Here is a 144179-nt window from a genome sequence, read left to right as displayed (position 1 = left end):
AAACAAACTTTCTTAAAGATAGTCTTGTGAAGATTCTCAAACCTTGATAAGAGTTTATAAGCTAAATAAACTACTTAATTAATGTTACGACCCACTATAGGGGTATGAGAAGGCAAAACAAAAGAGAAGAACTGTGGACAGATGTTAATAATGGAAGCAAGTAGTTATTTTGATTTGAGGGGAAATAGAGAACAAACAAAACGGTGGCAATGACGAGTGCTGGGGTTAGCAAAGCTGCTCAAAGAAAAAACAAAATAGAACGGCTAAGGTCTAACTCAAAAATAGCCAGTTGAAACAAAACCAAGAATAATTAAAAGTGGTGAACAAAACACTGGCCTGCTAATCTATGTTTAATAAAAGTGAAGCAGCTCCAATAATCTAAGAAATTTCTATATACAGTTATAATCACACTAAACTAGCCCAGCACATTCTAACTTTTACCAAATTTAAATTAACTAAACAAAATAACTGTAATGCTGTTACTGTCCACAAAGTAACTTAGAAAGCAGTATAAAACAAAACTTCTTAAAGATGGCCTTGTGAAGATTGTCCAACCTCGATAAGAGTTGATAGGCTAAATAAACTAATTTATTGATGCTATGACCCACTATATGGGTATGAGAAGGCCCAACATAAGGAAAGAATTGTGGACAAATATTAACAGAAGCAAGTAGTTTGTTTTAAGGGGGAAAATAGAGAACAAACAAAACGTTGGTAATGATGAGTGCTGGGGTTAGCGAAGCTGCTCAAAGAAAAAACAAAATAGAACGGCTAAGGTCTAACTCAAAAACAGCCAGTTGAAACAAAACCAAGAATAATCAAAAGTGGTGAACAAAATACTGGCCTGCTAATCTATGTTTAATAAAAGTGAAGCAGCTCCAACAATCTAAGAAAGCTTTATGTACAATTATAATCACACTAAACTAGCCCAGCACATTCTAACTTTTACCAAATTTAAATTAACTAAATATTAAAACGGACTTTTGATGATGGAAGGTCGCCCAGTGATTCCAGTAGTCTGGCTCTGAAGGAGCAGACCAAGCGGGCCTTCTCCACTATGCTGCATGAAAAGACCAGAAGCAAGGCCTTATCTCTGGCAATCAAGTTGCTCTTGCATAGGTGGAGGAACATGTGCTTGGGGAGTGGGTCCATGCTCTCAGGGATCTTAAAGCTGTATCCCTCCACTCCAGCCCAGATGATCCGACACAGCTCCCTGACCTGGCTTTTCAGATTTTGAGGATCATAATTTTCATGCAGAAAGCCTTGAAAATGGTCTTGTGAAGCATAGCAAGACTTTTCAGAGAGGGATCAAAATGTGGGCCTTCAACCTCGGTCCAGATTTTGTGGGAAAGCCACGTGAAGGTGTTCTGAAACTGTTTAGGAAGAAGGCATAACAAAAGAAAAGAAATGTGGACAGATGTTAATAATGGAAGCAAGTAGTTTGTTTTGAGGGGAAATAGGGAACAAACAAAACGGTGGTAATGACGAGTGCTGGGGTTAGCGAAGCTGCTCAAAGAAAAAACAAAATAGAACGGCTAAGGTCTAACTCAAAAACAGCCAGTTGAAACAAAATCAAGAATAATTAAAAGTGGTGAACAAAATACTGGCCTGCTAATCTATGTTTAATAAAAGTGAAGTAGCTCCAATAATCTAAGAAAGCTTTATGTACAATTATAATCACACTAAACTAGCCCAGCACATTCTAACTTTTACCAAATTTAAATTAACTAAATATTAAAACGGACTTTTGATGATGGAAGGTCGCCCAGTGATTCCAGTAGTCTGGCTCTGAAGGAGCAGACCAACCGGGCCTTCTCCACTATGCTGCATGAAAAGACCAGAAGCAAGGCCTTATCTCTGGCAATCAAGTTGCTCTTGCATAGGTGGAGGAACATGTGCTTGGGGAGTGGGTCCATGCTCTCGGGGATCTTAAAGCTGTATCCCTCCACTCCAGCCCAGATGATCCGACACAGCTCCCTGACCTGGCTTTTCAGATGTTGAGGATCATAATTTTTATGCAGAAAGCCTTGAAAATGGTCTTGTGAAGCATGGCAAGACTTTCCAGAGAGGGATCAAAATGGTGGCCTTCAACCTCGGTCCAGATTTTGTGGGAAAGCCACGTGAAGGTGTTCTGAAGCTGTTTAGGAAGAAGGCATAACAAAAGAAAAGAAATGTGGACAGATGTTAATAATGGAAGCAAGTAGTTATTTTGTTTTGAGGGTAAAATAGAAAACAAACAAAACGGTGGCAATGACGAGTGCTGGGGTTAGCGAAGCTGCTCAAAGAAAAAACAAAATAGAACGGCTAAGGTCTAACTCAAAAACAGCCAGTTGAAACAAAACCAAGAATAATCAAAAGTGGTGAACAAAACACTGGCCTGCTAATCTATGTTTAATAAAAGTGAAGCAACTCCAATAATCTAAGAAAGCTTTATGTACAATTATAATCACACTAAACTAGCCCAGCACATTCTAACTTTTACCAAATTTAAATTAACTGAACAAAATAACTTTAACACTGTAACTGTCCACAAAATAACGTAGAGAGCAGTTTAAAACAAACTTTCTTAAAGATAGTCTTGTGAAGATTCTCAAACCTTGATAAGAGTTTATAAGCTAAATAAACTACTTAATTAATGTTACGACCCACTATAGGGGTATGAGAAGGCAAAACAAAAGAGAAGAACTGTGGACAGATGTTAATAATGGAAGCAAGTAGTTATTTTGATTTGAGGGGAAATAGAGAACAAACAAAACGGTGGCAATGACGAGTGCTGGGGTTAGCAAAGCTGCTCAAAGAAAAAACAAAATAGAACGGCTAAGGTCTAACTCAAAAATAGCCAGTTGAAACAAAACCAAGAATAATTAAAAGTGGTGAACAAAACACTGGCCTGCTAATCTATGTTTAATAAAAGTGAAGCAGCTCCAATAATCTAAGAAATTTCTATATACAGTTATAATCACACTAAACTAGCCCAGCACATTCTAACTTTTACCAAATTTAAATTAACTAAACAAAATAACTGTAATGCTGTTACTGTCCACAAAGTAACTTAGAAAGCAGTATAAAACAAAACTTCTTAAAGATGGCCTTGTGAAGATTGTCCAACCTCGATAAGAGTTGATAGGCTAAATAAACTAATTTATTGATGCTATGACCCACTATATGGGTATGAGAAGGCCCAACATAAGGAAAGAATTGTGGACAAATATTAACAGAAGCAAGTAGTTTGTTTTAAGGGGGAAAATAGAGAACAAACAAAACGTTGGTAATGATGAGTGCTGGGGTTAGCGAAGCTGCTCAAAGAAAAAACAAAATAGAACGGCTAAGGTCTAACTCAAAAACAGCCAGTTGAAACAAAACCAAGAATAATCAAAAGTGGTGAACAAAATACTGGCCTGCTAATCTATGTTTAATAAAAGTGAAGCAGCTCCAACAATCTAAGAAAGCTTTATGTACAATTATAATCACACTAAACTAGCCCAGCACATTCTAACTTTTACCAAATTTAAATTAACTAAATATTAAAACGGACTTTTGATGATGGAAGGTCGCCCAGTGATTCCAGTAGTCTGGCTCTGAAGGAGCAGACCAAGCGGGCCTTCTCCACTATGCTGCATGAAAAGACCAGAAGCAAGGCCTTATCTCTGGCAATCAAGTTGCTCTTGCATAGGTGGAGGAACATGTGCTTGGGGAGTGGGTCCATGCTCTCAGGGATCTTAAAGCTGTATCCCTCCACTCCAGCCCAGATGATCCGACACAGCTCCCTGACCTGGCTTTTCAGATTTTGAGGATCATAATTTTCATGCAGAAAGCCTTGAAAATGGTCTTGTGAAGCATAGCAAGACTTTTCAGAGAGGGATCAAAATGTGGGCCTTCAACCTCGGTCCAGATTTTGTGGGAAAGCCACGTGAAGGTGTTCTGAAACTGTTTAGGAAGAAGGCATAACAAAAGAAAAGAAATGTGGACAGATGTTAATAATGGAAGCAAGTAGTTTGTTTTGAGGGGAAATAGGGAACAAACAAAACGGTGGTAATGACGAGTGCTGGGGTTAGCGAAGCTGCTCAAAGAAAAAACAAAATAGAACGGCTAAGGTCTAACTCAAAAACAGCCAGTTGAAACAAAACCAAGAATAATCAAAAGTGGTGAACAAAACACTGGCCTACTAATCTATGTTTAATAAAAGTGAAGCAGCTCCAATAATCTAAGAAATTTCTATAATCACACTAAACTAGCCCAGCACATTCTAACTTTTACCAAATTTAAATTAACTAAACAAAATAACTGTAATGCTGTTACTGTCCACAAAGTAACTTAGAGAGCAGTATAAAACAAAACTTCTTAAAGATGGCCTTGTGAAGATTGTCCAACCTTGATAAGAGTTGATAGGCTAAGTAAACTAATTTATTGATGCTATGACCCACTATATGGGTATGAGAAGGCCCAACATAAGGAAAGAATTGTGGACAAATATTAACAGAAGCAAGTAGTTTCTTTTAAGGGGGAAAATAGAGAACAAACAAAACGGTGGTAATGACGAGTGCTGGGGTTAGCGAAGCTGCTCAAAGAAAAAACAAAATAGAACGGCTAAAGTCTAACTGAAAAACAGCCAGTTGAAACAAAACCAAGAATAATCAAAAGTGGTGAACAAAACACTGGCCTGCTAATCTATGTTTAATAAAAGTGAAGCAGCTCCAATAATCTAAGAAAGCTTTATGTACAATTATAATCACACTAAACTAGCCCAGCACATTCTAACTTTTACCAAATTTAAATTAACTAAACAAAATAACTTTAACACTGTTACTGTCCACAAAATAGCGTAGAGAGCAGTTTAAAACAAAACTTCTTAAAGATAGTCTTGTGAAGATTATCCAACCTTTATAAGAGTTTATAAGCTTAAATAAACTAATTAATTAATGTTACGACCCACTATAGGGGTTAAAGAAGGGGTAAGAAAAGAAAAGAAATGTGGACAGATGTTAATAATGGAAGCAAGTAGTTATTTTGATTTGAGGGGAAAATAGAGAACAAACAAAACGGTGGTAATGACGAGTGCTGGGGTTAGCGAAGCTGCTCAAAGAAAAAACAAAATAGAACAGCTAAGGTCTAACTCAAAAACAGCCAGTTGAAACAAAATCAAGAATAATTAAAAGTGGTGAACAAAATACTGGCCTGCTAATCTATGTTTAATAAAAGTGACGCAGCTCCAATAATCTAAGAAAGCTTTATGTACAATTATAATCACACTAAACTAGCCCAGCACATTCTAACTTTTACCAAATTTAAATTAACTAAATATTAAAACGGACTTTTGATGATGGAAGGTCGCCCAGTGATTCCAGTAGTCTGGCTCTGAAGGAGCTGACCAACCGGGCCTTCTCCACTATGCTGCATGAAAAGACCAGAAGCAAGGCCTTATCTCTGGCAATCAAGTTGCTCTTGCATAGGTGGAGGAACATGTGCTTGGGGAGTGGGTCCATGCTCTCGGGGATCTTAAAGCTGTATCCCTCCACTCCAGCCCAGATGATCCGACACAGCTCCCTGACCTGGCTTTTCAGATGTTGAGGATCATAATTTTTATGCAGAAAGCCTTGAAAATGGTCTTGTGAAGCATGGCAAGACTTTCCAGAGAGGGATCAAAATGGTGGCCTTGAACCTCGGTCCAGATTTTGTGGGAAAGCCACGTGAAGGTGTTCTGAAGCTGTTTAGGAAGAAGGCATAACAAAAGAAAAGAAATGTGGACAGATGTTAATAATGGAAGCAAGTAGTTTGTTTTGAGGGGGAAATAGAGAACAAACAAAACGGTGGTAATGACGAGTGCTGGGGTTAGCGAAGCTGCTCAAAGAAAAAACAAAATAGAACGGCTAAGGTCTAACTCAAAAACAGCCAGTTGAAACAAAACCAAGAATAATCAAAAGTGGTGAACAAAACACTGGCCTGCTAATCTATGTTTAATAAAAGTGAAGCAGCTCCAATAATCTAAGAAAGCTTTATGTACAATTATAATCACACTAAACTAGCCCAGCACATTCTAACTTTTACCAAATTTAAATTAACTAAACAAAATAACTTTAACACTGTTACTGTCCACAAAATAACGTAGAGAGCAGTTTAAAACAAAACTTCTTAAAGATAGTCTTGTGAAGATTATCCAACCTTTATAAGAGTTTATAAGCTTAAATAAACTAATTAATTAATGTTACGACCCACTATAGGGGTTAAAGAAGGGGTAAGAAAAGAAAAGAAATGTGGACAGATGTTAATAATGGAAGCAAGTAGTTATTTTGATTTGAGGGGAAAATAGAGAACAAACAAAACGGTGGCAATGACGAGTGCTGGGGTTAGCGAAGCTGCTCAAAGAAAAAACAAAATAGAACAGCTAAGGTCTAACTCAAAAACAGCCAGTTGAAACAAAATCAAGAATAATTAAAAGTGGTGAACAAAATACTGGCCTGCTAATCTATGTTTAATAAAAGTGAAGCAGCTCCAATAATCTAAGAAAGCTTTATGTACAATTATGATCACACTAAACTAGCCCAGCACATTCTAACTTTTACCAAATTTAAATTAACTAAATATTAAAACGGACTTTTGATGATGGAAGGTCGCCCAGTGATTCCAGTAGTCTGGCTCTGAAGGAGCAGACCAAGCGGGCCTTCTCCACTATGCTGCATGAAAAGACCAGAAGCAAGGCCTTATCTCTGGCAATCAAGTTGCTCTTGCATAGGTGGAGGAACATGTGCTTGGGGAGTGGGTCCATGCTCTCAGGGATCTTAAAGTTTTATCCCTCCACTCCAGCCCAGATGATCCGACACAGCTCCCTGACCTGGCTTTTCAGATGTTGAGGATCATAATTTTTATGCAGAAAGCCTTGAAAATGGTCTTGTGAAGCATGGCAAGACTTTTCAGAGAGGGATCAAAATGGTGGCCTTCAACCTCGGTCCAGATTTTGTGGGAAAGCCACGTGAAGGTGTTCTGAAACTGTTTAGGAAGAAGGCATAACAAAAGAAAAGAAATGTGGACAGATGTTAATAATGGAAGCAAGTAGTTTGTTTTGAGGGGGAAATAGAGAACAAACAAAACGGTGGTAATGACGAGTGCTGGGGTTAGCGAAGCTGCTCAAAGAAAAAACAAAATAGAACGGCTAAGGTCTAACTCAAAAACAGCCAGTTGAAACAAAACCAAGAATAATCAAAAGTGGTGAACAAAACACTGGCCTGCTAATCTATGTTTAATAAAAGTGAAGCAGCTCCAATAATCTAAGAAAGCTTTATGTACAATTATAATCACACTAAACTAGCCCAGCACATTCTAACTTATACCCAATTTGAAATAACTAAACAAAATCACTGTAATGCTGTAACAGTCCACAAAATAACTTAGAGAGCAGTTTAAAACAAAATTTCTTAAAGATAGTCTTGTGAAGATTCTCAAACCTTGAGAAGAGTTTATAAGCTAAATAAACTACTTAATTAATGTTACGACCCACTATAGGGGTATGAGAAGGCAAATCAAAAGAGAAGAACTGTGGACAGATGTTAATAATGGAAGCAAGTAGTTATTTTGATTTGAGGGGAAAATAGAGAACAAACAAAACGGTGGCAATGACGAGTGCTGGGGTTAGCGAAGCTGCTCAAAGAAAAAACAAAATAGAACGGCTAAGGTCTAACTCAAAAACAGCCAGTTGAAACAAAACCAAGAATAATTAAAAGTGGTGAACAAAACACTGGCCTGCTAATCTATGTTTAATAAAAGTGAAGCAGCTCCAATAATCTAAGAAAGCTTTATGTACAATTATAATCACACTAAACTAGCCCAGCACATTCTAACTTTTACCAAATTTAAATTAACTAAACAAAATAACTTTAACACTATACCTGTCCACAAAACAACTTAGAGAGCAGTTTAAAGCAAATCTTCTTAAAGAAATTCTTGTGAAGATTATCCAACCTTTCTGGTGGGAGATAAACTTCTGTCCTCGAACCTCTGCCTAGACTTTCTCAAAAAGCCATGAGTTGGTGTCTTTCAGTTCATGTGCAGACAGTTTGATCCATGATTTGGAAATGGCTTTTGAGATCAGGTTATCTAGGACATTACAGCTGTTTTGTAGCATTTCTTCTCATCTGCTGACTCCAGATCACCTTTACATTTTGGGAAATTAATCAAATCGACTTTGTCCTCGACTCCTGTGACCTCCTCCGTCTGATGGCAAGCTGCGGAGGTCTCTGTGAGCTCAAACTGCATTGGGATTACCTTTTCATGTCTTTTTCCAAAGAAAGTTTTAAGTTTCTTCATCATGATCACATGTTTTGGTTGTGCCCAAGTGTCTGGAGAAGCTGGCTCAATATCCCAACAGATTTTGGGTGGCATCCCTGAGATGCAGTGAAGAACATTCAGGTCATGTTTCTTTTGTGAGGAGGAAATGACGTCTTCGACTCTTGTGACTTCTTTTGTTTGACAGTATGATCCAGAGGTCTCTGAGAGATCATACTTCACTGGGATCACGGATGTCTTTTCCAAAGAAAGTCTTGAGTTTCTTCATGGTGGTCCTTCGTGTGGGCTTTGCGCTGATGTCTGGAGCAGCTGCCTCACTTTTCCAACAGACTGTGGATGACATATCTGTTGTTAAAGGGGTTCAGATGAATTAGTTCTGAGGGAAATGGACTATTTCCCTAAAACCAGACACTATTAACAATCTGAGGACCAATGAATTCTGTCTTTCAGTTGTCTAAGACGATGGTGTCTCCATAAGGAAGGGATTAACCAAAATCACAATCCTGTGTCTGCTCTGAAAATTTCCACAAAACTGATGTGAGGTTGGAAGGGAATTTAGATAAAGGGGCTTTTGGAATGCAGCCTTTGATACATCATCTTTGTATCAGAACAGTGTTCGATAAGCCACGCCCACAAGACGGGGTCTCCCCTGGCAGCAGCAGCGAAGGTTGTAGTGACGTCACATCACCGACGTTTCAAACAAGCCTGCACAAACTCCGTGGCCCTCTGCTGTGACAGTGGATGGAGGTGTTTTTTTTTTTTTTTTTTTCCCTTCCCCCTCGTGTCCTTATTCTCTCTCTCTCTCTCTCTCTCTCTCTCTCTCTCTCTCTGTCTCTCTCTTTTTATTGAATGCAGCATTTCAGTACAAAATATAAACATGACAAAGAACACATGGTGATAAATCAGCTGTAGAGCAATTACATTGTGGATGGAGGTATTTGTAACTTGTATTGAATTGAATGCGCGTTACGCGGCTCGCGGAGTCACGCTGGATTTCAACAAGCAGGATGGCCTCCTCGTGCAGTCTAGGAGTGGACCACAAAAGCAGGGGGACAGTTCCCAGCGGTCTACACTGATTCGGTTAATTTGGCATCCACCCACCGACAAAGCTATTTGTTATTTTTCAGTTGCCACTAAAAGGATTTATTGCTTTTATTTAATTTTAAATAATCAACATGAGCAAAGCGCATGGAGGCAGAACAAGTCGTTGAAATGGTGAACCTAATAAACTGACTTGTAACTTGTAATGTGTATAGCTATTATGATCTTTTCGACAGTGAATTTAGGTCATTACAATTTATTAGCCCCCCCCCCCATTCTTTCGTTGGTCTCAACATGTTTTAATTTGTAGAAACAGCCACAGTTGAAACTGTAAACTCTGGCATTTCCCTCAGCAGAATTTAACCATAATACATTGTTGATTTACGACATATTTTCAACATTTATACATCAGAAATAATTCCTTTAGACATGCCACTGCATGTCATCAATCTTTATGAAATTTGCTACACGTGTTCTAAACCCTTGGGCGAACAAAAAATCATCTTGGAGCAACAGTCAAAAACCAACAGGAAGTTGGCCATTTTGGGTCAAAGTCACCATTTTGCCGTTTTCTGACGTCGTTCAAAATCTATCTCCTCCTAGAGATTTCATCATACCGCTACCAAAATATCTCAGAGTGTTCAGAAGGCATGTGTCTTTAAAAGTTATTGAAAGTTTTCTAATAGGAGAAAGGGCATGGAGGGGGCGGGGCCTCAAAGTTTGACGTCTCGCCATGAAAAACGAAAGGGAAATAACTTCCACATTAAACAATATATCTGAACCAAAATGGCCATGTATGATGCCAGTGCCATCCTGAACACAATTACATGTCAATATTTGGGTTATGAATTGGCCACGCCCCCTGGCGACAGAAAGTCATAGTTTTTACTCAGAGAGCCACTTATTTGACGTTTTGGACACAACCAGGTCCAAACTGGGTCAGACAGCAGAAAACAAGTTGGTGATGATATCTGGTGAAAACTGTTGGTCTACGCTGCAGGGTGAGACGGTGGCGTCATGGCGAACTTCGATAAGACGCCATGACATCATAAATCAGTATAAACCCCTCAATTCTGATCCAATCCCCATCAGACTTGCAGAGATTAATCAGGGTCCCGCCCTGAACAGATCCATACAACCAATTCCAGACTAGAGTGCCTCTAGAGAGAGTGCTGGTAGAGTCCTGACTAATTACAGGTGAGAACTTTGATAGTGGTCATGGGTGTAATGGCAACCACTGAAAGATTATGGAAGAAAATATTTATTTGAGTGGTCAACATGACTGGAAAAGTGCTATACATGTAAAGTATATTTACCAAAAAGTATTTTTAATTGAGGGGAAAAAAAGCTAACTTTTTAAATAATTGACCATACTGGGTGGAAAAAGAAAATATCTTAAGAAATGGGCTTGTAAAAATGTTGGAATTCTTAAGTGCCCTGTAGCAAATGATCATGAAGGTACACAAAAGTAGTAGTTACTGATCAGGTACTGAGTAGTTAATGATGCGTTCCTCAGTAAGTACTTGGTATGATGTTTGACTTTTTTAGGAAGTAAACAATATAACAGATAATTACCAGTCAATGATTAAGTAATGACTTATTACTTAGTAAGTGATGAACAAGTAAAGGTAAGATGACACAGCAGTACAAGAATATATAAATGGTACTGCTTTTCATCCTTACAAAGGCTTCCAAAACCACCAGGAAACAGGTTTTTGACTAAATGAGCTGTTCACTCAACGAGTCAGAGTAATCCAGTACTCACATGAAGAATTTCTATTTTGTTCCTTAATAAGTCTGGTTTTTGTGGGCACCAGTAAGTACTGGTTAACTGCCCATTACTTCCTGATTCGCCTGTATAGCGTTCGCTAGTAATGAAGCAAATAATTAACCAGTAGTTCCCTAATAAGTCTGGTCTTTGTGGCCACCAGTAAGTACTGGTTAACTACCCATTACTTACTGATTCGCCTGTAAGGCGTTCGCTAGTAACGAAGCAAATAATTAACCAGTAGTTCCCTAATAAGTCTGGTAGTGGTCACCAGTAAGTACTGGTCAACTACCCATTACTTACTGATTTGCCTGTAAGGTGTTCGCTAGTAACGAAGCAAATAATTAACCAGTAGCTCCCTAATAAGCCTGGTTGTGGTCACCAGTAAGTACTGGTTAACTACCCATTACTTCCTGATTCGCCTGTAAGGCGTTCGCTAGTAACAAAGCAAATAATTAACCAGTAGCTCCCTAATAAGCCTGGTTGTGGTCACCAGTAAGTACTGGTCAACTACCCATTACTTACTGATTTGCCTGTAAGGTGTTCGCTAGTAACGAAGCAAATAATTAACCAGTAGCTCCCTAATAAGCCTGGTCTTTGTGGTCACCAGTAAGTACTGGTCAACTACCCATTACTTACTGATTCGCCCCCAAGGTTTTCCCTAGTAACGAAGCAAATAATTAACCAGTAGCTCCCTAATAAGCCTGGTCTTTGTGGTCACCAGTAAGTACTGGTTAACTACCCATTACTTACTGATTCGCCTGTAAGGCATTCGCTAGTAACAAAGCAAATAATTAACCAGTAGCTCTCTAATAAGCCTGGTCTTTGTGGTCACCAGTAAGTACTGGTTAACTACCCATTACTTACTGATTCGCCCCCAAGGTGTTCCCTAGTAATGAAGCAAATTTTGTGTCCAGTATTGTAAAGTGTTACCGAGAGAGCATTTGGTGTTTTGAAAAGTAGGTGGAGGGCCATATTTTTTAAGGCTTTAGAGGTCAAACCTACCTTTGCCGTTAAAGTGATAGCCTGCTGCACCTTACTGCACAACATCTGCCTGACATCCTTGAACCGGCTGAAATCCAAGAGCCAGAAGAAGATGCTGTTCACCACCACAAGGACCAGGGTCAACAGAGCGACGAGCCACTGAAGGCAGCAATGGCAGCCGTGTTGTCTGCCCCAATGTTTAGAGATCAGGCTGTTTTGGATCATGATTATTAAACATTTTTTTCTTGTTATATTCTGAAGTCAAATAGCAAATCAAATATGTAAAAAAAAATATTTCAAGAGACGTGTAAATACTTTCAGTAGAATAAATTTGTCCCTGTAAAAATGCCTGAAAAAATGTAGCTATAATTGAAATATCCCTTGTTTTAAATTTATGTATAAGTTTATTGTTTGAGTTTATATTTTTATTTTAAATATAAAAACTCATTAATAAATGTTCCAACATTTTATTTAATTTTCTTAACTAAAACTAGTTAGTTTTGTATTTATGACTTACAATATTTAAAAAGGAATAACATCAAAACTCAATAACTGAAGCCATTGTTCTTATTGAATACACTCTTGCAAAAAAAAAAAAAAAAATAAATAAATTAATGAATTAAATAATTAAATAATTCAGGCACTCTCTGGGGTACAAATGCTGCTTCTCTTTGTGCTGTGCTCAGTACTCATCCATTCTGCCAGCCAGCCTTGTACTGCCTCATTATGCCTTGCTCACAGCATGAATGTTATCCAGCATAATGGCACGGTTTTGTAAATGACAAATCAGGAATACAAACCTTTAATGCGGAGACACCACATGAAGTACCATCTTGTTGGATTGGGTGACTGATTGTGTCATATGCCCATCTAGACGCATTTAAGCCCTTGAGTCTCATGAACGATCTAAATACAGGGTTAGAAAGGAAGCTGAAATAAACAACATGTTCACATATCCTACTGCATTTGGTCTCCCCTTTTCAATACATGCTAATAAAATATGTTTTACCTGGAAATGTCACCTAGGCTCCTCTTCTCTCCTGGCATCATAACCTGTATATTTTTTTTACATAATAAACATTTAATATTAAATTCAAGTCATAAATAGTCATACCTATGTAATTTAAAAGGGATTTTGAATGACAGTTGAGTCAAATAAATCATTAACTTTTACCACTAGCATCCAGTGATGGCTTTCATTGACTATCCCTAGGACATACTTGTATAACCATGGGTCAATCTGAAAGGTAATAAGAAGTAAAGAAAATATCTGTGTTCAAATTTGTTGTCAAGGTCCTACAGCTTTCAATGAGAGGAAAAAAATCTCATTCCTCGACCTTTGGTTTCTTCTGTTGCCATGTTTGTCATTTCAAAGGAGTCAGTGACAAAGGCCCTTTCAGTGTTTCCTTCTTTAAATTTTTTCACCAGCAGGGCCAAATATGCATTGATTACCTGTTATTAAAAAACACACACACACAAAAAAAAACTTTAGGTTCAAATTACAAAAGCAGTGAAGTTAAAGTTCTCAGTATATTTGGACATCTTACCTCCCCGTGGACACAAGATTGGTGAGTGGATCCGTGGACACAGGACTGGCTGGTGGAACTGTGGACACAGGACTGGTGGGTGAAACCGTGGACACAGGAATGGCAAGTGGAACAGGGGGCACAGGACTGGTGGGTGGAACCGTGACACGGGACTGGCAGGTGGAACCAGAGGCACAGGACTGGCGGGTGGAACTGTGGACACAGGACTGGCTGGTGGAACCGGGGCACAGGACTGGCAGGTGGAACCAGGGGTACAGGACTGGCGAGTTGAACCGTGGACAGAGGACTGGTGAGTGGAACAGGGGACACAGGACTGGCAGGGGGAACTGTGGACACAGGACTGGCTGGTGGAACCGGGGCACAGGACTGGCAGGTGGAACCAGGGGTACAGGACTGGCGAGTTGAACCGTGGACAGAGGACTGGTGAGTGGAACAGGGGACACAGGACTGGCAGGGGGAACCAGAGACACAGGACTGGCTGGTGGAACCGTGGACACAGGACTGGTGAGTGGAACCGGGGACACAGGACTGGCAGGGGGAACCAGAGACACAGGACTGGCGGGTGAAACCGTGGACACAGGGATGGCAGGTGGAACCAGGGGCACAGGACTGGCAGGTGGAACTGTGGACACAGGACTGGCTGGTGGAACCGGGGCACAGGACTGGCAGGTGGAACCGTGACACGGGACTGGCCAGTGGAACCAGGGGTACAGGACTGGCGGGTTGAACCGTGGACAGAGGACTGGTGAGTGGAACGGGGGACACAGGACTGGCAGGGGGAACCAGAGACACAGGACTGGCGGGTGGAACTGTGGACACAGGACTGGCAGATGTAACCGGGGCACAGGACTGGCAGGTGGAACTTCATTACACTTCCGTGGTACCCTGGGTTTCTCCTCTGTGTAGCACATTAGATGATCCATGTTTATTTTTGGTGTGACCACCCCTTGGCTGTCTTGGAGAGCCACAATTTTTCCTGTGATCACTACAATAGCGTAGCAATCACAGGTAGTTTGGGTCTAACTTTCCTCCTTTTCGCTGTTGGCTCCTTACATTAAGTTGCCACACATTCATCCCTACATGGAAATTAGCGGTGGCTTTGTTTGTGTTTTTTGTTTTTTATTATATTTGGAAGCCTGAATGGCTTCATCTTGTTTCAAAATGTTTTCCGTGGCCTCCTCGATAGACAAACTGTCCACCACACTGTTGTCAGCCTTTGAAATAAATATGAGGTAAACTTAAGTTTATAATAATTGTAGTTAATAATAATAATAAAAAAAAAAAGTTGATGCTTTAATATGTTTGTGACTGGGCCTCACCCTGTAATCCTCAGGGATTTCGGATGGATATCTGGCTTCTCTGCCAAACATCATGAAATATGGGGATAATTTGTCACCTGACGCTTGGTTTTGAGGCCAAATAAAACTGCGTCTAAATGTTTGTCCAACTCCTCTGGTTTGCTCTGGATCAGTTTAGAAAGTGCTCTAAATGGAAAATGGACAAAAAATTGAAATGTGATGTAAAAACACATGGTAACAATAATGGTGAAGATGAAGCAACTTCAAGATATTAAAAATAAAAAAGAATTAAATAAAAGAGAAATGACACCTCTGTATGGTGCCATTAATTTCTTCCACCAACCTGTTTGTTTGGGGTGCAAAAACTCCAATTCAATATCCAGCATTTCACGTGCTTTTTTATTGACCTGTATCATGATGAAATTTAAATATAAATATTGCTATTAAAACTTTAATAGATAAAGCTAACTTTTACAGTGTTAGACAATAGTTATCATTTATTACCTGAAAACATAATGTGAGTGTTGAGTCTGACTTGTGATCAGTTATACTTACTTCGTTCACAAACTCCTTGTCAGTAAGGACCATTTTAGGGCCCTTAAACTGATAAACAAATTTCAGAAGACACTGAGTCACCTCCTCAGCACTTTCGCTCTTCAAGGGATAAGCTTGTGGCCACTTGGTGCAGTAATCAATGAGTACACATATATACTGATATCCGCCAGACGTAGTTTTAAGTTTTCACACCAGATCCATGCCAAGTAGTTCAAAAGGCTGAGTTAGCGAGAAAAAACTGACCCACAAAGTTATGTCTTGAGACATTCCAGGCCAGTAAAACCTTTGTGTGATTGCTTCTCTTGCCTTTTTTGTCACAGTGTGCACCAGTGCTGCTGGCCTGAAAATCCATGAATACTTCATCAGCTTCCTTTTGGCCAACTAATACCTTGGCTTTTGAAGAATTAAGTTTGCCTCCATGGTGGATGTAGAATAACTGTCCATCTGTGATAGATGAGAGAAAGCCATCATTTCTTTTATGAAACATAAGAGGCATTAATCAAGTTTACAATATTGAAATTGTACATTATATATATATATATATATAATATTTAAAATGATCAAATTCTATGAGAGCCAGGGCAAAAAGCATTCCATTGCATTTTATGTACACTATATCAAATGAATATGACAAATACACTTGAAACTACAAGTCTATACATATGTTCAAATCATAAATTCTTAAAAACATTGGTAAAGAGCAAAACATGAAAACATTTGAGACAACCAAATAGTCATTAAGGAGTAATTATATGTTATCTAATTACTTGTGAGTCCATAAACACAATCAGTTATCTTTATGGACGCAACCTAATTGAATAACACCATTATTTTGACTTCTTGATTTAAAAAACAATACTTATTTAAATGTGTACTTTAAACTGCCCCTTAAAACTTTATAAGCATGGAGAATGTACAGTTCATAAAGTGTTGAGATTTTTTTCAAATGAGTCCACAGAATGGGCCCTTATTTCACCCACTATTGTTCAGTGTTTACAAGAGAAAATTTAAAGTGTTCTAACATAAGTGATTGCACAGTACATCCAGTAAAAAGAAGCATGTTGAATATCAGCTCACATTGACACCACAATAAAAATATTTTCCTGACTTCCAGAAACAAGAGAGTGTGAGGAAAGTAATTTTAGGGGAAATGATTTTACATGACGCCTGTGCATAAGAACCATGTGATGTTAAATGTTTTATACATTCAACAAAAACGCTTGTAAACCATCATTTTGCATTGGGCTGTAGATTACTGTTTCTTAAATGTCAATGACATATTAACATGACAACGTCCCGTTGTTCTATAGTTAAGGAGTCACTATTGAAAATGAAGAAAATTGACCCGATGAGCAGCACGCAAAATCACGTTGCATAAAATAAAGTAGGACTGTACAAAAGAATATTAAAAAGAAGAACGAAATTGTGGTGAAAAACCAACCCAAAGATTATAAATTTAGTGTTAGAACAAAATGTATATATTTATAGTACTGGTTATTGTTGGGATCAACTTAAACTTTATTGTATTTTACTTTGAAAATCTCCTTAACGTGATACAGTGAAAAGGAAAAAACAGGCTGTTAAAAACAAAACACGTTGAAAAAAATATTACATTTTAAGAAGGAGAAACCCTTTCAATGTCAAATGTTACACTATAATCACAAAGATACTTTTTTGTTTTATTGACATTTACAGGTCCCTAATCATTTTTTGGCAGGCAAAACCCACTATTCTGAGGCCAAATTCCACCTTAAAGGGTTTTGGAATGAATGCAAGGAACTAAATGGCCATTATTATTATTATTATTATTATTATTATTAGGCCTAATTCCACTTTAAAAGGATAAGGGGGAGGGTGTAAGGAACTACTTGGCCAGTAATCTGCAGGATATAATTCTTGAATAAAATCAGACCACTTCAATGTAGATTCTGCATTTTATTAGCAAGAAATGTACTCAAATAAATACATAAATAAATAAATAAATAAATAAATAAAGCCATGAACATCAGTGGAAATTAAACTTTGTAAATCAACACACAAATCATGTACTTATTGGACTTTACATACTTTCAATAAACAAGCATAAGGCACACACATGAAACCTAAACAGTGCTGCAGCAACATGCCTGGATATGGTTTCTGATTACAGCACCTCTTCGTCTGCACTTGTAATAAATCCGTTAAAACACTTGCAAAAGCATACTTTCTTTGTTCATTTAGACATATTGTCACTTGCATTCGCGTACTATGTCGGTTTTACACCTAGAGGAACAGCCGCAGACAGAGAGAAACTGAGCCAAACTACGCTAACGGGCAGCGCGCGCTCCCGCGGCCGTCTAATCAATTTTTGGCAGACATTCACTTTATGGCACAACACCGGAAATAGAGAGCTCCATGGAAACCACCTACAACAAACGAAGAAGTCTGTTAATTTTCTGAAATGGCTAAAAACAATGACTACAGCAAATACGACTTAGCACGGCTGCAGGCAGAACTGGAAGAAGAAAGAGAAATTAAGTGAGTTTTTCACCCCCGGTTGCTTCTTGCCAAGCTGTTGGTTAAATGGTTAAATGTTCAGGTTCTATGCCGTGAAAAACTAGTATCCTCTGGACCTTTGGTTGTAGAGAAATGCTTGAAGAATCGGTTGCAGATCTGCGAAACACCATGTTTGAACTGCAGGAGAAACTCCACAGCGTTGATGGGGAAGGTGAGTATAGACTGTCTGGCCGTAGTTGTGGGTTATTTTGTGTGTGTCTTCATGGTGAGATTAATGTTAAAGATTTCTCAATGTTTATGCTGGTGTCAGAAAATGAGTGGAAGACGAGGTATGAGACACAGGTAGAGCTAAATGGACAACTGGAGAGACAGATTTCTGTCCTTCGTGAGAGGCTGGAGGACATTAAGGGAAATCCCATGGGTGAGTCAAGTTCCCCCATTTTTAAAGAAAATGTCAAATTTATTAGCCCAGTGCGTATTCAGACTACATCAGCATATCCCAACCAGACTTTCAAACACATTTCCAGTCACAAAAGAGTTAACTACTTCAGAACTTCATAAATCTCTTGCAAAAACAAACACAGCACTCAAAACCGTGTCCTCTCAAAACTGATTCCTTCCACAAAAACATACACACAGCTATTATGTTCATGTCTGACAATTCATCAGATATATACTTATAATCAAAACACAGCCATTACCAGGTGTTAATGCATGTTTTGGCTTAATGAGATCATGCTACACACGCCAATACCAGTCCAAAGTTTGGACACATTGAATCTCATGGGAAATGGTGTTCAAACTTTTGACGGGTAGTGTACATGTGTAGAAATTAGTTTCCTTTTTTTTAAAAAACTAAGTGCAGTAATTTTTGTACAGGTAGAATAGTATTTACTGTACTAAGTATGCAACACAAGAGTTATTGCAGTTTGGAGTATGTAGCAAAACTAGTCATTTTAAATCTAATAAACATAAAAATCTGTTCACAGACACAAAATTTAAACAAATCTATGTATTTGTTGCTGCATTTCAACAAATAAATGGATGATCTTCACTGCTATCTAGGCCTCCTATTCCTCTTGCTCTTCTGTTGCTTTCTTGTTGTTTCATCTTCTTGCCTAACATCTGTTTAAGTCACCACAGGCTTTTTTTTCATACTCTGACACATGATTGAACTAATTTTCTGACTGACTTTGCATGTGCAAAATTATTAGACTAAATGGGAATCAGGGTGCTGCATTTAAGAAAGCCTGTTCACTGGACAGAACAGACAGAATTTTAAAAGTTTTTTTTTAATGGACATGATTCTATAAGTGCAGGTAGATGGGCCTGAAGCTGGATTGCTGAAGCTAAACTTGTGCTTTTCTTGAAGTATTCCAGGGGGTTCCCATCCACAGTGCACCTGCTTCTCAGTCTGACACTGACATAGACTCCAGTCTCAGTTGCAAACCTAAACACTGTTAAGTGAATATAGAAAATGGATTAAAGGATGGATGAATGGTGGGATTTTCTGAAGGGGCTTCATGTAAAAACACAAAAGCCCACAACATTCACTCTAGACATAATAAAACTGTGTGAACACAGCAGTTAACACATTCTGTATCATTTCTGGCGAACGGTGTGAACATGCATAAGTCCTTATTATCCCCACAGTTACTAAAAAATTCTTATTTTTCTCGTGTGAAAAGGGCTTAATGGACACAAAGCATCATTGTGAGTTAGCATGATGCAGGAGGTTTATTGCTATGGGCTGCAGTTGTTAATTGAATATAAACCTTTTGTCATTGTGCATTGTACGATGAAAATACCTGGACAACATTCTCATAAAGGTGCAGACATTATAACTACATACACAAGTACTGCATGCACACAAACAGACTTGAGCGTATACAACATAAAAGAGTATAAGGTAGCTAAAGAAGTATAAATACTGTGTGGCTAGCTGTACTTTTTTGGAGTGATGATATAAAGAAAATTAATTATTAACTTAATGAGGAGAATTCAACTATATTGGCCACTGCATATTTAATATATATATATATATATATATATATATATATATATAGGTTTGTAATATTGGATTAGTAACATTTGGATTGACTGAAAGTATTGTGTTTGTTGAACAATAAAATGAATCCTGAGGAGTACACTTTGCCTAATTATTCTGATTGCAGTCTGTATTTGTAATGTTCTGCTGGCATCTTTCAGTTTTTAAGAAGACTCTCTTGTCTTAGAGTGCTGCATAGTTTTCCTTCTCCACACCAAGAGTGATTGTTACGACATATTTACAGTAATTCTATGCCCTGCAGCTAAAGACTCTAAAGGCCAACAGTATGTTTCACTTGATAGAGTGTTAGCAAGTTTGAGGTATATGCTAATACACATACTTGCTCCTGTTTTTTACAGATCGATTAGCCTCTATCAGATCATACGATGACATGCCAATAGTAAGTACAAACATCTGAATTTTCTTTAGAGGCTTTCCTTTGATTTCTTATGCTTTATTCAAGTTATTTTATAAATATTTATACATATATATATACACACCAGCAGAGAGAGCTGTAGACACAAAAGGAGTGCAGACAGGACAGAGAGGATTGTGATGCCAGCTGCTCTCTATCCTCTCCTTGATGCAGGCTGCATAAACCAGAGTTTAATCACAGCACTGTAATCACAGGATTACAAACCATGGGAGAGTAATGCACCCTAATTACAATGCTTTAACACACACACACACACACACACACACACACACACACACACACACACACACACACACACACACACACACACACACACACACACACACACGCCATGCTCTGAAGGGTTGCACTGTACAGTATAAACATGCATGTGTCTGTGCACCTAAAGGCAGAGCTAATACATGTTTATTAGTGTATTGAAAAAGTGGCAGCAAGATTTTGGACTGAAGATATGCAGACAAACAGTGAGCATGAAAGTAAGATGAGCATTGAAGAGGTATGAAGATTATTCCTAAAGTATATTGTACAGCAGTAGAACCAGAAGCATGCTCCAATTTAATGCTGTTAGAATGAAATAACCTCACCATGTCTCAGCACTGCTGTTTATATGGTTGATGAATTATAAATAAGCCTAACCCAGTTTTGCACTCCTGTTTTCAGCATTAACTTCTGTTATTGTTTGATCCTCTCAGTGTTATTTAACCACAAATAGTGTTTTAATTAGTTATTAGCTGAATGACACATTTTATATGGACATGTGTTATTAATTAAGGTTTGTTACCACAGGAAACGCTTAAACAGCGTCTGAAGCTGCTAACGGAGGAGAAATCTAACCTCCAGAGTCAGCTGATGGACTGTCATCTTCAAATCGTGCAGGAGGGAAAGGTTTGTGTCTCAACTGTTTCTGTAGACAGAGTGCAGTGAGAGGAATTTTGTGTTGAGGATTTGTAAGGGTCACAATGTCAGCTGATCTAGTTTTACTGTTTTTAGGACAAGCAGCTTTAGGTTTTTCCATCTAATTATTAATTTGGTTGCAAATTACCATCGTTAGCAATGGATTGAAAAAGATTTGGTTGATTAGTTTTGTTTTGCATAGTTTTGCTTCCCAGCAAGTGTTGATGTAAAATATAGTCTCAACCTTTGTCCTGCACTGTTCTTAGTTCAGCTACATGGTTCTTTGTGTATTGTTCTGCTCAGCAGAGTGTGAAATATTAGTTAAATAAAGGTTTAACGCACAGCATGTGCAACCAGTAATCTCTAATCTCTTGCTCATTAACAATAAAGATTTCTCAAATACACACCAAACAAATAAGCATTGAACAAGAGATTACTACTGACATAGCAAGTGTAATGTAAAGAAGTGACAATAAGATTTCCTCTTTCTTTCCCATATCAGGCATTTCATAAAACCAATGATGAGAGACGGGCATACCTTTCAGAAATAGCGAAGGTAAGCAGAGGTTAGAGAGGAACTTCTCATAACTATATAAAAAGATGGAGGACAATAATAATGATACATGCATAAAGTTTAGAAACAGTTCTGATGTTCTCTCAGACTCTTCTTCTGCATGCATACTTATAGTTTCTTATTTACGGTCTTGTTATATAAGCGAGTTTAAAAAAAAAATGAACCAGGAACTTTTGGCCTTGTGTTGTAACTAGGGATGCACGATAACTATCGGCCCGATAATTATCGGGCCGATATTAGGAAATTGTGACGTCATTCCGATAAGTCCGATATCATGATGACTTGCTCCGATAATTAATTTAAAATTGTCAACACGGCAGTCCTCCGCAGACACAGACACTATAAACTGAATGGTCTACAGTGGTCTACCTTTAGCATGTTTTGCTTCCGGGACGCGCGTGCGTGCGCGATGCATGCGCGCGTGTACCGCCGCGTGACGCTGGATGCTATGGCGGCCGCGGGACGCGCGCGCGTGCATCACGCATGCACGCGCCTGTCGCTAGCAAAACATGCTAAAGGTTTGAGCTCTAAAAATAAACTAAATGATGTCGTCGCGAGTAAATGATGGACGCTACCCACGCAGGACACTTGGATTACTTCGGACGAGCAGTATGGAGGAATATTGACAAGTTTTTGTGGACTTTTATGGACCTTTTTTCACCGGACGCCATTCAACACCATTGTAGCCGAACTGAGACAAAACGAAAACCTCCTCATATCTCCGGCTACATGATGAATATCAAGAAAGTGTTCCAGAGTGTTAATCAGCATGAGGGTGAGTACAGAATGAAGGCACATCACTCTGAGGGCGGAGTATTCCTTTAAAGAAACCAAAAGTTTGAGTGTTAAGTTTAAGTAATGTCAGGTCAGAGATATGTTTAAGTATTAAAAAATCCTTTAAACTTAGTTTTTTTTGCCACTATGGATTCCATAACATGGAATGCATTTTTTGCGTAGACAAGTCTAACTTGTTTCAGTGCAATATTGTTCTTGGTTATGAGTGCACTTTTTCAGTTTATTGCATAAAATCTAACTTGTGTCAGTGCAATATTCTTAAGTGTACACTTATTCTGATTGTGCTTACAAACAGTAGAAATGTTTGAATGCAACTTGCATTAATTTTCTGATCTTGTTTTTTTGTTTACTTCTGAAAAACAGGCTTTTTCAGTTTGTATCCCAATGCATGTATTTGCATCAGTTTAAGGTGGTTCAAGGAGCCTTTATTTTTGTAAAAGTAAGTGCAATGCACCTGCTTTGAATTGATGTGCATTTAAGGTATAAAATTGTTTTGTTTGATATCTTTTAGAGCGTTTGAGAGGCTTGCCAATAGCTTTTCACTGAAAAAAATAAATGTCTCTATCAATAGTGAAAAGTGTTTTTTTTTTTTTTTTTTTAATAGTATTGATGTAATGATTGATCATCGATGCGTTATCGGTTTTCAGTTATCGGTATCGGCCTTTAGGAGCTGAAAGTTATCGGTTATCGGTATCGGTCTCAAAAAAAAGTTATCGTGCATCCCTAGTTGTAACAGAACATTGTTCTGCAAAGTTTAAATTGAGCTACATTTCTCCATGTCAGCATTTTAGTAACAAGTTATTTAATTGATATTAGATTGTTTATTTTCTGCCTGCCTGCTTTGAGCACATCAAGTGTACTACAATATGTTGTGCACCTATCTGACAAATGAGGTTAAACAGGAATTTCCATGGATTATGATATTTGCAGGTGACATGATCTGTAGTGAGAGCAGGGAAAAGGTGGTGGAAAATCTAGTGAGATGGAAGTATGTCCCTAGAAAGGAGAGGGATAAAGATTAGTCACAGTAAAACAGCATACATGTATGAATGAGAGGGACCTAAAGTGGAACGGTGAGGTTACAGGGAGTAGAGATCAAGAAGGTGGAAGATTTTATGTACAGATCCAGAGCAACAAAAAGTGTGGAAAAGAGGTGACGAGAAAATGCACAAGCAGGTTGGAACAGGTGAAGAAAAGTGTTGGATGGGATGTTTGATAAAAGAGCATCAGTGGGAATGAAAAGAAAAGAAGGTGGCGACACCAGCAATGTTATATGGTTTGGTGACAGCAGCCCAGAGGAAAAGACAGGAGGCAGAACTGGAGGTATCAGAGATTAAAATGTTGAGGTTCTCTTCGGGAGTGACAAGGATGGATAGGATCAGGAATTACAACATCAGAGGGATAGCATGTTAGACGTCAAAAAGCCAGACTAAGATGGTTTGGGAATGCACAGAGGAGGAGATGGTGAATATCTCAGTAGTAGGATGCAAAGGTTGGAATGACCAGGCAGGAGGCCTAGAAGGAGACTAAAAAGGAGATTTATGGTGTCAGAGATGAGGATGCAGAGGATATGGTGAGATGGAGGCAGATGATTCTTTGTGGCGACCCCTGAAGGAAACAGCCAAACAGGCAAAAAAAGTTGTGCCCCTATCTGAATTCCTCACAATGTATCCTTTCCCTCAGTTTTCGCTTACCCATGAGGCCCAGAGAGGACAGAACTCCACTCAACGGCAGAGGGAACCGGGGATCAAACAGATCAGGTCAGATAGGTTCTACACATGATAAAATATAAGCCACAGCAGACTGTGGCTTTGGAAATTACAGGAGAAGAAACTAGAATTATTTTTGGAAAATCAGTCAGGAATAAGTACTACACAATTTTAAACAGATCTTGGTATTTCACAAATAACAACCCTATCATATAATTTGAGTAAAGATCTTGGAATTTCAGGGGAAACAGAGTGTTAATAGGACCTTCCTCAGTTTTGCAGTCTGGACTTATAGCTATGGAATTAATCACTCTGGCAGGATTAATAGTTAATAGATTCTGAGATGAATTTCACCGTTACAGCTGATTTTCATCTAGTGAGCCACTCAGTCCACCTTTCTATCAATTAAACTATATGATATATAGCTTCTTTCTAAATCAAATTAAATTTGTTGTACTTTATTAGGAATTTAGAAAATAGAGGTTGACAAATATTTAAATTAAACATTTTTCCCATAGATTTATCTTGTTTGCGTTTATTTGTTTTCATTTGCTTCCAAGATCATGAATTCATTCACATAACTTGACTTTCTCCACATTTTCTTCTGGCACATAGAGGGAAGCAGACCAGCAAGAAGACGGAGGATGATTCTAAGAAAGGAAAAGAGGGAAAAAAAGATGGAGGAGGAGAAGGAGGTGGTGATGATTCAACAACAGAGAGAAGAGAGAAGAGAAAATCACAAAGGCAAAGCAGGTTGCCCACCCTGAAGCACTGTCTGAAATAAATCCTTAACCAAAACTTGGAGTTACTGACATTGTTTTGCTGGATTCTGTTGTTGGAATGGTTGTGTTTGTGCATGCTCATCTCCTTTCTTTGACTTTTTGCTTATTACATTAAAATGGAAAAACTAAATTTCTCTTTAGGATTTTCCCTACCAACGATACTGTTGTTTGGACTTAACTGTAAGAGAGATGGGTTGTTGAGTGTTGTGAGGTCAGCTGTGAATGCAACAAAAGCCTCTTGAGTCTGACATTTCTTGATTGCATTTTTCAAAATGACCTCCTACAACATGTAGGCTATTACATAAGCAACACCACATCCAACACACTGTGTGTAGTTCATCCACAGAGCAAGCAGTCACCTCCATCCTACCCACTGACCGCCTTTATGCATGTGAGTGTAAGAAAACTATCCATATGAGATGGAGTAGTGATTTGAAACATTGCCAGAAGCATTGTTTTATTTGTGAAGAAGTGTGGGGGATGGGTTGAGTTCTTGTTCAGCCTCACCATGTTGCATTCAAAGAATATCTTTGTGGCAAAAGAAAAAATCACATCTGCAAATCCCATTAACTAATCTTTGTGTTTTGTTTCTTCAGCTGAATCTTTCCTTTAAGTTTTCTTGTTTGATTCATATTATATTAATTAGCTTATAAATTATGACGTTAAATTGGGTTTTTAGTCAGTGCTCTTGCAGGTAAGGAATAATTCATGAAGGCTCATTTTCCCCTGTTTCCTAATCTATGACCTTACTGCCAAAGATGGCATGGGAGAGACTCAGGGAAACAAAGGAATGTGCTGTCAACCAGAGGCATAAACATCAAACAGTGCTGTCAACAGTTTCAATCCAACTCCACTGTGCTTTGGTATTGAACTTTTAAACACATTCAGTTTGCTTCAGTCCAAATCACTTTAAAACTACAGGGAAAGTTAATCTGTAGGCCTGAAGTCAGACTTGGATTTAGCCTTTCTAAAACATTAACTTTGTTCTTCTTTTAACTAGTTCAACTGAAGTTTGGGTCATCAGCAGATTTCCTGACATTTTACTCTACAGATAATTCATCGATCCATCCTGACAAGCTGTCCAGGCTCAGACGCAACAAAATATGATAACAGGGCCACCTTGTTCGACAGTTCTTAAGCTGAAATGCAGTTTGTTCTTTTCCCTGACCGTCAAACTCTTCTTTTAAAACAATTAGCTCTTTTTTAATCTCATCCATTCACAAAACCTTTGTCTAACAGAAATGTTTTTGAAGAGCAGCGTACTTCTCCCTGTGACTCTGCCATGCTGACTGTTTTGCGTCAGTGTTTTCCTGATGGTAGGCACATGAACTTTAACATAAACCATTGTAAGATGCTTTGAACCTTTAGCTCGGATTTTGTCCTGAGGTTTTTGGTAAAATTGTTACACGTTAATTTTGGAGTGGAGTTTTGATGTAGCCCTACGTGGGAGAATAACAATGTTTTTCTAATTTTCTGCCATTGTTTCCAAGCTGTCTGACTGTATATTGATAGAGTCTAAACTTTTTAAAAATAGTTTTGTAGTTATTTCAATCTGATGAGGACAATCAACTTTTTTCCCCAGAAATTGTTTGTGCCAAATACACTGAAAACATGTTGAGAAGGAATTTGATAGATTCCTGTTTTTTAGATAAAACAGAGCACCTAGTTGTCCAGTGGTGGCATCTAGCTGATTAGCAACTTCTGACCTTTGTTTTAGATTAAAATGAACCTGATGTTCTCACCTGATAGCAGCTAGGATAGACTACAGCTTCAGGTTCGCAAATCTTCAAGTACTACTACTGTAGTATTAATGCATCCTGCACTTTTTAGTGTCTCTGTGTTAATATAAGTCTTTACTAAGTTAAACATCAACGTCCCCATTCAGAGGTTGAGATTTTGTGATTAATTTATATGCAACACTTCAAATATTGTATACCCTTTCATTGTCACTTACTTATTAGTTCACTCTTTCTGTAAAGTAAGTCAGAAAGGTATCCCTTGATTACTCCATTAATCCAAAACCCAGATACTCTACTTTCCTCCAATGGGAGGAGTTTGTTTATTGACTTGGCAAAATACTTGGCCAACTTGGCGTTCAATCCAAAATATACAGAAGCGACGGGCTGTCTAATATTAATGACTTCATTTAAAGATTGCAAGTCCATGTTGCCTCATGACATAGTGAGCGCATCCAACAGTGCTTAACTCCTCTTTTGTCTTTGTCTTTCAAGTACAAGCTGCTTTTAGCACAACTCATCATGCCATAAATCACAAAGCCAATGACTAACCAGCTCTATGTCCTGCTGACAGGTGGAATGCAGTGACAAATCACTGCAATAACTTTTAAAACACTTTAAATCATAATGCTGCTGCTTTAAAAGGCTGATTCATCTTTTCACATGTGGACTACACCTAATGTAGTGTAGCGCTTAAGAAAATTATTAGCAAATAAAAACGTGTAGCTGAAAGATGAGTCACACGGAGTTTTTCCATCCTGTGGTTGAATTGAATTGCAAAACATTACAGCATAAAGAGGCAATGATTCATGACTAGCAGCAGCTTGTATCTGTCAACAGTCCTTGTGTGTGTATTCATATTACTGGTAATTAAGACAGATGTAATTTTTTTAAATTATTCCAGATGGGAAACACTACACTACCTATCCATCTGAATGTGCTTTAAATGCAGAAAAGATGTGTCATACATTGTCATTTCACTTACATTTTAGTGTCTTAAACAACATCCTGAATCAAAAAGTTGCAATCTGAAGGTACAGAGAGAATGGTTTGGTTTAAAAATGATCATCTCTGACCTTTTAAACAAGGAAGTACCGGTACATCATGGTTAAATTTACAAATAATTTAAATTATGCCTGCAAGGACACCTTAATACATTTAATTGCACACTAACAAAATAAAAATATTTTTGTTTTTTTTAATTTTCAGGAAACTGCCTTGTCTAATTTCAGAAGACTTCAGTAATATTTCTAAGCCTATATTATTCCTACATTGATTTCTAAGTAATTTGCTCCTCACACGTTTCACCTTGTTAGTCATTTGTTTGGCAATACTGTTGAACTAAATGGATAGAAATGCTTTAATTGCCACCGATCCTTGACATTTTCAGTAGCAAATACCTGAGAATAATGAGTGACAATACTTAATTCTCCTTTTTAACCTCTCTGGTTGTACTTATTTTAACTAACACTGATGCTGTCGTCCAGTTTTATTAATTTTGTGTATGCATGAAATGAGAACAATGGAAATTTCTAGTTTTGACTCACAAACTCTTGTGGTAACCAGATCTGGACAGTTACCTTGTCCTGTCCTTGTCCTCCATCTTTCTGGCACTCACTTTAAGACAGTCTCCCCCACTTCTGCCCTGTTTTCCTCAGGATTAATTTAGACGGGAACACCTCGTCAGCCCTCAGTTTGTGACGCACACTGGAGCCCCGTGAGTACGTCCCAAAATAGAGGAATCTGTGTGGGGGTAAAAAATCTTGTCACTGTCTTACAATCTGATGCATACATGCTCATATTCGCACAAGTAAATAAGTGATCAGATTTTGCAGAATATGACTTGAACTGTATGGTGAAATGTGTAAAAAAATACAAAGTAAGAGATTTTACACAAATAATTAAAGTTGAAGTCACACATGAAGTAAACTGTTTGGTCCATCAGGGAGTGGTGATGTGATGAATTGGGTGGTCTCTGGAGGCCTCTATGTAGGTCATTTTGCTCTAAATCTTCCTCTTCAGAAAAACCATTTCCTGCCATTCATGTCAACAAATTTTAAAGCATACTGGAAGAAACAAGATATGAGGCAGACATATGCTCTCCATCTCTTAGGTTTCAATGCTGCTTTGTGAAATCATATGTAATCCAGTTTTTAAAAACATTTAGACATGTTGGATATTCCCAACTGAGCCATTAGGGGGAAAACGATAAACAGTAAAGATTGAAAATAAATAGATACTGCATGACATTTGCATTAAACTGTAATATTACATAACTTCTAAGAATTGTTGTGGCTTGTGGGATAATGTTTTATCTTAAAGATTACGCCACACTGTTTATTTATGGTTATTATTTAAAAGAACAGTCGCAAAAGATATAGCCAAGATATGAAATAAAAAGCTATTTAAAAATCATGTGATCAATCTGATTCTTTTTTTCCTATACAAGAAAAGACTATTAAAAACAAAACTGGCTTCTCGTTGAAGACTAAATTGATGTGGCTTCCCCCAACTGACGCGTGTCCCCGGGGCTGGGAGGTGACTAGCAGCATCACCAGCACGAGTGTGAAGCGTGGGTCTGCATCCTAATGAGGGGTGGGGGCGCTGAATGAAAATCACGACGGAGTGACGTGTGGAGGAGGTGAAGGAGGATGAGGAGAAAGGGGGGTGGCTGCAAAAGAGAATGGGAGGGTAAGCAGCTGCTATCCAGTCAATTTCCAGTCCAGCCTGTGCCTCTTCATCACTGCGCACACGCGATCACACTCACTCACGCACACACGGGTGTTTGGTGGTGGAGCGTAAACCTGACAACAAAGGGACGCACGGAGTGGTGGGGAGCTCACTGCAGCCAGGACACATCAATATCACAATCCAAACTGCGACAAGCTCACTGAACAGCTTTTTCACATCTGCTGGGAGAGGATACATCAGTCAGGCTGGAGGTGACCGTCACAGAGGCGTTAATTGCTCGCGTTGGTAAGCTTGTTATAATGTGATCCCTGTTGGCTCAGATCATAGAGTCGTTATTAATATTGATTTTTATAATCAAAACTCACTTTAAGGCCATATGTGCTGAAGTTTAGCTTACTCAAACGGCTATTAAGTAAATATATTCCATTTGACAACATTGTTAAGGATTCCTATAGCATTGGCATGATGTGATCATAGCTGGCTGCATCTTCTAAGTGTTTTGTAGATAAAAATGAATAGGTTATATTCGATTCGTGACTGTCGCTGTCCACCCATCTGAGCTTACAACTCAGCGTGGGACGTCATGAAGCATTCTGTCCACCGCTTGGCTTAAGAGCACTTAATCTGTCATTAGGGAGTTATTTTGAGATAACGCAGCAGCGACAGACACCGGCTGGCTACTTTATCAGCCTCTCCTGGGTTGGTTTCTTCCTCTCCTGTACCTTTTGGTTTTGTTTAGCCACTTCTCCGCCAGTGAAAACTTTTCACTGCAGCCTTCCCCCTCCTCCCCTTCTTTGTCTCCCAGACAGTACAGCCGTACTCGTGAGCCTCGGTAGCGAAATGGAGATGGAGCATTTTGACGACCGGGACAAAGGTCAGAGGCACGGCCGGTCCGGCGCCAAGATTAACGGGGTGCCGAGCCCCACGCACAGCGCTCACTGCAGTCTGTATCGGACCCGGACCCTGAAGACTCTGAGTGCTGAGAAAAGAGCCAAGAAGGTTCGTTTCTACCGTAACGGCGACCGGTACTTCAATGGGATCGTATACGCCATTTCCACAGACAGATTCCGGACCTTTGACGCCCTGCTGGCGGACTTGACCCGTTCTCTGTCCGACAATGTCAACTTACCCCAGGGTGTCCGGACCATCTACACCCTGGATGGCTTAAAGAAGATCACCAATATTGATCAGCTGGTAGAAGGTGAGTGTGACCAGCACACCTTCAGGCTGCAACAAAATGTTTATTCATGCATGCTTTCATTTGCAGATCTGAATTGTTATTGTCACAGGGTAGATGTGCTGAAAGGCTCAAAGAGTGGTACCTCTCTTCCTCTCTTAAAGAATAAACACTTCCTGACATGAGAGCTGCCATGTTATGCGATATACCCCTGTTGCCTTTCCTGTTGTAGGCTGTGGATAAGGCGTAAAGCACTGTTGGTGAAGATTATATCACTCATTTGATGACCATATGGTCAAACAGACGTGTCCTTTGTTTTAGCTCAGATTAGCTCTCTCTTGATCTGTTTTACACTCTTACAGCTTCATGTAAGTATTGTTACATCATGAGAAGGGACCTGGGAAGAGCTTCCTTCTTTTCCTTTCTTTTGTTTTATTTGCTTACATTTGCCAATATAATTGCTCAACAAAACCCACTCCACCTGTAAAGATTTTCATTACTTTTTTGTTTCTAAATGTTTGTGAGTTGCGCCACCTTTGATTTCCCATCCTCCTCTATAACCAACAGGTGACAGCTATGTGTGCAGCTCCACTGAGGCCTACAAAAAGCTGGATTACACAAAGAACGTAAATCCTAACTGGTCGGTGAACGTCAAGGCCTCATCTTTGTCTCGTGGCCCTGTTTCCTTGAGCAGCTCCAAGGCTGGCATCCCAGAGTCCCGCGAAAGCAAGGACTTTATCCGTCCAAAGCTTGTGACAGTAGTGCGGAGTGGAGTTAAACCTCGCAAAGCTGTGAGGATCCTGCTGAACAAGAAAACAGCTCATTCCTATGAACAGGTCCTTACTGACATCACTGATGCCATCAAACTCGACTCTGGGATTGTTAAGAAGATCTACACGTTGGAGGGAAAACTGGTGAGGAATCTTTGCATCTTTTAAAATCATTATTTCCTCATTTTACTAATTATATAGCACTGATTTGTTATAATAAACAGATGGGTGGCAAAGTAAAGGAAATCCATTATAAAGGGTCTCATTACATCACGTACCAAAGTATTTTATGAAGATGTTGGTCTATTTTTTAATTGAAGAGGGGAATTAAAGTCTCACAAAGACTAAACATGTAACAAATTAATCTTAATTTTTCTTTCCTGAGCCTTTTTATGAATAAGAAATATTTTGTTACCATTCATAGCAAGAACTGCGGAAAGTGTGATACAGGGACTGAAATAGGTCAAGCAAAGGTAAAGTAGAAAGAAATCTATGAATGGAGTCTCACCTACACTGCAACAGTGTGTATCGGAGCTGCCTACTAAGACAAAAATAAATCAGCGTCACGTCCCACTATATATTCCACCCACCTATCCAGCTCCTACTCTCTTAGGCAATGTACACTGTCTTCTCTGCTTTGCCAAAATGAGAAAATGTTCCCATGTGTATGGAAATGGCACTAAACCTGGTCTGCGCTGCAGCTGAATCATATCAGACAAGCCTTCTCTTAGTCATAGAACAAAGTATGTGTGTCGAAGCAAAGGAGAAAGATGCTGTCTGTGCCAGCGTGTCATGGTTTGATCTTGTACTTGTGACATCCTTTAACTCTGTGGCCTCCTCCTGCTTGCCTTCACGTCACTTCTGCCATGTCATCTCTTAACATCAGTGTTTCATTTTTCCTGTTGGCTGCCCTCTCTCTGACTCTTTCTCTCGGTCATGTACATCCAAGTTATTGAATATAGAGACACACCTCCACTCTTCCCCTGGCAACAGCATCAGAACGACACCATTAATGTTTAGTTTTTTAATCAGATTGTGCTGGACTTGAAGGTCATCCTGCCATTCTGCACGGTAAAAAAAAAAAAAAAAAAAAAAAAAAATCATTTCCTGAACTGGGCTTATGTCCTAAATGACCAATTTGTGAGTCATGCTTATAAAATGCTCTTTGCTCCTGGGACTCTTGATGCTTAATGTCCATTTTAGTAATCATTTATGTCAGTTCTAAAGATCCATCATGTTGCTTTTCATGCTCATCTGCTTATTTAATGGTCCTCTTGTTAAATTAGCAGGAAGTCTTGGATCCTCTTGGATCCCAGTGCCTGCCAATGAAATCCCAATATCATGCTTTTGTTAAGAAACCTGCTGTTAAGGATTAAATTAATACTTTTGCATAATGCCAACTAACTCTGTGGTTGCCACTAGTTACAGTTTTCTTGAAGTATAAATAAAAAATGTTGCTCTTGCCATGTTCATCCCTGTGTGATTGGATGTAAGACTGTTATGGGTATGCTATTTTTAGACACAGTATTGATTGGGCCTGTAGGCATGGTAACATGCTCACTGCCAAATTAGCTGGGTTGTGCTGTAAGCTGAACCAGCTTCTCATTTTTAGGTCTGATCTTGTGTACGGGCTCTGGTCAGTGTTTGTGGTGGATTTGTGTTTGTCACTTTGCCATTATTAATGGAACAGAAAGGATTTTAATGCAAGATGGAAAATAATGGATGAAGAAACAGGAAGTTGCTCCAGAATATAATTGCATTGGATGTTTTTATCTTTAATCCATTAGAGAAAATCCTACACAAGACCCGAGGAGTCTTGTGTTTCTGAATAGGTCAAAGGTTTACCACACACTAGTTAAGCTTGTAGGAAATTTAAACCCCCTATGAAATGTGGCTAAGCAATGTCATTTTGAGCATTACATGCTTAATAAACCTCAGTACATTGAGATTTGAGACAGTATAACAACCAGTATATATTCCCATAGATATTAAAGAATAATCTTAAGGTTTATATGGATATGTGCAGGCGGGAGTTATGGCTGTTTAAGTGACACTTGAATATACATTACTGAATGTCAGGAGAAACAAAAAGTAGTTGTGTGTATAAGGATGAGGTTGCCTCAAAGGTTAAGTAAAGCCTGCGTCTGTGTGCAGGTGCATCCATGTGTGCATATGTGTTTTTGTGTGTGTTGGCTGCTTCTGTCAGCTGAGCTGTATCAGTCATTGAGCCGATGGCAGAAGTAGGTTTCTGGGCCTCACTGCCAGCAACGTTGAGTCCCGCCAGAGCTACAGAGGAGCCTGGGCTGCTTACTTTCATTAACCCTCCTAATGAGGCCAGAAATAGAGAGGGTGGGCTTATATACTTTATTTCATGAAGGATTGTAGAAAGTTCAATTGAGATAAAGTTGTTGATGCTAAAATGTGCTGAAGTGAATAATGTAACATACAGAGACTGAGCAGGGGACTCTAATACTTTTTTGTAACACACTCAATTTGACTATAATACCATACAATGCTTTTTGGGGTACCTTGCTGTTAGGGGTATGGATTAATACTGTTATGTTAACACAAGCAGACTTACGATAACTCCTAATCAATGCAGACAGGTAAAAATGGAGATTATATTTGAAGTTTTGCCAATCATACATTGACTTTTGCTATTGATAGCTCAAATTATTCTACTACTATTGAATCCAGGTTTATACTAAATGCTAGTTCATACATCAAGACATTTTGCTTTAAATCATGTGTTTTATGGTTTTGTTGATTTATTCGTGGCGTCACTGTTGGAATACTTCTCATTTTATAATGATCAATGCAACAAGATCAGATGTAATAGGCTGTGAGAAAGTCTTCTTGATTATCTGATACTCTTCATGCCATGTACACTGCCCATTGAGATCTAACTCCACCATGACGGTTTTAGATATCATATTTCTGCCTGTAATACGAGACTCTGTTAGAGACTAGATCAAGTTCCCCCACTTCTGTATTGATTCTCTTGAGATCTATTCCCTCTTTTTTCTTTTTTGCTCTTACCACCACTTCATATTGCTCCAGGAAGATCTTTACATGTGTTAATGTGATAATTTGATCTAGTTGTTTGCCTTTTGTTGATTATCCTGCTGTGATGTGACACTGTAACACGGTGGGATGGTGTAGTTAGGCGGCTGGGATCAGGAAGATAGACAACCTATAAGTGGCTTAGGACACAGACATGGTTGGCCTATTAATACAGTTAAGCTCTGTTTACACACAGATGCCATGTTGAACCCCAGCTGCCTGCCTAGAGGTTTTATAAGGCTCATGAATACTCAGAAACAGATAGTGACACAATAACCTTTTATTAAACTTGTAGATTTCTACTCATGCATCACTCACCATTACCTCTAGGCAAGTGCCAACCAGTGCATGAAGCGATGCCACTTATCCAAGGTTGGTTGAATCCTGTTGTTAAGAGTTTTGTTAATGAGAGTTTTTAATTTACAATATCTCACCTGGTTGGGGCTTACACAAAGCAATGCCAACTTTTTTTTTTTTCAAGCGTAAGTTCAATAGAAATCCAAAGAAATGTTTTCACTTAATTTCATGCACATGTATGCTAGGGCTGGGAGATGAATCGATAAAATCGATAAAATCGATAAATTGAATTTTCAATTTCTGGAGATTTATTTTTATGAAAATCGGGATTTTTTTCCACAGTTAGTTAGCAGCAGACTTAGCCCTCCCTCCACACCAGAATGATGTTTGTCTGACAGATTTTCAGTGAAGTGATCCGTAACTCACGCCTGGGATTTAGCTGTGCGTATAACTGCAGTGAGAAATGCTGCTCTCTATGAGATGCACAAGTCAACTTTAGCCCACAAACCCTAGTTAAGGGACAACCTTCATCAGGGGAATTATTTCTGCAGTGGATCCTGTATGATAAGCATCCAGATGGAAAGAGATCGCGGGTGCATTGTGTCGCATATTTCTACGTAAGATTTGAAGTCGTTTATATGGTGGAAAAGCTATGACATTATATGCTTTGTTTTTGCTGGCCTTCATTTATATAAACAAATAAATGTTTTTAATAAGTTTATTTATGTTTTGTAAAAGAAAAGAAAAAAAAAATCAATTAAAATCGGAAATCGGATTTGGTTATAAAAAAATCGAAGATTTTATTTTTAGGCCATATCGCCTAGCCCTAATGTGTGCATATGCTGGCAAGAAAAAAGTTCTTCTTTTTTTTTATCAGAAGCTTTATGGTTTTGGTTTTTAGTCTGAGTTTGATCAATAACTTATGAGCTATGTTTAATTACCAGCACATAAACTGTCATGTGGAGAGAAAACAAATTAAACATATCAGCTATCGTCTTGGTAATGATTTACCCTTTCCTTTTTAGAAGTACCGGCATTAAAACAGTAATTATGTTTACGACCTGCTGTTTTTAATTAACTTTATTAATTCCACCTGTATCCTGTACAGCTCTGGTTTGTAGATTAATACCAGTTATTATTTTGATGAACCAACAGTGAGACATGGAAACTTATTTTCTTCTGATATTTGAAAAATTGGTTGAAATTTGTGATATACAAGTTTTCACAAAACTAAAATTTCCTAAATGTTGAGCTGCAATAAATTTTGCTCAGTCATCCATAGTTCCCAGAGCATAAATACTCCAGACTATGTTTCTGTGTATGACTGAATACCTTTAAAAGAAACAATATTACCCTAACTTGTACTTTGCACAAAGTACTAATTAGCTAATTCTAACACTCTATTCTCTCACTCTAAGGTACTGATGAAAACAGGTTATTTTCCTTATTTACCTTGTTTTGTCCACTCATGCTGGCACTCAAAGCATTGTTGCTCATTAAATGACAGATTTATGAGTGGTGATGTGTGGGAAAGGAGGAGGAGTCACTTGTTCACAATCTGCAGTGCAGCTCTATCTTCTCAGACCACATTGTTGGCCTTTTCCTCTCCTTGCTGGCAAGGCCAAACAGCTTTTATTTTCCTTCTCTGCTTTCTCTGCAGCCTCTTTCTTTTCTGTGTATACAGTTTTATCTTCTCACCTCCCACAACTTTCTCTGCATCCCTATCTTTATCTACATCATTCTTTATCCTGACATATAGTTTTCTTCCAATCAAAAGATGTTTTTTTTTCCCCTTCAACATCTCTTTCAGCCATTAACCCCTCTTCCAATCCTCCTCTTCCTGTCACTTTTGTCTTACTCTGTCTGTCTGTTTCTTGCTGGCAGCATTCCATTAATTTTACGGCTGTTTAGTTTTTATTTAATTAGTTCACTCTGCATGCACCATCAAATGCAAGAGCTGCAACATATGGCTCTGTCTTTTCTCTCCTCCCTCGTTATTTCTCTTTATCTTCCTGTATGCCACTCTACACATCACTCCACCACCTTCTTTCTTTTTTTTTTTTTTTTTTTTTTTTTTTGTTCTTTTTGTTTGTCTTACTTTTTCTCATTCTGTTCCTGCCCTGTCCCCATTCTCCCTTTGGTCTGTATCCAGCTTTGCAGGGACTATAGAGTAGGTACTGCAACAATATCACTTAGAAATAAGACACACAGAGATTGTTTTATGATCAACAGTAAAGCATTTAGCTCTTTTAAATCTTTATTAGATGTATTTTATGTTGATGGTGTCAGTTTTGTTCTGCATTGTAAAAATGTGGGTAAGTCCATCTGCTCTTGCTTATCTGCTGAGTCACTGCTACTCAGTGCAGTATGTGTGTCTGAGTGACTAATATATAGTGCATTACCTACTGTGCAGTGTATATATACTAAATAACACTGATGATAAATAGTTTGTGGATTCCACAGAATAAAAATCCAGACTTTAGTCTGTAGTACTGTTTTTGTATAAACAAGTTATTTTGAGCAAGTCTTTTTCAGACATGTTGCCTTTATGTGTGTATTTTCCTGATTTAGTTAGCCAGCTTGTGTGTGTCTCAGTCTACCAGTGAGGAGTGACTGTAGCAGATTGGGGGGGCTGGTTGTAGTCAGAGGATCTGCTGCCAAATTAGGATCGATGTCAGACATTTCCAGTACTGCCAGACTGCTGAGAACTCAGTCACACAACAGCTTCATCACAGATACACACCATCACTGCCTGACTTATTCCTTTCCCAGCTCACACACTCTCTAATCTTTCTTAAACAAGTGTGCAGTTTAAATAATCTGTCCTGACTTGATGCTGTTAGTTGCATACCGAGCAGGAGTGATATCTCTCAAAGGAAAAATATTTCTGCAAACCAGTCAAGTAAAGACATGATGTGCTTTGCAGAAAAGTGCCTCAGAAGTTTCTCCATCATAAAATGAAATATTTATGTAATGTGCACCACTCTGATGTAGAACTTCGTAAAAGGATTTTATTAGTAAAACTAATAAAAAATCATCTTCTGTTAAAAGATTAGATTTTTTAATTGATGTTTTTTTTCTAAGCTGTAATCAATACTAAAAGTAACACTCCCGGCTATGTTTCATTTGTTAGAATAATTGCACTTTGCTTTATCTTTGTTTGTCAGTATCTTCTTCAAAGATCAGCAGCTGTCATATGTAAGTAGACCCAGTAGTACTTAGAACTCCTTGTATTTCTATTGTTGTTCTGACACAAACTAACATACAAACAAACAGAACTCACCCAAATATGCTCAGAAATTTATGCATAGATTATTGTTTCAGCACACTCATATGTAAGTGCAACAGAAAATAAAAAAACATCAATCCCCAGAGAACTACATGTTAAAATTGTTCAGTCTCATAGAAACAATAAAGATGTTTACATATTACATCAATGGTTTTAGTTTCTAAGATTTATACATGACTTATTTGTTTAAACTGAAATAAATCTATGAATTTCAATAAGTGGAGCTGCATTGAGTGATGCAACAGAAATCCATGAACAGGGATCAATAAAGAAAGAAAACAAAGGAATGAAGAGTTTGTGTTGTTGCAGCCAGACGTAGCTAAATAAAAGCAAGACAGAGTGAGAAACAAAGCAGCTGATTAAGATTACAAGGCAAGTCAAGTCTAAATCTGGAGACCTTTTAAACTTGGGCGAGAGAAGCTCTGGAAATAAGAAGTGAAGTCACAGTGTGCTGAGTTTTAGCCTTTTGGCTCTTTTTTTAAAAAACCAATTCACAATCTCTGTTTTTTTTTATTTGTATTCTCACTTTAGAAATGTTGTCTTCAGACACACGGTGGACAGGAAAATGTTGTCAAGCTTTACAAAAAAGACATGTTCACAGCTTCATTAGAAAGTTTGCTAGCTCCCTTTAGAGAGAAGAGGCTGTTACATAAGCTGTTATGCAACAGAGGCTGCTGTATGCTGGTTTTAGGTGAATTCAGATACACCAAAGTCAGTTTGACTTGCTCTAAAGTTAATTGGCACAATACATACATTACTTTTTTTCCTCTATTTGATTTTTTGCTCTTCTTGACTTCCCTTGTTTCTCATCCATTATTAATTTCTTAGACCTTCATATTTTTGCGTATTTGAAGCCGTTATTCTTGAGTATTTTAGTCGCTTATTCATTTATTGATTAAGTTGTAATTATATGTATTACAAATAACTAACATGCTAATGGTATACTGTAATTCTAGAAATGAAAATGAAGATATTTTGTCCAGTTTGAAAGCAGGTGAATACATAACATAACATTTTCCCCACAGTTCACGTAGTGCATAGCACTGGGAAAATATCATGTCTGTTGCTGCTTCAGCACATAATAAAATTTGGACCATCAGTATAATATTTTACTCCTCCTTAAATTTACAATTTTTTCACTTACTTCACTGGTTTACATGTTTACATTGGTTTACATCTGTCTGTTTAACTGAGTCTGCTTGTCAGTATTCTTCTATCTATCCAATGGTCTCTCTGAGGTTAGTGTTTCTGAGCAGCAAGTCTGCTGGTGGCTGTGGATTCAGCACCATGGACAGCTCCTCCCAGCTCGCTCTGACAGAACAGGGTGACGGTCCAGATTGTGGTCTTTCTGTGGGCTGGATTGTGTTGCCCTCAGTGTGTCCTCTGTGTAACCACTAGTCTAGTGGGGGAGTTTTCAAGTTTTTTTTCTCTCTCTCTCTCTCTCTCTTTTTTTTTTATTTTTTTTTTTATCTTGGCTTTGTAACAGATTGTTGGCTCAGACACAGAAACCTGCCTGAATTTCTTAGTGAAAATACACAAAAGCCAGTGTTAAAGTATCTGGGCTCAGTAATATGTTTAACAAAGATACGATGAAAATTGTTAAGTACTTTTTATTAGTTGTTTGGTAGTGTGGTCTAATACATGTCAACATTAAATAAAAGTCACTTATTCACAGAGGATTCAGTATCATTGGGCAGCTGTAGGAAGAGCAGTCGTCTTCCAACCAGAAGGTCAGTCGATCGACTGTGGATCACTTTCCTTGACTACATGTCGAAGTGTCCTTGGACAAGACACTTAACCCTAGGTTGCCTCCCAGTGTGCGTATCGGGGTATGAGTGTGTGTGTAAGTGCTATAAATAGGTGATAGGTAGTGTAAAGTGCTTTGAGTGGTCAAGCTGACTGGAAAAGTGCTATATAAGTACAAGTCTATTTACCATTTACTATCATCTTGAACAGACCAAATCCAAAACTAAAGTACAAAATTATAGTGTTTGGATTACAGTTGTTTTTTTTAACCATTTATAATGGCTCAAATCTCTAAATTAGATACACAACTTAGTTTTTATGAAGCAAGAATGCATGTAAGAAAGAAGAGTGAACAAATCACAATAACAAAAGCATATTTTTTTGTAAAATATATCAAGTATTTTTTTTTTATTGTTTTGATCATTTGAAACGAAAAAAGTGAATCCTTAAATTTGAGTAGCTTTTTTTTGTGTGTAATTAATCGTTGATAGTTAATCTGTTGTTTGCAGAGTTGATTTGTTGGCTGTGACTATCAATTGTTTTCTAGCAGTAGATGCACTTGCATGTGCAGACGGTTTGTTATACGATTACTACTAGGCTTTTAGTGGCTTCTTGTCAGAAACTTGTTTTTTACTCGAGGAGTAGGCAGATGAGTCCTCAAGTAAACCTGACACACCACAGTGGAGATAAAATAAAAAAATAGTTAATATAAATGGACAGAGTGAGAAGTACTGTTAGTGATCATTTGATGATCGAAAAGAGCTGCTTGCAAGAACCAGACAACCTAAGGTGCTTTGAAGGTGATGTGAGAGGGTGTTTGAATAGCATTTATCCTTTACTTTCCTTTAAACCTTTATCTTAAAACAAAAACAAAGTACAAGTAGTCTATGCCTGTGTTTTTTGTATTTTCAAATGAACATTGTAAGGTCCTATAGTGTTGACTTACTCTGCCTCGATCCAGTATTTAGCTAGTCAGATGCTTTGCTCTGCTTTGTCATTTAATAGCACAAGATGGTCTAAACTCTTCTTTTTAGGGAGTGCTGAATTGTGATACAAATAGTTAATAAACAGTGCCACCATGTGGTGTATGCATCTGTCTGCTTTAGCTAATGATTGCTATGATCATTGTGTAAATACTGCCTATAGCACAATGTCAGTCCAAAAGCAGCTGGGTTTTTAAATTGTGATCTATATTTAGGGTCAGAGGAATTATAAAAGAGACGTAGGAGCGGCAGGGTAAGAGGTGTTTGGTGATTCTACACTAGATGGCGCAGTGAGAACATGGAAAGGGTTGCTGAGAAACATTCATTATTTTGTTACATAAGACTTTTCCAGGAAGAGATGTTAGTTTTATTTGTTTATTTTTTTAGAGGTCACACCTCTGGGCTTGGGAGGCAGTGACATTTTGTACAAGCACCTCGAGGTTCATATTCTTTAATTTTATATATATATATATATATATATATATATAGGATATGGATAAATATGAAGTGCATTCATAGCGAGCTTATCTCTCGTTTAAGTCTGTAAACAGCATAAAGGAAGAAGACTAGATTGTTAGGCATGTAAGCTGAGTTGACCCCTTACCTCACTTCTGCTATGTTGATGTAAAAAAAAAAAAGAGATGACACATTATGTATGTTTAAATGCTTTCATCACTGTAACCTTTACAAATCTTTAAAAAAGAAAATGCACAAGAACAGTTGATTATGAAATGATGTTTCTCGATGTCCCCCTGCTCTCTCCTCATCATCTTATTTTAGCCCCTCTTTCCCCCTGGTTCTGTTTGTTTCATCCTGTCCTTGTTTCAGCAGTGCTAGGTGTTGTGTAACTGCACTGGTTCCCTGGAAGAAGAGGGAGCATCATAGACTTCAAAGCTGCTTGTCTTGTCATTGAGCATGGAGACGGGCTCAGAGCGGCAGTCATGAATGGATCCACTCTTTTCCTGCTGTCTATTTGCTTCTTCTCTAACTCGGGGGACTTGGCTGATTTGGTTGATCTCTGACTGTTATTTGATGTTTCTCAACCTGTGCAAGCTCCTTTCCCTCTCCATTGTGGGTTGCTCTGTCTTTTCTAAGCACCATATTTTTTATTTATTAAAAGAAATGATATTACATGAGTATTTCAACACAACCGGGCCATGTGATGCTTGTATATGTTCTTGTGAGGATTTGTGTGAATGACACAGTTCTGTGGAGTATCATGCTCATAGTAGATAAAATATGAATGATGCAGCTCTTTTTATCTATCACAATGTGCACATAGCGCAGTAAGTAGCACACACCAGCCATGCACCAATGCCTAAAGGGTGTTATTGCCATGGCAACCATACTTTTTTACACCCTTCTCAGTAGCCTAAAGTATACAGTATGTGTTTGTGTCTTGATTATCAGTTTAAGGATGCCTTCTAAAACTTCCCATCTCCTTTCTTCCCCTTCCCAACTCCTCCTTTTGTCCTCTACACACCTCTTTTCATACAACCAGCTCCAGCTTTTGTCTTGGAAGATTAATATGAAGAATAAAATGTAAATAAATAAAAAACACCAACACAAATGACATCAATATAACTGGTTAATCTTAAAATGCTAAACATTTGGTAGCTTTCACTTTACACATGATTACCTGTTTCACAATATTATACATCAACCAGCATTTCATTGACCACATCTGATTAATATTGAGTTACAATTAAATAAACTAAAAACATTTAAAAAGCAAGTGTTCTCATATGAAGAATTATGAGTCTTGTTTCAGATAAAATACGTCTGTTAGGATCATGTAAAGAAATGAGCATGGTTTTCAGTTAAGGAGAACCATCCGTACCGTTTAGTCCAGCGGTGACTTAGAAATTTCATTCTCACATCAATCAATAATTTTTGTCTTCATAAGGTTATGAAGATAACTTGTTTTAGTCTGACCTCAGAATTCAGGATACAAACATATTTGATTTACTGTGATATGAGACAGATATTTAAAAAAATCATGACTTACAGAGAAACCCAAAGGTATAAATAATTATGTTATAGGATTACAAAGAAACTGATAAATATGAGCTGGTTTGCATAAAGGAAGCACATTAAAGTAAAGCCTGTTTCTCTAATATTAAATCTATATTTTAGTATTTTTCCAACCAGACTCTAAATAGTAAAGGAAGAGAAATGAAAAGGAGCCAAACAGCATTAATTTAACAGTTCTCACTTTGTATTTATTTGTTTGTTTTTGTGCCCATGTTTTTCTGCAGAAAGCATCTTTTTCATTGTGATCCTTCAGGTTTCTTGCATGCAGTGCTCTTTATAGTTTATCCATATATTTGTCATAATATTTATCCTACTATCTTTAGTTAACTTCCTTAGAATTTGCTCTCAGTATGTATTAGACTTGTATAGATGTTAATTTACAAGCTTCTGATGCTAAAGACAACAGGGATGATGGAGAAAAGGGTTTTCTTCTAATGAGCCCTCCATGAATATCATAAACCACCACTCTAATTTAAAAAAAAATCTGAAAATACTGTTTCTTCTTTCATTTATTGCCTCTTGAAGATCAGCTTATCCACTTTTCACCCGATGTTTTGCAGTGGCAGATATGTTGAACTGGGGTGTTCGAACTTTTGTCTGACACTGTAGGAGAAGGTTAAGTCACAGATCTGATATCTTTATTTAAAAATTAATCATGATTTAATGGTTATTTAAACAATTGAAAGCTCATTTTCAGCCAGCTATTTTATGAAGTGGTCAAACATTACAGCTTAGTTGCTCCAAATATGTTGACATTTTTAGCTTAGCCATGAAAAACTAGCATTATTAATGGTAACTACAGAGTATGCTTATTGTGCTTTGCTTACAACACATTACATTATCATCATTGTCATCATCAATGATATTATTATAATTGGAATTGATAAGAGATGAAAAAATATTGAAATAATATTGAAATAATAATAATAATGTTGAAATATATGAAATAAGAAGTGATGCAGTTATAAGTTGAAGTGAGAAAAGCTCCCCATCAGTGCAGGTGAATGTTAATAGCAGGAGCATCTGTATCACAGCCATCTCGTTAGGAAGTGGAGCCGCTCGCCCCTGAAACAATCACAGAGCTGTCAGGGGATATCAGGGAACAAAGCAATATGCACTCTGTTATGAAACTGGAATATAATTTCCTTTCATGTGTGCCTGTGAAAATATGTGTGTCTTCATGCAATGTTTGGCCAAGAAGGGCGTGACACGCACATACACAGACATGCCAAGTCTTAAATTAAAAAAAGTAAATTAAAAAGGATCCATACTCTTGAGATAGAGGCTTCCTCTGAAGTTCAGCTTATTTTCTGGTCTCCATGTTGACTTGTTTAAAGTCTGTGTGGGGGTTAAAGCAGGACAACGCCCATCTTCAATCACACACACACACACACTAACTGAATGGCCTCTTTCCTGTCTATTTAATCATTTGTTGATAATGCTGTTACATCAACTGTGACTTTGTTTTGGGGTGTTGATTAGTGGCTAATGGGAAACTAAATGGATTCTGGGATGTTAATTGCCATGAAAATGCATTAACAGTTAGTTTGGGTTTATATGGTAAATCCAGGCAATCCTAGAACAGCAAGCAAACTAAGCTTTAATGGCTTCTGATAGTATTCTGGTGGGGGATTTGTCATATTGGATGAATTATTGTCTCCCCATGAACCCTATTTTGAGCGTACTGTTTTCTATCATGAGATATAATGAGGTATACAGTTGACTTTGGATTAAGTTATATAATATTTGGCCTGCAGGGTGCAATTTAAGTTATTTGAGTAAATCAGGCAGAGTTTAGATCCATTATGTTGTATGAAGATAGTGAACTTCGACTGGAGATTTGTGGATAAGGTAGTTATTCAGCACCTCTTTACCAGTGATTCTGACATGTTTTTGAATCCATACCTGTCAGCATGCCACTGTACATCTGCACAGTATGTCTGTCAAAGAGTGACAGTGACTCATTTAGACTGTGAGTCAGATGTAAATTTAGTGAGGTATCCTTATCAGTCACATTCACTCTGTTGTCTCAGTCTCATGTTTTTTTTTCCATCTGTCACTGTGTATAACATGCTCAGGGAAGTAACCCCTGCTTGCTGCTCTGGATGTCTGTTGCAGATGCTACTGTACATCAGCTAATAAACAAATGAGCAAGGTCTCATTAAAGCCTCTGATAGACTGATAAACAGCACAGCGCTGCACCTCAGGGACTTGAGCATGCACAAACAGATACCCTTGGTGTTACATATAATTCTCTTGTGGCTTAATTTGTCTTTTCACCTTAGCTCAGGAAGACAAAGTCGGTTTTATGAGTATGCGCAGTGCAATGCAGCTTATGTGTCTATGCAGGGTTTTTTATAGCTGTAGTTCTGACCAAAAGTAAGAAAATTAGACAGTATCATTATAAAGTTATATTAAACATGTTTAGACCTACTGGTAAAGTACTGTAGATGTCCTCCTTTTGCTAAATAGATTATTGAGTTGCCTTTGAACAGCACATTTAATCCCTAATAGCTGAAAGCTGTCATGGTGTTTTGCAGCTTAATGTCTGAATCTGTGTAAGAAGGATGGAGCAATGTTGCAAGAGAGTAAATGTAGTGAACTGACTTGGAAAATACTAACTGATCTCACTTGTGTATGTATGACTTTATTTCTAGGTATCATGCCTGCAAGACTTCTTTGGAGATGAGGACATCTTTGTGGCCTGTGGACCAGAGAAGTTTCGCTACCAAGACGACTTGATGTTGGATGAAAGTGGTGAGGGGACTATACTCACATTCCCTACCTCCCAACTCCCCTGTTGAACAATCCTATTTGTAAACAGCAACGTGTGCTTCACAAAAGGTCTAATCAGGCTATATTTTCTTGTTACATAATGTGTCAAATTTTCACAGTGGGCGACAGGTTTTGATTGCAGGCAGACCATCCCTTTGGATGGCAGCAAGTGTTGCTCCAAAGCCTGTTTTTATTAGTCAACATTATTTATGCATTCTTTTGTGGTATAAAAGCACCCATGAGAGGTTCATAATAGTAGTTTTATATTTTCGACTGGGTATAGTTATACACTATATATAAAGATGTAAATAACCACAATGACTGTCATCAGTTTTGGTACCTCTTTGAAGCCTTGACTTTTCTATTTGGTCATCTCCATGTTGAAGTTTTGGATCCAAAAGTGACCACATTTGATAGAGTTCAGCTAATACTAGCGCTGCCTTGAGTTCTGTAAACTCACATGTTAATGGTGCATTGTTTACATTCCACTTAACTTTGCCAACAAGACATTCAAATGGGAAATGAACAACAACAAACATTTATTTACAGAAAGAAGAAGGTATTAGCATCCTTTCAGGGTATGCTAGTCTAAGTAAGAACAAGAGGCTATGATTACAGGAAAATTAAAACTGATTAGAGCAATTTAAAGTCCTTTTACACTGGTCAAAAAACCCACCAACATCTGCTAACACTAAGCTTTAGAGTGCAATGTCTCAGAGATGAACCACAATTCAGACCTGGGTCAAATAACTAGTCGCAGGTCGAGCATCAGTGGGAAAACAAAAATACAAGACTGGACACACCCTTCTTTTTATGTACAGAAACACACTTTTACAATGATGTTGTTGCCACTACAAGTACGTACCTTGGAAGGTAGTATTAGTTCTGTACTGGTTAGTTGTATTCCTCAGAGGACCAAGGGTACAAACACTACAACTGGCAAAGCTAAAGGATTTTTGGTAAAAACCTTTAGTAAAAAAATAATGGTATAACTCTGGGTAAAATGTATGGCCACTGGCCAATGATGACAAAAACATCTTTGAATTAAAATGGTAAGTATGTCACTTGTCTTTACCATTGGTGACCATGGCTCAGTGATCATTCTCCAATAGGAAAGTCATCAGTTTGAGTGGAAAAAATAGTGAAAAACACACTATAAAGCACTTTACAGAACCTCAACAAGGCTAAAAAGGACCATATAAACGTGAACCATTTAATGGCAAATGAACCCTTTTAAAGGTCCAACCTGGCAATCACTTAACAACTATGGAATTAATACTATGATTAGAGTGAAATGAGGTGATGACACCACAATAACCAGTAGGGGGAAAATAATTGACTTTCAATTTACTATCAGTGATCTTTAAAGATTTTTAGCCATGCGCTGATAAAAAAAACCAGATACTTTAGCTGCACTTTAGTCTGGAGGATGCAGCATTCATGATTTCCTAAAAAAAAGACATTTTGTTTCATAGGTAGCCTCTGTCCTTCCTCCATATGCCACATCTTCAGGGTTTATAGCTCATGCTATGTCATCTATTACTGCTTCACTGTCTCTCTTCCGATCATGGCCCACTGAGGATGCTTTCTGTCCTTGCTTCACCCATCAGTGTTTCGCTGTCTCTCTCCTGCTCCTGCCATTTAGTGCTCATCTGTATTCCTATCCTCTCATCTCTCCTTCTGTCTCCTACACGAATGAGTGTGCTTTTTTTTCAAAGGCTTCTTCAGCTTATTTGTGTCCCTAGTATAGTCCTCATCCATCCATCCATCCATCCCACCAGGGTCACCAACCTTTATGATATGGGGTATAGGGATGATTTTGTCATTAGAGCTTCTAACTCAAAAAGAAAAAAAAAAAAAAGAAAAAAAGAAAAAAAGAAAAAAATGCCCACAAACAGTGAAAATAAAATAAAATAAAATAAAATAAAATAAAATAAAATGGCTTGGTGGAGGTCTGTGCTCTCTAAGTGCTTCTAGTTAAATATTACATGTGTGAACATAAAAGTTGTGTATGCGTGTCCACTGCTGTAGAACACTAAGGCATTTTATTTCTCCATCACAAGTCACGATTTCATAACTTCATAACTTCATAACTGGGAGACGAAGCATGTGCTACTCTAAACTATCAAATAAGAAAAATATTATTTGTTCCAGATTAGTAGAGGAGGTCTGTATTTAGAGGAGAGGTATATTTTCAACCCCACTTACCCCAAATTATCCACAATCCACTGCATTATGAGAAGTTCACTTCTCAATCTCTGTTGACTGACTTCTCAGTGCTGATCAGGGTTGGGGTTTTATTTGAGTTTTTCTTTTAACTGTTCTCAGCAGGGGACTTTGGTTTGTTTGTGTCTGACCCTGTCGTGAAAAATGGGATGTTTAGTACGTCTCTTAGATGAATGCCAGTGTATGAGCAGACAGAGAGCAAGAGGCAGGAACAGACACACATAGCGACAAACGAGACAGACAGTCAGAGTCAGAGCTGCAGACAAGTTCACCTCAACTAAGCATCATTATAATTATCACCTCTGCCTCAACTCTGGCACACTGTCATCATGTTCACACTCTGCATTGTACATTAATCACCAGACCACAGCGACCGCCACACAAGTATATAACACGTACATACAAATACACACACACACACACACACGCAGACAAAGGCAAGCACACATGGCAGGCTGTACATTCTCCCTTTTCCCTCTAGTCTCAAATGTTAATGAGCTATAATAGAGCTATAATCAGGAAAGTTTTGGGGTTGAAGGAGGTAGCGAGGGTGTATGAGTACTATCACATGGCTCATTTATCAGAACTTTGTGTCTGTGCAGTATTAGACCTCCATGATTCAAAAACTATAGACCTCTGCTTGTGGACTTTGACATCATTAGAGCAAATTAAATTAATAGAAGCAATGGAATTTGTAGTTACCAAATAGTCCTCAAAAAGCTGTATATGTGGTCTTTGTGTTTGCAGAGTCCCGCATGATGAAGTCATTGACCTATGGAAAAATGTCAGGCTCTCTGAACCGATGCTCCCCCAGGACAATCATCCAATCACGTCGGAGCAAATCCCCAGCATCTGGTAAGGCGCTTTTAATTTTTTTCTTGCCCCCCCCCACTCCTTCTCTTTTTAATACAATTTATCATCATCTACCTGTGTGTTTTTGTGTATCCTTGCATCTGTGTTAATGCAAGAAGAATGAACACAGTGTCTCAGGCCCAGTGGACATAGTTGTTTGTGTCCTAATACTTTCTCATTTGATTGTTTAGTATTTTCAGGGTCATTACTTCCATAAGCATTGCTGCACAGTATAAATAAACGGTGCAATGAAATCAGAGTTCTGCAGAGCGTTTGGCAAGTGTGAGTGTGCGCATATGTAAGCTGTGTCTCATTGCATGCTGAATATGAATTCAAAAGAGAATGATTTCACAAGAGAGTGGAGAGAAATGCAAACAGGGTTGAGAGAGGTAAAAAAGAAAGAAGGGGAGATGGAGTGAGAATGAGAGGGAAGAGAGAGAGCTGGTGACTCAATCCTGCAGCTCCCCACAAGCTGCTCTTCAACTGACATACTAATGAAATGTAATAAAATGGTGAGAGCTTGCACTCATACCTGATCCATTGTTTGTGCCTGACAGCACAACACAAAGTTCTTTCCGGGGATCAGTAAACAAACAGACTAACAAACTGTATTAATTCCGAGAATTGAATGCAGCTGTTGTTTATTGCACCAGTATTGATGTGTGCCAAACATTTGGTCTGGCTCAAATCTGGTGGAGGCTTGGTGATTAGTTTTCCAGCTTTAACAAATATCAGTTTATTTTTTTTGCGACTGTACAGCTTGAGCTTTTGTTATTTGTAACACAGCCTAGTTATGCAACAGCACACCTTTAATTCTCACTGTCATTATTTAGTGGTTTGACTGTACAGAGACTTAATGGGTTGGGGATGATTTGAAGGGTGATGCAACAAGAAATCCCCCTAAAAGAATTAGTTTAACTTGTTGTTTGAGCAAGATGCCGGTGATGATCGCAGATTGATGACCAAAATTTGTTTTGCATTAAGATCTGGAAGACAAAGCGAGGAGGAGTAGAAAAGATCGGGCAATGATGCAGAAGCTTCTGGATGTTGACGGTTTAAGAACTTTGGGGAAAAGGTTATGGGAATGAGTCATACACTATCTGATCTCCCTGGCAGCAGCGAGTCTGGAGTGCAGGTGTATACAAATGTGTGTGTGCATGTTTGAGAGGAAGAAAGAAGGGGGGGGGGGGGGGGGGGGGGGGTCGTCTTTGTTGCTATGGAAATGGAAATATAGCACAGTAAGAAGAGCATGTAGCTACAGACACAATAGCTTGTAACACCCATATATGGCAGTAACTTCCTGTGAAATGGCCCGCAGAGGAGAACAGTGCTGCCTGACGCTCTGTCCCCGCTGCAACCCTGAGTCAGACCATTCTGCTGTTTCACTTTTGTGAAATGTTTCCCTTCTGGCACTGCCTCCAATACTTTTTATCATCCATTGCTCCTGCATTGTTCTTGACTGCTGTGTGTTTACTCTGTAAAACATCACCCATTTATGACAGAAGAATTGAAGTTAAGTAAAATGCAGGAAAAAAAATGTTAGATTCCCTGTTTGACCATCAAGGATCTGTTGCTTTTTTACTCTCTTCTTTAGAATATTGTATTTTTCCATTTTAAAAACACACTGTGCCTTCCTTCCCTCATTTAAGGACAATTAGTCAGGAGATTAAAATGAAGTTGTTACCATAATACTGAATGGAATCCGATCTCACCACAGATTATAAAAAGAATAGTGCTGGCAGTGTGACCATTGGTCTTAATCTGTATTGTTATTTTTTCCCCTAGCTGACTACTGAAGTAAAAGCTGATATATCTTCTGCTAATGTTAGTTGATAGACCTTAGAATACTGACAAGTAAACCATAAGATAATTGCTTTGATTGCTTATGCTCATATATAATTTCCCACAGTGTTGTCCTCCTGGAGATTAGACCACTGAAAAGCTGTACTGCGTTTCAATAAAACATGTATAATAATGCAACTGCATGACTATTAATAAAAAATATTGATGTGATAGAAAATTCCATTAAATTTTAGACATTATAGACAAAAAATAAAACTCAATCTCTTTTTAGATATGTTCAATCATTTCTCATTTGTACCACCAAAGCACAGTAATGAACTCAGTTTCACACCTTGCACCGGGGTTATCAGGTTCTCTGAAAACATTCTGAAGCCCCATGTTTATTTTCTCTTCCGCCATCACAGACCTAGAATATTTTAATCTAATAAGCCTGACAAAAAGCTCTGCACAGAGCAGATGTGAAGTGTGAATTAACTCTGGGACAGACTATGGGAGCGAGAGCATATAGCAGAAAAACGAGTGCAGTCAAACACCACCTGGTGCCCCTCTGTGTGCCTCGCTCCCCTCATTGTGCAAGTTTGCAGCTGAGACCGAGACACCGCTGAAGAGCAGAGGTGTGCGTGGAGGAAAATGATGAAAATTGTGTATTTACTGAAACAGAGTACAGTCAGAAGTGAATGCAATCAGAAGATGTAAAATCAAAAGAAAAATGTAAAAATTTAACAGATAAAGAGTTTTCACTGCGCGGGTGTTTCCCAGCATCAAATCTGAGTAGACTAAATATGAATTTTGGTTAGTGAGCAACAAAAACAGTCTTTCAATTGCAGTTTAGAAAACCTTTAATTTAGAAAACCAGAAGTGATCTTACGTATCACTACCGCACTGTTGTAATTTGCAGCATTCATTTGAAACCAGCCAGAGGAAGCTTTCTTTTGACCAAGTACCAGATTTCCCAATACTACAGTCTGTACCTCTGGCATCTTTTTTTTTTTTAAATGATTAGTATTGTTCGATAGACCATACTACAGCCCAAGTTATGATAAGGTTTCCTTCTGATGTTCAAGAAAAGTTACACGTGTAGTGCATATAAAGACAATGTAATGCATCATTGTGATTAAACTCCATTTTTTAAGTGCAAAAGTACATTACAGCATAGGTTGTAATTAGTTTTTTAAAAAGCATATTTTGCTAATTATATCCTGATAATTTATGGACTCTAGAATTAACACAATTTTGATGGTAATGAGAAATAATGTTATATTTTTCTGTTAAACTTCACAGTTTCAGTTTGAGCTTTTTGATGACTAGCAATCAATCATAAATGATTGTGGCCTAGATCTCATCAGTTTGAATAAATGTCTACCTCTAGTCTGCTTTCTCTCTCTGCAGAGGTAGTTGCAGATGGGATTTATGTGTCTGTTTTCTTGCTCAGCCTTGTATAAGATAAATGTCCTCATGAAACAAAGAGTTGTTCTGTCTTGGATGTAGAGGATGTCCTTTTCCTGGACGTATAAGATGCTTGTTCCTTCCTCAGGAATTCCTGAGACATCGAAAGATTTCTATAATTTTCACATATGATTTTATATCAGATTTTCTTCTATCAAGCTCTGGCCAGTAAACACTGATACTGTTAATATATTTTGTGGTTCCCCAGAGTCTCCATTGTCAGCCCATTTTCACATAAGAATGATTAGTAGCTGTATTGATCCATACCAAGATGTTTTATGATGTACTTTTGGGTTGGGGTTTGAACTAATTACAGATACAATTATACCACACACCATCTGAAAATGAAAATAGTCAAAGATAGAAAGAATTAGAAAATCATATCATAATTATTACATATTTTTATACGAGACAGAGTTGTCTTTGGATAAGGTGATTTCATCCACTGGAGTTTTTATCTCAGTGAAACAACAATAATAACCAAATAATGACCAATTTTTGGGTGCTTTCAAGCACTGATGAATTTGAATTTTTCTTCATCTTTACTAAGGATCAAAGCTTAGAAACGTGTTGAAACTGTTGTTTGGTGACTCATACTGAAGGGCTACAACTAATGAATCATAATTTCCATCATAGATAATTTTATATTAACCAAGAGGCTCAATGCAAAAGAAAATTATGTAAAATGCATTTTTATGAAGTTCAGTTCTCATGGAAGAAATGGCAGGTATTCCCTTCTCATCTTGTGGACTATCTGTTTTGGCATCAGTCTTTCTTTCAGTCGTGCGTGGGCTGGATGTTGGGCCTCTGCCTGACTTTGTCATCACTCAGACTTCATTCTGAGATGTCGTCACACCCCCAGTTGAGTGTACATATACACAGACCCAAAATAATGTGTTAAAACATTTTGCACTCAAGCATAGTTTGTTTTCCCCATCTTACCATCTGTGTCTCTTCTGATGCCACATGTCTGCTAAAATTAACCGAAATGTGTAGATGGTGTCAGCTAGTATCACTCTGATACTCTTTGGTCTCACCTTTTGCTGAATGTCACAAGCAACTCTATATGTTTGGGAGGACTTTGAGGTTGCAGTGTTGAGGAACTGACCCATGAAAAAATCCAGTACATTTCCAGATAAATCCCTGCTGGCTGAGGCAGCTTTTGAACTGTAAATATATGATGTCTGCAGCCATACTTACTGAAAGCCAGTAAGAACAGGGAGTGTAACAAAGAGCAGAACTCAAACAAAACATCAGAAACTATTTCATGGCCAGTATAGTATTATTTTTTTTCTCCAATGAAATAAGGACTCCACCAAGTAGCTTTTTATTCATTCAAAATGCATAAAAAAATCTATTCTTCTGCTCCATCCATCCATCCATCCATCCATCCATCCATCCATCCATCCATCCATCCATCCATCCATCCATCCATCCATCCATTCATCCATCCATCCATCCAGCCAGCCATCCATCCATCCATTCACCTATTTTCTGCCACTTATCCGGAGTCGGGTTGCGGGGGCAGCTGCCTAAGCAGGGAAACCCAGACTTCCCTCTCCCCGGCCACATTCACAAGCTCATCCGGAGCCCATCCCAAGGCGTTCCCAGGCCAGCCGAGAGATGTAGTCCGTCCAGCGTGTCCTGGGTCTCCCCTGGGGCCTCTTTCCGGTGGGACGTGCCCAGAACACCTCACCAGGGAGACGTCCAGGAGGCATCCTAACCAGATGCCCGAGCCACCTCATCTGGCTCCTCTCGATGCGAAGGAGCAGCAACTCTACCCCGAGCCCCTCCCGGATCACCAAGCTTCTCACCCTATCTCTAAGGGAGAGCCCAGCCACCTTGCGGAGAAAACTCATTTCAGCCGCTTGTATTCGCGATCTTGTTCTTTCGGTCACTACCCACAGCTCGTAACCATAGGTGAGGGTGGGAACGTAGATCGAGCAGTAAATCGAGAGCTTTGCCTTTTGGCTCAGCTCCTTCTTCACCACGACAGACCGATGCAGCTCCCACATCACTGCACATCACCCATCCACCTGTTGATCTCCCGCTCCATCCTTCCCTCACTCGTGAACAAAACCCTGAGATACGCGAACTCCCCAGGACCCTATTGCAGACCCGGAGAGCGCAATCCACCCTTTTCCAGCTGAGGACCATGGTCTCGGATTTGGAGGTGCTGATTCTCATCCCAGCCGCTTCACACTCGGCTGCAAATTGCTCGAGTGAGAGCTATAGATCACTGCTCGATGAAGCCAACAGAAGCACATCATCCTCAAAGAGCAGAGACCCAAACCTGAGGCCACCATACTGGATCCCCTCAACACCTCGGCTGCGCCTAGAAATTCTTTCCATAAAAGTTATGAACAGAATCATTGACAAAGGCCAGCCTTGGCGGAGTCCAACCCGCACTGGAAACGATTCTGATTTACTGCCGGCAATGCAGACCAAGCTCTGACACCAGTCGTACAGGGACCGGACAGCTCATACAAGCAGGTCCGGCACTCCATACTCCCGGAGTACCCCCCACAGGACACGGTTGAATGCCTTCTTCAAGTCCACAAAGCACATGTAGATTGGTTGAGCAAACTCCCATGCCCCCTCAAAGACCCTGAAGAGGGTGTAGAGCTGGTCCACTGTTCCATGACCGGGACGAAAACCACACTGCTCCTCCTCAATCTGAGGTTCGACTATCTGACGGACCCTCCTCTCCAACACCCATGAATAGTCCTTACCAGGGTGGCTGAGGAGTGTGATCCCCCTGTAGTTGGAGCACACCCTTTGGTCCCCCCTTTTTGAAGAGGGGGACCACCACCCCAGTCTGCCAGTCCAGGGGAACTGTTCCCGATGTCCACGCGATGCTGCAGGGGCTTGTTAGCCAAGACAGCCCTACAGCATCCAGAGCCTTAAGAAACTCCGGGCGGACCTTATCCACCCCCGGGGCCTTGCCACCGAGGACCTTTTTAACCACCTCAGGGACCTCAGCCCCAGAGATGGGAGAGCCAGCACCAGCTACACCAGACTCTGCTTCCTCATCGGAAGATGTGTTGGTAGGATTGAGAAGGTCTTCGAAGTATTCCTCCCATGGCCTCACAACTTCCCAAGTCGAGGTCAGCAGCCCCCCATCCCCACTGTACACAGTGTTGACGAAGCACTGCTTTCCCCTCCTGAGCCGCCGAATGGTGGACCAGAATCTCCTCGAAGCCATCCGAAGTCATTCTCCATGGCCTCTCCAAACTCCTCCCATGCCCAAGTTTTTGCCTTAGTGACCGCCAGAGCTGCGCTCTGCTTAGCCCGCCGATACCCATCAGCTGCCTCTGGAGTCCCACAGGCCAAAAAGGCCCGATAGGACTCCTTCTTCAGCTTGACGGCATCCTTTACTGCTGGTGTCCACCAATGAGTTCGGGGGTTACCGCCATGACAGGCACTGACAACTTTATTGTTTCTATGTTCTCTTAGGTTTTATTGCTAAATCAGCTATAGAGTGCATCCAAATCAGCCAGTGCGATACTCTCCAGTTGCTAGCATGTGCCCATAAAGCAAATTCAAGCTATCACATGACGCCCTGGGTTGGAACCCAAAGCAGTGAAGTGTGGTTTCTCAGCTCTGGAAATTTTCAGGGCAGGCTCTAGGAATGTGCATTAAAACAAGTCAGAGGCCGAGTTTTAAAGTTGGAACTTATGTAACATTGCCTTAAGGCAGGGGTGTTAAACTCTGGTCCTCGAGGGCCGGTATCCTGCAGGTTTTCATTGTTTCCCTGATCTAACACACCTGAATAAAATCAAATGGATCCAACAGCTTCTTGTCAACTTCTTCACAATAACCTATTAATTTCAGTCAGGTGTGTTAGATCAGGGAACAATGAAAACCTGCAGGATATCGGCCCTCAAGGACCGGAGTTTGACACCCCTGCCTTAAGGCTTCAAACCATAGTCTACTAACCAATGGGTGACTTGATACATTTTTAATAAACAGTCTTTGTGAGACTTTCCTTCTAGTATGCTTAATAATTCACTTTTGTTTTTGTAGGGATTCTAAACAATTTATTCCCTACTTTAATTCCATCCTGCGGCATCATCAGGTCAAATGGTTAATTCTTACAAATACATTCCTATCAGCCTGAGTTGTGCTTTGTGTTGTGCATTAATTTCTTGTACAGCTTGAGACAGTTTGCTGTGCACTGTTGTTTTCTACTTTGCAATTGAAAATATTTGAGTTGACTCATGATTGTCTCTTTAACTCTATGTACAGATATAATTAAACTAAGAATAGCAGAATTCCCCTCAGGCTGCTAGAAGCTAAATTTAAGCTGCATATCTACACTGTTAACACGCCTTTCCCCCTCTGTTTCAGCATTTCCAACTGTTTCAGCAAGCATCATGCATACATTAAGCCATTTTTTTGTTTTGTTTTGTTTTTTTTTACCAACCTGGTGTCACTGGAAAATGTGAAATAGGCAAAAATGGAAATAATTTTGTTCTCGCTGATAAACAGAAATCGTAAGCACTTCTCATGACAGCCAGTACAACTTTGAAAGTTTAAATGGGTGGTTTGTTTTATTCCTGCTCCACATTTGCGTCCTATGGCTAGAAATACAGATCTGTGACATGCATTAGATGTGAGAATGTTTATTTTTAGGGTAAGCCATTATATTTTTTTTAATTATATAGTTTTAATGCTCTACCCTGGGGCTGGAGTGGGACTGATGCCCAAATTCATTTTGACATGAAGAAAATTGTATAAATTGAACAACAGCTCAGTTCCTATTATCCAGCAATCCATATAAAGGCTACATATAGGTTTTATTTGGTTTATGTCTAAAATTTAAATAAGGCCTACTCTTTCAATGCAGGGTTTCTGCAACTTTGTTTATTACTGTCTTATTTTCAGTGGACATGAGGATTTCCTTTTAAGAGCATTTAGTATGAAGAAGAACTTGTACGACCTTGCAAGCATGAACGGGGGTATTTTGATCATTTTTTATATGAATTTGTGCATATCATCCACATGGACACACTTTGGAAAACATTGTCACAAGCCAAAAAACCCAGGTATTCTAGTCCAAAAAAAAAAAAAGAACTCATAGTTAGAGTCAATTAAATCTTTGAAGCCATTTCCTTTTTTTCTTTGCTGAAAGGTGCAAATGCATAGAAAAATATTTGGTTATTAAATACCCGTGTTCATGTGTACAGAGCAGTTAATTCTGTAAAATAATGAAAATTAAAAACTTTCCAGAGTGACAGCTGATGTGGATGAAATTAGTTTTTTATGAAAGGATTTATAACATAGGCATTATTTGAGCTCATCAACCTCCCGTCCTCTTCCCTGTTAAAGGGAAATGATAAAGAAGTTACGTAGAGTGTATTTTGAATGAATGAATGAAAGATCTCAAGTGTCTTTTAAATCTACTATGATTCTACTGGGATTCATGAAGAATCCATCTCTGAATCTTCTGTGTTTTTGTTTTCTATTTAACAGCAGTAACTTACATTCAGATATATTGTTTTAACTGAGCCCCTACCTGTCCTCTCAGTAGTCACATTCCTCATGACTAATCTCTGTATAATCATTCTCAGTAGGTGGATTGGGTTGTTTGCTTCTTAAAAGCTACATGTGCAGCTTGTGTTTAAATTTTCCTTTTAAAATGACATTTAAAGAACATTCTGTGACTGAATTGTTATTTTTTTAGTAACACTGTCAACCAGTTCCATCCTCATTTTCCCTTTAAAAAGGGTGTGGGGTTGTGTCACAGCATTTCAGTCCCATAATACACTTTTACAGTCCATTTTCTCATTTTCAAAGCACTTTTAATCAATACGCTGTAAATGTCATCTGACATTATGGAAGGGGATAATTTCTACAGGTGATAGCATTTGTCTATTACCATCCTGACAGTAGTCATGAATTTTTTTTTTTCTTTTTTAACTGAGTCAATTAAATTGTGTAATTTTGGCCAAAATCATCCTTTCTGTCAGAGCACCAGCTGAATAACTGTTAGGGATGAAAGCTTTCAAAATTTCTGGCTGTTAGCTTAAACTGAACCAAAAAAGCAAGTAAGAGCAGAGATAAACTGCCAATAAAAACAGGACTGAAAAAAGTGTGGAGGAGTCTGGATGAGCAAGAAATTTGGGTCTAATGAATGACAATCATCACAGCACCCTCCCGATCTGTGGAACAGTGCTTCCGTCACCCAAAGAAGAAAATAATATAAGCAATAAAGTACCAACTTGTTATACCAACTGTTCCAGTCTGAGTTGTTTTTACATGTGAATTATAGTTACTGGCAGCAGAATCAGATCTGGAGTTAACTATTCACACATATAAACAGCACAAGGTTCTTTGAGGTACGATGTCATAGGTAAAAAATATTCTAGAACAGTATTTGGGTTGAACACAACACAAAGAAGGCTGGTTAGAACAGAAAAAAAACATGCCTCAGAGATTGTTTACATTCACTTTTATTTACCTGAATGCTACCCTGAATTCTCTAGACAGACATCGACCTGCTGTATTGACCACTGCACTTTGCAAGCCGCTGACTAAAATCTGCATGCTGTGTCTGATCTGATTGATTCAGACATTTGTGTTCTCACATACAACTCCTCCATGTGATGTCTGAACATTTTCAAGGCTTCGTGTGTCAAAATGCTTCATGTGTTTAACCGAGGAGGTGTGAACAAAGTCTGAATGCACTAGCTTTTGTAGCTGCATTACAGTCAGATTGTTATGTTTGCTCATCAACAGATTCCTGGATGTGTGAATGTTGATTATTCTGTCTGAAGAAAAACCATTTCAGCCATTCGGCATGCACAAATCAATTTACATATGGGAGCAATCGCCTTCCTCCTAACAGGAGGATCTTGTGGGTTGAGTTAATGCCTTACATGACCTAAGATTTTTATTTTATTTTTTTTTTTTTACCTCAGATGTTTGAACAAGGTAGAATACAGCTTTTAGAGCCAGTTTTGACCATTCCAGCCTCTTTAGATGACACTTATTGCAGACTGTTTTCTTTCACTTGGCAGCTATTCATCAAAATATTTTTGCTTCCCAATCAAACCTCGGTCTTGATTATTTGGCGCTGAAGCAAAGAAGACAGTGGCATAAATATCTTAAAATTTCTGTGTATTTTATGTGCCTATCTCCCTCTCCCTCTGTTCCCTGCGCGTCAGAGTTTGCGCAAGCAGCGTCTCCGCCTCTCTGTGTAGTACAGCGCTGCTCCGTCTCCCATTCATCACAGTTTACTACCACACTCGGACGGAGCGCGTACAAAAGGTGCTGCTCTTCTCATTTTTTGCCGCTTTGGATTAACACTGTGCTTTTCATCATGCTGGAAGTAGAAGGTAGGAGCACCAACGCGGTGTTTGTGTTGTGAATCCCCGCCACCCCATAACTTTAGACCAAATGTGCATGGTTGATTTTCGATTCGGGTAAATGACCTTGACAAAACAGTGACTTTAACCGATTGAATCTTTCTAATAATTTAGCAGAGAGACATCTCGAGACATTCCCGCCCATTGTTGAGTAATTTGAGGAGAGTGTGCCTCTGTGTGCGTAACGCTGTTTTCATCAATGAAGATGCTCGGGAACGGCTTAAACAATATTTTAATATGTGTTTAATATTTCAAAGCGCGTGTAAGATATAGAAATTCTTGTGAGATGCGATTGCAGTCTTCGGTGTGTCTTTTTTTGTCTTCAATAATTCAGAAAGTTCCTTGATCTTGGCAGGGAATATCTTTTACTTACCTGCTACATCGAGACTGTAACAAGGTGTTTAAGATAAAAAAAAAAAAAAAGAAGAAAAAAAACTGTGTTTGTTTGCATAAATCCTTAAAGCTGTAGGCTAATGCAAACCAAGGCTCAAAGACTGAAGGAAATTTTTAAAGGCAAGGAAATAAGCTTTTCCTTATCTGCGGCATCAAGACAGATTGACTGTGAAAATTTATCAGTGTTTACATGCAGCACTTCTTAAGGCTATAGATTAATGGAAAAATGTGGCTCAGAAATTAAAAGATTAAAGTTAAAATCATGGGCAGTGGCAGAGAATAATTAAATATGTGTTTTATAATTATTATTATTATTATTATTATTAATAATAATAATAATAATAATAATAATAATAATATTATTCCTCCTAAGATAAACTTAACTACCTCCACACTTGTTCTCACTGTTGTTGGACAAATTCATTGTAGCTTCACATTTTGAATTTTTCTCCAATCTGTGTGTTGTTGCTAAGAAGCAAGAACTCATGTTTTCCTGATAGGCTGGTTAATGATGCCATTAGGCTCCTTTCGTCTGACCACACACAGGATATGGATGTAACGTTGATTAATGTGATGTTCTTGTTTAATGAGAAGATGCCGCTGGGTTTTTGAGCTGTGCTGTAGCTGGAAAAGTAGACCATGCTGATGTCACAAGTACAATATGTGAATATGCAGTTAAAATGAGGACAGGCAGTGTTGCTGACTACCATGCACTTATAGTCTGGAACTAATCTGGTTTAACTGGGGAGTCTCAGTGGCAGTTGCTGCGACTGGGTCTGTATTTTGGATAAAGAAAAGAAAGAGTGGAATAGATTTTAGAGCTGTTTTTACTTCTCTCTCACTCCCCCTCTTGTCCTCCTCCTCCTCCCACTCTGCCTCATCCATGTGAATGGATAGATGCTGAGGGCGGAAGTGTGGGCTGCTACACACTAATATATTTGTTCTGGAAAGCACAAGTTCACATTTTAAAAAATGACTATTTTGAATATTTCTCCTTTAGTCTTACCCCTCTTATCTTCATTTTTCTTCATTTTGTTTCTCTCGTTTTCTCCCCCCTAGTGAATGGGATGCCAGCCAGTCAGATGTCCACTCCTCATTCGGGAAAATCCCCCAGCCCTTCTCCAACTAGTCCGGGCAGCCTCAACCAACGCCAGGTAGGACAAGAATATACAGGCAAAACCACACACACACACACACACAACCAACCTGTAGCCTGCACTGACACTAAATCTGTAACACATTCTTTTTATGTTCTCAGGAAAAGGATAAAGCTGTCACTGAGCATAGGCCGACAACATCTTAGAGTCGCTAGAATACGAAGAAATCACAACATCCTGACATCTTTTGCGTCTCAGAACAGGGCGAGGCATCAACTTTTGGCCTCACCCAGTGCTGCTCTGGGAATGGAAGGCTAATGTTAGGATCCGTGCTATAGTTTAAAAACACTTCCATGGCATTCCTATGCATGCTGACCCTTAGCTCTTTGTTCCTCATGGAGAACTCCATCTGCAGATTGGAGCTCTGTAACAAATAACACTGACTTATAGAGATCCCCTAATCTGTGAGTCAGCAGTTTGTGCAATATCTGAGCTAAAAATGAGACTGAGTGAAGTCATGTCCTTTTATACATGTTTGCTTGTGTAACTGACTTAGAATTACATTTTATACTAGTGCACTTGATATTTTCAGCAATTTTTCTGTTAGTCAAGTTTTCTGTCGGTAATCTCAACGCCTCATCCAAGTACCTAAACTAAGAACCATGATCTATTTTCTGGGTCTAACAGGAGAGAAAGAGGATTTTAGATACAACAACACTGTGTCCACCTCACCATTTTGTATTTACTGCATGACAAAACGTGGCTGTTTAGAGCAGGAGCATGCAACTCAAAGGGAATATCTTTAATTCCACATCACACTTCCTGAGTTCATCTACAGGATGTTGTGTGTGTGCATGTTAAAGATCAAAGTTAATCCAGTCCTTGGCAGTGATGACGAAGAGCTTTTAGTATCAGCTTCTGTCCTAATCAGACTTTTCTCCCAGTAGCTTTTTAATTTGTAAGCACTTTAAGCCTGCTGTGGATTTAGTTCCTTCTGCCTCCTTAACAAACACTCACACTGAGTTTCCTTCACACTTATGTAGTCACAGACAGATAGAGCAGTATGAAGCTTAGATGAGCTTTCACGTAAATGTAATATGTTTTTCCCAAGCAATCTGATTTAAACTTGATGTATGCCGGGATACAGCTGCTGATTTCATACTTGTGATGAAAATTCTAGTGAGCTGGCTTGAAGCAGGTGGATGAAGCATAGAAGTTAAAGACAGGTGTTTTCTTCCATAAGCTCAGGAGATTTAAAGATGTACAGAACACATTATCCCAGTGCAAAACGTCAATCCAAGTGTGAAAGCTCTTCTCACTTCACGGATAACTTGTAATCACACAGTATGTGAATGTGTAAGTGTCTAATTTATTTGAAGAACTCTGATAACAATAATAGAATAGCACCCTAACAAACAATTTACCCCCCAAATTCCATGACAGTTTTAATGTGCTTTAGCTGTCTATGTATGCAGACATAATCATTTTTTTTCCTAGAGCAAAAATTGCCAGACTTTGCAGTCAATATGTTTTAAAAGTTGACATACATAACTGAGTGGTTTATGAGTGTTTTTATGGCTTTTTTGCATGAGTGACCACCTACACTAAATTCGACCTAACATAAAGCTTAGTAAACTCAGTCTTGTGCTAAAGTCGATGAGCTAGTAATGGATAGTGAAGAGTCTGGCCCTCAGGCTTCTAAAGCCATCAGCAGTAGGCTTGTATTGATGTGATATGAAGGTCAGCCAGGGCAGCAAGAACAGATCAAATTTGGGTTGCAGCTACTGAGAGCTTAACATGATGCAAAAGAGCTTCCATGTTCAACTGGGTCACCATAAATTACAGGGTTGAGAGGAAACGTGTTGCCACATTCACACATTTGTAAACTATCCTCTCTGAATGAGTAAACGTGGGACACTTACTTAATATAGATGATTGCAGTGCTCTGTTCTTTCCTCACAGATAGAAGGTAATTTCAGAGGGAGGCTGTGTGAGTGTTACAGGAGGGAAGTTGTCCACAGTAAATGTTTCTAGAAACATTTTATGTCTCTAGAAACTACAGATATGCAGGGTTTAGGAAATGTAATGAAGCATTGACTGAAAGGCATCAAAAGCCTACATTTTTGTGGTTTCTAGAAACATAAACTGCTTATGTATTAGTCAGGTGACTGGTGTAGTTAGGTAGGTAAAGCTGATATAATCATATGCGATAAGAGAATTAAAGATAAACACTGCTTTTCTTTTTTGCCACCATCCACTTTTCCCATCAGATGTCAGCCATCACAAATCAGAGTTGTTTTGCAAACCACTGATACATCAGTTAAATTCTAGTTCTGCACATCACAAGCTGTGAGTATTTTTCTTAAAGAGAGATTATTCCAGACTTTGTACTTACTGACACTCTACATGAAGCCTGCAGTGACTTGACTGGAATGAGGGGAGGAAGCTTCACAGCCCATTATCTCCGCTCTCCATTCTGCAGCCTCACACTCTTCAGACATATTATGAAGTAATTCTCTCCTCCACTTCTTACTTTTCCATAGTCTCTGGTAGCGATTCCCTCTCCCCCCGTGACAGTTTCTCATCCAGCCGTTCTAACTCACACATGCCCATCCCTCCCTCTCCCTTCCCCCATATGAAAGAGCATTAACTTCACAGTGTGAAATTATGTTTCATCATACCCCATGTAGATGAATTATAAGCTTATTTTAAAAATAGAACTCCAAGTTGCTATTTGCACATTATGTGTCCTTCCTAGTCACTTCTATTCTAAATGTGCATAGAGTTTCGACACACATCACTTCTTCTGATGTTGTGCTTGATTTGCAAGAAATTATATTTCTATCCCCATCACAGGTCTGTAAAGATCATATTCCTTGATTTTTTAATATTTGCAAATAATATACATGGAGTTTAAAAGTGATGCAGTCTTTCTACCATTTCAGCTAATAAAACTTTCAAAGTTATTCAGCAGATTAAAAAAACAAGATTTTCAAGTAGCTGTATAATCTTAATCATCCAGTGTGAATGCTGGATCCAAGCAGTTAATCTCAATGGAGTCTGCATTTAAACACTTAGAGGCAAGTAGGTTGCTTGCACCACTCAGACCATTACAACCTATTTCCCTTGAGCAGACATCGTGGCTTTTCCCTTTGCTTTTCATGCTTGCATAGCTGCAATCCCACACATGCACATACCTTCAAAGAAAATTGCACGGAGAATCACTTACACATTTACACATGCTTCACAACCAGCACTTTTATGCATGAAATCAACATTTGTTCCAGAGCAGATTGATGCCTATTATTTGTGTTTTACACATCCTGTGGACACTGTGACCCATTTTCATGAACTGGCAACGGAAGCATGAAAGAGTAGTTTGCATTCACAAAGTCACCCCCTCCCCCCACCACCCAATGTCTCCCAATCCTTCAAGCTCATGTGCCTCAAAAAGAGCAGCCCAGTTTTCAGTTTTATCTTAAACCTACAGACACATCCACTCACATGTTCGTTACAATCTGAAGCACACACACACAGATCGATTGAATGAGCCAGCGAAGTCACAGCTTTATGAATAACAGACAAAATAAATTGTTAAAACAAGATGATGAAGAGACTGACAGGATGATGGCGAGACAAATGGCAGGTCTATGTCTCACAGAAGCTGTGACACATTCAGGCAGCTGTTTGAAAGAGTGTTTATGAAAGAAACTGAGCTCTAATTGTTATTACATCACCTACATCCTCCTTTCACTCTTTAGTCATTCATATCCAAAATCTATTGAATTGCATGCTCCATCTCTCATTCTTACACTTCATTTTTTGTGTTGGGTGATTCATTATTAAATTATTTGTGTGCGCGGGTGTGTGTTTGTGAGTGAGAGTAAGCATGATGTGGAAAAAAAAAAACGTGTGAATTATGAAACATGTAATATTGTCTCATCCATCCATGTGAGTGTGATGTCACTAAAGAATGTATTTGTTTTTTGTTTTTTTTTGCTGTGTTATATTTGTTATTTCATGTTGTGTTGATGTCATTAGATGGGTTATCCACTTTTGTTTCTGTAATTCCCAAAAAGACTGGCTGCACCACATGGGGAAATACTGTAGTAGAATCTGCCATTTATTTTGGATCTCTCAAGTCTTTATTGAACATTTTCTTCATTTAAAATGACTGAAAACTCGTGATATTTTTATCCTCAATGTGTGTGATAATCACACTTCTGCAGAGGGATTCAGAATATTTATATATATATGTATAAATAATTCCCTGGGGCAAATATACTGATGTTCATCATCTACATAATGTGATTTTGGTCATGTGAGGCTGCCAGCTCTTCTTGGTTCATTTGTTTCTGTTTGTGTTTCCTTTGCTAAATGTATTAATTTCCATTTGTACAAGTCATTAAATTCATTGTCATTTCATTATCATTTTGTGGTCTTTCTTCTCATACTCCTCATGTTCCTTATGTTTGCATGGTGATTAAGATAATTATGATGATGATGATTATCTCACATTTATCAACAGTTCTTCTCTGTTAAACTTAACAACTCAACAGAGCAGAACAGCTGTTGTAACACAAACATAGTCTCAGATGTGTATTTATCTTCCCTGTCCCCAATACAGTTTCAAAGCAGTACATAAAACCTATTTGTGGTTTTGGACTTGAATTAAACAACTACATATAAGAATACAATCTTGTGGAATTTTGTGGAGCTGCCACAAAAGGATTGTTTACTAGTTATAAAACATAAAAAAATTAAAACTACTGGAATAAGGTTAATAAAACCTCACCACATGTCACTTGTTGTCATTAAAAAGAAATAAAGGCATTTTTTTATTTTTTTGTTCTGTGCCTTTTTAACATTTTTATCTTTAAACTAGACTATTTTAACAATACTCCTGTTCTAAATGTGCTTTTTCTTTGATAGAGACAACTTAAGTCTGCTTTCCAGTTGATTATATTTTATTTTTTATGAAGCTTTTAATCATATCCCTGCAGTTCCCTGGGATTACAGCCGGTCAGAAATATGATATGAAACCTTCAGCATCCAAATAGCAGAACAGAAAACCAGAACTCCCAGCTGAGCTTTGATCTCTACCAGTAAGGACCAAGTAGATTATGTTTTCTTTCCGTCTAGACATTTCTGTCTAGATTATCTCCTGTATGTTGTTTACCTATAAGCCACAGAAAGGCAAGCTGGGACAAAATAATGTTGTCAGTCTTATTAGATTTCTCCAACAAAACTAATACAGGAAACTGGTTCGACTCAGTCTGTGAGACAAAGAGAAAGGCAGCATCAGGATGTGTCTCATAATCAGATTCAGACAGCAGCATGTGGGACAAAGCTGGAAACATCCTTAAGTTGGTTATGTAAATGTGTGCTGCATTTTTAATCCTCAGTTCGACAGCCTTTCTTTCCATGTACGGACTTGATCATTATTCCTTAGGCAACCCTTCTGCTTCTGTTAAGATAATCTATGTTAAAGGCCAACTATGGTCATCGCCTTTAATTCCTATTTATATTGTGATTGGTATTCTGTTGTTATTGCAAAATTTAAGAGCAGTACTGCCAGCCATGATGTAAAAGGTTTGCCAGTGTGGTTTTTGGTGGTGTGACTCATAGAGCAAAAGTGTAGCGATGAAGAGCCGGGAATAGTGTGTGTCGTATTGTGCAACAGGGAGAAGGCTGGATGGTCTAACAATAACAAGACAGTTCCTGATAGATCTCAGAGTCTGTCTCAACCAGACTAGGCTCCATGCATTTTTTTGTATGATTCCTCATCTTTTCCATCTCTCTCTCTCTCCGTTTCTCACTCTGTCTATCACTCCATCTGTCTCATGGGTGTTCACACAGGAAAGACAGACAAAATTTTCATCGAAGGTTGAACCCGCTTCCCAGCCTGCAGACAGGAAATGGCCATATATAGGCTTCTGTCTCCACACTAGAGCTCTCATAAGCTGCTGTTCTCCTCTCTGTGAACAGTTTCCATAGCAACAGTATTTTGTTTCCCTCTGTGGCAGGGAGAGAGAGAAAGAGAAAGGAGTTCAAAAGAGACAGAGGGTAGAGAGCAGGGCTGGATGTGCGATCAGGGCACAACAGAGGTAGACGCACGAGTCGGTAGGGGAAAAAAAAGGACAATGAGGATGTTTTTTTAGATAAGTCACTTGAAGGCAGACGGCTTTACGGGTATTAAGTGGGTTTTCTTGTTCCGGGATGAGTGCCCGACCAAACACAACATTACATAAACCAGACTCAGTCTGACTCACAGCTACACTCAGCTAGGTGGTTTTCAGGTCATAGGAACAAAGGTGAGTAAAAACACTGACAGCTACTCAGACAGGAATATAGGACAGATCAGTTCTGTAAATAGTTTTCAGATGCACATCCTGACAGTACCTTAATAAACTCTTTCACCTCGCTGCCATGATAATAAGCACTTCACAACATACACAATACAAGGGCTTTCTTTTTCCTAAACAGACACATATTTGAATTTAAAAAGATGATAAATGGGTTTGTGCTATTACTGAAAACTTGAGACCATGATGTGATTTACACCTTGAAAACTGTTTTCAGGATTTTATTTCATACTTTTACCATGTAATTTAAAAATAACAAAAAAATGGGTGTGAAAACCTCATCAGTTGGGTAATCAGATGAACCATGCCAGGCACGTATTTATTTAAGAAACAATTTTCATATCTTCCCTAAAGAGATGAGACTGAAAAATATAGGAATCATGCTGTATACGAATTCAAGAAAAGGCTTCAAATATAGTTCCTGCACCTGAAAAGTGAGAGGTTGAATAAAAACCAAAATCAGTCCCATTTAGTCAGTCCCACCACTGACCACTGGCCAACCTTTCGACTTTAACATCTCAGGACAATTGCTTGTGAGGATTGGTTCATGCATGACATATGTAGTGCATGCATTTACAGAGCAAGCTTGTCAATCATTGGTTGCAAGAACAGCGATGACATCTTTTGGCAAGGCTGCATACTGCTGCACCGGTGGGACTTAGCCGAGTACTGGAAGCATCCAAACCCAAAGACCTCAAGAAAAAATGTGAGGCAGGAGAGAAGAATCTAAACAGGTGGTAGGCAAAAAGGACAATAAAGAAAGAAATATGGTCAAGGGTGAAGAAAATATGAGAAGGGTAGATTCTCATTTATAGTCCCAACTAGAGCCCTGCTCCCCATCCCTGCTGCTTCCATGACAACCAGACAGAAGGTTACAAGGTGGAGGGCGTAATGAGTTTATGTCTTTAGATAGATGCAGAGGCCTCATCTCATTCACTCTCTTTTACCTTAATGACCTCCTACTTACTAAGCCGAGGAATCTTCCTTTATTAGTTTCACCACAACCTTCTTACTGTTTTACTGAAGGTTGATAGGAATTAAATAGGAGTTATGATTTAAGAAGAACAGAAGCTCATTTCTTACACACACACTTGAATAAATTTCTGATTAATGTTCAGATTATTGTCCTGCTGTCCTGTCTGCATTGGTTCTTTTCTGGAGGAATGTAGATTCATAAAGCAGGATAGAGCATTACAACACATGTGATCATATTTTTGTTAAATGTAAAGAAAATTTCAAGCAGTTTTAATCCAGAAATTTAAACAATTTTGCTCTCTGACTGCCCTCTCCCTCTTTGCAGGGCTCCCAGGGTTCCTCCAGCTCTCTTTCTTCTGCTCAAATTTCCAGCCCAGTGGAAGATGCTGATGGAGTCATCACTGAAGGTGAGGAAAGTTTATGTTGCAGACACGTTCCATATTATCTCCACACTACAAAGGTTTTGTACTGCAAATATCATGCATGTTAAGACCAAGCCTATGACCTCTGATGACTCTGTCCTTTTTCTTAGTTCCTCTGATTTGTACATTCTGCTCTCAACACAGCTTTCTCACACCTCCTTTGGTGCCCTTCACAAAATTATAATGCAGTTTTAAACTTTGTAAAGGCTGCTTCATTTTGAGTTGGAAACAGCAGGATGTAAAAGTCATACTGAGCTGAAGAAATAAGATCAATCTCTTTCAAATTGAAGCAGTTCACTATAATAGCATCTGACATTTTCATCTTTGATTTTATTTCTTCAGAAAGCCCAGAGAAACATTTCAAATGTTCTAAATTGATTCATGCATTATATTAAACCGGACATTTAGTGCATATATTTGCATTTTGATTTGCCAATTCTTTTCACATTTAATTTTCATTTGCCAGATTGATTACCGTTTACAGAGAACTCTGCAGAGCCATAGTGTAACAAAGAAAACAAACATATAAATTATCTGTACATATTTGTAAATTTTAACCCCTTTTCATATACGTGTTCGTTCGCATATAGCCTATTTTCAAAAACTAAATAAATATCGCCTTTTATAGATGCCACAGCCAGACTTTTAAAAAGCTCCTCTTAAAAAAAGTGTTCAAAACAGTGGAGTAAATGTGAACTTTTTTTTTTCTTTTAGCTTTTTGAGTCTATCAGCTGCTCTAAATCTTGTGCATCTTCCTGCAGCTGAGGTTCTTGTGGATGAGGTTCCAGCTGTCCCGTCCTACATATCAGACCGCTACAAGGTGGGGCGAATGTTGGGTGATGGGAACTTTGCGGTCGTCCGGGAATGTGTGGAGCTCTCAACAGGACGCGAGTATGCTCTGAAGATTATTAACAAGGGCAAATGCAGAGGCAAGGTAAACATCCACAGAATGAGACTCCCCAAACAGACAGTTAACAGTTAATTTTTCTTACATTATTTCTAAAAGCATCATTAAACTCTTTTCACCCATGAAAGAACTTTTTCATAGTACCCTCGTAATTTTTTTTCTTTTTTTTGTATTGTAGAAATGTATTCCTTTTAATAAATGTTTCACTTGGATATATTTTTAGATTGACTGATTGATTGATTTTCCAGGAGCACATGATCCAGAACGAGGTAGCCATCCTCCGCAGGGTCAAGCATCCAAATATTGTCTTGCTCATCGAGGAAGTGGACACTTACAGCGAACTGTACTTGGTCATGGAACTAGTCAAGGTGGGTTTCTATTCTGCAGCTCAATGTTTATGTGCGACAGCTATTTTCTCTGATAAGGGATATTTCCCCCAAATTGAAATACTGGATAAATGCATTCTCTAACATATGATGGAGATCATTATCTCGAACTGAGAGAAGCAGAGAAGCAGAAATGGTGACAGAGACAGAGGCGTAACAATCAACCGTGTAGCAAATGACGAAGTCTCACAGTATGGGATCGAAAGAAACAATCTGCGGCCCCAGGCGCTCGTGTGTTCACATTCTTCATTCTCCCTCTTGCTCTCTGAGTCAAGAAATGTTTGTGCATAATTCAGGAGCCAGGAATGTGATCCATCTGTTCGTGCTGTGGCGTGGAGTACTACAGAATATAGATGAGAGGCAATCTGTGGGAGAAATGTGCGTACATGCAAGCGTGTCCAAAGTAGGAGGGCCAAGAAGAGGCTATGGATGAATGAGGTAGAAACAGTTACTGCCAGGGTGACAAGGACAGAGAGGGGGAGAAACAAATAGGATAAAGTTTAGCCAAGACTGTGGTATGCACATATTTTAGAGTTCTCTTTCTGGTTTGAGTCAAGTGCTTTAATTTGATTTAAGGGAGAACTTACCATCTAATAATGTGCTTGGTCAATGATTTGTGCCAGCTTTTGGAAGACCCATTACTGATTTAACTATTTAACATGTGCAAGTACAACAGTGAAGTTAATCACATAACTGTATCCTTTTTTTTTTTTTTTCCAGAACTGCTTTACCTCACTTTAGTTCCTCCCAAATATTTTAAGTCAAGACTTTTTCTTGGGTATTACAAAACTAATTTTATTTTTATATTACCATTCTTTGTTTTAAAAAACAATAATAATACTAATAAACTTGTGTGCTTACGGTTTTTGTCTTATTTTGAGATTATGTTCACAGATTGATTGCTCCTTGCTGATAAAATTCAGGATGCATTAACTGTTACTTCAGTGATACAGCAAAATAACCCGAAACCATGATACTACCACCGCAAGCTAACCACCTATCTATTTTCTATACCGCTTAGTCCAGTTCAGGGTCGCGGATAAGCTGGAGCCTATCCCAGCGATTTGCTGGCAAGAGGCGGGATGCACCCTAAACAGGTCGCCAGTCCATCACAGGGCCAACATAGAGAGACAAACAACCACTGACACTCACTCGTAGGGAGAATTGAATGACTAACTACAAGCTTACAAACGTAACCAATGTAGTAATATTTTAATGCTAGAACCCCAATGTTACCTTCTTATTTAAACTAATTTAAACTCATTTATTTAAAAAATATTGTATTTTGGTTTCTTCTGGCCAAATCATTTTTCAGGGGCTTTCTGGTTTCTCCATGTGATTGTTAGCTAACTTGATGGGCAGTTGTGTGCTTTTTGGAGAGCAGAGGTTTTCTCCTTGCATCTCTTCCTTTTTACACCATCTTTGTTTTGAGTTCAGCTGACAGTGTCCTCATGAGCATTAACACTAACCAACATAAGAGAGGCAATTAGTTGCTTTAAAGTTACTCCTTTGTGACCTCGGAAAGTATTGCACACTTTGCTCTCGGAAGAACCTTTGTTGGTCATTCACTCCTTTGTTTGTACACAGTCTGGGTGTGAATTAGTGGAGCCCAAACTCATTTGTGATGGTTTTCTGGAGTATTCAAAATTCTCCAAGCATTTTCTGAGGATTGCAGCATTTGTTTTTCACATAGATCAGGGTTTCTACACACATCAGCAATTTACTGAAAATAATTTATTATAATTTCACCTTGATATTAACATCCAATCCAAGAGGTTAGCATAGTTCTGCCATTCAGATACAAGTAATATTGAATAATTTTTTTTCTAAAAACCAGTGATCAAGTAAAACATTTTTGTCTTCTTTAAATAATGAAGATTTTCTTTCTTATTTTAGGACTTCTTTGGAAATCTGATGTTGTAGTTCTTTAGCTGAGAGATCTAAAGGTTTCATAAACTTTAAAGCACTACTGTTATTATGACAACAAAATAAATATAGTTTGGGATCCCAACTGTGGGCCAGGCCTCATTTCCAAGCTGTAAATAAATGTTAAAGCTGTTGCATCTAGATGTAAAATGTGTGCATCCATATACCTTTGGCTACATAGCAGAAGTAAAGAAGGACAGATGCAGTGGTTAGAAGCTGAGCTTTGGCATATGACAGCTTTTCTATTTAAACAACTGCTGCTGAGTTTGAACCCTGACAGTGTGTTTGACTCAGTGCTGCAAGAGAAAAATATGCAGCCCTATTTTAAGCTTCTGCTCCATTTAGTCCACTTGGGGAGAGTGACATAGAGAGGACGAGAGAAAAGTAAGAGGAGAGTGAAATTCAAAGCCTGTAGAAAATATGATGAACTGAGAGAGAAGCCTGTAAGAAAAGAAAGGACATTAACAGAAAAAAATACAATAAATTGGAAATATTAAAGATAGTGAGGAGGAGATTTTTCAGTAAAACTTAGTAATGAGGACACAGATTATCCCTCCAGTTGCTGAGCAGACAGAAAACATACTGCTAAATTAACTTTTTATTTTTATTTATTTATTTTTTGTCAAAAACCTTTTTCAGCAGAAAAGATCAGCAACTGTGAAAAGTTGTCAGGTTGTGTTTGGGTCTGAAAACACCAAACAACCTCCTGTATCATTGTTGTTCCCAACACTGATAGCCCACATATGCATCATGATTTGTCCACAGGGGGGAGATCTGTTCGACGCTATCACCTCTGCCAACAGATACACAGAGAGAGATGCCAGCGGCATGCTCTACAATCTGGCCAACGCCATCAAATACCTCCACAGCCTCAACATTGTGCACAGAGACATAAAACCAGAAAACCTGCTGGTAAGTTCAAACACTTTCTACAAATGCTTATATAACATACTCCCCCTTCTCTCATTTCCTGCTGCCTTTGTGAATGAACAGTGAAGTAATTTCACTCACTATGGACTCTCACTGAGAGATGACTCATCCTTGCTGCCCTCACACCTCCTGCATACTCCCTCATTTTTACCTTCATCCTTCTGTCAAAATCCCTATTGTCATCGTTTTGCTCTAACTGTTGCTTTATTTCTCAACTTGTTTCACTGTTTATGTTTTTTAAACAGCTGTAGATAAACAGCTGTACAATCTTTAAAAAGAATTTAAATGAACCCTTTCATATGTTTCTTCTGTGTACAGGTGTATGAACATGCAGACGGCAGCAAAAGCCTGAAACTGGGAGACTTTGGTCTGGCGACTGTGGTTGATGGACCCCTCTACACTGTCTGTGGGACCCCAACATATGTAGCACCTGAAATCATTGCAGAAACAGGGTGAGAACACAAATCAAGTAGCTGAAGCCATGTAGAGAAATAATTGATTAAGGTATCGCCTGTGTCATTATTCTATTTTACAGCTGACATACAGCACTAGCCACGTTTTAATGGATTTGAGATGGTGGCTACAGAAAAAAAAGTCTTCTGTATCATGTCTGGAAATTTCAATATTTCTATGCCTTTGCTTTGAGCTCATTTAGTTTGTTTTTGTGTAGATATGGCCTTAAGGTGGACATCTGGGCAGCTGGAGTCATTACCTACATCCTGCTGTGTGGTTTCCCACCATTTCGAGGGTAAGATAGACACAAAACCTCCTCCAGTCACAGGATATCCTTCTACCAACCATTTTTTCGTGAAAACTCCACTGTGTAACATCTGTTCACTGAAATCCAATATAATATTCATATTTGCTTCCATTATTGTGGAATCATAGAAAAACCAAAGTGCCAACACGCGACTACAAGTAATGCAACTGTAGTTTCAGTGGTGTAGGATGGTGGAATTCAGTTAGTTGCAATCTGGTTTTATTGCCACTAGATGTCATAACGTCATTAACACTGGAGATTAATGATAAAGCTGTTATTCTTGAGGTTGTGCATGAGTTCCCCCTACTGGTTGGCAATAGTATTGCAACTATACCTCTTTGGACACATACTTCACATTTACTTATTCTTATTCTTACTTTATATTTACTCTTTGATGTGAACATTTTCCCAGGAGCAGTGATGATCAAGAGGCACTTTTTGATCAGATACTAATGGGACAGCTAGAATTTCCTCTACCATACTGGGACAACGTGTCAGAAACAGCCAAGGTGACAATCCTCCCTACGCACTCTGATCATATACGTGTGTGTACTGTGAATAGATTAATTTGCTTTCTATAAGAAGCATACTAAACTCGCCTCTACCTGCACTACCTGCTGCAGGAGCTGATCCGATCTATGCTGGAGGTTGAGGTGGATCAGAGATACACCGCTCTCCAAGTGCTAGAGCACCCCTGGGTCACTGTATGTACAGCATCATCAAACTTATTAGGCACCTTACTTCTTTTCATTTGCAGCATTTTCCACAGAAACGCTGACTTTCTCTTCTGCCTCTCTCAATGCAGGATGAAGGTCTATGTGAGAATGAGCACCAGCTGTCAGTAGCAGGGAAGATAAAGAAGCACTTCAACACGAGTCCGAGGGTCAATGACACCACTGCAGGGGTGTCAGTCATTTCTGTAAGTGCCACATAAACCAGTTGGTCTGACAACTACTGCAAATTGTTAAAATTGCTTTCACAGATGTCTGATGCTCTCTGCAACTTTCCTCTTTTTTTTTTTAGTTAATTCACTCTGCTTCTTGAGACAGATCCAGTTTTCTGAGTAAAGCTTTTGTTCCCATGTGAACTGGTGTTTGGATTGATTGTGCTGGTTTCTCTTTGTGTTCAGCTGGATGACAGCTTTTCTATGCAGAGATCTGGGTCGTTGGATTTCTACCAGCACCCGGCCATGTACTGGATAAGGTATGCTAGGTTTCCATGGAGACACAAAAAAGGTCGCAAAGCAGCGAGAAATCAAAACAAGCTGAAATTGTGTCTCTGGAATTAATGCCCCCCACCACTCCTACCCTGCTTGAGTGCTGCCCTGCTGGTTGGCTGCTGCTGCTTCTGTACCGTTTTGACAGCATCTTTTTATTTTTTTTTTTCCCCCTTTCATCCCTCCCTATTCGTAAACACAGTTTCATAACTAAATTACCTGCATCGTTGTTGTTTGTCTCCTGCCAAGGATTGCCCCATGTTGTGTTGCTGTTTATTAGTGGGTTGTGGCATTTTTCTGTATATAAGGCTGTGTATGTTAACCCACATCATGCACAAGCTAAGGCTTAGATAAAGTAAACAAACTGGTGTTGAAATAATCAGTTTTTGTTTACGCAATTTCTTTGTGACTGCGGCTTTTCCAAAGAAATAATTATGCACCCTCTCCTGTCTCTTGGAACTTCTGTGATTTGTTCATTTATTTTGCTTGATGTAACGCTCCCCACCCGGCTGCCTCCTGTAATACCAGGACTTGCTATTCAGCTTTAGTCGTCTAGCTTGTGTTTTGTGACTTTATACCCTGACTTATTGAAGACCTTAGGTTTGATAGTAATAAATTACACTAGCCACAAGAGGAATTAATAAGAGGTTTGAATAAATTAATAACAAATATTCATTTTCCACTTAGTTTTCCACTGCTTTCTCTATTTCCATGCAACACTATGACATACAGCTCACTGATTATAGAACTGCAAAATACCAAAACCATTTATACTTTTTGCTAAATTTTGCAGCAAGTAAAACACTAAAGGAAAATAACAATCATGATAAAATCACTTGATTAAAAAAAACAGTTTCTTTAGTTAATTCCACTTGTGACTAATCAGTTAAACAGGGATTAGTAACTTAAGCATGTACAAAACTCTTCTTCTCCTCTATTGAATTATGTGTAATGCCACGGAGTGATCTAATCACAATGTTCTCCTGTGCTTCTTTCTACCAGGCCACCCCTCTTGATAAGGAGGGGCAGATTCTCAGACGAGGACGCCACCCGGATGTGAAGCCGCCACCTTTTCAGATGATCCAGACTGTGAAGACAGAAAGGACAACAAATCCACGCCGGGCAGAGCCTCCCTGTTGCCTCCCTGGCCTGCCCATGGTTCCTCCCTCTCTGAACCCCAACACCTGCTCTGACCCCTCCCCGGAACCCAGTCCCCCATCAGACTCCGATGACATCTCCATCAGTTCAGTCAGCACCATCTGCTCCCCCAACTCACCCTTCTAGAGAGGAGGTGGAAGGGAGGAGGATGATAAGGACATGTTTGGAAGGAGAATCCTTTTCCAACTCCTCCCTCTGCATGGAGGAGGGGGAAGAGGAGACATCTACATCCTCACACCAAATGCTGGGTGTGGATAGTGGAAAACACTGGAGAAAAAAAAATCTGGAGGACAGATCGATGAAGGGGTGGACGAAAAAAAAAAAAGAAAAAAGAAAAAAAACAGGTAGAGATTGGGAGAAAGACAAAAGAGGCAACAGGAATATGTGGAGTGAGGTAGAAGACTTTAATTTCTTTATACGTTCTCTCATCTGAGCACATGTTGCAGAGCTCAGGGAGCGAGAAAGGGCGACGGGACCGTTTACCTTTCAGTGATGATCCGGGCCAAACATGATGAAAAAGCTCTACATGGCAATATGAGAATATGGACCAATGTTCATGTTTTATTGAACCTTATTTACTCATTATTTATTCACTGCATTTTTTATATGTATCTCCCTTTTTCATAGAGGATACAGTTTTTGTTGCCTGAAGAGCTTGGTGGAGTCAAAATAATGGAAAACTGTGTAGACATAGAAGTCAGAAATGTGAAGTAGGCTGTGGTAGACTTGATGAACACTCTTAAATGGTCAAATCAGAGCTACAGGAAGCAGAAATAAAGAGTTCTCAGAAAATTTGGGAAAAGCAGTAGTCGAGGAGAGCACTATTGCTGCGACTCTGTGCTCCAAACAGCGTAGATGTTGCCTTCCCATAACGTTGGATTTCAGTATTACAGTTTACATTTTACACAAACTGCTATTAACACAATAATGGTGCATTTTATCGCAACTTGTTACCTTGTTAACTGCTAGTTCATAACATCTCAATACACAAAATTCAGCAGCATCTGGGTGCTTGTAGCAAACTTGACATCTCTTCCTCATTGCATACATTCACACAAATGCTCATTAATCTTAATTTTTACCAACACTGATGGTATGAAAGCAGTAAATAGTATGATTGTTGCAGGCCAAGACTCTCTCTTACACACTACATATTTGGATGTTTTTCATGGAAATGACAAGTAATGAGAGCTACCTATTTGCACAAAGGTACTGCACTCTTAGTGCAGTCAAACAGGACAAAGAGAATGACAGTATGGATGTCTGAAAACCAGCAGCACTCATGCAAAGCAGTAGGGTTAAAAAGGTGGAGGAGGATTTATTTAAGCTCTGTACAACCTCATTCATGGCTTCATTTACTCAGATGAAAGCATGACAGACATACAGTAGCCTATTCTTATAAAACAAAACAGTTTAGTGATCAAGTATTGTTTATATGTTATGTAAATAACAATTTTATTTATTTTGATAGTTCACAATACAGTATATTTCTTTATTAGTAGTTCGTCTATGAGAAAAATGAGAAAAAAAGAAAAAAAAAGTACAAAAAAAACACAGTCTTGCATAACAAGCATAGAAAAAAATAATGATTCAGAGGAGATCATCAGGTTCAAATGGAAACAAGCTGTGTAGCTGAAGAGGAGCATTTTGACCTGATGATGTTCCACCTGGATGAATTCATGCAACAAACCTAGAGAAGAAAAGGAGATCATCATTTTTGCTCAATGTTGGACACTGGAAATAACGTCTCTTCTTGTGTAAAATCAGCCAGTACAATATAAGTTCCAGTGACTGATATGAGGCCAGACGAGTGAGAGATATGCAGAGCAGCTCCTTTTTTCTTTTTTCCTTTTTCAGATCTCAATGCAGTCATTGCACTTGTCTAAGTTTCTGTATTTGTTCTCTTCTTGGCACATACAAAGTAATGTGCTGCAGACCAGTATGAATTTGTTGTGCTGTTGAAATCCACACTCTCCAGCACATGTGGTTTACCAAAGTGCTCTCACAGCTGCACCACCGCATTACAACCCATTCCAAATACTGAAACCTGTACCTCTGTTTAACGATGGTCTATCGATAACAATAGTAATAATTAAAATATGTTCCAAAGTCAAATTGTGGGTGTCTCTTTTCTCTTCTTTTGAAGTTTTAATGTCTATAGTTTTCCACATGCATACAGTTTTTCCTCTGTTAAATAAACTGTCTCATCCCACAAAAGCCCTTATTTGTTATTTTTAGCAGTTATCTTGTAGGTAGCACTTCACTAGAGGGGGTACTTGATGTGTTTTTATGAATACCAATTATAGCAAGGGTTGTAGGATTCGCAATTTACTGTGCTTGACATGAAAAGTGCTTGCATACAGGTGGGATGATTGAAATTTATTTGGTGAATTTAATCATAGAAATTCATTTTGGATAAACCACAGCAGGAATAGAAAATGGTAAGGAACAGCACTTCCACTTCCAGCTCAGCTCCAGCTTGACAATTCTGAGGTGGGATAATATTATCTCACCTCAGAATATAATAGTGGGCTAATATTTGATTAAACTGGGAATCTGTTTTACATTAGAGGAGCAGATGCTGTTTTGTGTTGTGTAACATACAGCTCAGATTTTTCTGCGTTGTTTTCACATTTGCATGATTGTAAATGAAACGTACTACTACTACTACTACTACTACTACTACGAAGAAGAAGAAGAAGAAGAAGAAGAAGAAGACCATGGCAGAGGTGTAAAAACGAGCCAAATGAAAAATCTATGAGGAATGTGATAGAAAATGTGATGTACAGCAACCAGAAATGGATTCTACATATTTTGTAGTTGCTTTTCTCTTCACCCTGGTTATTGTGTGCAGGGTGAGTAACAGACCTTGAACATATCTGTACCCAGAGGCCGGTGTTTCATAATCCCACCAAGGGACATCTGATGAGCGTGAAGAACACATCTGATCAGTGAAAACTGGCTGACTATGTACATAAGCGAACATATAAATATTTGGAAAACATGCATTACATTTTAAAATTCTAATTTAAGCAATATTTCTATATGATTTATCTTGTTAGCCTGTAAATTAAATCTACATTCGAGGTGATATACGGTTCTTCTTTGTACCTATAGGGGTCGCTCTAATACTTTGAAAATCAGTGAAGAAGATCAGTGTCGTTGACTTACAATGTTGTTGTCACTGTAGCAGACTAGAAATCTTGAGATTCACTTTTAAAATAATGGTTTATTCATAGTATGGTGATTTTCATGAAGTGACATACCGTTTAAAACAGGAAAATTGTTCGGAAAATGTAAGTAAATTTATATATAGACCGACTACGGTTGTTGACGCGAAGCTACTGTAAAGGACAGGTAATTAGCTTGCTAGCTAGCTTTAGTTACACTGTTGTCTGCACCGCCGTCATGAGCGAAGAGGAGAACTCATCATCGGCCGCAAATAAAGACAAAGACTCGACTCTGTTGCTTACTAAGGATGGACAAAGGTACTATGTGAATAAAAGTGGAGTCGTCGACAGTAGAAACGTAATAACGCCGCATGAACCAGAGAACAACGCGTCTTCCTACGACATGGACGATCCGGATGAAGAGAGTGACGTTCTGGACGCGTCGGACCCAAGGGACAGCGCCGCCAGCCCGGAGGAGCTCAACGACGAGGATGCCGCGGAGGTGGACAATGCCCCCAAGCAGTGCACCTATGACGGGTGTACAGAGACGACCACACAGGTGGCCAAGCAGAGGAAGCCGTGGATGTGCAAAAAACACCGCAACAAGATGTACAAAGACAAATACAAGAAGAAGAAGAGCGACCAGGCCATGTCAAGCGGAAAAATAGATGTAAGAAAATTCTAATTAAATCCTTTATTTTTGGACGTATCCGATTTATGAAGCTAAAGTGTTGCAGATGCGACTAAAGATTTTAATGCAGATTACATTTTGCTGGAGTTTCTTTAACCAGATTTAACTGAGCAACAGTTCAAACATCCTCACGCATGTGCTTGTTTGTTTATGTTTTTGGTTGAACAGGAGAACTCCGAGGAGCGACCCGTATCTGTGAACAAACAGCGCCTCGGTACCATGGGGGACCGTCCAGCCAGACCTTCCCTGATAGAGCAGGTGCTCAACCAGAAACGACTGGTAAGTCAAAGCTGGTTTGCCTTATTTTGCCATAATGTCAAAACAGGTGATTAACTGAAGTCCTCAGATTATTTAGTGGCACCTAATGGACACCATCCTTCCATGAGTTAGACATCATTTGTATTTGACCTTTTCCCCTTTTCGTTATCCAGGCTATTTTATGGTGATCCACAGAATTAATTTTGTACTGTGCTCTGAAATGTTGATGTCTGTGCCCACCAGTCACTGCTCAGGAGTCCCGAGGTGATCCGCTTCCTGCAGCAGCAGCAGCAGCTCCTGGCCACACACAGCCGCAGCCTATCACAGCAGCAGTTCCAGGGCTGTTGACACTGGCTGCAAGTGTCTGACAGTATATGTAATGCTTTCTATGGTTGAAAACAAAACAGTCAGACTTGATGCATAAATGGGTAGTAACCATAAAACATAAAAAAACATACTTTTTCCCAATAGTGAGCCATGCACAAGAAAGAGTGAAACAAATGAACTATTTAAAGCATGGGGATACAGGTGGACTGTGCCAGATTAACTTATATAAAAACAAATATGTGAATTTCTTCAACAGGTTCTCAGTTGTTAGGGATTTTATTATTGGAACAAATTTTAATACAAGCCAGCTTTTCTCACCACTATTGTTTTACATATTAGTTGCAGTTACTTTGTAAAATCTCCTCTCTTCTGTCATTTTTCTTTGTCATAATGAACGCCCTGAAATGTAATTGTTGAAAGTTGATTGAATGCTGAAGCCTCATGTGATCATGTTTATGTTGTGTCCTGATGATTATGTTGAACCTTGAATGTGTGTTTTAGTGTTTTCTCTCTCAATGTTGTGAAATGTGACAACCAATTGTCTTTTCAGCTATGTGATGCTTCAAGGACTTGTTTTTAATAAGTATGTTTATCTTCAGCTGTAGCACAAACCAGAAATTATGAATGAAAACAAATAAGGGAATATAAATGTGTTAAAAGAAGTCAAAATATATGATATGATGGTAATGTGTAATAAGCAAAGAGAAGTCAGTGTACAGTGTCTCTTTTGTAATGATTTTCCCCTGCTGAGTAAAGATTAAACATATGACAGTAAAACTGAAACATGTCTCAGATTGTGTTTATACTGTGATGTACGTTTTATTCTCACACATAAGAAAAAAGCTGAAACTTTAGAGTCCAATCTTAGAAAGAAAAAAAAAAAACATTTTTAATGGATCAAGTAAAAAGTAACCAGTACATTTAGTAAAACATTGGTCAACACATGGAAATACAGCACATAGAATTTTAATACCACTTACATAACATTTGAGTACCTAGATATATCCCATTTTTCTGGTTTTGTTCAGTTAACGCATCCCAATGGAAATGAGGATGAGGATAGATGCTTCATCATATTGAAACTAAGGACTTCTATTAAGGTAAAAGATATTCATTTTCTTTTTTAGTGGAGTGTCTTGAAATGACAAAGCTTTATAACAGTCATATTTATACGAGACGCCAATAGGAGCCCTAGGACAGAGAGCTAAGCAAAACATACAGAATCAACGACTACCTGTGTGAAGAGAACAAACACACACTAAACAGTGTGTGTTAGGGTTCATGTTATGACACTGAAGAGATGGGGTTGTGTGGGGAGCCCATCTGTGTGAGGACCTTGTCCAGCCACTGAAGAGGCCCATGCAGATGCACTTCAATCCAGCAGGGGGTGCTGGTCACATCTTGCCGGTGGTATTCAGCACCCCAGCCCTGAGGAATGAACACAGCCATAAATCTCAGCTGGTGTGATGGTAGTTTGAGTTCTAACTGAAAAAGTGCAATCCTACCTTCTTTATGACAGGATATGACATGCCTGACAGTACTTTAACATCTAAACAACACAGCAGATTCATTTGCATTGACAAACTACTGGGAAACAAACATTCTCACTGAACTAAGGTTTCAATCAGAAATGTCGGGTAAAGGTTGATTACTATGCCTGTCTGTCCCTGTCTGTCAAATAAGGGATTAACTAGAAAACTTGGTACCTTGACAAAGCTCAAGCGGATGGTGCACATCTTAGTGAGCTCGTAGACAACCTCAAAGCCGTGGTTGACAGACTGGGCGAGAAGCTGAGCAAACAGCTGGTTGTTGAAGATTTTGAGGCTGCAGCCGCTGGGGATCTTACACACAGTGGTGGTGTGGAAGCCATGCTGGAAATTACAGTTGCGACTTTGGACGAAAATGCTACTGTCACTCAGACACTCTGCATACACCTCCCCGCCCACGTAGTACAAGTGTAATCCTGTGAAATTAGAGAGAAAAATTAATAGCTTGTTATATGAAATCATACAAATTAACCACATGAATGATGAGAAAACAAATTCTGATGCTTTCACTGTGGTGGCCCAACAATGCAAAACACAACAATGTTAGACACGTACTGCAGATAAGCAGAAAATGCATTTTAGATGTGCACAGTAAAGTGTATTTTCTGAAATTTATTTTTATCAAATGCCATTTTCTGAAATGTGTTTAGAAAATATTGTTACAAACACTTGACTGCAGGCAAATTACTGTCTGTATGTTCTGTTGAAAGCTGTGCAGCCTACCTTTGCCTATGTGCCTGCGCGTGTGCTCGATGGTGGAGTTGCGGTTGACGTTGGAAAGCAGGCCAAGGCAGAAGCGGTTCTTGTTGTTGGACGGGTCTGTGAAGCCGTCCACCAAGACGCTACGTGCTGAGGCGTGAAAAGTCTCCCCTACCCGGTTGTTGAGCTCATAGTAAGCTATGGAACACCAGTATTCAGGCTCCTCATAGCACACAGGCCTTAAATCTAAACAGAATTAATTTAGAGCTGTTATGTTTAAAAATGTTTTCCTTTTTTAACTTCGTCACATTTAATGCAATACAAGGTTAGTTACCTCTGTGTGGAGCAGAAAATGTGAGTTTAGTGGTTTCTGTGGAATTGCTTGGCTTCACATCCTCTTGGGAGCTTGTTTCCATCATGCTGTATGGGGGTGGAGGAGTGTCAGCTGGAAAACCACAAATCACAGCACAGGAAAACTGAGATTGATGCACTTTTTTGGGTCAGAACTTGCTAATAAAATAAAAGTATAACATCCTTGCATTGTATGTGCAATACTTTTGAGGCTTACCTGTGATGTGATATGGACTTCCAGGTTCTGCAGAGCTGTTGGGGGAGTTGGGATAACTCTGTGAGGTGGGGGATTGAGCGAGGGATGAAGGAGGGGAGGAGGAGAAAGAGGAGCAGGGCAGTGGAGGGAAAGAATCTGGGTATGTTGCGTTCTGTGGCATCAGCGGCTCGTTGTGCAGAGAGGCGTTCCTAAACTTTGCTAGTAAACTGTGTTGAGGGTTGAACTCGCTGTGGCGTGGAACCAGAACTGGTGGCAGCACTTAAGAGATAAAAGATTAAAAAAAAAAAGGTACACAGGATGCCAGTGAGGACAAAGAGAGATCCAAATGCTGCTATATAAACTCAGATTACCACAAATTGTTATGGGCTGGAAGCACTAGCAGATCAGATGTTCTGTCTCTATTTAAAGTTTTACTCAACATGAACTCAATAAGGAGCATTTCTTATGATAAATATGGAAGATGTTCTCCACCAATCCCTGTACCTGGAGTCTCTACTCGTCTGTAGTGATAAGGGTTGACGCATATGTCCTTCTGCTTGGAGCCGAAGGGGAACTCACAGCACTCGAGGGCTTTGAGCTCGTGGTGGGACTGCAGGTCAGGCCACCGCCATACCCTACAGTAGATGACATGAGGCAGACCCTTTCTGTGGGACACCTGCAGCCTTCCATCCAGTGATCGAGGAATTGTCACACACTTACCTGAAAGATAAAAAAACAAAAAAACAAAAAAAAAACATGATCTTCAATATATAGCTTGAGGTTCCTTATGTTATGAGTTAAATCTTTGGCTGTTTAAAGCTTTAATCTTGAGAAATGTATATTCCGCTGTCTATTTTTCTTGAATTATCGTATTAAAAACACTTTAGCTAATACATTCAATATCTCCTGTGCAATTTTAAACCGAAGCATGGGAGCTACAAGTGAATAAACCCAGGTGTTAACTTGTACCAAATGCCAACTTTCACTTAGTCTAACTGTGTGTTGCATATAAAAAGGATAAGTAATGATGGAAGAATTATTCCAATCTTTTACTTTGAGGCCCATAACAACATTAGCAATGCAAAAAATACATAAATAGTACATTTTCTGCAATAAATATCATAATTGTAAAAGTACACAACTATAAAAAGGCATTATTTTGCATGAAATAAATAGATAATAAGTGAGTAAGTAGGATGTTTTCACTGTAGCTGCTGAAAGAAAAGCTTTTTTTCCCCTGTTTTTTTATGCAGGTCTGTGAGAGAACAGAGACCTGAGTGGTTTTAAGATGATTAATAAGACAGGAAAGAAAAAAACTCTGATGCACAAATCTCTTTATATACATATATATATATATATATATATGTATACACATACATACACACATTTGATTTTTGGTGACTTGTTGAATCATTTCTTCATTTATTAAAATGATACCCTGAGATAAGAGGAAAAAATCACTGTGTGATGGCGCGTGTTAAAACTCAATACATCTGAAATATGTCCCTGACTGTAAATACCTGGGTTCATCTCTTATAATGTGTTGTATTTTAAAGGCTTATTATTCATTGCGAATAATCTTCTTTAAAGTTTTGATATTGTGCAATGAAGTGAAGTTGAAAGAAGAATACTTACTATATCTCAGAAATTAGGATAAATGGAAGTAGCATAAAATGAAAAACTCCAGTCAGTACAATCCCAGTAAGGGAAATCATATCTTTTTTTTTTCTCATTAACTCAAGTAAACATTTAAAGTCTAAACATTGAAGGTTTTTTATTTAGTTTTCTTACCTATTCTGCAAACCATCTCACATCAGGATTATCGTGTGACTCTTTTTATGAGCTATGAACACCAGATAAACACCTATTGTAGGCCAAACTTCTAATGGATCTTGTGATACTCACTAGGCTGCCCAGGGCAGCTGAGAGCTCTCTCCAGCTCCTCCATTGCTCCCTTCTTCTTCTTTAGTTTCTTCACCAGAGAATCTACAGCCTTTTCAGCCCACTTTTCCTCCTCATCTCCTTGTTTCCAGCCAAGCAGGCGCTTCACTGCTGGGCTGGTGAAGGAGAACAGGGATGTAATGGAGTTAGAGGAGTTCATTTTAAGATGGATAAATGGGTGGCAAGATGAGCTGATAGGTCCAGTTAATGGGATAAGAGCTCCCTCGAGGACAGGAGCGAAGAGGCAAATAATAAGCGGCCGGGGCACAGAGGAAAAAAAACAGAGGTAAAGATAAAAGAGGTAGCGTGATGAGTCTGTGTAAACAGAGGCTGTTTTTTTGTATTCCTCGGTTACTTCTGAGCAGCTCTGGTGGAAGAGTTGGACTCCATCCAGGGCAGTGCAAACCCTAAATCCCCTCTCTGTGTTGGCACCAAAGGGATCCGGCAGCTCTGGATTAATAATCTCTTGAAGAGAAGGTTATTCCTCACACAGCCAGAAATCCAGGTCAAGTTTCACTCATCTGGCAAGAGACATGAAAGATTGTATTAGCTGATAGTTCAGCCAAAAACACATGCATGGCTGGGGTTTGAAGGTTAGGTACAGCCAACAGATGTTGAGGTTTATTTGTCACATAGGTGGGACGTTGGCCTGAAGAGAAAAGCACAACTATAATGAACTGCATACTCATGGTTAATGAAGTGCGCATTAAAGGTGGATTTCCATCATAAGGAGTCTATCAGCAGGGTTACAAAGAGCATGCTTACAGACAGATCAGACTGATCTCCAAGCAGAATGACAATAATATTATTCTTTGCTGGAGAAAATAAAAAGCTTAACATAACAGTTTCAGAGGGAACAGGCCAAGATGGCCAAGCTCATTTCTAGATTCACCAACAATGAGGAATGTCCTTTTTGGCCTCTGTTTCTATGATCATGCCACTGACGCCCAGGAGCCATACTGTCTGGCCAGAATACATCACAGGGCAGGAGGGGGAGAGGGAGACAGGGAGGGAGACACACAGAGAGTTCTCCTTGTGTTTGTGCCTTTCTGTCTATCTGAACAGTATTGGAAATTGCACAACTGCCTTCAATAAGGTACAGAAGAACAAAGCTATGTAACAGCCACTTTCTACTGTAAGAGCAGCACCTTGATGATAAATCTCTTAAATATATTTTTTTCCCAAATATGAGTCAAAAAAATGTTTGTGGCACAAATGAAGGTTTAGAACCTGTTTGTGTCCTTCACAGTGTGGTTTAGACTCTGCAGCATCAAGTCAATTTTGGTATCAAAAGATGCATACTTTTACATATCATTCCATCATTTCTTGCCAGATTACATCCTACCTCTCATTCTACAGCTTTCTGCATTTGATTTAAGCAGACGTTAAGCTGATTTATAAAAACTGTGTAAAAACAAGTGTTTATAAATTGACCCGGTTGCATCTGCATATCCTCTCATTCTAAAATAAATAAATAAATAAATAGATGCATATTACAAGTCCTCTTGAGTTTGGACATCCTAGTAAGATGCATCTAAAATTAACACAGACAAAATCCACATTATGCCTTGTGCTTGCTGGTAGAAATGTGACCAGTTCTGGCCTCTATAGCAGGCAGACAGACAGCTGGGGTTTTTACAATGACAGCAAAAGAGCACAAGCTCAGTGCGGCATCAGTCCGTCTGTGCAGTGCTGCTGCTGCTTTATGAAGCCTGGCGTCACCCAGTCTGCAGTCTCAGATAGGCTAATTACCTAATGCTTTATCACCAGTACACCCCTTCCCAAAAAAGTAAACACTCCAGCTTCCTTTTACTATCACTACATCCAGTCTTTATGCCGCGACAAAATCCGGGTTCTGCCCTAAAACTCTGTATAAACACCGCACGGTTATACCTCTGATCATTAACATTGATAATCATTCATATAATTCTTATTATCAATGCTTTATAACACATCACAATATAGTTAATCAGATACAGGCAACAAAGAAGGTTGTTATATTCTGGTAAATGGGATCGAGCTGTTAGAATTTGATGTTACCTCTGTTTAATGCTCTATTAGACAATGTGACAACACTCAGTCACATTTAGAACAATAACATCAGTATATCCTGGAAAGTTGACGGATGTTACGCAACAGTTCAAAACAACTACATTTTTTCCTCTTTTTTTATCAAGCTAAGCCAACAAATCCAAATTATGACATAAGGAAAAATAAATTGTAAGTTTTTTTCAAACATACACAAGACTGCTGGTTTATTTTCTCACCTCTGTTGTGATAACAAGTGCACTGCAGACAGCCGCGCGAGCGTGGAGGCTTCCCGTCTGTAGTAAGCCAGGCCGGCACACTGAAGTTGCGAAGGTGTGTGCGTGTGTGTCTGTGTGTGACTCTCTGTTTGTGTGTAGATTATGTCTGAGAGCATGTGTTCACGTTGATGTGTAAAGGAAGCGTCAATGAAGATGTGCATCCAGCTGTTTGTTTCAAAGCAAAACACTACAAGCCTTACTAAGGGAGAGCTGCTTATTTTAAAAGGAAAAGTTTACTATTATCCTATGTGTTATGTAGCACGTTTTTGCAAGAAGTTAAATAACCATCAGCTGTTAATGTTGTAACCCTATATAAAATGTAAATAATTACATAAGGTAGGCAAAATCCTCCAAATACAAAATATTAGGCTACACATCTTTTCTAGTCTTTTGCTGCAAATCCCAAGAGTTTAAAAATTCGTGGGGCGGCGTGGCTCAGTGGGTAGAGTGGTCGTCTTGTAGCCTGAGGGTTGCTGGTTCGATCTTCGGCCTGTCAAGCTCATGCTGAGGTGTCCCTGAGCAAGACACCAAACCCCAAATTGCTCCTGATGGGTCGTGGTTGAGGGCCTTGCATGGCAGCTTCCGCCACCAGTGTGTGAATGTGTGTGTGTGAATGGGTGAATGTGATGTATAATGTCAAGCGCTTTGGGTATCATTCCAGGTACAGAAAAGCGCTATATAAATACAGACCATTTACCAATTAAAATGCATTGCATGCATCTCTTAAAAACAAAAAAGAAAAAAGTATGCTGTCTGAACTATTTTTTACTATATTACACATTTTAAATGTATTACATTTTAACAGAATTTCCATGCCTATTTATGGACTGGAGTTCGATATTGTAATGGAGCTGCATCAAATAAATTGATTAAATTAATTATACATAACAACTCTAAAATCAATCCCTATGTGGTGGCCCTTTAATCAAGCTTGGGTCCTCTACCAGAGGCCTTGAAGCTTGAAAGTTTTCAGGACCCCATTCTTCTGAACAGAGATTACTTTTTTCGGGTGGTTCTGCTTTACCTTTATTTTTTCAGGTAAAATGTTACTAAATGTTACTAAATATATATATATATATATATATATATATATATATATATATATATATATATATATATATATATATATATATATAGTAGACCTACCTATTTGTCATGTTGTTACACAAAGTTTAAATAGTGCCTGAACTCCCGCCTTTATCGTGAAGGTTCAGTCAGAGTAATTTCCGGTGTTATGCTCCACTGGAATATTGACGCAGGTCTAGTGAGCTCTGATCAGCCTCTGCTCCTCCAGCAGCCACAACCGAGCGCCACACAGCCCCGGCGGCGTCAGCCTGGCTGGAACCGCAGCGCCTGTGCGCCAGATCCCTCCGCCTTCCCCCTCCTGGAGCTTTCCCAGGATTTCAGGGATTTCTAATTCAGCTCTTGCGGCACCGTACGCGCGTGTGCGAGCCACCTGAGCTATGCACAGTCCCTCATTCATCAAGTCCTTCTTCACGAACCCGATTGGAAAACACAATCACCTGTTCTCCTGTCTCAGCTATTTTGATGACTTTCCAAAGACAACTGTTGATATATGTTCAAAAAGATGGCTGCTTATGCTGGGCTTTTGGTACTGATTAGGTCATCTGAGCTGCCAACTGAAACATCCTAAAGTTGATGCATTAGTTTCAGGCTACATTATGTGACATTAAATATTAAATGCAATTGTGACACCTGACTGCATACATCAGTGTCCTGCAGCCTTAACAGTTTCGAGCTACTCGTCTGACTTATAATTAAAGCCATTTTTAATATGATTGTTATAACTAATGATAATGTATTTAATTTTAGAAGCATACCGTCTACGTTCATAAACCCCACCTGCACAAACAAAAACACGGTGCACCTGTGTAAAGAATGGGGTGAGGGTGAGTTGCGGCTTTCTTACTCCATCACACATACACTCGTGCTCCAATACCATAAAAAATATATAAACATATATATATATATACATCAAAGTTTGTTTTAATAGTGTGGTGTGTTGTTGAAAGCCATGCAGATGTCTCGTTAAATGCGGATGGATACGATCCTTTATTGGTAGTGCTCTGACTGGTCCAGTTAATGACGCAAACCCGGCTGGCGACAGTGAGTCTACAAGTTTGACATTTTCACAGTTTACAGCAACTGCTGCGGGACGTAACGATACTCCGAACACCAAACGAAACCTCTCAGTGAGTCCGTAAAAAATAAATAAATAAAATAACGATTCTCCTCACCTAACAGGTAGGCCTTCAGGCCTACATGTGGCTAAATAAATATCACAAATGAAGTGGTCTGTCAAAACCAGTGGCAATAATATTCTCCTACAGGGACCCTTGAGGAAGCCGCAGGCTGTTCTATGGTCCAGCGAGGAGCTCTGCTACAACCTGTTCGCTCAGCATTTAGTAGAGCTCTCTGATAATCGGGTTGTTCAGTCTGTATTGTGTCTTCTTTGCTTGCATAAGACCTGCAAATGGAAAAACAATAAAGGCTTCCCCAAATATAGATATTTTCCATTCTTATGAATTGTTCATATTTGGCATCATAGTTTCCCACAGGGAGGGAATGATTACATTACTGCCATTTCTCCCTCTTTTAAGTAGCTAATAAAAAATCACCTTTTGACACGACAGCAGATTCTGGTGACAGGAAGCTAGAAATGTGCAGATTATGATTCACCGCCTCTGTCTTGTCTGGCAAAAAGTCAGGCAGGACACAAACAGGATGCGCTCCCCGGGGCTCCGCGAGGCCCCGGAGACATGCGCATCAGCGCGAGTCCTAAACCTCAGGATTGCATAAGAAAGCAGCACTATTAAAGTTTATTTACTCAGACCACAAAAACACTTTCTGGCCTTTGTCCAAGACGTTCATATGAGGATTAAGAAACAAACAGAGGGTCGGATGCTGTGATGAATAACAATCCAGACTATTCAGGTCAGGTTCTTTGATGTCCATGTGCAATATCATAAAATACCACCCCATGAAATTTCGTAGAACTGATCCCATACTGCTTTCAGAATTAAGTTGAAATTCCAAATGATGTTAGATCCAGCAGATTTGTTGTAATAACATCAGTTACCAGTCATGCAGTGTCACACTGGTCAGAAGGGTTTGACTGTACATGTAGTTAATCCTGCTGCATCATATCAAACTCTGAGGGTTTGTAGGCCTGTGTAAAAACGATCTGCAATAGAAAATATATAACTTCATATTGGTATTGTGTATTATCCATCACGTTTGTGTTACTGCTGCCATGCTGGCCAGGCCGTGCTCATAAAAGAACATTTGATCTCGAATTAAACAAAGGTTAAATAAATGAATAAATGTTTCAAATAAGTACAAGACTTTCAATAAATCCTCATTTTGATCATATTGTTGGCTATGCTTTAATACAAGTCACCCAGCCTGCATATTATATTATATTGTCAGTCATAATTAGATTATGACTGACAATATAATTTAATAAATGGTTCTTACCTGAACTTGTCAGTGTGTCTTTTGTGAGCTGACAAGGCATAGGTCCCAGATCAAGGCAGAAAAAGTAATCATGAATTTGTCTTTGTTGCTCCTCCCGTTTTCCTTGGATTTTCTTGATTTTATATGTACGATTTCTGGTTTGTGCACTTACTGTCATCACTTTTTATTTTCTCCATTTTCATCTCGTTAAGTACTTTGAAGCTTTTATTGTGATGTTTGTCCTTGTGTTTAACAGTCAGTATAGGTCTTCAAGACAAATATGGCAATGGGGATGAAAACACTGAAAATATCCAACACCTCAAGGTCCCATCAGTCTAGACCACCCCTAAGGAGCTTGTAAGACAGACAAAATCAGCTAATTTCAATAATTGAAAAAACAGAAAATAAATGTTTAATTTCTGCTACGCTTATATAAATAACTTTTTAAAATCTGATGAAATTCAAGTTTGTGTAGGTGTTCAAATGATCAATGAACTACTGCAGCTCTAGGCAATGTGTTAATATTGATTATCAGATCATGAGTTGTTGACTTTTAACATTTTATTTTACTGTAAATCATCCAGCCCATCAACTCACAGTCAACAATCATTCACCCTCTGAGGATCATGAGATGATCGGATCCTCCACATTTTGCACTACAAGCCTTTCTCATTTACAGCAGATTGGGCACAACAAAAACATGAAGTAACTCAGTACATGGATCAGCCATACAGACATTCTGTAAGCTGTGGCAACACATGGATATGTAACAGTGGCTAAAACAAGCCAACATCCACATAAAAAGGCAGGACCATGAGGAACCCCACAATTGTGTCAATACGTCGCTCCCAATAACGTCTGGAAAAGCAAAGGACTGGTACTTGGCTTTTTCCCGCTGATTACAGTGACTAATGGACACAGTTGTAACCCCATTCACTGAAATGCCCCATGGCCCTATCACAGGTTGTCTCCATGACAAAGCTTTGTCTGATTGGCTAATCAGTTTTATGTGGTGACTGCAGTCTCCAGGCTCCTGTGATGTAGCGCAGGCGAATGAAAACAAGGTCTCGTCCCATCTGCAGCCAGCTCCAGAACGGGACCAGTTTAGACCCTGGCAGAAGCAAACCACAGACGATTAATTCTCAAATGATGCCTTTTGTAAGATAAATAATGGAAATATGTCAGTTTGCCAACATTTAAAGCCGATGGGCCGTGGAATACCAGCAAAGTTATTAAAGCAGCAACAAGCTTAAAGATGTAACTATATGTATACATATATATATACACTACTACTATATACTACTACTACTACAGTGGAAGGCACAGGGTCCACATATTCCTACCTTCTATTTCTGTCCAGTTGACCGCCACTTCTGCTATGGGGATTTTAAAACACTGGGCAATGTACAGTAGTTCCACGTCAAAGGCCCTGAAAATTACACAACAAATGTTCAAAAGCTAAAAAAATAAATAAATAAAAAAGAAAAGAAGGCATTTTTGCACAGTTTGTAATTAGATTTTAATTTTTAATAAATCTTGAACAAACTCATTTAGGTTTTTTTTCCACATAGGATGGGTACTGTGCTCTGCCTTCAAACTCAGTCGTGTATGTGTTTGTGCAACATGAGAACAAATCTTCACCAAGCCCTGCCTAGTGCATTGCAAGGCTGGTCTGTTCATGCTGTGCTGCAGTTAAAATAATTTTCTTCCTGTTCAGTCTTTCCTGCCTGACCATGAGGATATTATGAAGCCTCTCTGCAGCTGGTCATCTCCTCCTCCTCCTCAGTAAACCTAATGTAAACGCTTTCATTTGACAGATTGACACAGGGCATCAGACTAACTTTTAGCACTGGTTTCACTAACTTTTTAATGTGAGTGCACCAGCAAGAAATGTAAATGCACCCCAATTTTTACAGCATTGCTCTTCGCAGCTCATTTTAATACATTAAGGATGGCCTTTTGATCATTACAGATAGACAAAGATGGTGTTAACTTCATGTTAACTTCATTTAACTAAATTAAACTAAACATTTCAAACTTGGAAATAGCTTCATTAGGTTGTGCTATTTCCTCTGGATTTATGTTTACTCTTTTTCATGATAATTATCTACTTGGACTTGAATTTTGTGAAAGGTAGCTCCTCTTTGGTCATATTATATGCCATGTTTTGGGTTACTCAAACAGCCAGAAACATCAAGGGTTTGTGTTATTGCTTCTTTTTTTTTTTTAAATGCACGGCAGCCTCCTTTATTAGTAGTTTTGTTAAACATGATTAATATCCAGGACATCATCCAGATACATCTCAAACACACACGGTTAGTTTGTTGGAGGCTGTTGTCATCAGCAAGGACATTCTTATTCCGATGCTTTACCAGAAATGGATGCAGCTTTAACAGTTTTTCTAGAGCTGCATAAAAATTTCTTACTTTTTTTCTTTTTTTTTTAAATAACCTTTTAGCCACCGCTGAACTTCATGGGGACACTTGAGCCAGGTCACTGCATGTGACATCACAGACGAGGGGCTGCAGTGCTCAAAACGCATTCATCTCTCATTCACAGTGACAAACTCTTAAATTAGTGTGGATAAAAGATAACAACCACATATGAGCAAATTCCAAAATATACCACGTTTTACAACTGATTCCAGTTTCCGTGATACTAGTCTGTGTCTAATATGCGCCGGTGTTAATTTCAAACCAACATGCAACGCGATGTACAACTGTGGATCAGAGCCAATCAGAGGTGAAGACCCAACCCTTCTCTTGGCTTTTTATCACAGTGTCATTCTTCTCTGAGCTTGGGTGAGGAGGGAATGAACACAATGAGCCGACAGACATTCGGAGAAATAATTAAAGTCCTTTAAAATGTTAGGCGCACCAGTGCGACCAAGAAAAAAAAGTTAGTCCTGCTCAACAAATTTCTGGTCGCACTCTAGAGCCCTTTAAAAGCTTCATCCCACATTCAAGTCTGCAGTCGTTAAAAGTAGCTAATTTTTGGGTATTTTTCATTGACACCCCATCCTATGTGAAAGGCCCTTCACATTGTGTAATAAAATGTTTGACATGAAGCTATGGAGTTCCTTACCATCGTTCCACATGGAGCGAGGAGAAGGTTTTCAGTGCAGCCTCACGTGTGAAAAGCTTGAAGCCACACTGTGTGTCCCTGATCCCCCTCACACAAAAGAACCACACCAGGAAGTGGAAGCCAAACATCAGGAACGTACGAAACACAGAGCGCTAAGGAGACAACGGTGGTTATTCAATGATAAGAAACATGTTTATATTATGTGTCTCCAAGAAGATAAAAAAATTACCTGAGCTACAGACTCCTTTTCTAGATGAGCTCTGGAACCACATGAAATGGCTAAATTTCCCTGCATGCAAGACAGGGATTTTGAGGGTATATTAATAACTTTAGAAAAATACATGCAGGAGAGAGGGAGAGATAAAAACTGAAGAAAAGCACACCGGTCCAGCTTTGAGGTCTTTAAGAGCAGCCTCCACTTTCTCAATGTCAGCAAACTTTGTGGCTCCGTCGGCATCAGCCATCAGAATGACTTTCCCTCTGGAGCTCAGAGTTCCCTTTAACAGCGATGCAGACAGAAAAACAAACCATTTGTAAAATTCATACACAGTCAACCCCATTTTTGCTTCTGTGCCTTTTCCAGACAGTTTTACCATCCGCACAGCTCCTCCTTTTCCCCTGTTCTTCACCAATGTCAGCACCCTCACTTTATCAGCACTGTACTTCCTAGTGTAGCGTAAAGCAACCTGGCAAAAGCAGAACTGAGTTGAGAATAATTAAAACACATGGGAACTTATTTCTTAAAAAGCTTTAAAATGATTACCTCTGTTGTTTTGTCTTTGCTGCCATCATCAACCACAATAATCTCATAGGTGAAAGAAGGGTTTTGTTTCTGTGGTAAGGTAATCATGACAGGAATTTGTATCACAAACAGGCCCATTTTACAGGTCAATGATGCCACCTAGTGGTATGCATAATAACAGAAATAATTTACCAATTTACCAATGAAATAAAACTTTCCTTACTCAAGAATAGATGCTCCATTCTGCTAAAACAGCTGCTCTATTAGATCATCTAAGATCATGTTTTAAACCGGCATGTTGAGCTCATGATAGTAAAAACAACAACAACAAAAAACCTACTTACCTGTCTGTTCTCCAAGTACTCCATGGCTTCATCCAGCATCACGGGCACTGAAATAAATTGAACATTAACACAGATTTTAGCACCTATAGCTGGCTGCCGGTACACAATGACGTGATGCCTTGCAGAACAGGGTTATAAGACTGAAACTGGACCAACTGTGATGGTACATGGATGCTTTACGCAAGAAGCTCAATCAATCATTACAGTAATTAATTGTGCATTCTCTTCATTTTAAAAACTGAAATAGGATTACAATGATTCTTCACTGTTTTCCACTTTAATATAAGTTACTGTGCAGAAGCTCCAGACAGAAAACCAGGCAACACTAACTTCGGAGTTCCTCATTGTAGGCTGGGATCACCACAGAAAGCTCCCTAGAGTAGGGATCATGCAGGCTGGGAAAAAGCTCTTTCTCTCCTGTAGCAGTGAGGAAGTATTTCTCCTTCTCGTGGCATTTCAGGTTAATCCCACCTGCGGTTAAATGTGCTAGTATGAGTACCTGAAAAGAAAGAAAAAATTTGACAATACTTTTTTGTTTTTACAATTGCAAAAACAAATGCTAAAACTTTCATTATTGTAATCATATAGGGGAAATCTGTGTTGTGTGTGAATAATGCATCATGATTACATAAATCAAGATGGTTCAGCCGTCTTCGTTGTTCCAGCTGTACTATGCATTTAGTAATTTATATAGATCCCTGTCACACTTTCCGCCGTCTTTTTGTGAGACGCTTTTTAAGTTACATGGGTTTGAAACATCCTTGTATTGACTTTGAATGTCCCACAATCTAATACAAAAGGCTCAGTCCCTCAGAAATACACACAAAAGAAAAGCACACTGTAACATTACCCTCAATCAGCTTGGACAGCTTCTGTCTTTAACAAAGTCTTGCTAAACTGCCAACGTAATATCAAACAAATAGAATATTATATTACTTACCACAATTAGACCTAAAGCTGCTAAAGCAATGAGAGCTTGAACTATTTCACAGAGGCAATCCATTTTCCATTAAACTGCCCTGCAGCCACTGACAGCTGTCTAAGCGGCTAGCTGAAAAGCTACCTTGTTTCCTCCTAGTTTGGCTCGTAGCTTGTAGCTGAGGCTCTAACTTCTGAGGATACACGAGAAAATACAAGCTTAAGAGATTGTGTAAAAGGAAAAAAAAAGACAAATAAGTGTCTATATTTCCATTATTATGTAGGCAGTTCACCAAACTCCACTTCCAATCACAACTGCACACAACAGTAATGCGGAAGTAACTACTTCCTCACGACACATCATCAGATGTGACAAGAGAGGAGCTGACAGAGCCGCGCTACACTGACACCTACCGGCCAGGAGTGGGAAAGCTAGCAAGAACAGATCAATTATACGTGTATGTTGTAAAGCATTTAATCAAAACTCATTTTTAAAGATATTACATTATAACATCAATTCAGATTAAGATATTGTTCCCATGTGCCTTTTTAAAAAGAAAGAAAGAAAGAAAGAAAGAAAGAAAGAAAGAAAGAAAGAAAGAAAGAAAGAAAGAAAGAAAGGTGTCAGAGCATGTTTATAACCTTCAGAGAATATTGTGGAAAAATTCTGTAAAGGTCACTTTACATATTAAAACAGGAATTAAATGCATTTTAATGGAATCTCCAAGGTATATCAGCTGAACCTTTACCTAACGCTTCCTCAAGCTACACTGATACAGCCTCTATATGAAATCTTAAAGGCCCTTCAGGCAATTTTAGGGATCTATTAGTGTAGTGCAGGGTGGCTCAGGTGGTCCAATAACTGAAAGGTTGGCAGTTCGATTCCCACTCTCCCAATCATCTGTCCTTGTGTAAGACACTTCTCCCTCCTTACCTCCAGTGTTAGCATTGCTGGTATATGAATGGTGGCTATGGTGGATATGAACTGGCTGCCACGTTTCCGTCAGTCTGCTCCAAACTAGCTGTGGCTTCACATGTAGCTTACCATCACCAGGTATGAGTGAGGAGTGAATGATACAATGTAAAGTGCTTTGGATGCCTAGAAAAGCACTATATAAATCTAATCCATTACTATTATTATTATATATGAACGTGCGGAACATAACCACCTGGTATATGACCCACTCTTCTTTCCTGCTGACTAGCTTACCTGTTGCTTTCTTAGGATAGGTTGGTTAACTTTGACATGATAACCTGTTAGAGTTTGGAAAGAGCTTTCAGTTCTGGTCTCACATAACCCTGCCCTTCATGTTTTACATATTTCAGTTTTCCCACACAACTGATTCAATAAAGCTACTAAGCTAATAAGGGAAATCACTCAGGTGCCATGGAAGAGCCAGGAAAATGGCAATTTTACATTTTAAATTTTACTTCAGGTTTTTTTTCTCACCTGCCTGTGAGGATCATTATTGAGAGGGATAATATTTCACTGTGACCATCTGATCATCCCTCAGCAGTCTGACCTGAGTCCTAAGTTTGGTGACAAAGACATTCTTATCATGTGGTGTTTATTCTAAAAAATTTAAACCATAATAAATCACATCCAACAAACACACAATCACATAAAATTTTTAAGTAACACAACATTATTAATGGTTTAATGAATACATTAATGTAGGGTTGCCATCCAGGTTTCCAGCATCCCTTGCTACTATGCTTTGCTCATCTATAAAAGGCCATGTGTGTTCTTTTCTTGTTTTGGATCAGGGCTCATTGTGCTAGAATGTGGAAAATAAAGGGAACATGCCGCGCAAAACTAGCTTTCAGTGGAGAGCCTCAGCTACCTTCTCAGGACAATCTTTGGCTGACCTTCAACCACCTCACAAGTCCAGCACTCATCCTCTTGTTCTGAATGGCACTGGCTATGAGAGGAACATTTGGAGGACCCTGGAGAGCAGTGAGATGAGGAGGAGGACGAAGTAGAGGAGCTTAGGGAGGGACAACAGGAGAAGGATAAGGAGGAGGAAGAGGAGGAGGGGGAAGTAGTATTGGGGATAGGGGAAGGATTTGCAGGAGAACTTTTTGTTGAGCTAGAAAGGATGCCCGGGTAGCACTTGGGAGGGGAGCCTCTGCTGTGGTCTGATACTGGTATCCTCCTAAGCACCAGCCTTGGGCTTGTGGGCTGGTTGGGGTTCGGTAATAAAACAGCCGTCCATGTATAATGCTGATCAGCCTGAGGACATAAACATACCAAATATTTAAACTTCTGATAGATGGAAATGTCTCCATCTACTTTACTGTAGTAACTTTTGTGATGGAGTGTTTGCATAAAATTACAAAGTGAAAGTTATCACAGGAAGCCTTTTAGTACAAGTTTGTAAGACCAAGTTAAAGAGTTCAGTCAGCACTAATAAAGACAGTGTTTACATAACATGTTTAGCTCACTTGCAGGCTTCAGCATTGACATTTATTGCATCGAAATGTGTTTGTAGAACATTATGCATCTTTGGAAAAAAAGTACAGTGAAGCAAAGATTTATCTTGAATAAGTCAAGACAGGAGCTGTAATTCACATTAAACAGGCATTTAGGTTAGGGTATTTCCTCCTACCGGCCACCGTACTACAAACCCACGTGGTAAACCAAAACATCATGGCGGCTGGTTTTAAGTAAGATCGTTGAAGTACAGTTTTTAACCAAAACTATGGTTTTTTTTATTTAATTTCTTTTCACTTGTGAAATTAAGTTTTAGCAGTAGCGCCACATTATTTCTGATTGTTGATTTTCTGACAAAAATGCAGCACGTGATGCGTTTAGTAAATAGCGCAGTTCTATCTGATAGGGTTAGTGTTGTAATTTAGTAGTACTATATTTTAGTTATTTACCTTTATATATTGAGTGGATAATCGGTAAACAGAAAGGTTTCCGCTGATTGATATGGCTGTACTGTGTTTGTAACTAATTAGCACTTCCTCTTTTTTTTCTCTGCTAATTTTAAGGACTGCTGAGCCTCTGGAGTATCACAGAAGCTTTCTGGTTTGTAAAATGAACACATTTATTTCCCATCTCCACTCCAGTTATTGACTTTTTCTGCCGAAGAAAAAAATCTTTATATTAATTATTTGTTATTTTATTTTTTCATGTCAGTGGCGTTGAACCTGCAAATATTTTTATTTATTTATTAATTTTTTCCCCAGAAAGAAAACTGCCGATCCGATGGACGGGAGCTGTTTGAGTTCAGAACCACAACACTGAACATTGGTACGGCGAAGTGCAGATTATGACACACTGATTAAAATACGTGAGGATACATTTGTTTTCTTTTCCTTTGCATTCAGGGTCCATATCCACAGCAGATGGTTCAGCCCTGGTGAAGATGGGAAACACCACAATCATCTGTGGCATCAAAGCGGTACATGTCCACATCTGTTCAAAACATTATCTCCCAGCTGAGTAGAAAGTTGTATTTCAGGAACTCTTATGTGGTAAATTGGGATGGGAAGAGTAGAGAATCGTGGTTCTTTTAAATATCTTACCTCCATCCTAGCTTATCTCAGATGAGGAAATCCTTCATGCTCTTTCCTGAATGTCATATAATAATTTGTACCTGTAACCTAGTAACAGTTGTTTTTTTATGTTGAGATCAACAATTCTGCATCCATGAGCTTTCTCCCCCCTGTCTCCAGGAGCTGGCAAACCCAACAGTAGAGGCACCTGGTAAAGGTTACATTGGTAAGTGCAAAGCAAAAATCTCCAATGTTGATTTAAGACAGGATAAACCCTCCTTTCTTTGAGTACATGCTAGCAATATTCAGTTTAATAAACTTCAAACTGATAAATGTGACATCTTCTCAATAGCACTCCTTATATTGTGTCATGTCCTGTTGCATCTAAATGATGCTATTTTCCAGATGTGATGCATTTCTAATATGTTTTTAGCTGCACTATCACAACAGATTGGAATTAAAGGAATAAATGTAAACTGATGGCTTTACTCGCTCTGTCCTGCTAGTGCCCAACGTGGATCTGCCTCCTTTGTGTTCCTCCCGGTTTCGGCCGGGTCCACCAGGAGAACAGGCCCAGGCTGCTAGCCAGTTTGTTGCTGATGTCATAGAGAGGTGTGACAAACTTTAACATGCTTGTATTAGTTTCCATCCGTTGTGTTTACTGTCTACATCCCCCGCTACTGCTTGTTTTTTTTTTTTTTTTTTACTAAGTCTCTTTAATGCTTGTTGCAGCTCTGAAGTGATCAAAACAGAGGATTTGTGCATTGAAAGAGGAAAGGTAAAGGCAGACCTGTGCAGACATGCTGCTGCTGTTTGTAACTAATGTAAATGTTGGATCATTAGCACTAATTCTGCTGATTCTTGTCGCAGCTCTGTTGGGTGCTCTACTGTGATATTATGTGTCTCGACTATGATGGCAACATTCTCGATGCTTGCATCATTGCCCTGCTAGCTGCCTTGAAGAACAGTAAGTGATGTTAAAGTGGAAGTAATACAGCATTACATACTTTCACATTTCTCCTGTATTAATTCTTTATGGCCCTTGAGCTTTCGTTTTGAGATTTGTTCAGTTTGTCCTCTGACACTCTCCCCAGCACAACTCCCTGAAGTAACAGTCAACAAAGAGACATGCACGCCAGAGGTGAAGTTAGAAAAGAGACACGGACTACATGTTCACAAACATCCTGTCTGTGCTTCTTTTTGTGTCTTCGATGAGTAAGTGTATCAAGTTTAAAAAAAATCTGTAATTCTATGTTCACTTTGTGCATTGATACTAACGGCTCGCTCTCTGTGCAGTTCCATACTGATCTTAGACCCCACAGCAGAGGAGGAGACTCTGTCGACTGCACAGCTCACTGTAGTGACCGACGAGGACGATCGACTCTGCTCTGTACACAAACCAGGTCAGAAACTGTGTATTGATCTTCATCAGGAAATTTGTTGGAATTGTTCACTGTTAAATGTGTTTAAAATGACTAAATTTAGACTCGAGCTTTAACAATGAATTTGTACATCAAAATCAGCAACTACTTTTTAGCGAGTAGTGTGATCAAGCAGCATTTAGCTGCTACCTTTGTTAATCTTCAAATAAATGTGATAATTGGAGTAAAATATAGTTTGGAGATTATAATTTTCCATCATGTTTGAGTTATATTTACATAAACTTACTGCTGGCAGCAAAGTATGCATCAGGTTACTGATGATAGATATGCTTCCAGTCATGTCTAATGAAAGATTCTGTAGTTGAAAGAAAAAGGAGGGGGGAAGAAAGAGCAGTCCTGACAGTCTTGACTTGTGGTTCAGGTGGGACATCGCTTTCGGGAGACAAGCTGCAGGAGTGCATCAACCGAGCAGCGACGCGACAGAAAGAGATCCAGAAACTCATTGACAAAGTTTTACACAGCATGACAACAGTGTAGTAAAGACACACAGACTATTCTTTTTATCTAAAAGCTGTATTTGCCACTGTCAATATATATTCTTTTTTTTTTATAACAATAAAACTGCTGACAAAGACTGTTTAAAAAATTATTTCTCAGTGTCCAGAAACGTCTCACACACACACTCAGCTGATGTCTCGTAAGAATACGCTCATGGCTCCTGAACTAATTAAAAGGAAATGCCTTTTAAAAATCTGCTGTACAAAAGCCGGCACACCGTCTTGCATGTTGATCATGAGTCCTCGTAAACCCTGTGCCGGGACTGCTATGAGAAAAAGTACTTCCAACAGGCTGAGAGGTAGAGTGCTGCCCCTAGGCACTACTCCAAGATCAGATCTGCATGTTTACGTCATGTTATATGAAGGATTTGGTGTCAAATAGCTCGGCTGGGATCCGTGCTTAAAGGGCAGTTTCTACAGGGTTTATCTAAGCTGAGGCGGGAGGATCAGCAGCCTCATCCGGAATCCTCTGAGAATGTGCATTTGTGATCCTCTCAGTCCACAGGGCCTCCACAAAGAAAAAAATCTTCCCGAAGGGGAAACGTGTTATTGTGGAAGCCCACTACCTACAAGAACTATCTTCCTCTGGCTCATCTCAAAAAATATCACTAAGGTTCTTTAAGTTTTGGGCTTCCTGTTGGAATAAAAAACAAAACACCCCATCCTCAACAGTATGCACGGTTTTCATTTTCCAAAACCTCTGAAAACAATTACATACAAATATGTCAGCTAGAAAAGACAAAGAACAAACAAGTCTTTTTTGTCTGCTATCTCCACAGTGAGGCAGACAAAGCACAGTATGGATCATTCATGTCCTTATGAAGATGGTAAAGGATTTTAGTCTGTCATGACTTAGGGAGGGGCTGTGGTGTGCTCCTCTTCCTCTTACTTCTTGGGTGGCTGGCGGTATGCTGTTGTGGTGCTCCCGCCTGAGGAGGTGCTGCTCCCATAGCCATTTGCTGCTGCTGCATTTGGTGCTGCAAGAATTGCAACTGTTCAATAAAATGAAAGGTGGAAAAAATATAAATCAGGAGATTTTCAGTATGACACTACAAGCTACAAAATCCAACATGGAGACTGTCAGTTAATCTAATGTTTATGTAATTATCTCCTGTCTGGCTAAAGGCAAACTCCCTTAGAGAAAGACTAATCAAACCATGGGCTACAGAATGCTTTGGTCACAGTGGCATGGGTTAGTGAAGCTGAACTAAATGCTGGTACGTACAACACACAAGAGGAGTGTGTAGAGAAAAACAGTAGAGAAGTTAATGGGTTGCAGAGGGAAGGGAGAGGAAGTGTTGGGAAGTGAGGCAGGATACAGTCAAGCAGCACCAGTGTCATCTCAAGGCACAAATTATTGGCTATGATCCCAGCAAAAACAAACATGCAGCTTAGCAACTGTTCCTTCTGCTCAGAGAGTAAGTGAGCAACTTCAACTGGGCAAAGAAAAAAAAAAAACAAAACACTCCTTCAAGAACTTTGATTCATGCTCTCAGCGGAACAGTCCATCCTCTCAGTCATGATGCAATCACCAACCTTTCAACAGTAAAAAAAAAATAAATAAAATGGATCCTGTTGTTAAGTTCTGAGTAGCAACATGCTTGGCTGTCCCTTTGGCACGCTGTTAGTTTGCTGCCATTGGAAGTGCTTCAAGCTCTGGTGCGTGGGTTGCTGGGAGTACTGGGACTATTGTGGTCTTTATCAAACGGCATATCAACCAACCAAATATACAACAAAGGATGGCGTAGAATTTAAACACAAAAGAAAATGTGGTGAAGTAGGACTTGATATGATGGTTTCAATTTCAGCTATACATTAAGAGTTAAACATATAAGTTTTTATATATATATATATATATATATATATATATATATATATATATATATATATATATATATATATATATATATGGTGCTTCTCAATCTCAAGGATATTTCCTCAGTATAATGTCACTTCCTTGTGTGCTACAAAAGAGTCCTTTCTTGTATGGAACAAAACAACAACAAAAAAACATGGAGCACTCTGAATGAGTGGTCAAGTGGCAACGGTGCCAATATCAATTACACTTGAGACACCCAACAGTTGAAAGATGAACACAGCTATTAAAGTTGTAAGCTGCTACTTAGCAGTCATTCACAGAAGTCATTATACTTTTGTGTCCTTGGAATACGTTGCAATGCCAACAGCTTTATGGTTCCAACAAATAGGGAGAAAACAAGCATACATGTTAATGCCTTCTAATAACAATCTATTTTGTGCTAAAATCAATTCATTTTGGTGTGTGGTGTCTTGGATACGCAGAAGCACCCTTGAAATTTCACAAACCAAAGGACTTAGTTCTTTTAAGGATTCTGGACTTTGGCACAGGCCTTTCGTGAGACCTGATGACAAATCACCCTGGAAACAGCAGACGTAAAGGATGCTTCCTTGACTTTGAGAAGCACCAATAATTACAGTTAAGGATTTATACTGTATGTAGCGTAGGATTCAACATTGTGGGGGCTAGAAAGTATGACATGCAGCACGCATTTTTTTTAATGTTTTCTTTTTTCAAATCTATATTCTACCACACTTGATGAAGAGCATTAAATTTATCTGAAAAGAGATTGGCAAACATTTAAAATGAATTTTCCTAATTCGCTTCCAGTTTTGAGCAGAGCACAACAAACACCTGTCTACAAGGCTGGTGATCTGTCTGAATAAAAATGACATGAAACGAAATGAGAAATACTTTAATAATCCCTGAAGGGAAACTGTAATGTTGCAGTAGAGTTTTTAATCAACCGTTTGGCTTCTACAAACTTATTTAAGTGTATATGGATGTTAATGGTGCTGGATTACTTGGATCTGTGGCTGGTGCTGCTGCTGAAGCCTTGGAGAAGGCAGGGGGGGCCCAGACCCGTCCAGCCCACAGCCCAACTGGGACAGCACTAAGGGGAGGGGAGGAGGGAGAAAAGGGAGCCCCAGAGGGAAGGATGTAATGGTAAGAGGGAGAGAAGCAGAACAAGGTATGGAGTAAAGTATGAGGAAAGAATATGCACATATATGCAAGAGGGAACGTCGATGATGAGAAGGAAGGCGGGGAGAGGGCGGGGTGACAGGGAGTTATAATCACACACACACACAGATGACAACAAAAGAGAGGAGAAAAAGGCAGAACATTGTAGAAAGGCAAATCATAGCCATGGATTATGAGCCAATACCATAAATTGGATCAGGAGAAAAAAGGTGAGTGAATAGGGTTGAGGAGGAGAGGAATATAGCAAAAGAAGAAAAGGTATAAGGGTAGGGGCAAAATAAAATAAAAGATCAAGGAAAAGCAAAAAAAAAAGCAAAAAAAAGAAGAGAATGTAGCAGAGAAGAAGGGGAAATTGAGTCTCTCCTGGCAATGGTTATATGCTCCACTGAGAGCAACAATGGCTAACTTCATCATGATGATCATGTGTGGTTACAGACTCAGTATTTATTAACAGTTATCACAATAATGAACACATTAATAACTCTTATCTTATTAGTTCTACTCAGTGGTATGGCCTCACTTGGGTAGAAAACAGGTTAAACAAGTGAATGGAGACAAATGTTAAGAGAAGTATATGTCCAATGTGTATTTCTGTGTGGCGTGGCTCATACCTGCTGCCTGTGGAGACATGAAGCCTCCAACCCCCAGGTTGATGACAGCTGTTTGCTGGTTTCCTAAACTTTGATCTGATCCTTGGTCACTCTACAATAAAGGTCCAAAGGTAACATAAGGCAAGGTAACAACACAAAAATATCACCTAATACAAAATCAGCAGGTTACAATGCTTTTTTTAGGACTGTGTACAGCCCAACATTACCTGCTTTAAACAATACGTTAGGCAGGTCTTGAGAGAAGGCTTCAAAATCTATAGTAGTACATCTAACTTTAGGCACACAGCTAGGAATGCTCAGAAAGAAGACGAAGCACTAAAGGTACCAAATGGCTTGTTTTAAAGTTACTATTTAGGAAATCCCTTAACAAAATAACATACAGACTTGATATAAAGTAAGGGTGAGCAGGCATGAGTAACAGTGTTTAACTTCAAATTGAAGCCACACACACATGTGCATGCCTTGGTGAGAAAAAGTGGACCTTCATAACAAAACAGATTCCCATGAGGCTGCGTAAAGAGGATGACCTGCTTACGTGATTCAGAACACAATTTTTTGAGAAAGAATGGGTAAACTGCCTTTTTCCACTTTTGTAAGTAAAATCAAAAGGATTTTCATTATTTTTGTCATATTTCATCGTGATTGATAATTATTCAATATTATACTTTGAACTAATCATTTATTAGTTTTAGAAATTAATTTAGTATTTACTTTATATCCACTCTGTACCAGTTTGCATTTTAATCATTAAGAAGTAGAAAATGTATTCAGCTGCATTCTTTCTCAATGTGTGTGTTCGGGAACCGAGACCGAACCACGACAAGAAGAAAAGAAGATCACGGTGCCCCTGACTCCCTTTATCTTATCTTAGAAGAAAATGCTGAAGCCTGTAAATCCTGAAATTGTGTAACTCTGTACCTTTTCATGTACAGGGGGAAGGACTTCGTGAACCTCCCCTATAAATGCTTTGTAATGTGTGAAACAACTTAGTGTGTATCATACTTGTATGGTGCATACACTCCTTGCAAGTAAAATTGTATACATGAAGTAATGGTCTGTGTTCTTCTTGTGTTGAAAGGTTTAGCTTTGCAGTGCTTGTGTTGGGGAGAATTTCCCTAACAGCTTTGTTCCATCACTTGTCCTTCTCTGTCTCACACTTCCTAGTAATTGATCTGCATTCATTGGAAAGCAAAAATGCTATTTCCTATATGCAACTAGAAAATAAACTAAAATGCATCCTACAATCTGTGGGAAAGTTTTCCCAAAAAGCATCTTATGCATTAATCAACATAGCTTTTCAATTACTATTATAAATATGAACCCTGCAAGCATTAACATCATTTACCTTAAAGTACAAGTTACAGACTCCAGCCAATATATTTTGCACATCTCCATCTTGGCTGACTACATAATCATCAAATGAATCTGAATCTTTTGACTGTGTAGTCTTCAGTATGAGTATGTGCATGCCAACACCTCACCGTCTCCCCTAGCTGTTGAGGACTGGACGTGGTGGACTGACTCTGCTGAGGCGAGAACTGGGGTAGCTGCTGCTGCTGCAGAGAGTTAAAGATGAGAGGACCAGTGGGGATCTGGAGATGAACAATAACACACCAACAAACAAAAAGTGGGGGAGTAAAAGACAAGGAAATGAGGATGAAGGGAGTGTAGGACATTGGAGGACAGTGAGAGGGAAAGAAATGATGTACATATAATTGAAAGGGGAGAAGGAAGGAAATGGAAGAGTTAACAAGGCACTCAACACAGACCTTTTCCACTGTAAGGTAATCAGAACTACAAAGGAATTTAAAAGGAATGGCACAAGCAACAGTCTTCAAACAAGCTGTGCCTGCTTTCAGGTTTTCCCATTTACTTATCCTACTGCTATTCCTCCTGCAAAAGCCTTTCTTAAGAGACTCTCAGCAGTTCAAGAGGTAGAGGGTGGCAATAATGTCACAATGAGTTGTTAAATTCCAGTCAGGCATCTTATACAAAAGATGCATGTCATTGTGCCACTAGATCACTTTCATAAGCGGTGCACACCACTGAGAAAGCATGCGTAAACCTAAGCTGTGCCGCTTATTTGCACATCATCCAGGTCAGATAACACAGGTGAGGGTTGAGGAAGACTCACTAAACCAGACAAATACCAGGTGCAAGCTCCTTAAAGTGACACAGGCTAACTGGAACAGAGGCATACCTGTAGCAGATTTAGTGGTCTCAACCCAGCACTGTTGTTCAGGCCAAAAGGACTCCCTGGAACAAAAATCAGGGTTAAATTAAGCACCAAACCAAATAAAAAGAGGAAAAATGTCCTGCTTATTAAGAGTATCTTATCTATGGACTTTTTCCATTTGTTTAAATTACAATGTTTGTATACTTTTGTGCCTGCCTTGTGATCTTAGATGGTTTCTGTTACAACTTTTTATTCTGCATGATTTGAAACATGACTCCTATCACATAGTCTGTCTTCAAAGACAGGTTGACCTCTCTTTCAGATGCTTTTACAGGGTCAAATGTCAGATCTTAGTCGATATGATAAGAAGAGAAAAAAAAGTTGGTAAATTTCTGGTGCAGCCAGTAAATACAATGTGGATTATTATAACGCCTCATGCTCTGCAAAAGGACATATGTGTTCCTGGTCAGTTACAAATTGCCGATGAGCAGAGTTCTAGTGTTCCTCTGCTGACAGTAAAGTCCACAGGAAGTCATATCTCAAATTCCTGAAGCTGAAATTCTCTTTGTTAAAGCAGGTGTCATGAGATGTCACACAGATTGACATTGGTACACTCCACTGTTTTCCTGTAGCATGGTTATCCGCATGCCATATTGAAAGTGACTGTCAATATCCAGTTACAGCAATTCAAAGAGTGCAATGACAGTGACATTTCTTACCAGCCTGGGTTGCAGACTGCATGGTTGACATCAACCCTCCAGGTGGTATGATTCCACTTAGGTTAAGCCCTGGACCAAGCATGGGGCTGGAGCCACTCATTAAAGTCTGAGGACTACTACATAAACAATACAAGGCCATCATGAGAAGACAGTGACTAACAAGAGACAGTATGACATCAGATTACTAATTTTCTTACCAGACAGAGCCGACCACATTGATAAAATTAAGCCCAGCTGGATTGGCCATGACCTGGGACGAGGTGGTTCCTGTGGTGATAGATGTACCTATGGTGGGCAAGGGAATGGTCATGACTGGAAGGGGCTGACTTAGAGCAAGTTGCTGCTGGGCGAAAGGTGTAAGGAGGGCAGGCTGAGACTGGCTCTGAACCATGGTAGGGTCTGAAGGTGTGGGGGTCACTGAGAGGGGGGCAGAGAGCGAATCTGTGGGATGCGGGGTTGAGCATGGCGTGTTAGTTGGTGTTGGTGTTGATGGCTTTGGGGTCCCAGATCCTAAAGAGGGGAAATTTGGTCAAAACAGAAATCCAAGGTTTCCAGAGAAGTCACTTCAATAATTATTACAGTGGTTCCCAGCCAGGCTCCTTTTTCATCTACAATAATAATGTCAATCAAGTAATCAATAGGTTTTTCTTTGTGTTCAGGATGAAAAGTCCCCAAGTGGTGTAACTTGTTTGTCTTCATACTGTCAGTTGCTAATATTTTGAGACATACAACACACTGTGGTCACTCCCTTACCCACCATTGCCATTAGTTAACCATTACCTGGTCATGACCAGGGGACTCATTTATAAACACTGCGTACGCACAAAATGGGGCCTGAAAGTGGTGTACGTCACTTTCTGTGCAAAGGTTGTGATTTATAAAAACAAACTTAATGGGAAAATGTGCACACCTGTATGCAAACTCTAAACATTTTGGAGATGAGGGAAAGTGGCAGCACGGCGGGTGAGATTGTGAATTTAAGCCACATTCATCTCGAACATTTAACCATTCATATCAGACGTGTAGACCCTCGTAATGCCAATGGGAAGATCAGGATGGAGAGTTTTTAAAACAGCCCAAAGATGATGACTGGCTGATGTGTGGATTTAGATTCCCTAGAGCACTGCTCTTAGATTTATGTGGTGAACTGGGCCCAATGTTAGACTGACCGACCCGCCAGAACTGTGCAATCCCAGCGCATCTGCAGCTGTTGACCACTCTCGTTTTCTGGCATCCGGCTCAATCCAGCGGGAATACCAATGTGTTTTTAGTACTTTGGACGTGTGTTTTGTCACAGCTGTGAAAATAATCTACCAAAAACCACTTTGTCCTCCTTATTTATGAAGATTCTGATAGATTTCAAGCCTTACATTATGGCCACAGTATGACCCATTTGGACCCCCCCCCCCCATCTATTATAACATCTATTATATTAATCAAATTAACCATTGATAGGTGGTGTGTCACTGAGAAAGTCTGCAAAGTTCTGTAGTGCGTCTTCTACATCTGGACTCATATAATAGTAATTTTTCAAAAATATGTGGAAAACTGATACTAGACTTGGCTATACTCACTCCCATGAGTGGATCCCATTGGAGAGAGGGAAGCAGGTGACAACAGGCCCACCTGGCCTAACTCCATGGAGTGCTTCCTGTTAAGAGACTGGCTTTTGGCTGGAGGTGGCGGCGTAGGACACTTAAGTAGACTACTAATGGTTTGCGAATTATATGGATTACCTAAAAACAAGTTGAAATGAGATATTAACATCACACTTTCAGTAAACATCTCCACAACTGTAAATGTATCAATTTCATTCAGTGAAATTCAAGAATATTTTCTAGAGTGAAGAGTCGCTTAGATGGCAATCGGAGGAAATTTACTGTTTAAAACGTCTTTATTGAATATACCTGAGGAGCTGCTGCCTGATCCTGAAGGCAGTTTAATGGGAAGGGGTCTGTGTTTCACCCCTTTTCCCAACACAGACGTCTGGACCAGTGGAGAAACACCATCACCCTTTCAATGAGCACCATAAATTACCTCAGACAAATTCCCTGAAACTTGTAATTAATAAAAGACTACTTCAACTTTTTCCACTGAAAAATAACAGAGGCACTTACTTCATCTTTGCTGGGGGAGGGAGGCCCTTGTCCCACGTTGCCTGAGTTATGAGACATCTTGACCTGACATTTCACATCTCTCTCATACACTCCTTTGTACTGAGTAAGAAACCTATGAAACAGACAACAAAAAGCACACAAGAACATCATGCTTTCCATTGTGGTCTCCGCACAAAAGAACTGTGCTTTTGACAGGATTAGTGTCTGAATAAAAAGCTAAAAAAATGAGATTACCTTTCTGCATCTATCTTTGACCCTATGAGAAACCTGCAAAAGGGATAAAACAGATTAAGATTAGTGCATTCAGAGTGGCATCTTATATTCTGTCAGGAATATATTTAATTTGTTTTGAGTGTTCTTACGGAGGATGTATGAGCTTTAGATCTGTGCTATCCTCCTCTGATTTTGGTTCTTTAGTGCAGTAGATCTTCCCATAAACCAGTGGGTCTCCTTTTGACTGGAAGATGGACACCTTGGTCTTCTGAGCTTGGCCTCCTACTTCACACTCAAATGTATAGTCATCTATAATTTCCTGTTGAAACAAAAAAAAAAAACAAACAAAAACAAAACAAAAAAAACCCTGATGTTAAGATTAATCTCCTTCTCGTGTGCTTCCCATGTTACAATGAGTAAAGACTATTTTTGCATATATAAATAAACAATGAGCATGTTTTAACAATCTACTTATATTATCTATGTAGGAAATTTGTCTAAAGATGCAAGCATCTTCAACTCCTGTGCTTAAATTTGGTTTAGTTTTTCAATTTTGGAAAGGAACGAGCACATAAAATAAGTTGGAAAATGTTTACCTAACATAATTACCATGAACATTTTAACTTTTTAAATGTAATAAAATATCTTAATACAGGAGGTCTGGGATTTATAGGAGAAAAGAAGCAGGGTTAAAATGGTGAAGTTTCAGGTCTAAACAGCCGTATGAAGTCATTCATTTTAGTGACTTTCCAGTAAAGTATGATGGAAATATGTGCCAACACTGTCATAAAAAGCTACATCATGGAGCAGGAACAAAGTGTGTTCCTGACATGGTCTGTTGACTATCCAGTTGGGCCGTTCTTGTCCAAAATACTAGAAGCAGGTGTGAATTTGAAAGTGTACATTTACTGCAGTCTGCTTACACATCCCTGATTCTATATTTTCTTACATCAATACTAAAAGAAAGCCTGTGTGATTATCTTATTTTATGTAGCTGCAAAAAAGTAAATTTTTGCTCAGTTCTTTACGGGTGTTTGCACATTTCAAGCAAACCCTCCCTACTTATATCTGAGGGAAAACATCCATGATTAATCTGTACCCTCAGGGAGTATGAATGCTGCTGCCAAACTTACTTCAGCAGGCCAGACAGTGGTGGGCTGAGAGTCTTCCAACTGCAAAGATTTCTCAACCACAGCATACTTTTCCACCTAAAATAAAGAAATAAAATATCACACAAAGTTTGATAAAATCTAAAACTTAGATAATCCTACTAAGCTTTGATCAAGGATAAAAAAACAGTGTTGAAGTTAAACTGAACTACTTACATCAATCTCCTTTGGTGCAGTTAGTTGGCAGTTGCTCTGCTTCCACATGTCTACACACTACAGTGATGAGAGGCAAAAATGGCAGCAGCAGACAAAAAACAAAACTAAAATGTATAGAAATACCCTCAAAACAAGAGAAAACATGCAATAATCATGCATAAACCTATTTTCCAATGTTATTGTAGAGTCTTTTTAACATCTCAGCAAACATTTTAATCTTGATAGGAAAAAAAGGGAAGAAAACAGAAGTAGGTGTACTGGTGCTTACAATAAAAATATAGTCTTAGTCTTTCTAAACAAGTGACTAATAAGATACTGTCAGAAGCAAGACTGCCTCAAACTGGATCATGCTAATCCAAAGTACAACATCATGAAAAGATAAATGCATTAAAATGTGTTTAGTGAGTTTGAAAGGCACTTTTATCAGACACATATAAATAATGCAAGACCACACTTTCATCACACTATAGAAATAATCAGTAGAAAGAAGGATAGGGTAATCCAGTAGTCCCCCCACCCATAAGTGAGGCACCAAAGATTCTTTCAGATTGTTGCAGCAAACAAAATCCTTGCCAAATTATTGACTACTTACATTTCCAGCTTTTGAGATCTTCAGGTCTATGACAGGAGCAGGTTTCCTCTCCTTCCTCCTCTGTAGGTAGTCATAAAGTCGTAGCTGTGGTGGCATAGGCAGATTGGACAGCTCCTGCTGCCTATTCAGTGCAGCTCGAGAGTGCCTCTTAAAACATCTGCAATGCAAATAGACAAATATGTTTATAATCAATGGTTTCCTTCATCCAGCCATCTAGCCATCTACTTTCCCCCTTTTGTGAGCCACAGAGCAACACACACACACACACATATATATACCAACACTGTGTGAGTTGATTTGTTACCGTTTCATAGAGTGAGTGTTCATTTTCTGTTTGTTGTAGAGTAGTCGGTTGGCTGTGCAAGTAACAGAAATTGAGGGATCCAGGCACAGAGGTTCAGCTGTGGCCAAAATCAACTGACTCTCAAGCTGTAATTTGTCATCCTAAAGCAGGGAAGAAAGAACAGAAAAAACCTGATTTAAAAAACTCACATATACACAGCAGGATAGAGTAATTAAAAAAACACAATAATGAAGTACATTTGGCATGAATAGCTACAACAAAATGTTTTAGGCTGTGAGAATATAGGTGAATTAAAGAAGCAAATATGAAACAGTTTTTATTATTTGTTACTCGCACAGACATAAAATAATCAACATGATACTTTACCTGTGTCCACTTGTGATGGTCGCTGGTCATGGCATGGACATCACATATTAGAGTCTATGGGAGCAAAAACATGTACGTCAACGTCCAACCGCGCAACTAATTTCTTATCATATCGCTCTACAAACCAAATATTACCTGCATGGTTGGCCGCAGCAGGATGTGTCTGCTCTGACAGGTGGGAATCTTGGTATTACCAGTTTGCCTGTAGTCTCTCACCTCTACTATTACGCAGCCACTTTGGAAGATGTTCACCTGAGACACAATATACATATCAGAAATGATTTAACAGGTGGTTACGAAAAAAGAAGATTACTGAGCAAAACACAATAAGAAGCTATTTTAAGATATCAAGAGCTGAAGCCTGTCATATTTAAATTGATTTAAATATGGAAAGTCTGTGTGCTTCACAAATGTCACCTTACATTTGACTTAAAATGACTACTAGCAATATTCAAATCTCACTATGTATACCCACCTGTGATTTCTCCAACAAATCCACCAGAATAGGAGGTAACTCCTCAGCATCCAGGTACTCCAACAGCTCTCTTTCTTCATATGGCAGGCGGATGGTTTCAGAATCTAGAAAGCAGCAGAAACATAGATTTTATAGATGACACAACATTGTTTCACAGATAAAAACGTGGAGGAATCTGAGTTTCTTTAGTCATACCAGATCCATTTTTGCCCCTGAGCATTAAAGAATAGCCTTCATTCCCTGGGTACAAATTGACCACCAGACATGATACAGACTCCTGAGACACCAGCTTCTCCAGTAGATTCACATTTCTCCTCAGATTCTTTAATAAGAGAGGGCAAACAAAAGCACAAAGAAGTTCAATCCTACATTTCAATAACAAATACCAGGATTATTATCTGTCTGATAATGGTTCTCTATGTTTTGTGCAATGAATTTCAACACAAAATTTTCATATGATTATTTGAGAAGACCACAATAATTCTTTTGCTTGCTTATAAGTACTTTGTTATTGGTCAGTAGGGGGGAATTTCCAAATACAAACCTTTAACTCTGGCTCTTTCTCACATTCCTCGATGTATAGCTCATAGAGCTTTTGATACAAACTCTTCCGTCCACCTGATGAAATTCTTCTTTTGGCTGGTCGTTGTCGAGCACTTTCAACAATGTACTATGCAAGAGAAAAAAGCACCATATTCAAAATGACTGAATAGATAAGGTTGGCTTACATGTTTGGTGAATGATTAATGTTATTGTTGCTTGTAGATAAACAGTTTATTTGTTATTAACATCTCACTCGATACACACAAAGAATTAGAAACCTGAGATAACATCATACCTCGGCTCGATCCAATGCATATTCCAATACTTGTTGCTTTAAGAAAAAAAAATTAAATAAGTCTGTCAATATGGAAACAAACTCGTAGAAAACAAAGCATGTGCAAGGTTTCTGATAGGATCTTTTCTATCTGATGAAAACCCTAACTGTGGGAGTTAACCGAATATGTTGCGATGAATGAATTGATAGATATAACTTACCATTGTGGTCCACCGCCAGTTGCAAGGCGAATGACAGTATACGATGCTGTCCTTTCTGCCCCACACTGTCACCTTGCTAGAGTGACCATTCACCCCCTGCACAGTAAACCAGAAGATGCATTGCAAGCAGAAAGGCAAAACAAACCTACATGTTAGGTAAATTAGCGAGAAATGCACCAAGTATCGCAGCTAAGTTGTTTGGACTGTGCTGATGTCAAATAGTGTGTCTGGCAATCAGATGCAAAACACTAACAGCTATGATGCCTGGCGAGCGAAAGTGTTTTATCCAAGTTGTTTAATCCTTAACTTATAATTTAGATCCTTAAGCAAATTCAATATGTGCAACCTAGTCCTTTGTTATTAAAAGGCGAAATATATGGGTAGTGAAACTCCAATGAATATGAGCAAAGTCCAGAGAGTGGCTGAATAGCAACAAGCTCGTTGATGCCTGACCGTTGAGGCTAACATCGCTAACGTTAGCATGCTAGCCCGTTCCGAGTAGGAAAGCAGTAAGTTATTAGCTACGCTAACGGTCTTACGTCGTCTGAGAAACAACCTGATACAGCGACGTCAGTCTCAGCGAATAGGATCGACTTGCCTTCAGGATTGCATAGCGGTCGACAGTAGCTCCAATGCAAGAAAATAAAATGAAATTGAAATATCAGTGTCTTCATTGAAAAAAAGTCGGAGCAGCAGCCATTTTCTTCCAGTGTGACAACAACAGCTAAACTTCCGGTATGAGGAGGGGTGGGCGGAGCCACATTAAGCGCCTATACTTTACAACTGATGTTTGATACTTACCTGATCACTATGGACAAAAAACATAGCATCAACTAGACATAACAATAACCAGATGAGTGCTTTTACACCTTTTCAAAGTGTCTTCCCATTTATGTGTCATTTTCTGTAATATCTATCTATCTATCTATCTATCTATCTATCTATCTATCACACACACACACACACACACACACACACACACACACACACACACACACACACACACACACACACACACACACACACATATATTCACCTATATTCTCACAGCCTAAAACATTTTGTTATATCCATTCATACCAAATGTACTTCATGTTGCTTTTTTTAATTACTCTATCCTGCTGTGTATATGTGAGTTTTTTAAATCAGGTTTTTTCTGTTCTTTCTTCCCTGCTTTAGGATGACAAATTACAGCTTGAGAGTCAGTTGATTTTGGCCACAGCTGAACCTCTGTGCCTGGATTTCTCCATTTTTGTTACTTGCACAGCCAACCGACTACTCTACAACAAACAGAAAATGAACACTCACTCTATGAAACGGTAACAAATCAACTCACACAGTGTGTTTATTTATTAATTAATTTATTTTAATGGCTTAATTTATTAAAAAAATTATTAATTTATTATTTCTTTATTATTTTGTTTCTCATTTGTCTTTTTCAATTCCTTAAATTACATTGGAGTTGTTGTGGTACCTTTCTCATGTAAATCTGGAATGCTATTAGTGTGGGCAACCAAATGTATAAAAATAACCTGTATAAGAATAAGAATAAGAATAAGAAAACCTATTTTAGGTTTACTTGTGGTTTCTAGTGTCTCTAAGAGTAGAATGGGAGGCAGAGCCTTTGGTTATCAGGCCCCTCTCTTATAGAACCAGCTCCCAATTTGAGTTTGGAAGGCAGACACCTTCTCTGCCTTTAAGATTAGATTTATAACCTTGCTTTTAGATATATCTTATAGTTAGGGGTGGTCTAGCCATCCCTTAATTATGCTGCCATAGGCTTAGACTGCTGATGGACTTCCATGATGCACTATACACTCTCTTCCCTTTTCATCTCTCTGCTATTTATTTTCCATGTATAAACTTATGACAGTATTGGCATCATTAACTTGTATTTCTCATCTTCTCTCTCAACATGTCTCCCTGTTCAAAGGAAATTTTTTCCCTTTCCACTATTGCCCACTGCTTCATGCATGCACAGGATGGGAGTTTGAATCGAAGTCATGATTAGATGCAATCAGCTGCGTTCCTTAGCTAGGCAGTTATATTTTATGAATTGGCTTCTGAATACAGATTGCATCACAATGAATTGGCTTGACTTGTCTATAAAGTGGCATGAGATGATGCTGTTGTGAATTGACGCTTTACAAATAAAACTAAGTTGAACTGAATATATAATGAAGCCAACTGGAACACCTTTCAAATAATATAAACAATTTAACAAGTACGCTTCAGCAAGTTTAATACTGATGCTTACCTGCTTCTTCTCTTCAGCTTCAAGTGCAAGTCTGAAGCTGAGACATGCACATAAAGATATTGCTCATGCCCTAGATTCACTGTTCAGCAAACATACTTCCATCAGAATATGAACCATGATAAGAAGCTTATTTATGTGCTATTTATTACGGGAAGTGAATGGCATAAACTAAATACAAGTAATGTTCACATTCTTTATATTAACTTGACCTGATCTGCAGATCTTCGAACATCTAGATAATTGTTCTGCTGATGCAGATTGCAAGTAAAAGCAGGATTCTATGCCACACATTGTTTTAGTAAAACAGGTTAAATGATGAAAGATCTGCAAAAAGGTTCGGGATATTCTTTCTGAGAAACTGAGTAACTGAGGAGACAGCAGTGATAGAAACAACATGTCTTTAAAAAGGTGTCTATTGGGTTTACGTTTGTTGCACAAGACTGAAAGAATTTTATTCCTACATTTTCTAAATTTTACAGAATGTCCTTTGCAAAGTTGGCAGAAAATGAAAGTAAGTGAATTGTAAATGTTCTGTATTTTACTCCTTTTTAGTTTTGTTGTCCACTGAAAGAGTTTTACAATAGAAACTACACTGATTCAGGAGTTTGCCATTCTATACATTAAACACTTTAATTTTGCAAACACACATTCACCCATGGGGTCATGGGGTATTTATGGGGTAATGCTTTGAATAAAATAGCTGAAAGATTTCTTTTCTTAAAAGAAGAACTTGGTTGAAATCCCATAACTGCACAGTAGGGGGAAGAGTAGGATAGCAGATGTATTAGGCTGACTAGAGCTGAAAAGGACTTCTGTTTGCATAATGGACATCGGGCATTTATAAAACCTAAGTTATAAACTATAAAATGTCCTCTGAATATGTGCACCCATAACAATAACAACAACAACAACTACAACAGCAACAACAACAACAACAACAACAACAACAATAATAATAATAATAATAATAGCAGATATTTATGTTTAGGGTCCAAATGTTAGGAGACATTTTTGTATGCTGCTTCATGACTTTTTGAAGCACTCATATAGAAAATAAATAAATAAATGCATTAAAATTCCTCAAGCGTTGTGAATGGACTTCTTATATAGCACTAGTCAAGTCACCTATACCAGTGCCTGAACAGCAGCTATGCTACTTTATGAGGGTAGATAAGCTCTGGGTGGGGTTCAGCTCAGGTACCAACAGTCAGCCGTACACTGAGTGCACATACTCACCCATACACGACCGGGCTTGCTTTTTAGTCACTCACATTTCAAACACACACTGAAAAGGGTTTCACTCAGTTTTTGTTTTTGTCCAATGTTTCTCTATTGACTCTTTTGGCTAGAGGAACATATTTATGTGACTAATTTAGCAGAAATGAGGCATTGGCGACAACTAAGCAATAATCAAACAAAAAGGTGTATTTGTTTACATGAGTAGAAAAAGGAAAAAAACGAAGAGCAAAGTCTGTTTCACATTGTGTAATAAAAACCATATTTCCACTCTGACTTTTCTCCATCCAGAACATTACCACAGACCCACGCCATGGTGTTGGACTTACATATAACTCATTATTTATGTCCTCATTATTGTAGTTTCTTGGGTTTTGACATGGATTAAAATAAAACACTAAACAGCTGAAGAGTAGGGAAAGCAAAATGCAATTGGGAAGGCAAAATTTCAGTCCAGTACTCATAAAATTGTTGTATTGCGGCCATGTGGAGCAGCTTGAAGCACTGAAAGATTTTGAGTAAACTCATCTCCATAATTGGACCTGCAAACAATTATTTAGCTTATTTAAGGCACACGCTTTTAAGGTATAGATGGCAAGTGCTCAGGACTGATGTCTGAGACATTTACTTAGTCTGAAATTAGACTGCAACGTAAACAGCTTTTGATTTTTGTAAGAGCTTCGAAAGTCAAAACCTGAGGGAAAAGACATTTTTTTTCTAGTATTTTTGAATAAATGAAATACTCGTGGTGGCCAACCTATAGTTTGTAACAAATTGTAAACATTTTCATCTGCATTTTCTGCTTGGTTTGAATGATATAAGTTAAGCCTTCTATTTGAGACAGTGACATCACTTTATCTAAATATGTCTAGCTGAAATCCGTCTAGTCAATGTGATGACTATATCTGTAGTTATTGTAAGTCTGTATGCCATGAATTTTTAAGGGAGCAACCTCCTTTTCAGTCATGGTGTTTACTTGTAACGACACTTAAACTTAATATTTCAAATTTTCTATCAAGCATTTCAATTACTTTCACCTCTTATGAACATCTACAGATAAAATATCTAAACTCCTTTGTATTTTAGAATTAGTTCATGGTCAAAGTTGCCAGATTAAGTGTTTTGCTTCATAATTTTTTACTTTTTGTTTCTGATTCCAGTGCAAATGCCCAGTATTCAAATGTTGATTTCTTATACAACTCTCACATGTACAAATAAACTGTTTGCTCCCACAAGGTTATTCATCTGGATTGCTAGCTGGAGAGGATGAAAGATGGTCCGTTTTTATCCACATACCTGCCAATGTAAGCCTCTGAAATTAAATAAATTATTAATTGCTACAGATGCAACACATGCATCTGTCTTCCCCTCTGCCTCTCTCACCTTGGTAGGCGTGGGATGTGCACACTGTGGGAGAGAAGCCTGTTTATTCCCTCAAGTGAAGAGATGAGTGTTGCAGCTGTGTGGGAGTTTGCAACATCAGCCTCGGTTCAAGTGCAGGGATGATTTTCAAAGGCAGATTCTTAGATAAAATAATTCCCTGGGGGATGTTTCATTTCAGGGTATATGATGCAAAACATAGGAAGTGATATCCACCGCAATGCCTCACTATTTAGATCTCTAGATGTAATATATTGCTCTTTAGATTATGTTCCTGTTAGCACCATTCTGAGAAGCCTTCATGCATTACCTGCCTGCTGTGAAATTCCTATATCATATCTCATCCTGACCCTATTACAAAAAGGTTAACAGTTAAAAAGATTTTTTTACAGAGAGCACACACTTTATTTTATGAGTGTGGTAAAAACTTATAACGTTTTAGCACTGTTTATTACTCGCTGCTTTATAAGGGTCAGTTGTGGTTCTTTGGGAATTATGGCTGTCCATCTAGACCCTGCAGACTCTGAGCTTGTGACTCAGCTTTTGTTCCAAACAATGAGCTATTTGGTCATGTTATAGGATTACACCGCTGAGGAAAAATCTCAAAACCACAGAGAGTTGGCCAGTAGCACCAGTGAGGCCAAATGGCTTTCTTTATCTGGCTGAAATATATTCTATAAATTTTTAATTTTTGCCTAAACAAACAATCGTCAGTTTTGATACAGAGCCTAAGTAGATTTTAAATTCATTCTTTACTTCTTCTGTAAACTGCTTATCCAGATCTGGAAATATGTATAAACGGAGATGTTGATAACTCAGAGCTCTGAGTAAGCTGCATAAGGGAAGAAAGATGGATATTTGTATAGGGTATCTTCAATTATTTAAATTACCCTCAATTTACTAAAGACATTCAAAAATCAACCCAGTGGCTTTTTTTTTCTTCAGTAAAAACGTGACCTCAATCTGTGAGATCCAGACTGATGTCATCCATTACAGACTGAAGGCAGAACAGAAAAGACAAAGAAAATTTCTTTATTTATACTTAAGATATACTCCTCGAAAAGCCAACAAGAAGACTACCAATTTAATTAGTATTAAAATCACAACTGGAATCTATCTGCTTCTGCTGGAATACTTCTGTTTTTTTAAAAACTGCAATTATGGTGATGAAAGTTCCTCTACATTTGTTATGCTTTCATGACATTTTGCCACTTTTGTTTTGTTTTTCCTGTTTTTCTGGAGAGGATGGTGAAATTATCTTTGCAACGTTGGCATTAATTCCAACCGGACAGCTGACAGCTGGACGTTCTTTGACAATTCCACAACAGAGGCTGTCAGAAAATCACATGCCTTTCAAATAAACAAATAAAAGAATAAAAAAAAACATCCATTTCCCATAAAATTGAAGACTGTGTGAAATGTAAATAAAAAACCGAACTGCAAATCACTTGCTATCAATATTTAATAAAAAAATAATATTGTTTTGAATTTAATGCTAGGGAAAGAAAGGATGAAAAAGTTAATAAAACAAACTGAAGATGTAAAGAAGTTTATCAATCTGTGAAATTCATGAAAGTTAGAATAATTCCTCTTGACATGAAGTGCACAAACAATTCTGGATATTAGGATCTTCTGTAATAATAAAGATAAAACAACAACAATAATAATAATAAAAAAAAACATCTGCAGAACTCTCCAGTACAAAGGTATACTTGTTCTCCAGACAGCTCTACATTATAGATGATTCAGAAATTAAAATTTTTAACATGGGCTCAGGAACTACTGTAAGTGAACATTGCAGTTAAGTTTCCCTTTAAATGTGATGTCACATGCTAGCAAGCTCATATCAATACTCCTTCATGCACACAGTGACTGATCCAACAAAGAAACATGACAGGACATTATCGGAGGAAGAGAGGAAACAAAAGAAAGAAAGAGAGTCCACATGTGACCAGGGATGGACTGGACCCCAGGCTAACCTGGCATTTGCCCTGTAGGCTGACATATTTTTTCCATCAATTTATTGGTATTACTGGTCCATAAAACTCAGTAGATTGGTGACCCAGCTAAAAGTGGGCCTACTTGCTCAAGTTTTAAACACTACTCCCTTTTCTGTGATCCCTGTACCTGAGATATTCATTCATCCAAATAGTCAGCACAGAACCTCAGGGGAACCTCAGGATCTCTGTATCAACGTTTGTGTTCCCTCACAAAAAAATCATCTGACAGAAACTGATGTAGTTGATGATGTCAGAGTTTCCAACAGAAGAACAGTTGGTTAACTGATTGTGATCACTGGACAACTGGTTAATTTTACTGGTTAACTGCTTGTGTTTACAGGTTAAAGCAGAAGATTTTAAATTGAGTTTTTTTTTGTCTTCCTGAACTAAATTATCTTTTTGAAAGTAAGAAGATTATTTTTAACCAATGAACAGCCTATTGGTTATTGGTTATGGGCTGATAGTGGGATACTTTTGGGTTGTGTAGGAAGATGCATTTATGGACAATATACAAAATTGTCTATTTATTTACATTTTTGTCCCTATATTAAACTAATACAGATGTTGTCTCTTTACCAAATAGTCCAATAATTATGGACTTGACTGAATCATTATGTGAAAAAAACAAAATAAAACAAAACAATCAAACAAAACAAAACAAAACAAAAAATACAGTCAATCTTTTGTTAAACCTGCAGAAAAGAAGAACAGGTGTACAGAGAGACACTGTTTCTAAACAGTTTTCATCGTATCCATCATTTCTAATGTCTGTTCTTGCTATTTTCTTTCTCTGATATTCACATTTAATGGAGTGCAAGGATTTGTGGTGTGCATGACTGTTTATGGGCCGGTCTGCTCCAAAATACCAGGACCGATTTTTTCGTCCAAGTCCGCCCCTGCATAGGACTGACTCACTGTCTGAAGAGAGCTCACAGTACTAGTAGGAAGCAAGATGGATGCCGAACTAGCCATCATTAGGGGGTGCGTCACTGAAAAAAACATCTGCTGAAGTTGCATAGTGCCTCTTTAAAATTCAACGCAAAGAAAATAAACATATATGCATCTTTGGAACCAAACTCATTTAAGATGGATTGATGCAAGGTGGAAAACTAGTATGAACAATAAAAATATTTAAGCACTTCTTTTGGGAACCATGGACACCAAGCAGAGGGGTATGACCCTGAACCAAATGGAACTGTCATGAAAAATGGATGCATGAGTTTATGCAAAACAAAATGATGAAATGATGGGCATGTCTATAACCTGTCTGACCATCTGCCTTCATGTGTCTTGTCTAATCAGACATTACTTTAGCAATGATGCAATGTTTTCAGAACTATAGATAATAGCCAAATCTACCTAAGAGAGATAAAGTTGAATTATCCCATATTACATTAATAATGATATGTGCTTGTTTGTGCGTATGTTTATATGGGGCACCTCAAAGTTTGGGGCACGTGTTGGAGTTTTGGTAAGAGCACAAGTTGTCGGCTTCCCCTGCATATTACAACTAATAAAACTGGTGAGAATGAGGATACTTCAATTTAAGATGATAGAGCTGCTGCCTCTTGTAACTTGTAGGGTAGCAGACTGTCAATATTGAAATAATGTGACCTTTTGTGACTTTCTATGCTCTGTGGTTGATGGCAACTTTGGAGTCCAATGTTTCTATGCCAGGATATGGTGATTCACTGCTGGAGAAGCAGCACAAGAGCTGCTGGATAAGTGAGACTAAACGTCATAATTGGATTTCATCCCAAACCAGCAGGAGGAACCAACGAATATGTGGAGAGGAGGGAATATGAGTCAAGAGAAGAACAGAGTGAAAAAAGGAATAGTGTCCAAGCTAACAAACACTGTTTAGTTTTTGTGGGTTAGCATAGTGTGGTAATTAGTCTTGGATGTATTTCCTCTGTGGAATCCCAACAAACAGCAGCCTTGATTGATTTATTGTATAATTAGGTCTTCAGTGAGTAAAGGGGCCTGTTTCTTTATGTGTATTTAACTTTGAATTATTTTTCCAATGAAAAGGATACACGATAGTCTTACCACACCATTTATCATCTTGATGTTTTTTTTTTTATGGGCTTCCTAAACTGTGATTAAAGAGACACTTCAGAGAGTTAAAAACACTTGATCTCTTAACAAAGCCTATAAATATTTCACTATAATGTCACATAAGAATTAGACAGCAAAACAGAGATGTGTGGTAACGAACGGCTGAAAACCTTTAATTGACCTAAATCTTCCAGCTGTAGAATGATGAAATAATCTGTTAAAAAATGCTCTGTTAAACATAGTGTAAGTTACACACATATGCTTTATCAAAATATATGTAGTCAATGTGGAAATACTCCATTATAACAGAATAATAAAATACAAATATTGTATTCAGCTACAGTAAATATATTACAGATGAAATCTTGGTTGATTGCCTCTGACTGATGTATTGTTATTATAAGATCAGCTACATCAGTATGTGGACTATAGAAGCTGCTGGAAGTACTTTAAACTCGATATATACAATTTTATGCACAGGAATGTCCCATAAATCTCAGACCTGATGAGATGATTAATGGGAGTGTAGAAAGGGAACAGTTCTTAGACACGCATCTGTTCTCAATTTTTGATGTTTTTTTTAAAAACTCAAATCTCTGATTTTTGGTGAAAAACTAGATCGTTTGAGCATTTATTAAAATGGCTACATTAAAACGTTCTTAAAATGTGCTTATTAAAATGTTCAAATGATTTAGCAGCACATTTAAAAAGATAAAATCACCATTCATTAGAGCTGCTGATAATTCTTGAAATCAGGAATCAAGCGCAAAAACATTTCTTTTCAGAAAATGTCAGTGCCCAAAGTTTGGAAACCTGTAGTTTAATTCTTAATGTTTCATTTGTATGAGCCTTTTACATTACATATATACAGTGTTCACATTAAAAGCAAATAATAACTAAAACAAAAAATAAGTAAAACTGTCAAACTGATAATGAAGTCAAAGCATTTTCCTCTGATATTAAAGTATAATGTATCATATGATAGAAATACTCAAACAAAAACAAGAGAATTTGTACCTGATAGAAGTTATTGGTTACTTCCCATCACTGCTTAAGAAGGCAACGAAAATGAATACAGAATTAGGTCAGTAGATATTTATTTCAACAGAATACCCACAGAGACATTACCAGTAAATGACCAGAGCCATATTTTCTCCTTGCTGTTATTGCAGACCAAAGGCTCTAATATCTTTATCACTGCTAAAAATTTAGCTGCTGCTAACGTAATGGGTTAAGTTCAGTTTAAACGGTCCTTTTATCTTCAAATGAATTAGTATGAGAAGTAAAGACATGTAGCTGACTCACTCTGTTTTCTCTTCTTTTGGCTATAAATGAAAACTCAGACACAAATTCTTCTCTCAGATAAGGCTCTGGGTGGTTGTTCTGGCTGAAGCAGAAATCATCTGGAAAGAGTAGTCCAAAGTTAACATTTACATGCTGGAAAAACACATGCACGCAGTCAAACAAACAAACATAAAAACCAAAACAGACATCATATAAGAGAGCAGCTTTGGTGGAGTCCATCCCTCACTTGAAACAGATCCAACTTTCTGCTGGCAATGCAGACCGAGCATTGACACTGGTTGTACAGGGACAGCATGTACAAGGGAGTTTGGTACTCCATACTCCCAGAGCACCCCCCCCCACAGGAGTCTCCCGAGGCTCAACACTGTTGAACATCTTCTCCAAGTCCACCACAATGTGCCTGAAGACAGAGGGAGGCTACCCTCTTGTCCATTGGGGTAAATCCCAATGTACAGGCACCAAATCGGGAGCAATGAGTATGCCCACACCTGATCGGCGCCTCTCACTGGAAGCAACTTCCAAATGTAAAGAGTGCAGCCCTTCTTGAGGACACTGGTCCCAGAGCTGTGTATCAAGGTGAATCCAACTATATATAGCCTGAATCACTCAACCTCACACACCAGCTCAGACTCCTTCCCTGACAGAGAGGTGACGTTCCACGTCTCTGGTGCTAGCTTTTGCAGCCAAGGATCCCACTTGTTTGCCATGGATGACCCTACCAGGGACATAAAGCCCCCGAAAACATAGCTCCCAGGATCTTTGGGACACAAAAACCCCTCCACCACAGTAAAGAGGCGGCTCTTCTAATTGAATTGAAATGTGGCTCTGTTCTGGTGGTTAGAAACCTGAAACACCCACTTACAGAATAAGAAAAACTGATTTATGGTAATTAGATAATGCTGAATAAGCTGAGGAACAGCTAAGTAATCACTCATTACCTTGTTTTGTTTCATTAGACGTTTTCATGTTTTAGTCTGATGAGTCATTAACAGTATTGTTAAGAGCCAATTAGAGCTGTCAGCCACAGTGCCAGATGTCAAACAAGTCAAAGATGACAAGCAAGAAAATCCTCTCAACAAATGAGTTAGCTTTGAATAAAAGCGTATCCAAATATCTCTAATTTGATAACGTTTCAGGTTTAAAATGCAAAAACTGAACATCGATTACAGCATAAAGAAATGATAAACTGCTTGACTGTGTGAAATAGAAACTGCTCAAGGAGGCAGTTAAACATAAAGCAGCTGTGAGCCGTTGCGGTCCCTTTTTATTTCCGTTTGTTGAATCTACCTCTAGGTGATGTTTAAATCAAATCGCAAAACAAAGACACAATAAAAGCTGCAAGTCTAAGCAACCTGAGTAGCTGCTCACCTTAGGGGAGGAAAATCAGTGTAAGTATCGGAACTGGCAGCAATGTTATTTCAGTCTTGGAAGACTGAACCTTCAGATCCTAAACAGTGATTACAGATCTTAAAGGTTGCAGGCTCTGAAAGTGGAGCTCAACAGGTGTATAAGTCTTTGTCTTTCAAGAAGCATGTCTGGATATGCAGACTCAGCAGGACTTCATTTTATTTTTGTCTTTGTCGCTTACTCCTCGTTGAATCTTTGGGCAAACCTTGGACTTTGTGCCAATGCAGTGCTTCAGTAGTATTAAGCAGCCTAGCCAAGTGTGTGAGAGTGTGTCTGTGTGTGTTTAACTAAGAGCAACAGAGAGTGTAAGAGAAAATGAGGGAAAGCCAGGAATATTTTAAGTCAGGAATAGCCTTGAGGGACAAGACATAAGGTCTTGGCCAAGGAAAACACACAGCATGCCAGTGAGTGAACACATGTCCTCTGTTTACCATGTCAGTGACAATTTTACTCCATTACTTATCTGCCAAGTTTCCTAAAACAATTGTCTGAGAGGATTAAATGGACATGTAGAACAATTCATTGAAGTTCAACAATGGAAATAGTTACCACCATTGAAATGACAATGAGTATTAGCCTGTAAAAAGATCCATAAAACTCAAATCATAATTAATATCTTGGAATGTGAATAGATTTATCAGGTTTTGTAGGAGTAGGACTTCTGTTTGTGTGTGTATCTTTTTTTCCCATTATGATTATCCATTGTAAAAAAAGCCATTAGTAGATGAATAGCAGCATATTACAGACTGACATTTCTGCCCAAGTATATCATTGCATGGATTAGAGAGATGATTTCCTAAAAGTCTGTTTCAACCCAACCTCCAATGGCAAAAATGTTAAGCCAAAACACACATAAATGGCTCCAGTAACTTAGAACAACAGACACTGGTTTGGGCTGCCATCTTAAGCTGCTTATGAAATTCATTTCAGTGTATGTTTGTGTCATTTGGCAAAAAGTATTTTTCGCTTTCATATGTCTGTCTGCATGTTGTAGAGTTAACACATTTCTTGAAATGCTTGCTAAATTCACATCTGGTACATTTGATTTGATTGTGGTGTAATTTTACTTTCTAGTGATTCATGAACAATGTTTAACAGGAGTCCCAGCACATCCAGATCAAGACTGTTGAGAGCACAACCAAAACCAAAAAATAAGTTGTATTTCACAAGTTTTATGAATGCGATCCCAGTCTGCACCAAATTCTAATGAGTTCAAACTTTGTTTATGCTCCAAGTATCCACCACATTTAATAAAATTCATCTAGGTTTTGGTCAATCTTAAACATTTAAACACACAAATGCCAATGATCCTATTCCTCCAGCTTGAGTCTAGTCCTGATGGAGGCATATTGTAGATTAAAAGTGTATTACAATTAGTTAAAAATCAAACTCCAAATGCTACTGTCACTGTATGCAAATTTAACTTTTACTTGTGTTAACAGGAACTGACAAGTGATGCTGCTTTGTTAAGTTAACTTCGTTAAGTTAATTGTAATTGTATAAAATAAACTGACACAGTCACATCGTAGCATGTCAAACTCTAAATCAGTTTGGGTTTTTTTCAGGCTGAAAATACAATAAAGAAAAGGGAAATTTTACATAGATAACTTTAGTTATGACTACAGGAATAAATTATACCTTTGTCTCTGCTTCCTGAGTGACCACCAAAAGTGTTCTCTATTTGTTTTTATTGGTGAAAACAAAAACAAAAAAACAAAAACGTACAATCCACATTACGCAATTCTAATAAAAGAGATCCAAAAATCAGAATACAGACCTTTAGAGAACGATCATGGTGTTATATTGAGATTTTGAGGTTTATGAATGACAAAAAGTGTAAAGTCAGCCTTTTGTTACCAAAATGATTTTACACTCTGTGTCAAAACATATTAAAAAGTGGTGGTGTGTACATTTCTCAAACTGGTTCCCTAAAAACACACACATGAAGGTTGCTCAGAAAACTAATGAACACCAGCGGGACTGTGTCAGTTCAGTCTAAAACCTTTCTGAAACTCTGCAACTCCTACCCATGAAATTTACACCTCATTGATTTTTGGCTCAGCACTTCTGAGCCAGTTCAGCGCTCGAGGTTAAATGAGGAAAACTCCAGGTGGAGGGGGATATTTAAGTGTTTTCTTTTGCCGAATACAGAAGTGGGTCAGATCTTGTTGGGGGACTATTCTCCAATAGCCCTGGGGTGATGGAAGCCTATCCTGTTCTCTCACCCAAACTAAATTACTCTCTGCTCTGTGAAATTATTGCTTCAGTCATGCTCTCATTGTAAGTTGTTCCTTTCATGTCTCATCCAAAATACTGTTGACCCTTTGATTTATGCCACAGTGATAAGAGGGAGAATGTGGATGGGGCTTTAATCACTTTGAAATGAATTACAAATAGGCCTACTAGGTCTTTTCACATTATAATGGTATTTAATGGCCAAGTTTCACAAGATTATCTAGAGGTAAAATTGCTTTTAGCTGTTAAAAGCAGAACAAATATTACCAAAGTCTGCATATAAGACCATGTTTTTGTATTCAGATTTAATCCTCTTATATGTCAGTCTGTTTGTAAAAAAACAAAGAAACAAATAAACAAACAAATGCTTAGCAATTTTATAGAATAAATTCCCTTGGAGTCTAAAAAACCATTATTATTTATTCAGTTGTTAATGTAAACTGTAAAAACTAGTGAGACTTATTTTAGCCAATAACAATAAAGTTTTTTTTCCCAAATGTTAAATTCATTTGATAGCCTTGGGTTTGTTATTGTTCTTCTTGGATGATAGAAGTAGCAGCCAATTATGTGGTGTTGGATTTAAGCGTGTTTGGCACTGGTTTATGGTTACTGTCCAACTCCATTAATCAAATAAAAGAATATTGCCTTGGAGAAACGCGTTACAATGATAGAATGACCCTCATGCATGCAGGAGTTTGTCCCCATAGCCTGTCCAACCATGCATTTCACTTGGATGTAAAACATATATGCCTTACAGTACATGTCAAACACACAGTCTAAGTCAAGGATTGTCTGCTTCTCCACATGGAAAAACGTGTCAGTTGGAAATTGGCAGCTTTAACTGGTGTAAACAGATGTCATTTGAATGTCATTTTAAAAGTGGTGAATGGAAACAGATGAAATCTCCTGAATTATTACTGAATGTCAAATGTAAATGGCCTGGACATGATTAATCACCGGTAGCGGTAGGATCCAAGATCCACATGTAACTTGAATGACCTCAGCTTATTAGTTATCAGACATTTGTTCCTGTATATTTGCACAATTAAAACTTTTAAACCAATTAAAACCATACCTTAAGCTAAACATAACTTTAAGTCAAAGATGCACCATTTGCTGAAAATTGTTTTAGAATTAATTTCTACATGGATTTTCTGACACTGTATAAGACTAATAACCATTGAATTTTATAATTTCTTTTTCTCTGCTCCCAGCATTAATTTATTTGCAATATCTTATTGTTATATTTCACTTAAATCCTGAAACCCAAATGATTTTAAAGTTATTAGCCCCCTCTTCCAAACAGGGAGACAACATTTCTATAAACTGTAGAGCAAAGATTACACTTAGATTACTTTCAGCAAATGCTTTATTTCTTTTCATTCTTTCTTTTTTTAAATTCCCAAGCACACTAGGGCAAGGTAGAGTACTGTAACTTACCCAAAGTCACTTTAACATGTGGACTGGGGAAACCAGTGACTTAGACAGCAACCTTTCAACTATTCGAAACCGTCTTACTGAGCCACAGACACCACAGACAGTTTTTATGAGTGTATATTCAGAAAAAAAAAACTTCATTATGTTTAGAAATTATTTGGGACTTGGACTTTAAAAAAAAGAAAGAAAAATAATGTACAGAAGTTAGAATAATTTTACTGACATTAAGTGAAAGCAAAGGGTCTGCTGTGCATGATAATGTAACACTAATCATAAGGGACTACTTTTTATGAAGAAATTTTAGTTGTAGTGATGGAAAGCTACTTGAAGTAGTAGTAGATACTGAAAAACATATGGCAAGAAAAAAACTCCTACTGCTTCAGATCAAGAATATAATCCTCCAACCATCAAAGGATAAAATACATAACCTCCTGGATAAACATCACAAACACGTTGTGACATTATACTATTTCTGTCACTGCCAAAAAGAGAATTAAAATAAGTAAATTAACAGAAAGCAAATTTGTCATATCCTGGCTGAGCCCAGCTAACAAAGATCTACCAAGACTAGATATAATGGACAAGCAGAGTATTAAACAGCTCATATTTGCTCAGAGTAAGGCCCTGTGATTAAAAAAAAAAAAAAAAAAAATGGAATTATTAAATTAATTTAGTTCCATCTTTAAAATCCTGTTTGTGATCCAATCCAGACAGTCAGACAACTTCATTCAACCAGGTCTTGACTCCTGGTGTAGTTCTCAAGGACTGTCATTTAAGGTTTGCTCTTTCTTGTGCAACTTAATATTCTGGCTCCACTGGGACTACTGCCAAGGAACAGCCAAAAAAGAATAAAAAGTATAACTTTCTAGTCAGCAATGAAAGACGGGGAGTTTTTTTTTCTGCTTTATTACATAGATTTAACACAATGTTATCCCACTGATCCCTTCAAAGGAGCAATTGTTTTTTGTGTAATTTCTGGAAAGAGTCGTGCTTAGTGCTGGAAACATGGGGGGGGGGGGGGTGGATGTCACAGCGAAAGCTTCGGAAAACTAGTGCTGCACTGAACAACTCATTAAATGATTACAGAAATTTTGCTCAGGCAAAATCAGGGATGAATAGTTTGGATTTCAGCTGGGAGCAAAACTAACAACTCTCATATGAACTGCTCCTATGTGAAGCATAAAAAGTGAAAGAAAGAAACTTTGGTAATAAAATCATTATTTGCTTGAATACGGAGCATACTGTTTTATTGTCTCCAGACCTCTGGCTTTTAAACTAAACAAAAACTTCATGAGATTCCAGTGAGATGAAGTCAAGACCTTCCATCTCACTGAGTATGAGCTGACATCAAATTCACATCAGTTTTTTTGTTGGTTGACAATTTAAAAAAAAAGAAAAAAAAAGGCACAGTGTAAAATGAATTCAGCATGACACCCCATGCGCTGCTTGGTGTCTTGTGGGGTGTAAAAATGAATTAGTGTGAGTGATTATAACAGTGCTGATGGAGCCATTCAGGTTATGGGATACAGCTCTGATTTGAAAAAAAACACATCTTCCCAACATTCATGCACATTCACAATAACACAAACGTGGCTAGGCACTCAAAACCCTCGGGTTCCCAACAATGTCTTTCAAATCTTTTAGAGTCTTACCTGAACTCTGTGACACACCTTTAGCATTCCAGCTTTCCTCTAATTTTTTGTTGCCAAACATAAAACTTCACAGGTTTGTGTTTGAGAAAAAACTGGCCCAGACATGAATTTCATTCTACAGGTGTCAGAGCTTGTGTTTAAGACAATGACAAAAAGTCCATCACTCCTTTTTTCCAAGTTTCACTTGTATAACTTTGGTTGTTCTACGTGACAACTTAAGCTATGCTATTTATTTTATTTTATTATTTTTCTTTTTACAATTTTAGTAGGATTGAATGGAAATAATTTAAATATAAAACAGGTTTTTATAGCAACTTAAAACTTTCCCTAGCAAAACGATGTTTCAAGAAAGCAATAAAAACCATGTGTACATTTACAAGTAAAACAAAAAGCTAAGTGAAAGTTACTGTCTCACATCTTCTTTATTTGTGGCACTCACTATATCAAACAGTGAAAACATGCTGTTGTAATGAGAAAAATCTGTTTACATTGTAAATAAGCATCGATCTTGCTTTACTTCTGGTGTCACATGACCTCACTGACTAAGACGGTCACTCTGGCAGCAGCTAAACCTTTGTGATGTTTGACTTGCAGGTATAGATTTCGAGCAGATGCATGTTCGCCACAGCATTTTGCTAGCAAGAGTTAGAGGTCTGCCACCTTTTGTTAGCACTGTTTTCATGTCAAAGCTCAAAATGGGGTATAATGATATAATGGAGTCATTTTTATGCTGGGGGTGTGGGGGGTTTAATACCAGCTGTTTAGTTTGGCATGAAGATTGGATACAGACGAAACAAACAGTATATCCAAGTTAAGTCCAACAGGAACAGATTTTTTTCTACAGCATCTCTAAAACTTAGTAAGTTTTTCTTTCACCTAGATTTATTGACTCATGACCACTTTACTTTGTAGCTAGTGCTGTAATTGTCAGAGTTAAGATAAATGTGCAACTAGGTTCAGTAATCATTAATAAAGAGTTAAACAGTTGCCTAAGGCAGTTACTATGTGTTTAAGCTCAGCACATCTGTTTAGTGGTTTCTGCTTAACAAAATAACAAAGATGCATTATCCAGCAATCCTCTCACAGCTGCCATACTTTACCTCCAAACACATACCAAACACAGAGCCTGTCTAACATTCACAATTGTACTGAAACAGCTTTAAATGTTCATCGACCACATGAACCATCTTTCCATCAAACTGGTAAGAACAGAATTCTCCTTTTTTCAACACAAGCTTGCCCATGAACTAAACAAATCACACTCATACAAACAAGTATACCCATTTTTTTATTTCAAGTTTTATCTACCGACATTATACAAAAACTCATCTGGTCAATATCATGTCTCAAAATGAGGTAAACTTCAGACAATACATGAGCACAAATGTAGAAGCTGCGTGAAAAACTAATTACACCCTGATCCAGAAGCTTATGCAACCACCTTTAGCAGCAGTAACTTGAAGTAATGTTTTCTGTATGCCAAAATCTGTCATATCATTTTTACACACCCTTCTTTACAATGCTGCTGCATTCGGTTGAGGTTTGCAGATAATTGTTTGGGTCCCACACTGAGTTGTTGAACTTTTTATTCGATTATCATTGCAACACCTTGATTATTTTTCGCTCCAGATATTCTGATATGTTGCTGTGGTTGGAAAAATTGTTCGGTTGTATGAATCAGTTTCAGCCAATCTGTGAGACAGATCACATGTGAGTCACAGTCAACATTGAAAGGCTCTTAGGACATATGGGTGCCAAATGCTGCATTTTATCAAATGTAGTATGCACTTAATGACCAAAACTCTGTAATGGTTTTCCCAGAGGACCCGATAATTCAACCACAACAGGAGTAGATAAGGCAAAAAGTAATTTATTGTACAGGTGGAAGTGCAGGGAAACTGGAACAGTCTGACAGGACGAGGAGGGAGAATCCAGGAAGACGGTGGCGTTCAGGAATCTGCAAAAACTCCGAATATAAGGGCATCAATCCAAAATCCAAACAGCGTGGTCAATATAGCAGGTAGAGGTCATTCACAGAGTGGCAGGAAAGAGACTACTTATCCGGGGCAGGCCAGAATCCGTGGTTGGTCCAAAACAGGGTTCGATATCCAGGTAGACTAGGGGCAAGATAATCCGATGAGGGTCAGGCAAGAGAAATCCGTGGCATAACTGGGTCAAAGACAGGAAATCAGGAACACAAAGCAAGGCTGGATCTCAACAAAGCAAGAGCAGTTGACCATCTGGCAGGGAAGCAAAGGCTGGAGAGGGTTTAAGTAGAGCAGAGCACAGGTGAGACAAGGGAACAATCAAGGAACTGCAGGTGGAGCCAATGAGCCTAATCAATGAACTGGAAGCCCAGCAGAGCAGCCACCATGACAAAATCTCCACTTGGGTCTTGTCTGTTAAAAGATGTACCAGATGTCTTGTGGTTTGTTCGGGAGCAACTTTGCAAACCTAAATCATGCTGCCATGTTCCTTTAGAAAGACGAGGCTTTCTCCCTGTAATACTTTAAAACAAATCACACTTGTTCAGTTTGTTTCTAAATCTAGTGTCATGAACTTTCATTCCTTTATTTGACTTCATTTTACTGTACCACGCAAAATAAGTCTGTCAGAGATGCAGCTTTGGATTGTTTATAATTTCTCTGAGTAGCTTATCATATGTCGATGGCCATGTTTTTAGAACATATGTACGTTTCTAGGGTCCCCGTCAAGTATCAAGAATTGTTTATAAAGAACAAATCGAAATATTCTGCATATTTTTATTTTCATATTACACCATGACTTTCACAAAATAACAACCTGTGTCATTTGATGCAGTGAAATGACATGAAATGATGAGAAGCTTAAATGAAGGTAGCTGAACCTACCCTCTAACATCACTGAGCGGGCACTAGCGAAAGCCGGATCCTCTCCCAGAGAGGGATGTGGACAGGCACAACTCTTGAACATTTAAAGGTTCAGACACAGAAACAGCCCGTTCTCATTAGAGCTCATTGGACCCACTTTTGGAATGGCTGAAATTAAGGACCAAGTCTAAGTTTGGGGCAATACACTTTTAAAACAATGTTGTTGGACCTCTGACACCCATATGAAACAGTTGAAAAAAGATTTATAATATGGGACCTTAAAAATTCAAGATTTAGAGTTACAACTCATTTAAAAGTAATTTTTGTCATTTAAATCTGAGCAAATGTTTTAAGGCATGTTTACTTGAAGAAACACTACCTCATACTAATTCACCCTGACTATGTAAAGTCCAACATTTGAATCATTTAAATCTCATTTGTGCCTTTCTTCATAGGCTTTTACATGGAAAATCTAACCACAATGGGAGTCTTGAGCTTTGGATAATGCTTTTGCCAAAAAAGTTAAGTAAGTCTGTAAAGTGTAAGCTAAGAATATGATATTAGACCCGGCTTCATGCTTTGGTTGCTTCCCAGATGCCAACTTGAGCTCCCACCTCCTGTTTAATCATTCAGCGGCTGACTGTGGATGATGAGCAGGCCAAGTTAAAGAAGTCTGGTTGGGACCAGTCTGGCCTTGTGCATGATAACCCCTTTTTCTTATGCAATAATTCACATCTGTATTCAATGGGAGTCACTGATTTAAATCAACAATAAGCTGCTGACACATTAGCATAGTTAGAAACAGCCAAGAATTGGCATGAGGAAGGCTACAAGCAGTTGCTCAAGAAAACAAGAAAAAAATAAACAATCAAGGCAAGCCAAATGACTGTATAAATGAAAGAAAATGTGATTATGGGGTGACTTTCAGCTTGATTATTACATTTATTATATTGTATTATACATTTATACTGGCCTGCTCTTTTTAGTCTCTACTCAGATCGATAGAGCCCACAGCCTCCTCACCAACCACCTCCACAGAAGGTGTTCAGCTTACCCATCAGGTAAAACATTGACTACTTCTGCTTTGCACTGCCCCCTAACAAAGATATGATGTGTGGACAATAATTTGGTATGTTGTTAATCCATGTTACATTCTTCATGAATATGGGTTGCTGTAATTCAACCAGTTAAACTGTAAAGTCAGTTTCTGTTTGGTGTTTCAAATTTTTCCTCCTTTTTAACTTTGAGTACCTGCTCCAAAGATCCCTGACAGCCCTACTGGTGAATATAAGCTTTGAGGCAAGTCAGCAGAGGTTAGACATTTTATAAATTGGGCTATCTTTTGCCTCTTGTTTGGTGACTCTTGGTCATGGCGAGATGACACTTATAGTTTTGGAATCTGTGAGCTTTCAGTAGAGGTGTCATCTGTCTGTGTTTATGCCGTCCGGTGTACATATATATACACCCGTGACCATGAATCCGACTAAGTGGGAATAGAAAATGTTAGTGTATTGCCATATGTAGGCATTTTTTTCAAAGTTTTTGCTATGTTTTCCTATACATTAAGTGGATTTCCTATCCTGCAAGCTTTAAAGCTAAGTCCTGTCATACATTAACAGTAATGTGACTTTTTAACTATCTTTTCTATTGTTAAATGATGAATGTTACTTTTGCATGTGAACTGAGCAAAGCCATATACTGTATCTTTACATATGTTTTCAATCTCCACTCAGTTCACATACATCCACTTCACATACATCTGCCCTTCTGGTTTTTACATCAGCATTCCTGTTTGCCATGGTTTAGTACAATAAAAAATTACTTAATAAAATTGAAAACTGAGGCAGAAGCAGGGTGAAAGTATGCAACCAAATTTCAAGGTTCCTATCAGAGGTGTTGCTAGACATAGGGCTCTACTGGGACTCAGGCCCACTATTACTCATATAACATATTTTATCATACAGACCTGATATATTTATGAAATAAGCAATGTTATGTTACATCTAATTCCCTTTGCTAATCCGACTGTTTTTGCTGCATTCAAGAACCTGCTGCTGTACATGAAACACCAAATAATAATAATAATAATAATAATAATAATAATAATAATAATAATAATAATAATAATAATAATAATAATAATAATAATAATATGGTTGTAATAAAATTTGTGAAAAAAGATCCCCTTTTTTGTGTTGTCAACCAAAAAGTGAAACAAAAAAATAGAGAAGTTATAATCTAATCAAATATATAAATGAAAATGGAATCCAGTTAGAAAATAATTCTAATATCAGTTGTTGTGGTAAATGCAGTCAGATAATGTCATTTTGATCTCTCTCAAATGAATTTGGAAGTTTAGTTTGAAAAGTCGGCATCATAAAAGTTAAATAATAAATTCAGACTTTACTCATATTTACAGAAAAATATTATTAGTGATTGTTTTAAATGTGTTCCAACAAATACGTTGCTAAAACATTATGTTGGAATTTATCTTCCAGTAAATGCCCACTAAGTCAATTTGTGTATAATACTTCTTGTCTTACTGTGAACTTCTTCTACACAAAATTTCTTCTACATTATTATTATAAAATAGCTGTTTTTCAAGATAGAATAGTTTATTATAAGACATTAAACTGACTCGTGCACATAAAGTAGGTCATAATAATTATAAATAATAGTCGTTAATCATTTATTATAGCCTTAAAGATGGGGACTTCTCCGTTTCATTTGATCATTTTAAACCCTGTAAAATTATGCAAGATCACAATGTTTTAACATTACTTTTTCTGTTTGTTTGTTATTTTTTTAAGGTCTGTTGCATTCAGTTTTTTAAATAGTACAGTGACATCTTTATAATCCTGAGATCCCAAGAAATCTGTTAATACTGAATATGTCATGAGTGATTACAGGGGAAGGATAAAATATTAATACAAAGTCAGAACTATTTTTGGAACGACATCTCAGTCAAACGATTAGTGGATATTATTTCAGTATTAATTACTATTGGTAATATCTGATAGTAATGCATCTGTGTTGCTCTTAAATTAATCCCAGTGTGGTGCTGCTCTCAGGTCAGACTACTGTATGTTTGTCCAGGTGAGCTGCTCACCTCTCTTCTCAAAGAAATCAAGAAGCAGCTACTCCTCACTTAGTTTTCTCTCTCTTCTTTTTGTTTTCTTTTCTAAGAGCCTGATTTTCCTTTCCTGGGCGAGGACATGACTTTTCCCTGATTCCCTGCTTGGTCACTGTTGCATCCAAACTGACTCCATGCCCCAGTCCCATCTTTTCACCCCGAAACATCCCACTCTATCCTACCCCACCAATTCCCCAGCCATTTATGCTGATGACACACAAATCTACATAACTATTTCACCAGGAAACTACAGTCCCATCCAAATTCTGATCAATTGCATCAATCAAATTAAAGATTGGATGTGCCAGAACATCATTTAGGTAAATGAAGACAAAACTATAGTAACAGTATTTGGAGCCAAGGAATAAAGATTAAAAGTCAGCACTCAGCTTTAAATAGCTAAGTTCACAACTAACAACCAAGCCAGAAATCTGGGAATTGTCATGGACTCAGACCTGAATTTTAACAGTTATATTAAGACAGTTGTAAAGCCAGCCTAACAGACTGAACAGCCTTTCCACAGGAGCTCTAGATGGTGCGGCAGTGTTGTATTTCATGAATACAGCTTTCCCTCAGGGGAATCAATTGAGGACTTCTAACTCAGAGCCTGATCTTATGTAGTCAAGTACCTTTCAGTCTGCTCTAAAGGACATTGCGTCTTCTTCCTCCTCAGCAAAAGAGAAAAATTACCCTGCAATGAAGCAATAGCAATTGTTGCTTCACTTACAATCAAGTGATTCTTTTAAATGTGCATGTGAGTTAAAGGTGTGTAAGAATTACTGACATCTACTGGCAAAGATGGGCATAGAAATGCCTTCAAATGCCAGGCACAGTTGTAAATAGACAGAGGCTGTCAGTGTTCAAAATTCTTCCAGACATGAACATGTTTTCATCTACGAGTCGATCGAGTAGCTTCAGACGCAGCAATGACTGCACTACAGGTTAATACTTCAAAATTGTGTACAGGTGTACTGTCTTCCTATATGTGCCTTTTAAGACATTACTTATCTTAAATGGTGCTCTAGCACCTATTAAACAAAGCAGTTTTAAAGCTCAGAAGGTTTATTAAGTTGTTTGTTCATTTAAAGACACCATACTAAAAATGGTGGCACAAATATGGCAGATGTCATGTATGTGGACCCTCATTAAGGAGATATAGATGGATAATTTCATTTTTAATATGTTAGTTTTCTATCATTGACCTTTGAATTTGTGACATGCAGCACCTTTAAGTCATCACTTAAAACTGACTACCAAATTTGGAAGCTCAAGTTAGCTAGCCAAACATTAAAAAATCCACAGGAGCTGCCAATCACTTGCTTGTAGAGCAAACTTGACCCCACAGAGGAGGATTAATTGTGAATTCCTTAGATTTTAATCACTCAATTGAACTGTCAAATGGAAAGGATGCAGTAAAAGCAAAGGCAGAAACACAACAGACAGAACAAGCACTTGGTTTAACTGTACATAGACCTGTGTGTGTGTGTGTATGTGTGTGTGTGTGTGTGTGTCTGTGTGTGTGTGTTTGAGAGAGAGAGAGAGAGAGAGAGAGAGAGAGTAATCAGTCCGTAGATAAAAAAATGTTCCAAAAACAGCAGCTCACAAGGCTGTTGACTGTTTTCAATATCTTGACTTTGTAATTTGATAGGCTCCCAGAAACCCCAGTGGATTCTGATGGAGACCGGTGCTTCATAGTTTAATTGGTCCAGTCTGAGAAAAAGAGAACATATTTGCCTTGTTTAAGTCATGTGTGATAATCTCATGGCTTTGTAAAAATGTTTATATGTAAGGCTTGCTGAGGATGAAATATTTCCTCTTAGTTACTATGAATGTATTTAAAACAAAATATTGTCACACACTGCTTTCACAGCTCCAGTTAATCTCCGCTATCGTGTTGTGTTTAGCTGGTGTTGAAGTATTTTGTCAGGGTGGAGCTGAGTAGGATTGGCTGTAATCCAGAACACCTGGTAAGTGTCCCACAAGGTTATTTTATCCATTTATCCACTACTCACAGAGTCTTCCTGTGCTCAGCACTGTCTTTTTGTTTGTGTTATTATTTGGATTTTACAATCACAACGCACACCTTCTATATACATCCATGCACATCTTTGTTGTACTGATCTGTACTATGCATGCTAATTTTCATCAACTGAACTCTTTTCTTTGTTGTAATCCTGGAAACTATGGCTAATGGCTAAAATATAGCTGCTGCAGGAAGTGTAGTAATAGGAAAACATCTGTTCTGTTAGCGCTGTTGATGCAAATTTTTTCATGCTGAGACAAGCTAATTCAGCTGACTAGATAAGATAATGTTGCCACTTCCTCAGTCTGGTCTCTGTCATGGAAAAACTTCAATGTGTCAGTCTCTGCCCTAAGAAAGAAATTCCCTTTGAAAACACAGATTTGGCCCACTCATATGTCTGCTGATTGAAATAGTACATTGAACCATAAACTTTTGTAGGATTTGTGACAGCGCATGAGTTTATGCACATACACATGCATGTTTACACATGTTTTGTCACAGCAGTGGGCAACTTTTTGTATTAGTCATGAATTCTTCTTCATGACTAAGGCTTCTGAAAAAAATAATTGTGGTCTAAAACTAGAAAAAAAAATAGTTCAAGATGTATGAGAATCATAGAGAAACATGAAGCTCTGAGACTGAGTCAGAGTAATAATGAGGAGGCTTGTTAAACATGATGTAGGAGGTTGTTTGAACTTCCTGAAAAATAAGTGAGCAATATATAGTACAGATTATATCTTTTTGCACATACCATGTGGCATATGAAAAAGGAGTTTAGACTCCTTTTAAATGCAAGACAGATATTTGGCTCTAAATCCTAGTTTGAAGTTGAGATGATGTTTGACATGTGTCCAGGTCATGATACTATACAGAATACAGGGTGGGAGGTACAGGCTAAGTTCTGGAACTTGGGGATGTAATTACAGCTTCGGCTGAATGTGAGTGGGATTTTGAGTGGGTGAAAATAGAGGACAGGCACTGCAATTAGATTTCTCTGTTTTGGAGAATTTCTCTGTATACAGTTAGAAAAATGCACTAACATCCATTCAAAAGATAAAAATGTGAACATGATATTCTAGTAAAATATTTTTTTTAAAAATGTGTAAATATTGAAAAGTCCTTGATATTTTCCACACTGTGAATTGTTTAGCTGTAATAGGAGCATCGACAGAATACAAATGGATTCAAATAAAGCATCAGAGAAAATATAGTGACACACTTCTGTTATATGAATGTATTCTGAATATATTTTCTATGACCTGACTGCAACTCCTTTGGTCTACAGAATACCCAAAGACAATCCCAGCACTGTGGATGATTTTAAAAAATTACAAAATCTATGTGGGTTACATGAAAAAAAACAAAAAAAAACAAAAAAACATATATATATATATATATTGTTATGTTGTTGCAGATGATAAAATAGAAAGAAATTTGAACACTTCATCATATCCTACACTGTTGGGAAAGAAAACTCATTCTCTTTTGCATTTAAGGTTTTAAGTGTCAGAACATTAAAAAATGTTGACATATTTGTTAAATCACTGTCCTCTAACGGTCCTGGCATAGCATTTAATTTCACTTGAGTTTAAATTGTTTGCTGTGCCTGGGACTATGTCATGTTGCCTCGTCTAATTTCAGCCAAGCTTTAGCTGTTGGACAGATGGCTTCACATTTAACTCTAACAGGAGTTCATGGGCACTTGGACCTCTGGCTATAAAACAAGCAAATCATACCATTATTCCATGAATGACATATGGCAAGAGATTTGAGGACAACTTGTTCATCCTAAAGTGGAGAAAATTTCCAAATGTACAGCAGTCAGAATAAGCACACAATAACAATCCATATAATTTACTGTTAAACAGGGTATAATAAGGGAAAATTATGTTTTTATCAGTTTTGACAGTTGAAACACTGCAGTTTCCAAAGTGGCCCACTGTATTTTCTGCATGGATGCAGTCACGTGTTTCAACAAAGTGGAACTTTTACCAAGAAAAAGTTATTCCCTTAAGGGATGACTCACAGTAGATATGCCTTTCCTCTTCCTGTATATGCTTTTTTAGCCAGCAAGTGTTGGCTGGAGTTTGATGTTGCCTCGAGAGATTATAATGCAAAATAACAATCCATGCTGATCACTTTTAAGGACATCTAAGCTTAGCTTAAACTGCTGTTTAATGAGGAAATTACACCTTCAAAAGCTTCTGATACAGGGTTAGCATTATTTTTTATTTTAATTTTGTTCTTGAATTTTAGGGAAACGTGCTGATTTCTGATGGTGACATTATATGGAAAGCAATTTTAATGTATACCACCTTTCACATAGAGCAAATAAAATTTTATTTAGTCAATTGCATCAGTCTGTACTGACTTTGAGAGATGCTTGTGAGGAGTGTGTCACCATTACATCAAAACAGATTCCTATAAAGTTTCTTTACACATACAAGTTTATGTTTTCCTCCTCTGGCATTTTTAGTGAAGTGCGACAGCTGCATGAATTATCCAGACCTGCTATTTACATGATGTGACAATTTAATGAAGCCTGCAATGACTAATCATTTTTCCACAGTTGCTTTGAGTTTTTCTTTTCACGTCTCATCACACGGGAGAAATGAATGAAACTGGTGAATACATTCATAACTACAACTAATGATTTCTCTCCACTGAGACTATGTTAAACCTCATGTTATTCAGCAGACATCTACCCTCCATCAGTCTGATGAAAAGTCTGACAGTTTGCCCAACTGTTCCTCTGTCAGCTTGTCTATGCAGCTGACAGACAGGGAAGTTTCATTTAATATTTATTAAACATGTATCTTTGCGAACAAATATTTTTGTCCTTTAGATTTGCATCAATTATCTTAAAGATTTCTCTGTCCTGATGTGATCTGTTATTCCTTGAGAGCATTTTGGATCCATTCTGAGGATTTCATACAGTTGATCCACTTGATGTGTAATGATCAGGTTAGTACAGAAGTTGTGTCTTATATTTTGTGGTAAAACTCATCTGGAAAAGATTCACAGTCCAAGCTGGAAACGAACTCTACTTAAAATATGTGATTTAAAGAATCTGGTATCACACCTAGCTGCAATTAATCATCCAAATGATTTTTATTTGTATTATGAAACTAATCTGTTGATATGTGCTGCATATGTGTAGTACAGTGGTTTTTTCCCAAGACGTGTTGCAGATTCTCAGATTCTTATTTTTATCTTTGCTATTACATTTGCAGAGACAGGACCTTGGTTGAAATAAAACGTTTCTTGTGTCACCATTTTGGTGCATTATTTAATTACAAGCAGGAATTGTTGTAAAAATTAAACTTGACCAAATGCTGCTGTTTGAAATTATTGTTGAAACCCAGAAATCAGGTGAGGGATGTAAAATTTAGAAAAAAATGACCAGCAATAACAAAATTCCCCTTTTCCTGTTAATTATAGTTATGTCCATGGGTTTGCAGAATATTCCAACAATTCACCTTCTTACTGGATCTGTTTGTTACTGCTGTGTGAAAGAAAGCATTTCTAAATTGCTTAATTTAATCTGTGTAACACTGTTCGTTTTGTGTTTCCAACAAATTGTTTATGCATACAGTGGGAGATGGTACTTTATTCTTATGATGAGCAAGGATGATCTCATTTTTATTCTGTAATTAAACAGACCTTCAGCAAAGTCTAAATGAAGTTTTCCCACAAGGTTTAATTAAGGTGAAACCTTTCAAAAAAATTAAAAGACAAATCAAAGCAGTGGGTGAAGTTGGAGCCTGTAAACGGTTTATATTTAGTCTCTACAACCTTATTTGCCCTATAATTTAGTTTGTGTATAGGAAATTAGAAGAGTTAAATATTTGTTTTTGTGAAGTGTATTTGTACTGGTGCATTTTTCTTGTATAAGGAACCAAAATCAAGTCCATCAATTTGGGTCCTGAAGAACATATAATCTGACAGTAAAGCTATGCAGCTGAGACAGGTTGCCACATGAGTCACAGTTCATCACTGTGTTTATTTAAGTTTCTTCTGTCAGCAGCAAGATCCTGTCATAATACTCAGAGATCATCATTTTCACCTCCAGGGAAACTTGAACACCCTGATTACAATAAACACACAAATGCACACACAGAGATACTCATATAGCTTGTCAGTGCTATAGTTCAGCCATTTGGCAAGTGTGTACCTGCTTACTCTCTAACAGGTGGAATGTAACTTTCTGACACTGAAAGTTTCTACTTACAGTATTTTTGATGGATTGGCTCTTTGACAGCCAAGTAATTTTTTTTATTTTTTTTTATTTTTAAAGGAATTCCCTCTAAGGTTTTTCTTCATTCATACCAACAACAATCCACCCAAAAACTGTGAATTGAAAGTCTTCTTGCATGAACAGCTTTTTCTTTGACCTGTGGTGGTATTTTTATTCTCAATTGATTTTGTGTGAGTGGATAAATTTTGAAGATGCCTCCTGTAGTTAAATCTGGTTTCTCTCAAATATAGGGGAATAGAATTACATTTGGCTCATAGTGCTCAAAGAAAAACAGAAGGAAAGATTGGCAGAACAGTATATTGCAAAAATGCATACACTTTCTATGTTATATGTACTTAACATTTGGCAATACATTTTACTTATTTATTCCAAACAAATAAGCCCTAATTGGAAAATTATGCTCTGCACCTCTAGTAGGGAGAAGTGAGTTATCATGTTTTGGGGCTCGGGGGCCACAGTGGTTCTGTATAATGATCTAAATAGTATGCTAGTATGCTAGTATGT

At 38.4% G+C, this 144179-nt stretch overlaps 8 protein-coding genes across 17 annotated transcripts; 4 read left to right on the top strand and 4 right to left on the bottom strand.

Annotated features, from left to right (window-relative positions):
* The first annotated feature begins 17810 nt into the window (after positions 1-17810).
* ccdc169 (coiled-coil domain containing 169) lies at positions 17811-25245 on the top strand. Of its 2 annotated transcripts, none has more exons than XM_042008327.1 (8): positions 17811-17987; positions 18095-18177; positions 18277-18387; positions 20373-20413; positions 21236-21334; positions 21846-21899; positions 24396-24472; positions 25037-25245. In XM_042008327.1, the coding sequence occupies exons 1-8, from the start codon at positions 17911-17913 to the stop codon at positions 25203-25205; spliced, it is 711 nt and encodes a 236-aa protein (XP_041864261.1). In that variant the 5' UTR covers positions 17811-17910; the 3' UTR covers positions 25206-25245. The 2 variants fall into 2 exon arrangements, with proteins under 2 accessions (XP_041864261.1, XP_041864260.1); XM_042008326.1 differs by having other exon boundaries at positions 18071-18177.
* A 4399-nt stretch (positions 25246-29644) lies between these two features.
* On the top strand, positions 29645-77550 carry dclk1a (doublecortin-like kinase 1a). Of its 4 annotated transcripts, XM_042008322.1 has the most exons (17): positions 29645-29915; positions 30436-30831; positions 31375-31721; positions 45647-45746; positions 48738-48845; positions 60914-61008; positions 68617-68698; positions 69475-69647; positions 69869-69988; positions 72698-72844; positions 73181-73314; positions 73533-73610; positions 74035-74131; positions 74246-74326; positions 74428-74541; positions 74752-74825; positions 75841-76027. In XM_042008322.1, exons 2-17 carry the CDS (start codon positions 30471-30473, stop codon positions 75896-75898), a joined length of 2169 nt encoding a protein of 722 aa, XP_041864256.1. In that variant the 5' UTR covers positions 29645-29915; positions 30436-30470; the 3' UTR covers positions 75899-76027. The 4 variants fall into 4 exon arrangements, with proteins under 4 accessions (XP_041864256.1, XP_041864259.1, XP_041864258.1 ...); XM_042008325.1 differs by lacking the exon at positions 74752-74825 and having other exon boundaries at positions 75841-77550; XM_042008323.1 differs by lacking the exons at positions 29645-29915; positions 30436-30831; positions 31375-31721; positions 45647-45746; positions 48738-48845 and adding an exon at positions 59342-59431.
* A 1588-nt stretch (positions 77551-79138) lies between these two features.
* LOC121654449 (regulatory factor X-associated protein) lies at positions 79139-81225 on the top strand. The gene is made up of 3 exons (XM_042008601.1): positions 79139-79836; positions 80026-80136; positions 80359-81225. The coding sequence occupies exons 1-3, from the start codon at positions 79405-79407 to the stop codon at positions 80461-80463; spliced, it is 648 nt and encodes a 215-aa protein (XP_041864535.1). The 5' UTR covers positions 79139-79404; the 3' UTR covers positions 80464-81225.
* smad9 (SMAD family member 9) lies at positions 80586-87575 on the bottom strand. Its single transcript, XM_042008600.1, has 8 exons — positions 87444-87575; positions 85141-85697; positions 83740-83955; positions 83257-83514; positions 83023-83133; positions 82713-82934; positions 82149-82405; positions 80586-81870 (listed from the first exon to the last, which is right to left on the bottom strand). The coding sequence occupies exons 2-8, from the start codon at positions 85334-85336 to the stop codon at positions 81727-81729; spliced, it is 1404 nt and encodes a 467-aa protein (XP_041864534.1). The 5' UTR covers positions 85337-85697; positions 87444-87575; the 3' UTR covers positions 80586-81726.
* Positions 87576-91505: 3930 nt separating this feature from the next.
* Positions 91506-96386, bottom strand: alg5 (ALG5 dolichyl-phosphate beta-glucosyltransferase). Its single transcript, XM_042009035.1, has 10 exons — positions 96070-96386; positions 95460-95628; positions 95130-95176; positions 94807-94875; positions 94637-94729; positions 94427-94540; positions 94273-94332; positions 94044-94195; positions 92303-92388; positions 91506-92070 (listed from the first exon to the last, which is right to left on the bottom strand). The coding sequence occupies exons 1-10, from the start codon at positions 96130-96132 to the stop codon at positions 91955-91957; spliced, it is 969 nt and encodes a 322-aa protein (XP_041864969.1). The 5' UTR covers positions 96133-96386; the 3' UTR covers positions 91506-91954.
* A 1347-nt stretch (positions 96387-97733) lies between these two features.
* On the bottom strand, positions 97734-99640 carry LOC121654315 (putative protein TPRXL). 2 transcript variants are annotated; one of them, XM_042008401.1, is made up of 3 exons: positions 99582-99640; positions 97917-98280; positions 97734-97825 (listed from the first exon to the last, which is right to left on the bottom strand). In XM_042008401.1, the coding sequence occupies exons 1-3, from the start codon at positions 99585-99587 to the stop codon at positions 97818-97820; spliced, it is 378 nt and encodes a 125-aa protein (XP_041864335.1). In that variant the 5' UTR covers positions 99588-99640; the 3' UTR covers positions 97734-97817. The 2 variants fall into 2 exon arrangements, with proteins under 2 accessions (XP_041864335.1, XP_041864334.1); XM_042008400.1 differs by having other exon boundaries at positions 97734-98280.
* On the top strand, positions 98651-101567 carry exosc8 (exosome component 8). Its single transcript, XM_042008399.1, has 11 exons — positions 98651-98714; positions 99045-99081; positions 99243-99306; positions 99384-99457; positions 99732-99777; positions 100058-100163; positions 100284-100329; positions 100422-100518; positions 100646-100766; positions 100848-100954; positions 101355-101567. Exons 1-11 carry the CDS (start codon positions 98698-98700, stop codon positions 101468-101470), a joined length of 831 nt encoding a protein of 276 aa, XP_041864333.1. The 5' UTR covers positions 98651-98697; the 3' UTR covers positions 101471-101567.
* Positions 101568-102157: 590 nt separating this feature from the next.
* supt20 (SPT20 homolog, SAGA complex component) lies at positions 102158-115186 on the bottom strand. Of its 5 annotated transcripts, none has more exons than XM_042008393.1 (24): positions 114985-115186; positions 114446-114541; positions 114246-114281; positions 113952-114077; positions 113603-113729; positions 113408-113511; positions 113068-113184; positions 112933-112986; positions 112567-112706; positions 112263-112419; positions 111671-111727; positions 111479-111553; positions 110495-110664; positions 110367-110399; positions 110133-110244; positions 109923-110028; positions 109590-109751; positions 108213-108525; positions 108016-108131; positions 107321-107376; positions 106602-106712; positions 105121-105211; positions 104332-104420; positions 102158-102482 (listed from the first exon to the last, which is right to left on the bottom strand). In XM_042008393.1, exons 1-24 carry the CDS (start codon positions 115117-115119, stop codon positions 102336-102338), a joined length of 2730 nt encoding a protein of 909 aa, XP_041864327.1. In that variant the 5' UTR covers positions 115120-115186; the 3' UTR covers positions 102158-102335. The 5 variants fall into 5 exon arrangements, with proteins under 5 accessions (XP_041864327.1, XP_041864328.1, XP_041864332.1 ...); XM_042008394.1 differs by having other exon boundaries at positions 102158-102467; XM_042008398.1 differs by having other exon boundaries at positions 115044-115079.
* Positions 115187-144179: the final 28993 nt, after the last annotated feature.

Source organism: Melanotaenia boesemani, chromosome 15 (assembly GCF_017639745.1).
Source record: "Melanotaenia boesemani isolate fMelBoe1 chromosome 15, fMelBoe1.pri, whole genome shotgun sequence".
In the NCBI taxonomy this organism is placed as follows: domain Eukaryota; kingdom Metazoa; phylum Chordata; class Actinopteri; order Atheriniformes; family Melanotaeniidae; genus Melanotaenia; species Melanotaenia boesemani.
This window is presented reverse-complemented; position numbering and strand designations above follow the sequence as displayed.

Excerpts from the sequence above, each read along its gene's own strand:
- ccdc169 (XM_042008326.1), top strand. The coding sequence starts at position 17,911 with ATGGCTAAAAACAATGACTACAGCAAATACGACTTAGCACGGCTGCAG. Across the intron at positions 18,178-18,276 it reads CCACAGCGTTGATGGGGAAG|AAAATGAGTGGAAGACGAGG; the intron begins GTGAGTATAGAC and ends TGCTGGTGTCAG. Across the intron at positions 24,473-25,036 it reads CCGGGGATCAAACAGATCAG|AGGGAAGCAGACCAGCAAGA; the intron begins GTCAGATAGGTT and ends TCTGGCACATAG.
- dclk1a (XM_042008325.1), top strand. The coding sequence starts at position 30,471 with ATGGAGATGGAGCATTTTGACGACCGGGACAAAGGTCAGAGGCACGGC. Across the intron at positions 73,315-73,532 it reads GAAATCATTGCAGAAACAGG|ATATGGCCTTAAGGTGGACA; the intron begins GTGAGAACACAA and ends GTTTTTGTGTAG. Across the intron at positions 74,327-74,427 it reads TAGAGCACCCCTGGGTCACT|GATGAAGGTCTATGTGAGAA; the intron begins GTATGTACAGCA and ends CTCTCAATGCAG.
- LOC121654449 (XM_042008601.1), top strand. The coding sequence starts at position 79,405 with ATGAGCGAAGAGGAGAACTCATCATCGGCCGCAAATAAAGACAAAGAC. Across the intron at positions 79,837-80,025 it reads TGTCAAGCGGAAAAATAGAT|GAGAACTCCGAGGAGCGACC; the intron begins GTAAGAAAATTC and ends TTGGTTGAACAG. Across the intron at positions 80,137-80,358 it reads TGCTCAACCAGAAACGACTG|TCACTGCTCAGGAGTCCCGA; the intron begins GTAAGTCAAAGC and ends TGTGCCCACCAG.
- smad9 (XM_042008600.1), bottom strand. The coding sequence starts at position 85,336 with ATGAACTCCTCTAACTCCATTACATCCCTGTTCTCCTTCACCAGCCCA. Across the intron at positions 83,956-85,140 it reads CAGCTGCCCTGGGCAGCCTA|GTAAGTGTGTGACAATTCCT; the intron begins GTGAGTATCACA and ends TTTATCTTTCAG. Across the intron at positions 81,871-82,148 it reads TCCGCTTGAGCTTTGTCAAG|GGCTGGGGTGCTGAATACCA; the intron begins GTACCAAGTTTT and ends TTCATTCCTCAG.
- alg5 (XM_042009035.1), bottom strand. The coding sequence starts at position 96,132 with ATGGATTGCCTCTGTGAAATAGTTCAAGCTCTCATTGCTTTAGCAGCT. Across the intron at positions 95,629-96,069 it reads CAGCTTTAGGTCTAATTGTG|GTACTCATACTAGCACATTT; the intron begins GTAAGTAATATA and ends CTTTCTTTTCAG. Across the intron at positions 94,876-95,129 it reads AGTACTTGGAGAACAGACAG|AAACAAAACCCTTCTTTCAC; the intron begins GTAAGTAGGTTT and ends ACCTTACCACAG.
- exosc8 (XM_042008399.1), top strand. Across the intron at positions 99,082-99,242 it reads AGTATCACAGAAGCTTTCTG|AAAGAAAACTGCCGATCCGA; the intron begins GTTTGTAAAATG and ends TTTTTTCCCCAG. Across the intron at positions 99,778-100,057 it reads ACCTGGTAAAGGTTACATTG|TGCCCAACGTGGATCTGCCT; the intron begins GTAAGTGCAAAG and ends CTGTCCTGCTAG.
- supt20 (XM_042008393.1), bottom strand. The coding sequence starts at position 115,119 with ATGAAGACACTGATATTTCAATTTCATTTTATTTTCTTGCATTGGAGC. Across the intron at positions 107,377-108,015 it reads GCAGTCTGCAACCCAGGCTG|GGAGTCCTTTTGGCCTGAAC; the intron begins GTAAGAAATGTC and ends TTTTTGTTCCAG. Across the intron at positions 106,713-107,320 it reads GACCACTAAATCTGCTACAG|ATCCCCACTGGTCCTCTCAT; the intron begins GTATGCCTCTGT and ends GTTCATCTCCAG.